Genomic DNA, 121,992 nt, shown 5'->3' on the forward strand with positions numbered 1-121,992 from the left:
GAGAGCGAAGTGCTCTAATAGGGTGATATGGTACTAAAAGGTCATTAAGATAAGATGGGGCCTGATTATTTAAGACCTTGTATGTGAGGAGCAGGATTTTGAATTCAATTCTGGATTTAACAGGAAGCCAATGAAGGGAAGCCAAAACAGGAGAAATCTGCTCTCTCTTTCTAGTCCCTGTCAGGACTCTTGCTGCAGCATTTTGGATTAGCTGAAGGCTTTTCAGTGAGTTTTTTGGACATCCTGATAATAATGAATTGCAGTAGTCCAGCCTGGAAGTAATAAATGCATGAACTAGTTTTTCAGCGTCACTCTGAGACAGGATATTTCTAACTTTAGACATGTTGCGCAAATGGAAGAAAGCAGTCTTACATATTTGTTTAATATGTGCGTTGAAGGACATGTCCTCGTCAAAAATGACTCCAAGGTTCCTCACAGTGTTACTGGAGGCCAAGGTAATGCCATCCAGAGTAAGAATCTGGTTAGATACCATATTTCTAAGCTTTTCAGGGCCGAGTACAATAACCTCAGTTTTATCTGAATTAAGAAGCAGAAAGTTAGCGGCCATCCAGGTCTTTATGGCTTTAAGACATTCCTGCAGTTTAACTAATTGGTGTGTGTTATCTGGCTTCATAGATAGATAGAGCTGGGTGTCATCTGCATAGCAGTGAAAATTTATGCTATGTCTTCTAATGATGCTGCCTAAGGGAAACATGTATAATGTAAACAAAATTGGTCCTAGCACTGAACCCTGTGGAACTCCATAATTGACCTCAGTGTGTGAAGAGGACTCTCCATTTACATAAACAAATTGGAGTCTATTAGATAGATATGATACAAACCACTGCAGCACAGTACCTGTAATACCTACAGCATGCTCTAATCGCTCTAATAGGATATTATGGTCGACAGTATCGAACGCTGCACTGAGGTCTAGCAGGACAAGCACAGAGACGAGTCCACTGTCAGAGGCCATAAGAAGATCATTTGTAACCTTCACTAAAGCTGTTTCTGTGCTGTGCTGAGCTCTGAAACCTGACTGAAACTCTTCAAATAAACCATTCCTCTGCAGATGATCTGTTAGCTGTTTGACAACTACTCTTTCAAGGATGTTTGATATGAAAGGAAGGTTGGAGATTGGCCTATAATTAGCTAAGACAGCTGGGTCTAGAGATGGCTTTTTGAGTAAAGGTTTAACTACAGCCAGCTTGAAGGCCTGTGGTACATAGTCGATTATTAGAGATAGGTTGATCATATTTAAGATTGAAGAATTAATTAATGGCAGGACTTCTTTGAGCAGTTTTGTAGGAATGGGGTCTAAAAGACACGTTGATGGTTTGGAGGAAGTAATTATTGAAGTTAACTCAGAAAGATCAATTGGAGAAAAAGAGTCTAACTTAACATGAGATGAGTGAATACATTTGGAATTATGGTGTAACCTTATCTAGGTAATTATTAGTATGTGCAGGCTCAGCACTACCACTTTCTTACAGCTCTGTGACCAGTTGCTTGTTCACACTGCCAGATTCAGGCAACTGAGAATGGTTGTAAAAAGTAAAAGCAAAAAAAATTATAAATAAATTAGAGGCGCAAGGTGAAACTCTGAAGTAATCTCTCTGCACTCCACTCTAAATGATGTATCAGTCACTTCAGCGCATCACAGATTTGACTCAAAGCCACAGGGGCGTGTACTGCAATAACTGCAGGGAATCCCATGTGCTGGTTTTGATAGACAGAATATTGGCAGCAGCTTAGAGCAGCAAAAGCTCAGAAGACCGCAATCACACCTGTATGGGGAGATGATTATTTGTCCAGACTGCACAATATTTTGGTGGATTTTGTTAAAGGACAATGCTGTCAGTCTATGCTTCTTTTTTGCCTTGAGAGAAAATATGGGGCCTTGAGCTGATGCTGTGAACATAATGTCAGCAAGTAAAAGAAAGAGAGGATGTTTGGGTGTTGTGCATTAACCCAGTAGTGGATTGTAAAAGGTTGTTTTCCCCTGATGACCCACAATTTTACCTACTCTCAATTGGTTATCTATGCAGTCTTTACCACCAATCAAATACAGTTATACTACACACGGTGCTGTAATTATAATTTGCATTAAGGTTACGAAACTAACCAATCCTCCTAGACTTCTACCTGCCTACAGGTTTGCTGTGTGTTTACTAGTCTGTGTTAATGAGAAGATACAGTATTTTGAGACCATAATCCATGTTGGTGGCATGGTCGTAAACATATCCTTTTCCCCAGGTACGCTCAAGCAGCCGGGGCTGCATCTCAAGGTGGTTCCAGGACTGCTGTGATGTGTAATTCCTCATTCTTTTGGGGGTCAATCTTGTGGCTTACAAGTTAATGGATGAGCATTTCCAACATGGAAATATTCCAAATCACCTTAGGTCCACGACTCCATTTGATGCAAAGGATTAGAATTTTCACCCAGGGCTCCTTTCAGTCAGAAATAACTTTCCTTTCAGAAAGAAATAACTACCAGTATGTGCACTCTCATAACTTAGCCATTTTCCAAGCATACTGATCATTTCAAAGTTTTCAAAGGCTGATAGGCAATGAAATATAGAATGAAACAGGCAAAGCTTCTTCTTTAATGCAATATTTTCTTCCCAACACCATCCATCCATTCCGCTTATCCTTTTCAGGGTCGCTAGCATCATATAGACAAAACAAAATGACCAATACTGTACAAAAAATGGTGACACAGCTAACTATAATCAATTCAGAATTTACCTACGTTTTGGACAGAAATGGGGACAAAGCTTTTATTCCAGTTATACACAAATATTAAGAACATTTAAATAAAAATCAATACAATATTAAGACTAAGTTTCATAGTATAAATTCTGTTTCAACACCAGGTAGAAACCCTTCAACTCATGGCCCAGAAAATGTCAGTTCATTTCTTTTGTTTTAGTTGTGCAAATTCCTGAACAACTTTGAACTAAAATACACAAAAGCAGAATTGACCAAATTGCCCTGGGTATCTGAAGAAAATGTTTCCCAGTTTGTCTGTCAGGTAATGGTGTTTCTGTTCAAAGAGAGGTAAAGATTTTGTGTAAGAATACCCCAAATATTCAGCTGGATCATTATTTTAAATGGTCATTGAATGTTTTCACAAAGCAGTCAAGAATGCTTTATTTTATTTCTCTATCCTCTGATTCGGGAACACCAGCCACAGCTTTAGTCATCAATACATTTTTTACATTACACTTCTCAAACTTCTCTTTGTTCAGGTGGATTTGGAGTAATTAGAAAATCAACAGAGGTAAATGTTGGACCCAGCAGCTTAGCATGAACATAACTGCCAGTATTGAGCAGAAATCCTTTCTGTGACAGAAAGGACGAGCTGGAGCTACACTGTCAATGTGCATCTTTAGAGAATAGGAGAGTGTGTTACTCATCTAGACTGCTTCACAAACTCCCCTCTGTGAGTCTGACAGGTGACACATGAGATTAATGGAGTCCTTTTACTCTCAAAAAAGTCACTGAAGGCCGCAATTGGAAAGAGACTCAAGGTCACAGGGTGTTTTCATATGTCGAAGATCCAATACCGTTTGGAATTAAAAGCACAAAAATGAATTCTAAATGGAATTTAAAATGTGGAGATTTACAGTACATATACACTGCAACAGATTTCAGGGCATGGCCAAGAGTCTAACAGAGAATACGATAATTAACACCTCACAGTGTGGGGGTCTATTCTTAGCAGCTCCTATGCATTCCTACAGGGAGTGCAGAATTATTAGGCAAATGAGTATTTTGTCCACATCATCCTCTTCATGCATGTTGTCTTACTCCAAGCTGTATAGGCTCGAAAGCCTACTACCAATTAAGCATATTAGGTGATGTGCATCTCTGTAATGAGAAGGGGTGTGGTCTAATGACATCAACACCCTATATCAGGTGTGCATAATTATTAGGCAACGTCCTTTCCTTTGGCAAAATGGGTCAAAAGAAGGACTTGACAGGCTCAGAAAAGTCAAAAATAGTGAGATATCTTGCAGAGGGATGCAGCAGTCTCAAAATTGCAAAGCTTCTGAAGCGTGATCATCGAACAATCAAGCGTTTCATTCAAAATAGTCAACAGGGTCGCAAGAAGCGTGTGGAAAAACCAAGGCGCAAAATAACTGCCCATGAACTGAGAAAAGTCAAGTGTGCAGCTGCCAAGATGCCACTTGCCACCAGTTTGGCCATATTTCAGAGCTGCAACATCACTGGAGTGCCCAAAAGCACAAGGTGTGCAATACTCAGAGACATGGCCAAGGTAAGAAAGGCTGAAAGACGACCACCACTGAACAAGACACACAAGCTGAAACGTCAAGACTGGGCCAAGAAATATCTCAAGACTGATTTTTCTAAGGTTTTATGGACTGATGAAATGAGAGTGAGTATTGATGGGCCAGATGGATGGGCCCGTGGCTGGATTGGTAAAGGGCAGAGAGCTCCAGTCCGACTCAGACGCCAGCAAGGTGGAGGTGGAGTACTGGTTTGGGCTGGTATCATCAAACATGAGCTTGTGGGGCCTTTTCGGGTTGAGGATGGAGTCAAGCTCAACTCCCAGTCCTACTGCCAGTTTCTGGAAGACACCTTCTTCAAGCAGTGGTACAGGAAGAAGTCTGCATCCTTCATGACAATGCCTGGCCGTATGTGTTAGGATTATGCAGGCAGATCTTTGAGGATAAAGGAATTGATACCATTGAGACCCAGGTCGCCTGACCTAAATCCAACGGAACACCTTTGGGACGTCGTTATGTTTTCGTCCATCCGACGCTCAGATTGTCCAGGGGCTCAGTGATGCCCTGGTCCATATATGGGAGTAGATACCTCATGACACCATCCATGATCTCATTAGGAGAATGACTTGATGCTGTAGGGCATGCTTACAAGCATGCAGAGGCCATGCAAACTACTGAGTACCATTAGGAGACACTGCAATGACATTTTAGTTAAATGGACTAGCCTGCCGCATCATCTTTTCACTTTGACTTTCTCTGTGTCTTTCTTTGAACAGTATATAGATAGAGCACATTTGTCTTTTAACCAACAACCTCGTGCTCTATTGATTAAAATGACCTCTACACAGAAGTTAAAGCTTAAATATGCATAATGCAGTACATAAGTAGAACTAGTTCATGCATATTTCCACTTGTGTAATGTGATAAACACACATCTTCAGAGAGTTTTTGAAAGAATACATAGACCTGCCGAAACTTAGGAGTGCCGGCAAAGTCTTACAGCCTCAAACGTTCAATACCCCCAGGTCCTTAGGTAGGTACGTGGAATATGTGGTTAATATAATGTATTTGACCCCAGTGGGTGAGCTGAAAAGTGATGGTAAAGAAGATCAGCCTCAGAAGTCTGACCATGCAGTCCTGAACACGACAGGGAGCCAAAGAGAAAGACATAAACAGAGGGTGATATGAGACTGTTTGTTTGACCTTGTGTGCAGTCTGGCAGCAGCATTCTGAAACACTCCAAGCGGTCGAGGGCTGACTTACTAAGTGCTACAAGAAAAGAGGAAATAGTGTAGGAGCTGTAGCTCTGCTCCACTCTCACTTGACTAGTATTTATCTGATAGAAAAAAAAGATCTGTGAAAAAGAACCCCCTTGGATAGGAAGGAAGGAGGTCGTGGAGACCAAGAAACTGAACATTGGCTGAACAACAACTGAACAGCTAAAGGAACATATATTGAAGTGAGCAAAACAAAATATGCCTCAGCTAAGTTAGCTATTAAGGCCATTACAAAACTACAAAAGAACCTGAGTGACAGTCTGATTCAACAGCCAGCTCCCATCAGAGCCCCACTGCCCTTGAAATGCATCCCTCGCCAGGTGGAATTGGCTGTTAGTGAAAGCCCCTCTTGATGTGTGAAGCTCATAGATCCTGCAGCTGATCAGCACATAGATGTCAGGAGAAGGCAGTTTCATGGGATTTATATGCCGGCTGCCTGGCAGATGAGGGCTAGCTGAGCCTGGGTGAGGATGGCGCTGTTGTTTCTGATGTCACACCTGTTTGTTCTCACAGGTTCAAGACATGAATTACACATCTTTCTGCTGACTGCCACAAACAGAGATTGATAGGCCACGAATTCTCTCACATGCATACACCTCCTATCTATTGGAGACTTTTCGTGTGCTGCATTACACAGCTGCAGTAAAATGCGCTTTTGTGACATGTTTTACCACGTCAGTATTTCAATGACATGCCAAACACATTTTCTAAATGTTCTTGTCTCTCTCAGCTGCTTGGGGTGTTTTTACAATCACTTCGTGGTTGATAGAATGAGCTGTGAAGCCACCTAAATCTATTAAAAGGTTATACTAAAGTGTAAATTAATTTTCTGTGATTTCATCTTTACCTCATCAACAAATAACCACTGACATTTCATCTGATAATGAACAAACATTCTTCTCTATCTCTGTAGATAGTAAAACAATCTCTGATAACTAACACAACAAAAAGAAGCCGCATTGCTTTTTTTTGTCTAACGCCTAAAAATTCAGATTAGTTTCTCTACGCAAATGACCTCTGACAACAAATGAGGTACATCAAACACAGCTTTTCACATTATATTTCAAATTATAACTACCCAAATGATGATAACATGATAACATAATTCAGAGAATTTACCAGAAGTCAGTCATTGTAGAACAAAGTCTAAATGAGTGAGGAAAGACTCTTTATTTATTTCAGTGGTCACCAGGGCATAACAATAGTGTGCATCAGTGTAAATAAAATCTCAAATCTAAAAAGAATAAAATCCCCCCAAACTTATACTTCTACCATCATAGTGTAAAAACCCAGCATGCTAACTTGATCTGCAACTCTGGCCCAACTCAGCTGGTCCAGTACAAAACCAGCTGGGGGCCGTGAGGTGGTGCGGAGGCTTGCACTGTCGCAGCAAGAAGGTCGTAGATTCAAATCCAGTTGGATTTCTGTGTGCAGTTTGCATGTTCTCCCTGTGCCTGTGTTGGTTTTCTGTGGGTGCTCCAACTGCCTCCCACAACTCAAAGACAAGCAAGACTTAGATTAAATGACAATTCTAGGCGTTAATGTGAGTGTGAATGGTTGTCTGTCTCTCTGTGCTAGTCCTGCAATAGACTGGCCTGCCTTTTGCCAGCTGGAATAGGGTCCAACTCCTTTGCAATTTAAAACAGGACGGATGGACGGATGGATGGATGGAGTTGCAGGTTGAGGATTTTTTTGAGTGCCATTGTCTCTTTTATATGGTCTCTTGCCAATGTCATAGATAATACACAATGCAGCTAATGCACAACTAGTGTTTAGAACTTGAAGCTTGTGAAAGTGGTGGCAGTACAGACAGAATGTGAATAAATGAGATAAATTCAGTTTATCTTACGCTATCTGGACAAAAATATTGGGCCGTGCCTCTCAATCTTTAAATTCAGGTGTTTTGAGTCCAATTGTTATAGGTGTAGTAAAATCAAGCACCTAGCCTTGCAGTCTGCATATACCAACATTTGTGCAAGAATGGCTCCTTCTAAAGAGTTCACTGAATTCAAGCATAGTAGTGCAATGAGATGCCGCATTTGCAATTAGTCAGTTTTAGGAACCACAGCAACTCAGATGCAAAGTGGCAGACCACATAAAGTTACTGAGTGTGGAGGCATATAGTGTGTAAACATCACTAACATTCACCAAACTCAATAACTGCCAAACATCTTCTGGCATTAACATCAGCACAAAAACTGTGCACCAGGAGCTTAATGGCATGACCGAGCAGCTCGAGTAGGTGTAATGTGAAGAAGGCTCAGTGTTTGCCCATTTAGTGTATCTTCAACTGACACATTCAACTAATTTACCAAAATTATTCAATTCAGCTTATTAGATTATTTAAGTATAGCATCAACAACAACTGTCTCAACGTGCTTCGATAACACAACGTTCAGCATGTGTATATAATCACATCAAATTAATTCAGCAGATAACACACATCAATTGTGTTATACAGGGAGTGCAGAATTATTAGGCAAATGAGTATTTTGTCCACATCATCCTCTTCATGCATGTTGTCTTACTCCAAGCTGTATAGGCTCGAAAGCCTACTACCAATTAAGCATATTAGGTGATGTGCAACTCTGTAATGACATGGGGTGTGGTCTAATGACATCAACACCCTATATCAGGTGTGCATAATTATTAGGCAACGTCCTTTCCTTTGGCGAAATGGGTCAGAAGAAGGACTTGACAGGCTCAGAAAAGTCAAAAATAGTGAGATATCTTGCAGAGGGATGCAGCAGTCTCAAAATTGCAAAGCTTCTGAAGCGTGATCATCGAACAATCAAGCGTTTCATTCAAAATAGTCAACAGGGTTGCAAGAAGCGTGTGGAAAAACCAAGGCGCAAAATAACTGCCCATGAACTGAGAAAAGTCAAGCGTGCAGCTGCCAAGATGCCACTTGCCACCAGTTTGGCCATATTTCAGAGCTGCAACATCACTGGAGTGCCCAAAAGCACAAGGTGTGCAATACTCAGAGACATGGCCAAGGTAAGAAAGGCTGAAAGACGAGCACCACTGAACAAGACACGCAAGCTGAAACGTCAAGACTGGGCCAAGAAATATCTCAAGACTGATTTTTCTAAGGTTTTATGGACTGATGAAATGAGAGTGAGTCTTGATGGGCCAGATGGATGGGCCCGTGGCTGGATTGGTAAAGGGCAGAGAGCTCCAGTCCGACTCAGACGCCAGCAAGGTGGAGGTGGAGTACTGGTTTGGGCTGGTATCATCAAAGATGAGCTTGTGGGGCCTTTTCGGGTTGAGGATGGAGTCAAGCTCAACTCCCAGTCCTACTGCCAGTTTCTGGAAGACACCTTCTTCAAGCAGTGGTACAGGAAGAAGTCTGCATCCTTCAAGAAAAACATGATTTTCATGCAGGACAATGCTCCATCACACGCGTCCAAGTACTCCACAGCGTGGCTGGCAAGAAAGGGTATAAAAGAAGAAAAACTAATGACATGGCCACCTTGTTCACCTGATCTGAACCCCATTGAGAACCTGTGGTCCATCATCAAATGTGAGATTTACAAGGAGGGAAAACAGTACACCTCTCTGAACAGTGTCTGGGAGGCTGTGGTTGCTGCTGCACACAATGTTGATGGTGAACAGATCAAAACACTGACAGAATCCATGGATGGCAGGCTTTTGAGTGTCCTTGCAAAGAAAGGTGGCTATATTGGTCGCTGATTTGCTTTTGTTTTGTCTTTGAATGTCAGAAATGTATATTTGTGAATGTGGAGATGTTATATGTTATATTGGTTTCACTGGTAAAAATAAATAATTGAAATGGGTATATATTTGTTTTTTGTTAAGTTGCCTAATAATTATGCACAGTAATAGTCACCTGCACACACAGATATCCCCCTAAAATAGCTAAAACTAAAAACAAACTAAAAACTACTTCCAAAAACATTCAGCTTTGATATTAATGAGTTTTTTGGGTTCATTGAGAACATTGTTGTTGTTCAATAATAAAATTATTCCTCAAAAATACAACTTGCCTAATAATTCTGCACTCCCTGTACTTGCGTTTACAATATTCAACTTGCACTGTGATAAATTTAAGTGCACTTATATTAGATCACAATTTATCACTATTTTGGAAAAGAAAAGAAAAACTCTTGTGGGACTGAAACTGACGTGATGCCAGATTTGAGCAGCAGACTGTGAGCTCAGTATAGAACCACTAATCCTGTAAAGTGTGACTTTTGGTGATGTAGTGATTTCAGAGCAAGTCTTTGTGTTTGAAACGTTGATGATTTCATGATTTGACATTTTTTTTGACAGAAGCATCAGTCATAAAGTCACCTTTATTCACAATACAGCTCGTAACAGTCTCTTGTGTGTAGCAACCTTGTACATCACACCAAAGCTGCCTTTTGTCAGGAACTACGATACCCTACTCGGTCATGTAGTTTTTCAACACGACTTTATGAAGAGCAAAGGAAGGATGTTCGCTTTTCCAAGCCTCTGAAGTAGCTGTGAAAAACAACTTTGCTGTACAGTTCTTTACTTGGGCTACACATACACATAAATGCATCATGTTGAATTCGTTTAGCAAGGATGTACCCATATGGAAAAGATATATATAAATCTTATAAAGTTTGTATCTGTCTTGTGTGAAACTTGTATGAAAAGCATACAAGAGTGAAAACAGATATAAGATCCCTTGAAAAATTATATAATGAAACTTGTATGTTTTGGATACTTACTAAAACAATGTATGAAAGTAATGAAAAAGTGGCCACTTTCATGAGTAAATCATGTAAGCCTTATATGATTTACTCATGAAAGTGGCCACTTTCATGAGTAATCACATATAAGTTTTTACTATTTCTTTTCCATATGGGTATGCTCAGGGCAACTGTTATAAGGGACAAGTGGTAGTCTCTTATTAGCTCATTAACATGTTTTGTAAAATCTTGAGGGTCAGATTTGGCTCTTTATTACTTTTTTTTTAATGTTCTCAAACAAATTTCCTCTTTAAATAGAAAAGACTCATTGCCAGTTATCACAAATGCTTGATTGCAGTTGTTGCTGCTAAGGGTGGCCCAACCAGTTATTAGGTTTAGGGGGCACTCACTTTTTTCCCTTAGTAATAAATACCTTTGCTTAGAAACAGCAAACACTTTTCACACTGATGTATTTCTATCATACACTATAGCTGTGGCCTACAGTTAAAAATTCTAAAATACAAATTCAACACTTTGAATCAACTTAGATATTACGTCTGCTTCATTTGTCATAAAGTAACACAGAAACAGAGACAAGCTCGGGCTGTGCAACGCTCTGAGCAGTTGCAGAAAACCCAGGAGCTGCATGTCAGACTCTACAGGGCTCAGTGAGCATGTTAAATGTTAAAGATCATGGCAGTACAATAAGAAAAAGGCTTGTTTGGAAGGGTTACCAGAATAAAGCCTCTTCTCTCTGAATGAAACATAAAATGTTTTACAAGCTACTCAAGTTACTATGAGGTGTGGATGCCTTTTCACAGGACTTCATAGGGTGGTAGAATAGTGCTGTAATGAAAGAATACTAAAGCATTATTACAACAGAGCAAATCAGACCTTAAACACTGCAAAGACATCAGTGTTCTGTTTTAAAATATGAGCTCCTTCAGGAGGCAAGTTCTAGAGTTGTTACAGAAATAATAGGCTCGTGCATATTCTTGAACCAAGAATAAAAAACTCTGGAATTTTAATTGGATTTTAATCTTTTCCTTTCAACGTGCCCCATGTGAGTCTCCCAGCTATACAGGATAGCAGGAGTGAATTTTTAACATGTTCAAACTTTTGTAGACTGTGTGATTATGAGCACTGCGGTGGAAAAAGTAATGTTTTTTTTAAATTAAAAATCTCTCTCCTAATTTGGCAGCTTCAATGTTCTGATAGCAGTAATGAGATTTGTGCAGGACCCTGTGATGTTGGAGTGACAACGAAACAACCGAATGAGGATCCCAAATGACAGACACCATAACAATTTCAACTGTCAAGGTCTGACAGTCATCTCCATCTCCAAGGACTCAGTGTACCTCACATTTATTTGGTTTAGCATCAAGTTTTAACGCCATTGCAACTTTACTAAACAAAGCGAAGTTGAGAAGAAAACCTCTAAGTGTTAGGTTGTTAGATTGATGTACAATCATTATGTTAAATGGTCCATTCAAGGCTCATTTTCATTGAAATTTCAGAAACACTCTTCCCCTTTAGACTTAGAGTGCAACACGTGCGTAAGCCAGCGATTTCATATGTGCACACCAAGTGTTTAAAAGTGCTTGTGAGGATGCTCAAGATATCTCTAGGGTAAGCTGATGTTAGGCCTTGAAAATCGGTGTGATGTGGATAAATTTCCCCTGGGTGATGTGGTGGAGTGCTGCTCATCGAGTAACTAACCACCAGACTGGGCCAAAGCAATACCCCAGAATTATTTGGAGAAAATGAGAGCTCCTCCAACTGCGTACACTGGCCAAATGTGAACTGTATGAGTCAAATGAAGGTTAGGCAAATTGGGTAAATTCTGAGGTATAGTTGTTGAGTCTTTTGAAGACAATGGCACCTTACTCATGTGTCTCTGCCAAGTAATCCACACTGGTGCTGCAAAAGATCGCACTTTAAGTGTATACTGTAGGTATTTCAGATTGTCCAGTGTCCACCAGCAATTTCTCTCTTGTTGAGTGACTCTCTCTTTTTCCCTGCTCTCCCTTCCCTTCTTGTCCTGTCTGTCCGGTCTGTACTTTATGAATGAAAGCCCATCAACAAGATATCAAGATAAACATAAAAGTGGTGTGAGCCTGACAAGAAAATAAGAGTCATCCATCAAAGGGGTTGGCTACTTACACAACATGTCAGAGGGACCCCAGGGTTCTCAGCACACTGTCTGGCTCACTTTAATTTAGGACACTGAACCGGATCACCACATCAGAGATGCCAGAGCACAAAAGTGGAAACAGTGACCAAAAAGTCCTAAATGTGATATTTGTTGGTTTTTTTCTTAAACACTTTTCTGTTGGCCAGTTAGGCAATGTAGCACGTTTCAGAGCGATGGCAGAGGAGAAGGAGAAAGTCTTCATATCAGGCTTGATATCTAAGCCTCTGGAATCGGCACCATCCTTCTTTCTACAGGTTTCCCCTGACATATCTAAAGTCAGAGTTTGTTAGGTTTGTTGTGACCACATCAGTTCTTGTCAGTCCATTTGCTATAGATAAGGCAGTGCTTATACAGTTTTGCCCTCATTGCTAATGTACATCGGCATCCTTATAAATGTAATATGAATGAAGCCTGATCCACAGCTTAATCTCACCTTGTACCTGGTTATAAATCATCCATTGCAGTGGACCACGCAACCACATGGTTCATGCTGTCGCAAGAGTACTCACCGGACATCGATAAAATATATATACATAAAAGTGACTACTTGCATGCAAATGTTAGAGATTGCTAAAGACTCCAAGACACCACTAATAAATGATTCTGCTAATTTAAATGTACAAGATCAGCACCATCGGGGACTGAGATGAATTTGACTTCCTGATTAAATTAAATGTTAGTGCGAGTAAAGTGTAGCACATTTTCTGCTGTTGCTGCAGTCGGCTGTTATTTTCAGACTAAATAAAAAATATCTTAATCTGCAGAGGACTGTCAACAGTTCTTGGGAACAAATTACATCTGGCTTTGAATTAAAAGCACCTACAAAATGAAGTATTTTAATGCAGACCACAGTTTGGCTCAATTTGCACAATGTGCAGACATGAAGGAAATTTGAATATGTTGTGTTCAGAAAATACAGGGGTTTAAAATATAAAACTGCACATATGTCTGTACTGTTCAGAGTATAATTAACCCAAAGAAATGGTGATAATCAACAAAGCAGCCTCTTGTGTCACAGCATTTGGAACCAAATCCAGTGAGAATGACTGCATTGTTTTCAGAGACTCACATTGTTTCGCCTTTATTGTAAATTTCATCATTGTTTCTGGACAGTCCAGTTTCTCTGATGACCACAGTAGTGCCATCTGTGGCTACTTTGATGTTTTGTAATTTATGCCAAATTGTAAGATTCTCTCTCCTTTATTTCCTTTAGACAAAAAAAAGAAAAGAAATTTTCTTGCTCTTTGTGCTCAGTCTCAGGGATCATTATAAAGTATGCACATGTTTTACCAGCAAAGTGACACTGCAAATACTGTATGTAGCAGTACAGAAACCTTTGACTGTCACAAGATAAGGTCAGATGAATGAATATATGCAGTGTGCCTTATCTTGTGGGCATGCTGTATGCTGGATACAGTGGTAGATGAACTATTCAGTCCCGCATTTAAATGCCAATTTATGATTAGATCATTATCATATATGCACTATACAGTTTGTTAAATACTGTGAAAGTCGCCAGGCAGGTAAAGATACTTTCAGCCCCTGGCCATTATTTATTCGCAGTTGAGCAACTACACACATAAAAAGCATACGAGATTTAGCTCTGTAGGACTAGCTATGAATTCTTGCTACAGTTAGGTTATTTCTTGGAAGTCCTGTTCTCACTAGTTTTGCTCTACTTGCTCTTTTAAAATTCCTCAGATTTACAGCAGATCAATTCAAGGTGTGCAACCTTGTTTAAAACAAAAAGGGCTCAAATCGTCAATTCAGTGAAGCTCACTTCTGTCCAATGACAGAGATACAAAGTGGTAATACTAGCAAAGTGAAGAGGCTTGGAGGGATAGGAGTTACAGTCAAAGAAAAAGGAGTTAACAGGTTCAAAATGTTGGGTAAATAGCCACTATTTTCATTTGTGAGGAGCTGCAAGAGTCAGTCCTGGAAATGTTTCTGCGAAAGTCTCAAGTCTTTACTTACTACACCACTGATTCCTCTAAAGATATCCCTTGCATTTCATTTACTTCTTTGCTGATATCCTTTTCTATTTCTCCGGGGAACAGCTATCAAATATAGAAGTTTATGGTAACTGCAACAAAAAGGATCATTCTCTAATTGGACTACTTATGGTTGCAAATCCTAAGACAAGTGGACAGGTGGGGATAATGAGCCAAAATAAAAAGAAGAGACAGTGCAAGGTTATTTGCATCCAGACTCTTTGGCACACACATTAAGAGGGATCTTGCCAGGGATACACAGTCACCTTTGACTTACTCTGTGTTAAACTAAATCTTAACTGTAAAGTGCTCTTTTCTTCTTATCCACTAAAATACACTTAAAACTCTGTTCTGGCATCATAACACACATAACACTGATCTCTGATGATAATAAAACTGCCTTTGGCTGACAGAGCAGGAATCCTACTACCAATCAGTCATGTGAAGATAACCTGGCTTCCTGCCATGTTTGCCCGTAACATCACACAGGACTTAGTACAAGCCTCAAGGACTGCATGGGGTTTAATAGCCGAGCACGTGCTTGAATACAGCTCAGTTCACTTTATCCCTGTGATTTTCTAACTGTACTATGATAATCCTGGAACTGCTGGTGCCTCCAGCACCATATATCACTGCCAGGTTGTAAGCCACAAGGCATTAGTTAGAAACCATCCGTCCACACCAATACTCACCCTGAAAAGAACGCAAGCATAAGACCATTTTAGCGGACAATTGTGTAAAGTTGCAGGGGTATCATTGTCGTGGTTTGTGCTTCATTCTGGTCAAAAAGCACCGTTTGCAGCTCCTTTTCACAGATTGCTTGACTACATCTACCAGGAGAAACAACTGATTGTTGAGCCAGTCATGTGTGCATGTGTAATTAAATCTCCAACATAACTAGTTAAGTGGCGGGTTAAATTTGTCAGGGTCAATAAATCAACCCTTCCTTTTATTTGTCTGTTTGCAACAACACAGATTTTGGCCTGTAAGCTCATTCAGCAAAGCTTTCCTATTTATTTTGCTGTCAGAGTGAAAAAGTAGCTTATAAAGAATGAAGATGTATTGCTTTTATTAGCTGTTGTGATTCGAGGCAATACATTAAAAAAGGAATAAAGATGGGTCAAAGGTGACACTGTGTAATTACACCAATCGTTAAATGAGGTGGAAGATGCACTTCTTTTTCTTCTCAGCAGTGTGAGCAGTGATCCCTGCATCACCCAGAAAAAGGAAGTGGGAAAAAAAACTGCATGGTGTCTTTTTTTTAACTTTATATCCATTCAGTTTCCATTAATTAACTTCAGCAAATCAGGTAGATTATCATGCTTGAGACCGACACAGTGGTTTGAGATATTCTTGTCTGTCTGTAGCTGCAATCTCAAGGTCTTTCAGCTGTAACAGTGCTGACTAAAAAGAACCCAACTAATAAGCAAAATGACAAAAACTAAAAACTGATATGCTGACACCGTCTTGCTCACATTTATATGCACGCAGCACACACAAACATACACACACATATCTACAATGTAAATTTAAATCAGAGCTCAGAGTGTGTTTTCGCAGCAGTGCAGTTAACTTGATTAAGCATGAAGAAAAATGAATCTCACTGGAACCTATAAATTGTGTCGTTAAATTGAAAATGAGTATGTGGCTTGGCATGAGTATGTGTGCATCTTTGCAGATGCGTGCAGCATGTTATGCATCACTTAGACTTGTTTAAAGGCTGTGAGTGCAACACAGAGACTGTATGTTAAAAACAGATGTAGCCACCATCATGAGCCGCAGCCATTCGGCACTGAAGCCCCACCGTGAAGCCTCGAGCATCACCATCTTGATGTTGAAACTCAACCTGACAAGTGAGGGGTGTAAGGGAGGCAAAGTGAGTCAATCCGTTCCTCCTTTTGGTTTCTCAGTGAGCTCCTACTCATGCAGTGCAAAAATAACTTCCAAGACACAAGTTAAACCAACTCTCAAGCATAATTTAGACTGTTTTTTACTCTAATGGGAACCATAACTTAGTTGATGAGCATCTAGTTAGTTAATAAGAAGTGAGACTAGAGAGCGATATTAATGAACTCATCAGGAAGGCGTTTAATGAGGTCAAAATCAAGTGAGAAATAATGCCATTTTTTATTAAATTCTATGCAGCCTGACTTTGAAACCAGCAGGGGAGACTCTGCCATTAAAAGGGTGTGACTTTAAATCGCTTTCATGTTGGCTTCATTTTTCTGACTCGGAGCTTTACATACTGTACATGCTAGCCTATACAGCCAATGATCGTATAGAGTGTTGACGACTTTTACCATCTGTGGTGTCAGTGAATAAAAACATGTTTGTGTTGTTGCATCTAAAAACAGTCTGGAATAGAAATGTGATGTGGCAACCCGTATTCAGACGCAGACACATTTTGAGCCAATGAATGACTTTTTTCTGGTTGAAGAGCAGAGCTGCACCTGAAATAAAGGGAAGAAATCCACCGTACAGATGGGATATTTTTTTTTGGTAGGAAAGGATTGAAGATTTTCCAGAAGACATCTGCCAAAATGCCCAAAGTGTATCAAAAGACCTGACAAGGCTAGTCTGGCAGGCTTAGTAAGATTTCTGCTTTTTCACTGTATATCTAACACAATCGTCACTGTGTTTGATTTACTATATATGTTTGTTGAAGCTGTATAGACAGTAGTAAGAAAACTAGAAATTATTACAAATTAATGATTAATGATCAATTAGATTACAGTGGGGCAAAAAAGTATTTAGTCAGCCACCGATTGTGCAAGTTCCCCCACCTAAAATGATGACAGAGGTCAGTAATTTGCACCAGAGGTACACTTCAACTGTGAGAGACAGAATGTGAAAAAAAAAATCCATGAATCCACATGGTAGGATTTGTAAAGAATTTATTCGTAAATCAGGGTGGAAAATAAGTATTTGGTCAATAATAAAAATACAACTCAATACTTTGTAACATAACCTTTGTTGGCAACAACAGAGGTCAAACGTTTACTATAGGTCTTTACCAGGTTTGCACACACAGTAGCTGGTATTTTGGCACATTCCTCCATGCAGATCTTCTCGAGAGCAGTGATGTTTTGGGGCTGTCGCCGAGCAACACGGACTTTCAACTCCCGCCACAGATTTTCTATGGGGTTGAGGTCTGGAGACTGGCTAGGCCACTCCAGGACTTTCAAATGCTTCTTACGGAGCCACTCCTTTGTTGCCCGGGCGGTGTGTTTTGGATCATTGTCATGTTGGAAGACCCAGCCTCGTTTCATCTTCAAAGTTCTCACTGATGGAAGGAGGTTTTGGCTCAAAATCTCACGATACATGGCCCCATTCATTCTGTCCTTAACACGGATCAGTCGTCCTGTCCCCTTGGCAGAAAAACAGCCCCATGTTTCCACCCCCATGCTTCACAGTAGGTATGGTGTTCTTGGGATGCAACTCAGTATTCTTCTTCCTCCAAACACGACGAGTTGAGTTTATACCAAAAAGTTCTACTTTGGTTTCATCTGACCACATGACATTCCCCCAATCCTCTGCAATCATCCATGTGCTCTCTGGCAAACTTCAGACGGGCCTGGACATGCACTGGCTTCAGCAGCAGAACACGTCTGGCACTGCGGGATTTGATTCCCTGCCGTTGTAGTGTGTTACTGATGGTGACCTTTGTTACTTTGGTCCCAGCTCTCTGCAGGTCATTCACCAGGTCCCCCCGTGTGGTTCTGGGATCTTTGCTCACCGTTCTCATGATCATTTTGACCCCACGGGATGAGATCTTGCGTGGAGCCCCAGATCGAGGGAGATTATCAGTGGTCTTGTATGTCTTCCATTTTCTGATGATTGCTCCCACAGTTGATTTTTTCACACCAAGCTGCTTGCCTATTGTAGATTCACTCTTCCCAGTCTGGTGCAGGTCTACAATACTTTTCCTGGTGTCCTTCGAAAGCTCTTTGGTCTTGGCCATGGCGGAGTTTGGAGTCTGACTGTTTGGGGCTGTGGACAGGTGTCTTTTATACAGATGATGAGTTCAAACAGGTGCCATTCATACAGGTAACGAGTGGGGGACAGAAAAAGCTTCTTACAGAAGACGTTACAGGTCTGTGAGAGCCAGAGATTTTCCTTGTTTGAGGTGACCAAATACTTATTTTCCACCCTGATTTACGAATAAATTCTTTACAAATCCTACCATGTGGATTCATGGATTTTTTTTCACATTCTGTCTCTCACAGTTGAAGTGTACCTCTGGTGCAAATTACTGACCTCTGTCATCATTTTAAGTGGGGGAACTTGCACAATCGGTGGCTGACTAAATACTTTTTTGCCCCACTGTAATTTTTATAGGTCTGTTAACTTATCTGTTCTTATTGGAAAGTTAGAGCTCATCCTATTTTTTGAGGTTGTGAAACCATCTTAGTCCCTTGGACTATCTTAGTCTGTGGTATATTTTCAATAGATTAGTCTTTACAGAACCACTTAGTCAGGTTTTCTGTAAGCAAGTCTCAAAATGTCTCAACTGGTAGAGCGGGAAACCCATATGCTGAAAGGCTGCAGGGGCCTGGGTTTGATGCTACCCGGACGATGTCCTGTGTGCCTTCCCATTAGTCTGCTTTATCAAATCAAATCAATTTTATTTATATAACACTTTTAAAAACAACAACTGTTGACCAACGTACTGCACAATAGAATAATCAGATCAAATTTAAAAGGAACGTAAAATCAAAGATAAGAAAATAATAAGAATAAAATAATGACAGACTCATACAGAATTAAAATGGGTTTTTAGATGAGTTTTAAAAGTATCCAGTGTTGAAGAGGTCCTGATATGTAAAGGCAGTTTATTCGACAGTTTCAAAGCAGTCCCAGCAAAAGCCCGATCTCCTCTGTGTTTTAATCTAGACCTAGGGACAACTAGAAGAATTTGGTCCACAGACCTCAAAGCTCTTGTCGGAGTATGCCAATTTAAAATTTTAAATTATTAATAAAGTAAAAAAATAAAATTTCCTAAATATGTAGAACAGAAACTTAATATTTACTTTTTATATTTGAATTTTTTTTTAATGTTGACAAACGGAGGGATTCTTTAAAGGACTCAATACGATTTGTAGATTTCATGGCTAACCCTATTAACATGCCAAACAAGCATTCAGCAGTTAGTAATTATATTATTATATAGTATTAAATATATATTACCACACAAAAAGATTTGCACATTGGATGTGTTGCATAGAGTTTGCACTTTAAATTTTCTTTCTGTGAGCATAAGTTGGTCAAAATCAACAGACTTCAGTCTATCCAGTCTTTAAGTCATGAATGCTTACAAACTATTCTGCCTTTATTAAGACTCTTATGTTTTTAACATGTTTTAAGGCTTTGTATTTTGTTCTATTTAATCTGAACAAGCCCCTAAAAGAATTCTGTAATCGCTGTCCGGCTCTCAGTTTTTATTACCACTATTCATCAGCACGTTTTGAAGCTCAGTTTTTAAAACCTTACGATGTAACTTCAGCCCAGCACATGCAGCAGTAAATTAACGACTAACCTTGTACTGTGGATGTATTATCTCAGTTGTTCTCTTCACTGACGTTTGGTTCGTTTATAGCATCCTGCCATGCAATTGCATTTGTCCCTAATTATCGGAGCACAACAGGGATTGTCATGACCACCCAAGCACAGGATTTTCTATTTTTTTTTTTTTTTTAAACACCTATATAATAAATGTTGGAGAGTTAGACAGAGACATTCCTTCTTCACTGTGATGCCCTTTTTAGTTATTCAGCACCGGAGGCTGAGGAGATGAGCTCTAAGTCTCCCCGGGAGCACATGCTCTTTATTTCAGCGTTGTACAATCGTGGGACTTAACCATAGATTTTATGAGGTTGTACTCAGTTTGTATGTCAGTGCGGCCGTTCCTATATTACACAAAAATTGTAAGGGTGGATCCTGCTGTCCACATATTGAAAGCATCTATTATGGTTCCCAATTTCCATTTGTTGTTATTGGGGCTTCTATCAAATGCACACATGAAGCTGCAGGATCCGGCATCTGAGGCAGAAGATGATTGGATCTTGAGTAAGTCCCACCCAATTGACCCACCGATTGTGTGCTCTGTACCCTTTGATGCCATACTGTAGATTTAAAACCATACTAGTCGGCGTTTGCCTTGAGCTCCTGATCAAATTTCATGTGTTTGTCACATGAGATCAAGGCCAAATTAAACCAGACTTCGTTGTTGGGCCAGATTAATTTTACTCTCCAGCTTCTAAAATCACAAGGAGATTTATGATTTTTTTTTTCAAGTCAGTAAAGTGATTATAGGGACATAACAACACAAATGTTTTTGTTGGCTTTCAAATAGCTGGCATCCACAGCTTCAACTCAGTTCAGCAGTAAAGTATCAGCTAAATGAAGGGAAATAGAAAGGAAAGCTAACCTTAAAAGAAGCTACTGCTATCAACTTCTTCTTGTTCACATGTGTACATTTGTTGGGCTCCAGGCTCTGGGGAAATCAATACTTAATTTAGTTCATTCAAACATCGGTGAGAGTACAAACATCACTTGATAATCCATTATCATTACACCACTTCAGCTCCTTCAGGTTAAAGTACACCTGCAGAGAACTTTTTCTTTCTTTCTTTCGTTTTTTAATATGCTGTATTTTTTATAGTCATGTGCCAATCATGCTTGTATTCTTTGCTTCTGTGCATCCCATAGACTGTACATAAAAGGCAGATGTCCACTGTGATGTCAACCACTTAGTGGTTTGTGGATTACCACTATGAAGCCTCGTGTTTTGTCATTTTTCTTTGGTTGGTTTTTGTTTTCACCAGATTTAGATGAGAGGGTACAGCAGCAGAGTTTCCAGAGTGCTGTGTGGTTAGTTTGGTTGGCAAGACCCATTGGTAATGTACTGTAACATCAAAGAAGAAGCTCACTTAAAAACAACAACAACAACAAAAAATCATTAAAATTTTATTATAGTTGGTGTGTCTAAAGTCAGGGGATTCTTCCTCCAAGGGACATTGCCTACATAGGCTGCGTCAGTCGAAGCCTGCGAAGACCAAGAAGGCTTTAAGTGAGCGGCTGTTAAACTAGACAGTTTAGGCTACAACGCGCTGCTCCTGTCACAGAGTAATCATGACAGTAGCAGCTGCAGGAATGGTGAATAACATTGTTTGACAGAAGTAGAGGACAAAACTTTATTTCTTACTTTTTATTTTACTTTTGCTGAGAAAATTGTGTTTGATGTATCTGAGGCTCAAGGCCATGAGCTGAGTCCCTTTAGCCAAGAGTCATTTGAACTTTAGCGACCTTGAATCGCTACCTTATCGTGGTGGAGGGGTTTGTGTGTCACAGGGATCCCAGGGGCTATGTTGTCTGGGGGCTTTTGCCCCCTGGTAGGGTCTCCCATGGCAAATTGTCCCTGGGTGAGGGACCAGACAAAGAGCGATTCATAAGACCCTTATGAAAAGGACACCGAGGGAACAGTTTACCCTGCCCGGGATAGGGTTACCGGGGCCTCGCCCTGGAGCCAGGCCCGGGGAGGGTGCCCGAGGGCGAGCGTCTGGTGGCCGGGCCTTAGTCCATGGGGCCCGGCCGGGCACAGCCCGAAGAGGAGACATGGGCCCATCCTCCCGCAGGCCCACCACCCGCAGGAGGCGCCATAGGGGTCGGGTGCATTGTGTGCCGGGTGGCGGCCAGGAGCGGAGGCCCTGGCGGACTGATCCCCGGCTGCCAAGACTGGCAATAGGGACATGGAATGTCACCTCTCTGGTGGGGAAGGAGCCTGAGTTAGTGCGTGAGGTTGAGAGGTACCGGCTAGATATAGTCGGGCTCACCTCTACACATGGCTTGGGCTCTGGAACCAGTCTCCTGGAGAGGGGCTGGACTCTGTCTCAGTCTGGAGTTGCCCCTGGTGGGAGGCGGCGGGCTGGGGTGGGTATCCTAATATCCCCTCGGCTTGCTGCCGGTACGTTGGGGTTTTTCCCGGTGGACGAGAGGGTTTGTTCCCTGCGCCTTAGGGTCGGGGAACGGGTCCTGACTGTCATCTGCGCTTATGCGCCGAGTGGCAGTTCAGAGTACCCAGCCTTCTTAGAGTCCCTGGGGGGGGTGCTGGAGGGTGCTCCACCTGGAGACTCTGTTGTCCTGCTGGGAGACTTCAATGCTCACGTGGGTAACGATAGCGAGACCTGGAGGGGTGTGATTGGGAGGAACGGCCTCCCTGATCTGAACCCGAGCGGTGCTCTGTTATTGGACTTCTGTGCTAATCACAGTTTGGCCATAACGAACACCCTGTTCGAACATAAGAGTGTCCATAAGTGCACGTGGCACCAGGACGCTCTAGGCCGTAGGTCGATGATCGATTTTGTAATCGTATCAGCAGACCTGCGACCATATGTTCTGGACACTCGAGTAAAGAGAGGGGCTGAGCTGTCAACTGATCACCACCTGGTGGTGAGTTGGATCAGGTGGCGGGGGAGGACGCTGGACAGACCTGGTGCACCTAAACGCGTAGTGAGGGTGTGCTGGGAACGTCTAGCAGAGGCCCCAGTCCGCGAGATCTTCAACGCACACCTCCGGCAGAGCTTCAACAGCATTCCGAGGGAGACTGGGGACATTGAGTCCGAATGGACCATGTTCAGCGTCTCCATTGCCGAAGCTGCTGCATTGAGCGGCGGCCGCAAGGTGGTTGGTGCCTGCCGTGGTGGTAATCCCCGAACCAAATGGTGGACACCAGAGGTGAAGGGAGCCACCAGGCTGAAGAAGGAGTCCTATCGGGCTTGGTTAGCCTGTGGGACTCTGGAGGCAGCCGACAGGTATCGACAGGCCAAGCGGAATGCGGCTCGGGCAGTGGCTGAAGCAAAAACTCGGGTGTGGGAGGAGTTCGGAGAGGCCATGGAAAAAGACTTTCGGACTGCCTCGAAGAGATTCTGGCAAACCGTCAGACGTCTCAGGAGGGGAAAGCGGTGCTCTATCTGCACTGTGTATAGTGCTGGCGGAGCGCTGCTGACGTCGACTGAGAAAATTGTCAGGCGGTGGAAGGAATACTTCGAGGACCTCCTAAATCCCACTGACACGTCTTCCGAGGAGGAAGCAGAGTCTGGGGATGAGGGGAATGACCCGCCAATTTCCGGGGGCGAGGTCACTGAGGCAGTTAAACAACTCCTTGGTGGCAGAGCCCCTGGTGTTGATGAGGTCCGCCCCGAGTTCCTGAAGGCTCTGGACGTTGTAGGGCTGTCCTGGTTGACACGCCTCTGCAATGTTGCGTGGAGATCAGGGGCAGTACCTGTGGACTGGCAGACCGGGGTGGTGGTCCCCATCTTTAAGAAAGGGGACCGGAGGGTGTGTTCCAACTACAGGGGAATCACACTCCTCAGCCTCCCTGGGAAAGTCTATGCCAGGGTGCTGGAAAGGAGAGTTCGTCCGCTAGTCGAACCTCGGATACAGGAGGAACAATGCGGTTTTCGTCCTGGTCGCGGAACACTGGACCAGCTCTTTATCCTCTCCAGGATACTTGAGGGTGCATGGGAGTTTGCCCAACCAGTCTACATGTGTTTTGTGGACTTGGAGAAGGCATTCGACCGTGTCCCTCGGGGTGTCCTGTGGGAGGTGTTGCGGGAATATGGGGTGTCTGGCCCATTGCTACGGGCCATTCGATCCCTATACAACCGTTGCAAGAGCTTGGTTCGCATTGCCGGCAATAAGTCGGACTCGTTCCTGGTGGGTGATGGGCTCCGCCAGGGCTGCCCTTTGTCTCCGGTTCTGTTCATAATTTTTATGGACAGGATTTCTAGGCGCAGCCAAGTGGCGGAGGGCTTTCGCTTTGGTGGCCTCAGAATCTCATCTCTGATTTTTGCAGATGATGTGGTTCTGTTGGCTTCATTGGGTGAGGGCCTCCAGCTCGCACTGGAACGGTTCGCAGCCGAGTGTGAAGCAGCGGGAATGAGGATCAGCACCTCCAAATCTGAGGCCATGGTTCTCAGCCGGAAAAGGGTGGAGTGCCCACTCCGGGTCGGGGATGAGTTCCTGCCCCAAGTGGAGGAGTTCAAGTATCTCGGGGTCTTGTTCACGAGTGATGGGAGAAGGGAGCCGGAGATCGACAGACGGATTGGGGCTGCAGCTGCAGTAACGCGGACGCTGCACCGGCCCGTCGTGGTGAAGAGGGAGCTGAGTGTAAAAGCGAAGCTCTCAATTTACCGGTCGATCTACATCCCTACCCTCACCTATGGCCACGAGCTGTGGGTAGTGACCGAAAGAACGAGATTGCAGATACAAGCGGCAGAAATGAGCTTCCTCCGAAGGGTGGCTGGCCTCTCCCTTAGAGATAGGGTGAGAAGTTCGGCCATCCGGGAGGGGCTCAGAGTAGAGCAGCTGCTGCTCCACATCGAAAGGAGCCAGCTGAGGTGGTTCGGGCATCTGACAAGGATGCCCCCTGGGCGCCTCCTGGGTGAGGTGTTCCAGGCATGTCCCACCGGGAGGAGGCCCCGGGGCAGACCCAGGACACGCTGGAGAGATTATATCTCTCGGCTGGCCTGGGAACGCCTTGGTATTCCCCCGGATAAGCTGGAGGAGGTGGCTGGGGAGAGGGAGGTCTGGGCCTCTTTGCTTAGGCTGCTGCCCCCGCGACCCGGCCCCGGACAAAGCGGATGAAGATGGATGGATGGATGGATGGATGGACGAGCTAAAAAGCTTGTTAATGTTAGTGTATGATACTAGTCTCACTGAACTTTGACTTTTCACATATAATTATTATATAATTACAAATATAAGTTCTAAATTATATATATTACTTTATTATGATATCTATGTATAAAAAATGTATTTAAATGATCAGTGGGGGATCAGTCGTCTCAAATACTAAAGCTCACTTAAAAATATATGTATTTATTTCCATTTCACATCACTGTAGACCAAACAAGTACTTTGAGTAGACTCAATGCAACCGCATCCGCATAATTAAGGGTGCAAATCTTTGTACAATTCAAATGGAAATTATAAAGATTTCCTATAAAGCTGGACATTTTAAGATGGGAGACTGTGTAGAATGACAAAAATAGTTCATCCCAGCAGATACCAGACTGAACAACAATGCAATAGATTTCAAATGAAGCAATCAAGAAGCAATTGAAAGAGCTTAGCGAAAAAATACTGCAGCAAAAGTAACTGGACAGCTGACTGATAACTAGTTCTGTGGTTAGTTGTGCCCTGATTGTTCCTTATTTAAGTTTTGAATCTTTGCATTTGGATTTTATAATTGGGGCCTCACAATATTAGGTTCATATTTCCTTTTTTTTTAATCACAGAAGAAAACTCTGGTGCATGAAGAAGTTTGTCCCTGATGAAGAACACCTTTATTAATAAATAAAAACACTGGTGATGCGGGGAAGGCACTTTCTCTAACAGACTTATTGATCTCCACTGCTACAAGGACAGGACAGCTTTCACACCTCAGGCAATAACTCTTTGAATTACAACACTCCTGTCTAGCAGAGGTTTAGCTGTTTGCAATTTTATTTCAACTTTATACTCTCACAACAACAGACTGTAAGTCACTTTATTTCACTGCTCTGTCCATTATATTTTACACATATAATAAACCACTTAATGTTGTCAGCTAACAGTTTTAAACTCTGTTTTGCTTTGTTGATGTTTATTTAAATATATGTTCAGTTTTACTTTATTGTATTTACTATAAATTGGCTTATACCTTTGTTTTATTGTGTTTTGCTTTGCTGAGCAACTTAAGTATTTTAACGCACATGTTATTTGTTATTTTGCCTCTGCGCACCAGCTCAGTGGATTTTAAATCAAACAAAATCTGCACTTCAGTCACATCAAAGAAATGATTGAAGCCGCAAACTTTCAGATTTAATTCAGGTGGTTTGACAGAATTATTGCAATAACTTTTCAGGAATTTCAGACATTTTTAGACATGGTGTCCAATTTTGAAAGGCTTAAAAGCAAATGGACAATGAAAGATGACTTTAGATATGAGGATTGTTTTAAAAATTCTTTCAATGAGCTTCTTTGCTTTGAGAAACTCAAAGCAAAGAACATCTTGGGCTGCTTTTGTTGTATGCTTTGGGTCATTATCCATTTGCACTGTGAAGCACTCTCAGATCAGCATTTGGCTAAATCTCAGCAGAGAGTACAGCCCTGTATACTACAGAATTCATCCTGCTGCTTCTATCAACAGTCGCATTATCAATAAGCAGTACTGACCTGGTTCCACTGGCAGCCATGCTTGATAACGACACAGCTATCTCCTCAAGAGTGTTTCTGGTCAGGTGTTGTGAAAGCGTCTTTCTTTAATCCTCACAATTCATTTATCCCTTTTAAAACTTTTTAGGCCTTTTGTGTTATTAAGCTGGTGCATTATTCTTTTAATGACTGTACCATATCAATGATTAAGGCACTCCAAGTGATGGCTTGCACCACTTGCACCAGCATTTATAAGATTAGGGAAACCTGCAGTCAGCTGAGACTGAAGAAGTCACTTGGATGGGTGATGAAACATTTCTCCCACTGAAAACGTTACGTCCAGATAAACAGAATCAACTTTTGGGGATTTACTTACCTGGATGATTGACATGCATCAAGACATCTATTTGGACCTCATACTGAGAGTTGGATTAATTAATTAAATCGGATTGTGCAAGCATTATAAGCAAACTGAGTTATAGTAAACTATTTGCAAAATGGATTCTGTTTACTGTACACGTCTAAGTATCATTTCTTTAAGGAATTGTTCTAATGAAAGAAAAATGTATAAAAGGAGCAGGGAACTGCAATTAAAGAGCAGATTAAGGTTGGACTGTTACTGGACTGCAGTAGCCTTGTTTATTAGAATGAATATGGGTGGAAAAATCATAAATAAAAGTTCCCCAGATGTTCCTCAGGAGTGCAAGACATTTGCTTTGCTCATAGCTGAGTCATCTTAGCATTAATGACGCTTTTAGTTGTTCTAATGGGGAAATAAAACTGGCGACCTGCAAAGCAGTTGCTCATTTGGGCGTACTTTTTGCTTCACGCTTGTCTAAGGCTGACCTGGGATAAAGCAGGCGGTAAAGGGAGTATTGCAAATTGTTAACTCGACAGTTTTTGGTTTAATTGGTTTTATTCTAGAAGGTTTTTTAAATTTTGGAAGCCATTTAAAGAGGCGGTGGTACACACTGGAGCTTTTTTTAGTGCATTTTTACAATCGAGTCCTACTTATTCCCGGCAATGCAGACAAAACTCTTGCAATGGTTGTACATGGACAGAATGGCTCAGAGCAATGGGTCGGAGACTCCATCCACCTGAAACACCCTCCACAGCAGGGGCGGAGCGGGGGGGTGGCTTACGGGGCTTAAGCCCGGGTTGTTTTGTCAGAAGCCCGGGGTATTTTGGAGTGTAATTTTTTCATAGTTAGATGCCTGGCTGACAACTGTATAAAACAAAAAGTACACACAATATTCGAAGCACATAGTGCACACTGTGGGAATTTACGACTGTGCGTGAATCCCCCCCTGATATTGGTATGATCCAAGCTCAGGCACTAAGCGACTGAGCGAGGGGGCGGGGCAGCTGCTGCCCGTGAGTGCGCTGTTGGAGAGACGGAGCCAGCCATACTAAGGAGAGCTTAAGTTTGAGCAGGTACCAAAGCAAATCATTCGTACCGTACAAATAATGTAAATATGACGGTGCATCACGAAAGATTGATATGAAACTGATCACTTGACCAATATTATTTTACTTGCTCTTCAAGTGAATCAACAAATGGCGAAATGAAAAGCCGAACAAATGCTATTTTTTAGAGAGTCTTAGCTTACGTGTGTTTATTTCATATTTTCAGTTCTTACCCTCCCCGACTAATTCGGATTCAGTTATGTACTGAAATATAAGAATGGACATTAGAGGGTTCTTTCAAAGAAAAAACTCAGGTAAATGTTATTTTATATATTATGCTTTGTATGTTGTTCAGTATATTTCTATGCAAAACAAGAGGGATTTCAGTACACAGCAGGATATTCACATTTGTAACCAGATATTTACACTTTAGGGAGAAAACATAAAACATTTTTACTGCACAACATCAATTTAGAGTAAACTTTTGTTTTAGATAAATATTGAAATATATTTTGAATTAGTTAAATGTCAGAATAAAGAGAGAGAGAGATCTATTTTTATCACTTTCATCAAATTTAGGAGTACATATACACTAAATTTATTGTTAATTAATAAGAAAACTCCAGACGATTCCATTCTGAGCTGAAGAAGCTTCTGATAGGTTAGTAGAGTCCATGTGAGTAAACTGGTGGCACAGCTGTGGATGCATATAAGGCAAAACACAGAGCCTGTTTCTTTGACATGGGAAAATCAAGAGATATCAACCAAAACACCAGGAAAAGAACTGTGGAGCTCCATAAGTGTGGCTCAAGTTTGAATACAATTTGGTGCCATTTGCAATTAAGAAATACAGATAGTTTCTCTCTTTACTCTTAAAGTTAACAAATATGTTTTTATATTTATCAATCTAAAGAAATAAACATTTAGTCTGATTTGATGTTACAATTAAAAAAGTGTTTTTATCTGAAGAGTAAATATCTGGTTTCAACTGTATATTTGATGATTGTCAGCACAAAGAGGGAGAGAGAGGAGAACGAGGACAGAACAGATGAACAAGAGCAGGTGAGACACACATGTTAGTCAAATGGTTGTTTACCAAAAGTATCACCGTATCACAGGTCCTCATGTATCTCGTACCTAGTGTTTCTTTTTAGGTTTGTTATTTTTCAAATTCTGTATTTATTAAGTTCTGCAGGCTTGTTTGCACAACAAGGCTAAATAATTATATAAACTTTTCTCAATCTAAATAGTGGACTTTGGTAGAATTAAAAAATAAGTGTAGTGCAGGTCTATGATGATTTTTAGTGCTATCATCTAGTTCTGATTGTGGTTCTGTCTTGGTTAAGTCCTCAGTAGTCCTGATTTTGAACTGTTGTAGTCCTGTTTTAATTCTGGATCAGTTCTGGGTCTGGTCGAATTGGGGTTTAGTCCTCGTGTCTTGATGCAGCCCTGACCTTGTTCTGCCTTGCTGCTTAATTAAAAAACTAGTTTAAGGCGTCCTGCACATGTGATATATATTTTTCCCTATATGAAGTCATTCTTTTTTGAACAGAGCCTATTAATCTTTCAGTCATTTCTACACCCCCCCCCCCCCCCCCAAAAAAAAAAAAAAAATCCCACATGCATACTACTCTTTGGGCTAAGCCCCGGGTGTTTCAAATGTCTGGCTCCACCTCTGCTCCACAGGACACCCCGAGGGACACAGTCAAATGCCTTCTCCAGTCCACAAAACACACTGGTTGGGCAACCTCCCTTTATCCACCAAAATGAAAACCAATAAGTTGGACTGTGTGCCTGGTGAGTGTTGGACTCTGCCCGTGACAAAGACCGGCCTTTGTCACTGATTCTGTTTATAATCTTTTTTGGACAGTATTTCCAGGCATAGCCAGGTGGTGGAAGGCTTCTACATTGGTAGCCTCACAGTCTCATCTCTGCTTTTTGCAGATGATGTGGTTCTGTTGGCTTCATCAGGGGGTGGCCTCCAGCTCACACTGAAGTGGTTTGGAGTCGAGTGTGAAGCAGGAGTAATGAGAATCAGCACCTCCAAATCTACAAAACCTCGGGGAGAACAGAGCTGTTGATTTACCAGTTGAGCTACTTCCCTGCCGTGAATGATGAACACTCAACGATTAGTGATGGGTAGTGACCAAAAGAACGAGGTTGCAGATACAAGTGGAAGAAATTAGCTTTCTCTAGAGGGTAGCTGGCCTCGCCCTTAGAGATAGGGTCAGGAGTTTAGTCATTAGTCGGTGCTACTCCCCATCGAAAGGAACCAGTGGAGGTCATTTGGAGATCTGACTAGAATGCCTCTTTGGTACCTCCTGTGTGAGGTGTTCTGGGCATGTCCAGCTTGGAGGAGGTCCCGGAGCAGACACAGAACACGCTGGAAAGATCTCTCGGCTGGCCAGGGCATGCCCTCCAGATCCCCCAGATAAACTGGAGGAGGTGGCTGGAGATAGCAAGGTCTGGACATCACTGCTTAGGCTGTTGCCCCTGCAACCCAGCTCTGAAAAAGCAGAAGAAAATGCATTGTTTGATGGAAAATATTAGAGCTTTAAATGGTAGACATACTCACTCACAATTTAGAATATAAAAAACAAAAAAACAACTGAAGTATCTCTTCATGTCTACTTTCCTCCGTCAAGGCAAAAAACTGATGCAGAGTTCTAGCAAGTGACTACTTTAATGCCTGCAAAATCAAACCCTGTCTGATAAAGTTTTATGCTGGCTCTGCTACTTTACTGAGTACGTTTGTTTACTCTGCAGTGCAAAAAAATCATTTAAACCAGCAGACTACTTGTAGTGTATTGATAATATGTCCATACAGAGTCAAGCAATGGCAGCTGAAGAGGTGCAATTCTCCTTTCTCCTTTAAATACATTCCAACAATAGACCTGGCAAGTATTCCTTCAATTTAAAGTTGCCTCGACGTTTTATTTCCATTCAGCGATGCGTGTTATCCAGTTAGCAGGTCAAATGTCAGGCAGTTCTGCAGAAGTAGCTCCACGCTGTGATAAGTGTTTTGTTGCTCTGCTAAGTGTCCCTCAGAATCAGAATGGCTTCATCAGACGATTGCGAGGCAAGCCTGTAATTTGGCATCAGGACTGGATGCTAATACAAATAAAATTGCTGATAGAACAATTTTAAAAGCATTAGGATTTTGTTTTGTTTTGTCAAATGATCAGAAAGTACCATTTGAAAAAAAAAAAAAAAACTAACTTAAGAGATATTTATTGAACCCCTTTATTTCTGTTGTGCCTTGTTTCTTTCTTTCAAATCTCAAACAAATTTAAATCTAAGTGTATCGTATATAGTGTCATTTGCAGTGTATCATCAGTGCAGAATACACAATCCGCTGGCTCGCTAATGCTCACTACCTTTTCAGAGATAGTATTCTACCTCAAGTTTGCTGTTTGTTTTTTCCCCATTAAATATGTTTAATTTTTACAACCAAGAAAGTGTAAAGAGAGGGGATAATGGAGTAGTCACATGTCGGTGCCCAATCACCATCGTTTCTGTAGTGAAAACTGGAGATCAAAAGGAACTTGGAAGGAGAACGTGAAAGGCAGAGCACAGCTGAACAGAAGCTGTGAAGTAAGGTCACAATTATAATAAAACTTTTGATTGACCCTTAAAACAAGCCATGTATTGATTAGACATTTTGTTTAATGATGACACCGCTTCTCTAAAATCCCTTAAATCACTAAATGGCAAACTTAAGTTTCAATCATCCAGGTTAATGCTGGAAATCAAAAGGACATACGGATGTAGGAAATCTGCTGATTGGACTGTGCATCACACACCTCACTGACATTTATTTATGCCATGACGGTGATTTTTACCGAAACTTGCAAAATAAATTTACACAAAGACAAATCCATCAACTACAATCTTCCTCATACAAAAGGCGTTGAAGTCAAACGCAATGAAAAGCACCCATGTTGGTTAAGTCCCGCTGTAAGTGTTTTCTGACTTTCTGGCTCTTAGTTACTTGTTCTGACGTCACACTGGGTTTGTGGTCCCTGCTCGTCCCTTTAAACGTGAGCTTGCACTTATTTAAACCTATGTGAAAGCAAAGCCTCGGAGCCTTGTTAAGCTGCACACGAGCAGGTACTATTTGAAACCACATTTCGCATGCAAGTAAGTCTGACTGGCCATTGTGCTCTGGAAGATAATTGATCTGATCTAATGGTGCACCACACTGACTGAGGATTTCCCAACTGTTTATTTTTATTGAGCATTAACATTTAAAGTCCAGCTGTAGGCTAAGATGCCATTTTCATTTCCATGAACATAATTCTGCTGAATATTGTCTGCTTGAAATTACTTTACCAGGCATGAGTTTGTTGGCCCCTACTTGGGATAGAAGTTCTTCGAAACACGCCTAACCTCTCACACTCTAATTCCAGAACTTTTAGTGACGACACAGTAGAGTGAAAGTATTGAAAACAAAATACAAACGACCTTATTGTAACAGCCACTTGAAAGGTTAGGAAAATGCCAGATCTCGCCCATCATTAATTGCACCGTCCATGTTGCACTCAAGTCCTCTAACCTCTCTTTGACCACATAGAAACCAGCCCTAGTCCTCAATTAAATGCCCAACTCTGTGGGCATGCACTGTTGTGACTCACATAAACACACGGAAATGCGTTTCCTACACTTGGTTCGTATTTTGATGCTATACAATTATTAGATTACATGCCAGGGGGATCTAGTCATCCACCACGATTACATGGAGCCTTCTATTTTAACTATAATCGGTTTAAAAGCCCAATCATAATAAAGACGCCCAGATAAATCAAAATTTCAGTCACTTTCTGAGGGATGGAATAAACCTTTTCATAAGCCAATTAGAAGAAAGATTCAACCATGTAAATTATTTAAACTGATTAATTTCTAGCTGCATTCCCTTATTTTGACATAGAGTTAGTGCAAAGAGGGGTGTACACATCTGTCCTTTCCTAATATAAAATTAAACTTTCAGGCTGAACTGGCTCGCTGTGAGAGGCTTTTTTTAATACTCTTTAGGAATTAAAAGCAGCACGATATCAGCAACTGCTGAACAGATGACAGAGATTCATCTATAGGGAGCTGATCAAACACACGGCAAAAAGATAAGACAGGAGTTGAGGAAGTGGAAATATTCATATCTGCTGGGCATGTCACAATGTTGCGATTGAGTGCTTTGGCACTTGTAAACATCACATTCTGTGTAAACAGCTGATCCAAAGTCTTCTGTATGAATCAGAGTGACAGAAAACCGTCAGTGTACCCACAACCAAAAGTTGCTGCTGAAACGAGCAGCACACTATGCAAGAAACAAGTAAAAGAGTTGAAATTCACCTCTGATCTATTATTGCACTGTCTTTATATCAATACAAACCACTGTTAAAGCCACAAAAACAATGAAGAGGAGGAATATCATTACATATGTTAGCCAAACCTATCCTTCTGGGTCACATGAATACAGTATTAATTGCAATGCTATCTTTCTAACCCACACAGCTCTAACAAGCCAATACACCTACTCTACGTTGCCACTGCACAAATGTGACTTACCCCATTTACTGTAGCAGTATTGCACACAAGACCACAGGGACTGGCGCCTTCTCGTTTGCAACAACCACTCAAATAGCAACAAAACAGTGCAAAGAAGAACGAACAAAGTATTAAGGCGATCGAGTCAACTGAGGAGCACCTCAGAAACCTAAAAGTATTTTTTTTTCTTTTTAGTGAGGCACTGATAGCTGCTGTTGGTTGCGTCACTAATGTATTTAACACCTTTTTTGTACGTTTTCATGGACTGCCTTCTTAGAGCCCAAGCAATGAATGCTCCATCGTGAGTCAGGATTTAATGGGTGTGATTCACAACCACCGCACCTTCTGAGATCACCTGACTTGCTAACATCACTGGTCAGCTTTGTCTGGTTTCACATCAAACCACCTTCCTTTCATTCCCTTTAGTGATCCTCATTTGTGCAAATCCACAAAATTCTAATAAAGTAAGCTTTGGCTTCTCTGTACTTTATTACGACGATAATTTCTCCTTTGGTTGGACACTAATTTATAATGTTTTGTACGCTTATATTTGTATCAGAGGCCAAGAGGAGTTGATCACCACATCAGTGGGTCTAACAGCACCCTCCTGTGGTGAGAGTGTATAATTACACCTTCATTCTCATAAAAAGGCTTCCTTTTCTTCTACCTTTAACACATTTAATGGATTTAAAAAACCTGCAAAGCACTGTTAGAATTTTACATTTTTGTAATGTAAAAAAATGAGAACAAGATAGATCAGTTCAGAATGTGATCTATAATCTACGCATTTACACTGAAAAAGAAAAAGAAATATTTTAAGGGGGTAAAATCTGAAAAGCTGGAATGAGCTGGTTTGGGCGTCCACACCCTTTTATAGCTGGGGATGTACTTCTGTTCAAAACTGACATGAAAACACATTAAAATCTGGGTTAAATTGTAGTCATTACACACCTGCCACCAGTTAAAGTGACTCCAAAAGCCAATAAAGAGCAGCTGTTCTAATAGGACTCCTCGCATTTAATTAGTTGATTTTTACTTTAAAATCTATGGTCTGCAAAAAGCTTAGAAACTATCAACGGGAAGTCACTGTTAAAGATATCAGTCAGGAGAACGGTACAAAGAACTGGTTGTGTACTACATCTCCCATATTTTGAACTTTTCTGGGCTGGGACGCAAAACAGAAACTTTTCCTATAAAGAAAAACATTCAAGCCCAGCGAAGTTTTGCAACAATATACACCAGTTCTCAAGAAGCATGTGGGAAAATGTGATCTAATGAGACCCAAGTTAAACGCTTTGCAAATAATTCAAATAATTCTGTTTAGATACACAACATCACTGCACCACAAGTCAACACTGATGCTGTGGATATCACAGAGAAGCAAAGCATCACGCTTTGTGGCTGTTTTTCTCCTGTTGAAACTGGGACGTTAGTGAAGCTGGAGAGAAATACTTTCAACACCACAACCACAACTGTACAACTGAAAATCTGCCGGGTCACCTGACGGGGGGCAGTGCACAGGAAACACATCCACATTGTGACAGATTAGGAGCGTTTATGCAAGAAGAGTGAGTCAAGATGTGCCGCGTTGATAGACTCGGGGCTGTAATCAAATGAAATGGTGCTTCGCCTAAGGTATTAGTTTAAAGATCTCTACATTGTTAAGTTTTTAGTTTTCCCTAAAAAAAGATTTCAGTTTTATGTTGGATTGTATTGAAGCAAATGTTTAATTTAACAGTGGTTGGTGTGTAGACTTTCTATATCCACTTTAACTGTGCACCTGTGTAGATTTATGGACTGTGTGAATTTTCTGTCTAGCATGAGGACAGAAGTGAACGTATATATAATCAGGTACACATCATGTTAACTTATTTTCTAGATATTCCTTTGCAAATATGTCTTACAACTATAAATTCTACACAAACTATATTCCTAGGATGTATGCCTAGGTACATAACATAATGATTTTTTGCACCTTTGGTTTGGGGCATAAAGGTATTCACGTCTTTTAAAACAAACTGGATGTTTTTCTTTTTATGCATTCTCTTTGTAAGTAATTTAAGAGATGAAGCGTCAATGTTTAGACAGACTGATCAAGAGTCCCCAGGCTGAAAAACAGAGATTAGTCTGGCAAACAAATGAAAACAAATAAAAAATGCATACAGGGACTGGCAAAAAGGCAATTGTAACTCTGAGAGTGTGTTTCACTGCCAATGAGACAATGAGTTGTGATTCGAATAGTTTATGAAACAAAGTTTCTGTTGGTAAAAGATTTTATGGCACTGTGGGTAACACAGGGATGAGTCAGCTAAAACTGTATTTTTTGGGTAAGTTATATATGATTTATATACGTGACAATTTACAGAACAGCACAAAATGTGAGTGAATTAAAACGCCTGCTTATAACAGAAAGAATAATTAGGCAAAAGATTTTATGGCGAGTCCACGGCAGAAAACTTTTACAACGAAATCACAACTCTGTGAGCATTTAGTGGCCTATTTACACATCCAGGGTACTCAGGACATCGCACAGTTTAAGTGCTATGATGTGCAAAAAGTCTAGCTTTGGTACTCAGTTGTGGTAATTAAGGTTAAAAAAGTACGCTTGCCTTTGATGCCATTGAAAACTACAGCCTGTCTCCATTTCATGGGCACTTCCATGCTCAATTAACAGTGGTTGGTGCTTGTTTTTCTGGTTGTTTAAGGACGCCCTTTGTGGTAAAACCTTAGATCTGGATTAATACAACAGGCGAGGGACATCGTCTGTCTGTCTTCCTGTGAAAGTTGCTGCACATCACCGACCTGAGATCCCAGTTTGACATCTCGTGGTACTCTTGTATGCCTTTAATCTGAGTGCTTGAGAGTGCATCCATCCTGCTGGGCTCCAAGAGTTTTGTGACCATGTTTCATTGTGATGCAGTGAAGCCAGGAAAATACTTAACACAATTTCCGACGCCACAGGACAGATTCTGACTCCATCCTGCAACAGCAGAGGTAACATTGAAGAAGTCATGTCGCGTAGCGTAAATGTATTCAGTTACATTCTTGTTGGTCCTATCTACACTCTTGTCCAATGGTACTGGAGATTGTATGGTTAGCAGTACTCTATCCTAGCTTTGGACTAGAGTACAACACCACTAAATTAAGGATTTTTCCCTCTTAAAAAAAGTGTGAAATAAGTATGAATACTTGTACTTGAAAAAACCGAACAAATAACTCAAAGTAGCTAGACACTGATTGAAAATACTTGTAATTTGCTGAAAATCTTCGACCTTGATAATCTTTTTGGCAATTTTTTTGTAATCAGAAAAAGTCACGGTATTGTAAGAAAGTTGAAGTGACTACCACACAGGTATTTTGCTAAAATAAATTTTATTCAATTAAATTAAAAACATATTTCTGCAGAATATTTGTCTATTACATTATGACCTCATAGAAATGCAGTCTGCATGCTGAGGGTCCATAGACTGATCATACATGACAGGAAATCTGTATTTATAAGCCAACTACAGGGAGGAACCTTCAGTCATTTCACTGCCTTTTGTTCACGATTACACATGACTGTCAGAGTTCATAGTCTGAATTTCTAAATATCTTATTTTGACAAAAACTTTGAAGAAACATTCCTATTTCCTGTTACAAAATCCCTGAAAAGTCCTGCTCAGTGTCTGAGGAAGTGGAGACCGTGCTGAGAAAACTGAAGGCTTTGGCCCTCGACCAGGAGTCAGTGTCCACTGACCAAGAATACACTGGCCCCGCCTGTGAAGGCCAAAGTCTGCAATTGCTATTTTTTTCTATCAAGAAATCTGAGCGATTCAATGTGTAGTTGTACTTGTTCCCACTGACAACAAGAGGAGATTCACTGGTCTTCACTTAAGACCAGTGAATGTATGGTGAATATACATTATATGTGGACCATGATGTAAAATGAGTTTGACATCCTTGCTTAAACAGTTTTTATATTTTAATCTATATTTAATAATTTTATATTGTAATCTATACAATTATTTCAGTCTTTTCTAGGCCAAAGACGTTGCAGGTAAAACATTTTAGCTTTCAGCATTCACATTTCCACTTTTTGCTAGAAAATGCTTTTTTCTAGTTTGTTATTATTGTTATTATTGGAGTTCTAGATGTTGAAAGAAGATACCTGAGGTGGTTCAGGCATGATTAGGATGCCCCTCTCCTTCAAGGTTATCCAGGCATGACCAGGAGGAGGTGACCCTGAGGTAGATGCAGATATCACTAGACAAATTATATTTTCTTGTAAGGCCTGGGGGTACCTCAGGATCCCAAAGGAAAGGAAAACATTCCTGGGAAGAAGGAAACCTGTAATATCTCTCTTAGCATGCTAAACGTGACTCAGCCCAACTTGGGCATAATTTTTATATCGTATTCAGAAGTTAGAAATCCCAAAGATTTCCAGTCTGTTACTACTGACTGTTGTAATGGTCAGTTACCAAAGGAGTTGCTGGTTGATGATCTATCAGTTGAGTAAATGCCAGACATCTGCAGAGTGCTATTTGATTTCTTGCTACCTGAAGAAGTAATGAAATAAACCAGCTATGACTGTGTGGGTGTAGAATCACAGACTTGATTGCCACATTAGGTAATAACCACAAAGACTACCAAATCCTCAGTATTCCAATCGAGCCCCAACCATTTCAGTTATTCATCATCACCCTCAAAAATCTTGAGAAATGTCTGTTATCTGCACTTTAAGTAAACTATTGATCAAATTAAGCTGACTAAGTAAAAAATGTCTTCTGGGCTTTATCAGTGGCACTATCCTTCACTATGTACAAACAAGACCACGAGGGCTGATGCTACTCCAGAAAACAAATCATGAGATTTGTTGCAGTTGCCTCAGTTATATATCATAGCTAATGTGGATTGCATGCTCCCAGAGGGCCTATAATATAATAAATCACAAGATTTAATTTATTGCTCACAATGGCACTGTTTGACAAAAGGACTTCCAGCCCCCACCTCGCGCCCATCAATCCACGACGGTTTGCATTATAATGTAGAAATGACAGTCAAACATGCAGTGTTCACCAAGATGCTCAAGGCACATTTAGCCGCCTCCCTAATGTTGCATGTCCCAGTCTCAACTCACAGGCCTCAATGACATTCTATATAACGTCGACTTTACAAGGCCCTGGCTAGCTCTCTCATTTATCAAAAGTTTTACAAAGTCGACCAAAGCCGACATCCCCCACCCCCCGATGCTAGGTTCGGTTTGAGGCGAGATCGGTGACTTTAGTGAAAGCCCTCTGGCTGTGACGATGGGAGAGGAGCACTAAGGAGTCAATGATGGTGTGTGTGTGTGTGGGGGGGGGGGGGGGGGGGGTAAATGGCCAGTGGAAGTGTGGGGAGGATGACAAGGACAGATGGAGAGAGGGTGTGGGTGACTGCAAAAAAAAAGGAAAAAAATGAGCGAAATGAGGAATAATGTCAGGCGGTGAGATAAGAAGAGGAGGGGTTGGGTGTAATGCTGGGGGTGTGAGAGAACAGGGTTAACTGAAGATTGGAGGGAAGGTGCTATAAACAGAGAAACAGGGCTAATGACAGAGCCTGCATCTGGCTCACTTGGATCAGGGGGACCCATCAATAAATGTGTGACAGCAATAAATATAGTATGACAGGTAATCATGACAATTACCCGTGTCCCCTAAGGACGGTGCTGGTGAAAGGGGGCTAGGACACAGGGACTGCAGAGAGTCTTAAAAAATCCCCCTGACTGATGGGCCGCTGATTGAAGTGAAGCGCGTGAGGAGAAGATGCTACAAAAATACCCCGGAGAGAACAAACTTACCGCAGAGAAGGTGAGAGTATGAAGATGATCTTTAACCTGCACTGTATGAAGTGAATACTAAAGGATCGAAGGCAGCAGTGACTCGATCTATCAATGACATAGTGTGGGGACATACTGGTTGTGTGCGGTGAGAGCCATCAAGCCTACCTGGGTTATAGAAGTGATATAAAGCGCAATGTTTCTAAGCTGCCTCATGGGCAAAAAGGACAATATCTTGTCAAGAGTACCGCTGGCAAAACTTTAAATTGCTGCTGACAGTGTAAAAACAGTACATCCGTGTAATATACAATTACAGTATAAGTCAACAAGTTTCAACAAAGGTGAAAAATAAAAAGAGACTGCGCTTTCCTGCCTCAGTAGCATGTTATACACACACAAAATACAATAAAATGGGGGGGAGCAACAATCTCGTGATCAGACCATTGTACTGTAATTAAACTGAAAAAAAATGATGTTGTTGCTACTACAAAGACAAGTATAACCCAGGAAGATGAAACAATGGAAGTGACTTTGAAAGCAGAGGAGGATGCACAGTTAATTGAAGAGCCAGCAGAAGAAGATCAAAGCATAGAGGTTCCTTTATAGAGGCCGAACTAGGGAAACCCTGACAAATGTTGTAGGTCATTTAGAAAAGTGCGTGTTTGCTTTAAAAGCCATCTTTTTAATCAAAAAATGATTTCTGAGATTATTTATAATAATTCATCCAAACAACAACATAACATAGACCACGTAAAATATTGCTGTGGCTGCTGTGATGACATCCAAAGTTGTGGGACACCCGATTCCAACCCAGGCCTTTGCGACAACCTTACGATCTATGGTTGCCTCAATCCAGTGAGTTATTCCAGCATCCTGAAGCGTCGCTTTGAAGCCTCGAGATGAGTATTCACCTAACTGTATCTTGGATTTTTTTTAAAGCACTTGTTTATTGTCTAATGACTAATGATTGACAAGTCGTTAGCCAATGAGCAGCTTTTTGAAACATATAATCACCAAGTGACTCAGTTTTTTTATTCAATATGAGCCAGAATGAGTGACTGAGTCCATTAACTCACTAGAAAAGTGTTTACAGAGGTCAAGACAGAAAGCCGTTCTCCCATAGACTTTTCTAGGACCGGAAGTCTTTTTGCACCAACAGCTATCGCCATCTGGTGGCCTACAGGTAAAATGCATGTTTAAGCCACTTCCACTATGGTTTTATTTCTCTGGGTTCTGAAATGAGACAAAAATTCTTTAAGATACAAAAGGAAGTTGTTTTTTCGACAGCATTTTCAGACAACCCACCAAGGCCGATGCCTCAGACACCCAACGAGCCAAACGTCTTTTCTTCTTTGATCACCAGTTCTGAGCTTTGCTCATTTCCAAACGTAGCCAGTTTTAACTATCATAGTTTCGCATTAGGTAACAGAAGGTGTTGTAGACTTATAGGAGTGATGCTAAAAATTGGCCTTTGTGCAGATACGTCTACACCTACGGATCATTAATGAATTTATGATCCCATTAATCATTGTCATTCAGATCCCTGATCGATTTCATGTTGTATGATGCAAACACGTGTTTTTTGATAAATTACTAAACTGGAGTTGTTTTGTATATTCTAGTGAAGTATGGCAGTTGGCCATGTGGGTCAACAACTGTTTTTTTCCTGCAGGACATTTGAACAGCCTCTCATAGTAAATTTATTAAGATGTTTGCAATCAACAGGTGTTGATGTTGACTTACCATGTCTGGCTGTTTTTCCTGGAAAAACTAGAAAAGTAGAAGGAAGATGCATGACAATAGAACTAATACCAGTATCATACCAGGAGGTTCAGAGGTAAAGGTTTGCCATCATGGGCATTTGGGCAGGATCCATAAAAAAATGCTGCCATCAAGGTATCACCGCGGGTTAAATTGTACTTTAAATGAGATGTGTTCATGTTGGGAGGTCATGTCCACACACTGTTTACTCAGCGCAGCAAACAAATCCCAGATTAGTCATTAAGCTTCCAACTTAGGACAAATTAAGATACTGAACAAAGATGAGAAAGGAAGGGTGAGTTATAACATAGAATCTGTCCCAGGAGGAGATGAAAATCAGGAGTGTGATCCTTAAATAATGTATGAGAGGTGAGTTCATATAACTGACAAAGAAACACAAGAACCAAACAGTGATGAGGGGAAAAAGAGGGAGGAACAGATCATTATAATAGCCATGATGGTAACTTGAAGTCAGTGGTTTAGATGCCACAGCCTTCACTACTAACTCAATGAAACGGCACACAGGTCAGGATTTATTTCAACCAAGACACACTGCAGTCTTGTTCTTCTGGAAGAGTTGAATGAGATGGATGGACAGACCCTGTAAGATTTAAAATTTTAAAAAACTTTATTTCCATCTCGAGCCACTCTGAGCCATAGACCATGTACTGAAACAACAATATTTAATCATGTTTAATAAGCTTGTGATTAAGTGTAACAGAAAAAAAAAGATGTTGCATCACTGGTAATGAGAGCAATGCCCTCTGTGCGCTGACAGCAGCATGTAGTATATGAGAACAAATGGAACCCGTGCAGCAGATAAATTTGGTGATCTCTGCACATTTAGCTGCTGGTGTATCAGCTAGAAAAAGGCTCGGGTGCAGGCCGAGCTTTGTACTGACTAAATGGTAATAAATGAAATCGAGTGGAAATCCTGAATGCACAATGAGCAGACCAGGAGTGTATAAAAAAGATAGGAAACCTCAAAGGGGCCAGTGCTGACCACTGCGAAACTATAAGAATGTGTTCCTACATCTGAACAGTAAAGCTGATGATCAGATTAGGATGAAGACATAATTAAAGGAATAATTTGGATTTATCTGCACTCGTATAGCTGCTGTGAATGCTTTGGTCTCTAAATGAAAATAAATCTGATTTTTTTTTCCTTCGGGGAATTATATGAACTATACTACATGGACAAAAGTACTGGGTCACCTACACATTACACCTACAGGAGCTGCTCCATAAGGGAAACCCATTCTTTGAAACCCCAGCACACGGCTTTTGTGTGCTGATGTTAATGCTGGAGGGGCTTTGCAGCTTTGCAGTTATCGAGTCAGCAGAGTGTAGCATGTGACCTCACTCTGAAGTTTTACATGGTTGTCTCTTTGTGGCTGAGTTTCTATAGTTCCTAAACTCTTCCACTTTGCAATGACACCACTTACAGCTGATCATAGATTATCTAAGAGGGAAGACATCTCACCAGTTGATTTGTTGTAATTAAAGGATCCTATTACATTACCGGAGCTCTTTGAAAAGACCCATTTCTTACCAATGTTTGTAAAGGCAGACTGCATGGCTAGTTGGACACCTCTGGAAGTGGGACTGAAATTCAAAGATGAAGACTGGATGGCCCAATACTCTATATAGAGTGCATGAGATACTTGGTGAAAGCATGAAAACACTCTTTAGGTTTTGGTTTTTTGAGCATGTGGTAGCTGTGTGCATGGGGAACACAACACAAGCAAAGATCACGATGGAAATGTTTCAATTCTTGAAGCAAAAATCCAGCTTCAGACAAAGGAAGCTCTTAAAGGTTACTAGTTAAGGGTTCTGGGAGAGACCAAGCAGCAAGTTTGGTGGGGCGACACTGTTCTGGGTTTTTAGGTGTCATTTGGGATTTGTAGAGTTTCATGCCTTTAATGTAAATAGAGGGTTTATGAATATTTTTGAGATTTTTTATTTTAAATTATAATATACAAATGTTAACATAGTTTAATTGCCATTTGTTAAGTGTGGAAACACCCCTGGCAGGGGAAAGCAAAGTGTGGCAGGTTATCTAAGGGCTGGGTACTATGGATATATGGCCCCGGTATGGGAACAGAAACGTAATACAGGCCAGGTATTTCAAAATTTCCAAGTCCTCTTCTCTTTTAACATGACGGATTCCAGCAAGAAACGATCACATGGGCAGGATTAGGTTTAAAAGTAACATTGCTCACTGTCACCATCTGGTGGTCAGCAGCTGTACTCAAACAGGCAATCGTCTGTTAACTGCTTACAAAGTGATACTGAAGATATCCTGTTGGCATGCTTGAGATGTCAGTGAAAGCCAAGCAAAGGGTGTGGCATAATATTTTATTCACATATTTAATGGAATACAAAGCCCCCCCAAAAAATCTGACCCCACCCCGAAACCCCAAAGATTGTGCACATCCGATCTTGTGGGAACTATTCCGTGTCACAGAAAAAAAACAAATAACCAGGAAACAAAGGAACTTTTTTTTTTTTAAACTGTTGGAGTGTAAGACTGCAGTTTTAATCTGATGGCCATATAAAAGTATGCCCTCTCATTGCGAATGAACCATTCGCAAAAAGTAACCACACCTGTCTAGAGTCAGTCGATAAAAAGGCTGCAGCAACAAACAAAACCAAAACATGAGTTTCTTACAGAAAAAAAAAAAAATTCCTTCGTCAAGCTTTTCCGTTACAACTACAAGGATGTAATAACTCCAGCACAATAATAATTTAGCTTTAAGGGACTGTAAATTCAGTCACTTTTCTATTCTTTTATGCAACCTCCTGCTAAGCTGCTTGTAAGGAATGAACATGTCCCCAATTTGACTTGGAACAGAAACAAAATATTGACAATTTTACAATTTAAAAAGAAAAGAAGGAAGAAAACTGCCAGCAGGGCTACCAATGGAAAACAACCTCAGATGTACTTGTGGCCAACCTAGGTCCAATAACATAAGCTTCATCAAAACAGCTTTCAAAGTGCTTTTTACACAACTAGCCATGTCTTCCAAGTGACTCTGCATCAATGGAACAATCCCATCATTTGGGACAAAAAACATCTGTCATTTCGGTCTGGCCAAAGATCTCAGTGAATCTCGTGACATGTAAAACAAACCAGCTTTAAGACAAAATGGGTTGGCAAACCCACTGATTGGTGAAGAAAAAAGAAAAAGAAAAATAACAGTAACATCACTGCCACTGAAGCCACACATCGCAGTGCATGACAAAGTTCATTTCAGAAGTTTGGGAAGGGGACCCGATCGCTCTCCCCCCCACCCACAGAAGTGTCACACCAATCACAAGAGGGTTTGTCTTAGTTCATTTTGACTCTCTTCCTGACCACTACACATCAAAACACACCAGAAAACAAGTTAACCCAATACAACACACACAATCCAAGATTCGTGGTCCAAAAGGTGCTGTCCAAAAAAGGTCCCGTTGTCCACTTTTTTTTTAGCTGTTCCGACATGCGAACAGTCGGTTTGAGCAATTTATGTAGTGGACAATGGAGAAAAGAAAAAAATATATATATATATATTAAAAAGAAAAGACATGTTCAGGATGACGGAGCTTCACTGTCAGTTACTGACTTCTAACAGTCGCTCTTGCAGGAGGAATAAACTGTAGCAGCTCGCTGTCCGTGTCTATTCCTCCCTCTCTAATTGTCTCAATCGGACCATCCAAGCCTGTTCCTCTCGGGTCAGGTCCTCACACCATGTAGGAGTTCTGGTTCTTCAGCTTGTCCAGCTCTTTGCTCTGTTGCCTCAGGAACAAGATTCTGCAGTTGCGAAAAAAAGAAAATGTAAATCAAAATGCATGTGTGTTAACAGCTGAGTCTATGCAAATGTAGCCATTTGCCTCACCTCTGCTCCCTCAGTGTGGCCTGGATTTCACACACTCTGACCAGAGACCGAAGATTTTTCATCTCTGTGCAGATTTCAGACATGTACAAGCTGCCCATGTTGTGGATGTCTTCACGCAACCGAGCCGCCTGGTGGAAAGGGAGAAGTGCATTTTGTCAACAAAAAACAAAAACATGAAAAACGCCAGCTTTCGTGTAACAAAGAGTTATCATAGATGCGATGGAGAACAGCATCTTTGAACACACACACACACTGTGTGTGTGTGTGTGTGTGTGTGTGTGTGTGTGTAAGAGAGAGAGAGTTAGTTCAGCATAAAATAAAACTCCAACACGGGGAGCAGAAAAGATGACAGAGTAGCACAACCAGAAGTGACAGTGAAAACATTTCACAGCACAAGCTCTTTACTCCATCATCATTTTTTCTGCAGTCTCAGTTTGTCCATACAAACATCAACACAATGAGCAGTAATAAAACTGAGGATATATCCATATATTGTACAGGCCCACTCACGACAAAGTCTGCTGAAAGTCACTCAAGAGCCAATTTCACTATCGAAAAATGGAATTCCAAGCTCTACATTTTTCCTTATAAAATGTGAACCTGTCTTCTGGAGGACTATACCTGTTTCTCTGTGTTCTCTGAAGGCCACCCTTGGATATGTCTGATGAGGTTTTCATCGAAATGAGCTGACAGGCTGGGAGTGAAGGAGCCAGGGGTGTCTGAGTGGCTCGCACTGCTGGACGGAGCGTGAGGCAACAAGGCACCAGATGCGTTTGATCCTGTGCACAACATGTCCTGGCTGCTGGAGGAAGACACGCAGGTGGAGACCGTGTTAATAAAATCCTGCTGCAGTTGTTCTGATGTTCTAGCTGATTACTGTTACACAGATCAGTCTATAATCTCACCGTCTAGCCTATGAATGGGGAAATATGGATGAATTATAAGCCTCACCAACATTTCCGGTTGTTCGGGGAACTGCATCATTGGGAGCTGAGTGTCCCCAAAATGACTACTCTCAAATAACACACAGACCTTGCTGCAAACCCTTTCTCAAAAGTAAACCGCTCCCATAAACACTATCTGGAAGACATGTTGCTGTATTTTGTAAAGCATGTTTTTGAAATTCAGGCCAGTTGTCCTTGTAGCTCTTGAATCCCCCCCCCCGCTACTACTCATCGGCTTTGCCTCCACCAATCTATGCTGTGATGAAGTGATTTTAAATAATTCCTTCCTGAAAGTTACCTTCTCTGCTGCAGAGTCCTGGGGTCTTCTGGCCGCTTTTCTGCTGTCTGGGACAAGGAAGCTGAGCCTGGCTTCCCAGAAGACATGCTGCCCTGAAGAGGGAAAAACAGATGACGATGAGGAGAAACATGAATAAAAACAAGACACGGATACGAAAACCCACACAGAGAAGATGGTCCAGAGGAGTGCAGTCATAAACACAGCGTCTCTGCTCTGTTACTTTAGCTTCAAAGGCTCACCCTGGTTTGCGAGGATGAGACGCTGCCAGGATGCACACCCAAATGAGACTTCTGGTTGCTCTGTGGTGTGCCGTTCCGTGGTGAGACGTACGGCCGCGGCGATGATGTGTCGGACGTCAGGGAGACCGGCGACTGACTCGAGTGCTGGGCTGAAAACAGGAAAACATAAGATCGCCGTGGAAGAATAGGGGATTTGTCAGGTTGCACGTATCATTGTACAGAGTGTGAAGGAGGAAAATGAGCACTGATATTAGACCAGGTTTTTTTAGGACTAACAGCAAACAGTTAAAAAGGTAAAAAGGCTTGAAGAGGGAATACAACAGCATATAAAACATCCTTTATCCCAGAACATGGGACCATGTCTTGTGCTTCTTTTCCCCCCACATAGCTGTAGTCAATCTAAAAAAAAACCCTAAAGTTATACACACAGTAAAACAAGGACACAGAGAGCAGAAACCTTCCAAAGAAGATGAAAATCAGTATGTGACAGCAGATGGTGAAAAACAGCAAAGAGGCCGTACCTTGGTTGGAGTGCTGAGCAGCTGAGAGCAGAGCAGTGACGTTGAAAGCAGGTCCAGCAGTGAGGAGCTTATGAAGCACAGACTGCAAGGAAGCTTGGGTGACAGCAGCTGCCAATACTGGAGGGAGGAAAGAGGGACGTGTGTACACACACACACACACACACACACACACACACACACACAGGTGAGTGAGCAAGAACACACAACAGGTGAGTGTATAAACATTAGAAGTCAGAAAACTCAGTTGAAATAAGAATCGAGTTAGTGCAACAGGGGAAACACTTGTAAAAAACAAAAAAGACAATCAAACACAGATTCTAATTTTTTTTTTTCTATCACCAAAAGGGTCGATAACACTGTGGCCTCTTTGCTGTCTGACGCAAAATCTTAGAGGGTAAAAATCCAGCTCTTACCTGTCCGACAAGCTTCTTTATAACCACAGTGCACCAACTAAGTTCATATCAACAGACAGAAGGAAGCTAACATGAACGAAGCCTAAATGTAGCCGAACTGCTAGCTTGTTTTGCCACGCATCTTCAAATTCTGCTGGTTCTCATAAACTTAGCCCGCGCACTCATCCTGACTCTTTTTGGAAGTCATGCCTCAAGGCAGGAGCACGGCATGTTCCTTTTTATGCCGGAACACATGTGCTTCTTGGGGGTGGGGGTTACAAAAAGCAAAAACAAACAAGATGTTGTTGTTTTGAAAGATGACATATTTTGTTGTGTACGCAGGAATACCTGTGTGTAAAAACAAGCTTTCCAAACAGGACGCCCCCCCCTTTTTTTTCTAAGCTAAACAACTATGAAGTTGCAAACAACCCATAATATAACTCTGAGAACCAATTGTGCGCCTCTGTGCTGAATAAGACACTAGACTGGTAAGCAGTGTAAACCGCACCCTCATCCTCACCCTCGTTCAGCTTGGCCACGTCCATGCTGCCGTTGTTCATCTGCAAAGTTGCTTGCAGCGCCGGGAGGAGCTGATGCAGGAGTGCCGGGTCCTGGAGCAGCGCCGGCGAGGGCAACTGGGCAGACGGAGGCGCCTGAACACTAGAGGACGAAGAAGAGGACGACATGCTGGAAGGGGTGGAGCCTATAGCGGCGGCAGCAGGGGTCAGGCTCTGAGAGGAAGAGGAGGAATGGCCGCAATTGGCTGCTGTGGACTGATCCACTGATGCGATTTCTGTGGAGACGAGCAGAGTGATGAACACAGAATGAATTCACGCTATATTCTGAAGCATAACTATATACACATGAACAAGATTTTATTGGTAAGTCGTACTTGTTGTGGCTTTGTCCTGCAAGGCCTCTTGTCTGTAGTCCATGTCCCTGGGAAAACTGTTTGCTGCCATCTTGACTGAGTCTTTCTGCCGTTGTTCCCTGAAGCAAAGCAAACAGGTTTTGTAAAGCAACAGCGATGATGTTAAGGACGTGGGCTGCGGTTTGAGCCTGTGCCTTAAGCTAATGATATTCTGATAGCATTGTGGTGCTAAAGCCGTCATGTGTGACTCTGCATGAGAACAACAACCTCAGTCACTGTCTCAGGTTAAAAAGCCAACAGACTTGAATAAAGTGAGCCTTGCCTCTCCAGCAGGTCCTTGGGCTTTTCCCACTGGGAGACCTCAGTTCTACAGTTGTAGTAGTACTTCTTCCCAGAGGAGCTAATGTGCTCTGTCCAGTCATCTGCTGGGTCCTAGTCACAAGGAAAATTGAGAGTCAAATAGTTAAAAAACAACAACACTTCACCCCAAGTTCGTTTTGCTCAGTTTATACAAAAACTTTCCCAATAACATTGCCAAAGTAATGCAATTATTGTATGCATGATCATTTTTCATAAATTTTTTTTTATTATTATTGTTGTGACCCTTCACTTCAAAGTCAAAATATCTGATGTTTAGTCAATCTAACAAAGAAGTCACGCCAAGTTAGCTACATGGTCCTCCCGCCACGATGATCCGAAGAGCAGGTAAATTTAACCTTAGTTGGGAAAAGAAAATCCTGACAGTTCGTTTTTGGCCAGTTTCAACTTATTGTGTACTTTTTGATTGCATCTAATCCCCCCCACTTTATTCTCTTGGTAAAGCATACAACCTGCTGATCAAGCACTGGCAGACATACACTTCGCTGTTAGATCTAGGTACATCCCAACTACAAACCTTTCTGAAGCCCTACACACTGCCCTTTATACCTGTGCAACCTGCACAGGTATAAATATTGGCACTGGCACGTAGGCTTTTTGTCGATCCATTGCAGAAGCATGCATTCATTTTAAGTACCGACTGTTCATACAGGTTTAGGATGTTCCCTTGTTTTCATGAGCCATAATCTTCAAAGGCTATTTCACTGATACTAAAAAAAACCTAGAACTGTAAAACTGAAAGCACAGTATCTGTTTCTGACTGTGTTTTTTTAATCCATCCATGCTATGTGATTTATGCAAATCTCCCCCAGATAAATTCTTCCGCTCTGTATAAAAGTACTTCCTTATTTTCCATACGCTCCCTCCTCAAACCAGTCCAGTCTGTCTGGTGAACAGGAAAAGGTTGCAAAGCATTCTGGTAGTTGCTGGTCTGTAGTTCTCTTTTCAGTGTTATTACACAACCCACTTCCCAGCAGTGACATTCCTCTTGAAGCCGTGAGCCATCACACCTTCTTTTGCTCCACTAAGCACTTTTCCAGTCTCAAAGTGCTCAAGTCAAAGTTTCTTCAAGCAACAGTGTCGGTTTTCCAGCACTCACATTTTTTTTCCTGAGGAGCACGCATTCAAGTTTCAAACAACTTGAGAGGATATGAAAGTGCTCTTTAAACTGATGTAACGCAAGGCAATCGATCACTTTGTGTAAATGGGTTACGAAGCTTCAAAAGCAAAGATCAACAAGTGGAAGAATTCATTTAAATTGTTTATTCCAGTGCTTGGAGGTAGCAGTCCTACTTCATTGTACATACTGGCAAGAGCTTACCTGAGTCAGCACATTTGGTAAACATAAATCCATTTTGCTTTGGGAGGTAAACATCTTTCATTTCCGAGCCTCGATAATGGACCGGGGCTTTTGAGTGTGGATGCGAGCTGGTATGTTTAATATTAATGATGATGCATATACTGACGACTCTGTTAGGATCTAACATTTCTCATCCACATCTGTACTAACTTTAAAACTGTGCTTTTGTAGGTGAGGCTTGAGCCCTTAACACATATGATCTCATGCCTTCTCTGTGGAAAGAGTAATTAGATACCACATACTACTAGTAAAACCAACAGTATCTTAGTAACAATTCATTTAAAAAAAATTATATAATTAGATTTTTAGTACTGCAGTTCCCACAGTTATTGATATAACAGAATTAAGATAGACTCTAACGTAATTTGAATATTACACACTTAAAGTGAGCCATGTGTGCTCTGACAAGAGTCTGTAGGAAAGCTTACAAATGCACGGAGCAGTGGGTGCTTGCAGGAGCGGTTCAAATTAGTGTCAAACCAGACAATGTTGAATATTGTGTATTTGGTCCCACTGTGCAGTCCAACCAGTGAGAAATAACAATGTGTCTCTCATTCACACTGACAAATGGCAAATCGTTTAAACAAGGAAGTCCACATTCTAATCAGACCATCTACTACACAAGGAGCCTCTTACATAATTATGAAGTTACAGTCAAGCATTGTTGAGTTAGGTTTGATAAATGTCTGCATGAGAGAGGAAGATGGCTATCCATCACGCCCTGCATAAAATGTTCCATAGTGGCGTGGCTGCACTCTAAAGGAATCGCTGAAGGTTTTATAATCAGATAACACTGGGTAGATCCTTACCCTGTCTGCGGACTTGCTCTGAGCCGCATGCAAGTCGGTGCCATGGTGAGAACTGTTGTTGTGGGAGTTCTCCTGAGGAGAGCCACTGGTCCCTGCAACAAAGCCACTTGTCAAAGGAGAGAAAGCAAACGAGGCTCTGCTAAGAACTAAATCCTCAGGGAGAGTCACAACTGCACAACAGGGAAAAGAAATCAGCTTGCCTTTTGTTATTTTAGGCTTATACTTGCAGTTTACATTTACGTCTTAATCTGATGGCAGTATTATGGGAAGCTTTTTTCCCCACAACATGACAACTGGCAGGGGTGACCAGAGTCTTCATGACAATAACACATGACAGAAGAAGTTCACATATTATGTCAGGGACCAGCATAGAAACAAAGACAGGGTTGACCTTTATGCCTATCTGAGCCCATCTGTGGTTACCGTTTCCCCTTCATAACAACCGCCTGAGATTAATCTTGCAATGGCATGCATGTGCAATGCCACCAGACTCACCGTTTTTCCCTCTGACGCTGTGAGAGGGTTTCGCCTTGCCATGTCCCGTGCCTTCCCCATGTCTGCTGACAGGACTTTCGTCTGAGCGTCGCTGCATCTTGTAAGGGGGCACAGGATCTGACGACCCATCGCGCACCTTGTCGTAGCGGTGAAGGCTTGTGGCCTGGCTCTTTGGCTGAGATTTATGGGTCTAAAAAGGACAGTGCACAGCAGAATTGTTGAGATATGCTCAATCTCACACAGTGGTGTTCTTACCTCTCAATCAGGAGACCCTTTAAGTTGAATTAGAGCATTTTTATTTTTATTGTCATTCTATTGACATTTCTAGTAAATTCTTGTTTTGATAGAGTAACTGAAACACAAGGGCTGAAGTAAGACAGTCCACATATGAATTACCATTGTGATCAAACTGAAATGTATCCAGACAGTTGCTGATCACCTGCACACTGTGCTGACCTACGTTTATGGATCGTCATGACAGGTGACAGCTAACAACCTGAACATGACATACCTGATACGATTGGGGATCCCTTCTGTCGTTGCACCTGTGGAGACACACAGAACAAAGGTTAGAGCAAGATCTCAATGACGTTTTTTTATTTTCTATTTGTCACTTTGAAAACTGACTTTCTGGAGCATATACAGTTAGCTAAGTAGCTAGCGTTAGCCAAGTTAGCCTGACTTGCCATCTTATCATGATGTGTTAGCTCATACTGTAGTTCACATTGAATCGGTAATGTTTAAAGTATATCTTACAAATACCTAGAATAGGCAGGATTTACGATGTGAATACTATTAGGTGTAACGGTAGTCGACCAGCTAAGGTACATATCCGGAATCAACGGCTAACTAATTGCAGGCTAACCATGCTAGCTAACGGCTACAAGTAAACCTTAAACGCACAAATTAAATCAACGGCGTAAGAAAAACATGTTTCAAACGCTACGGTCTGAGTCTGATTTACCCATCGCTGACTCTTGTTGGTTTCCTTGCATACATCACCATCAAGACCGTGGTGATGTGTGTATGTGTGTGAGGGGGAACCGTGGCCTCCTGACTGCCTGGCTGCTCTCACAGCTCTTTTCTTCAGCTTCCTGATGTCTGTCCTGCCAAACAGAGAGCTAAAAGTCACGCACCGAATACCAGCACTGCATAGCGGCTGGTCTTTACTGAAAAAGAAAAACAAAAAAGAAACACCCTCAGTGCACCATCTGCCATGCAGTTACGGTATACGCTAAACTCGGCCGATGTAGTTCAGCGGAAGGCAGCAGATGGAGGAGGAAACGGTGAAGGCAGTAATGTTGGGCTAGGACGATGAAGTTCCTGTTTATCTTTTCAAATTAAAATACAATTTTAGTTATGCGTTTAGAAGATTATTCTTCTTCTTATTATTATTATTATTATTATTATTATTAACGAAAAGCAAGACATGTATTATGTGAAACAGAATATCGCAAAAGAACTTCCACTCTTCCGTTTTAAAATTATAAAATATATGCTTAAGTCAAAACCACAAGTAACTGGGTTATCATTTTTAAATAAGTAATTATACTTTTTATGCGATGCTGGCAAAATGGCACAGAATAACAAAAATAACCGCACGTGGTTCTCTAACAAAAAGTGTTTGATTTTCACACCTCACCGTGGCATTTCCGCGTTGATGGGCTATTATTTTGAAGGAAGTCTCATCATATCCCGTATGAGCTCAGCTGTGTCTGGATAACGTGACGCAGTCTGTCAGTGCTGCTGTTGGCTGCTCAAAGTTCACTTCACGTCTCGGTAGTTTTAAGTTGTCAAGTGGGACTCTGCTTCAGCCTGCACGCTTTGTCGCTTTTGTGGTGTTGTCATATAGCTCCCGCACGAACACTTTGCCCAGCGTGAACAGGCCACAGCAGGCTAATATGTCCATTTTCTTACCACCCCTGGGTTTTGGCCTAATTGATACGTGGTTTATATAGAATAGGGTAGTTGACTATAAATGCAATGAGTCCAGGGCATTTATAGTGAACTACTCAGATGTCTGGAGTCTACTGAGACAAGCACTGTACAGGGTTCCTGATGGACAGTCTGAACTTTGTGACCAGCGATATCTAATGCAGCTGTAGCTATACAGTGTATTCCATTATAGTAACAGAGACCCCAACATCACCATTTTCAAAATCAGAACATCCATATGTTACATCATGTAAGACGTTATCTAGTACTAATATTGTGCATGACTGAGTGTCTGCAGTCATATGTGGGTAGCTGAACTGAAATAGGTCAACATTAAACTCCATGCTGTGTAACCTCCATGATGTGATTGGCGTATCGATTGCCTGCTGGCTTTATTTGTGTCAAACCGAACACATATTGATGGAATAAGAGACGGTCTTTCTTACATTGCGGTCAGTGGAACAGTGCATAACCTTTCAATACAAGTGGATGTTCAAACACAGCCTGTACTCTTTACATATTTTAAATGATATGGCTTGCATGACCTGGCCCTTATGGGATGGACAGTCTCTGGTGAGTGCATCCTTCTGTTGTTTTGCTTAGCAGTAACTTTTTTTCTACGCAAACACTATTGGAATTTAAAAAAACAAAATAAGACAGAAACATCCTTTATAATCTTTGTAACATGGCCTTGGAATATTAAAAGAATTAAAACTAAATCCTAGATAATCAATGTTGAGATATTCTATTCAAGGTGTTTCATTTTTGAACTGATTTTAGTGACAGAGCATTAAAAAATTTCTCATGATTTTTACTATTTGTTGTTAATGTGTATGAACATTCAAAATATTCATTATTATATTATTTCACATGTTTAAATCAGTTTTACAGTATTGTGTAGCTTCAAACTCTTTGTACCTGATACTTGCATGCATGAGTAACAACAGAGTAACTCATACATAAATTAGTCTGTTGTGAGAGTGCAGGCCTTACTGTTTTTGGTTTTCACATACATTTCCAGCCCAAGAACAGATTTTTAGATATAAATCTAAAACTGAACCCGTGCAAAGGTCCTGCAGACATTATCCTCTACCCACGCTGGTGGATAGATCATGGGTAAAACTGTTGTACAAGCAAAGAAAGCAACATGCATTTTTATATATTTATTTTGAGATCTAAACTGAAATGTAATAACTGAGCTTTGTTTTGATCTTTTCCTGAAATTATTGCAAGAAATATTGATTATTTAAACACGCCAAACTGAAATATATATATAAATAATATATATAAATAATGGACATGGCTTTGTTGATACTTGATAAGAACTGTTACAATAAAAATCAGCAATAGGGGGCACTAATATCTCAGTATGTTGTTCGGGGCCATCTAAAGACAAATACACTCTTTCCTTTTTCCTTTTCACATGTGGTACATTCCCTCTTTACACAAGAAAAAAGAGAGAGTTTAAGTCTGCTGAGATGGTTTCTTTGTCCTTTTTTTTCTTCTATTCTTAGGAGGGATGCTAAACCAAACTGAGCATAGAGGTATGTAGAATATAGAATATGAACCAGAGTATGGTTTCATTATATCCTTTTCCTTATATCCTGTGTGATGAGCACAGTGACACTGAATCTTCCATATAGAAGGCTTTTAATCACACCTTTCGTTTAACCTCTGACCTCTCTCATCTGGCTTCTGACCTCACCTTCTGACCCTCAAAAACACAACCTAGAAGATAAGAGCAGGTGCAGGTTTGTTCGTTTGTACGTGTGCTTATGCATGTCCTGCCACTTACCCGGTAGGCATGTGCATGCTGCTATCATCAATGATGTCTGGAACTGAGCCACATACCGACAGAGAGGAGGACTACAGGTTTCTCCACAGCATGCTGATGGAGAAGAAGCTTCACTTGCTCTTCAAGGTGAACGCACGTTTGTGCTGTAATGAGCTGTGATCACTCAATCTGTCCATCCAAGTCACAGAATTCACTTCATTTAAAGTGAATTTGGTATTCAGATCCTATTGTTAGCAGTATTATGTGTTTATGTTTTATTATGTACAAGTAATGCCACTGGATTAGAGTGCTGTTAATATTATGTACACTGGAAAGTGCCACAATATGTACTTCAGGTACATATTATGCACAATTAAGATACTTATGATTATAACTTATACTTAAGTAAAAGGATTAAATACTTATTTTCCAGTCTGCAGATGACAAGAATTATGCACACACACACACACACGCACACACACACACAAATTCGATGCTGAGTTTAACTAATTTAATTACATGTAAACTTTCCATGAAATGTTGTTACATAAATAAAATCTGGTCGGGGGCTGTTCTGGAAGTGATTCAGGGCAACAGGAGTCTCATGGTGGCCTTAGCTCAGCAGTTGCTCTTAATCATTTTTTCCCTTAAAGGCGTCAGCATTTACAGGATTTAACTGTAAAAAGAACAGTGTCCTGTATTTTTTTACAGCAAGTGCAACAGTGTACTATATTTTCCACCAGTCTCAAAAACAATAAAACCATATCACAGATTCACTACAGAGGTGTGCTTTATTAAAGGTTTATATTTACAGTACTTTGGGATTTTTTAAATTTCTTTAAATCTATATTAGTAGCCAGTTGTTTTCACAGCAGTAGTATTAGTAGTTATTGATAAGTAACTAGTAATAGTTAAAGTTCCCCTTTACTGCAGAGAAAAGCTCTTGCATGATCCTCTCCTTACTTGCCAGATTCACGAGCAACTGAAGCGTTTTGAGAAGCGAAGCCCCGTCCCCGTCCAGGAGCACGCGGCGAATCTGGCCTCAAGTGTAAGTGACCGTCTCCAAACATCTTTTGCAGATAGACACACTGCCGAGGATGACAGCTTGACAGAAGAGGGAACAGAGGTTATCTCACCAATGGTCTTCTCTCACTTTCCTGTCACAAAGAGGATTTCTTCTTATGTGTGCTGAATTATGAAATGTTGTCTCAAGCGCTGTCACCTTAGATATCATCGTTTGAAAAGGCTGTTTTAAAGGAGTTTTTTTTTCTTAACTCATGAGCCAAGAGTTAGATCATTGAAGACTGAGCACCAAGCGGGAGCCGCGGAAATCATTCCATCTAATGTTTCAGGAAAACAATTAATTTCAGATTTAGGCTGACGTGACAGACAGATGTGCGTCATCCTCACTCCTGTTACCATCCCGTCTTTCTTTCATTTTCATCCATCCCCATGACTAATTTGTATATTTCGATTAACCCCCACCTTTATTTCTGATTTCACCACCTTTGTCCTGGACAATGTCCAAATTGAATTTTTTTTAACCCTTTTCCCTTCCATATATTCTTCTCTCCACCCCTTTTCTTGTTCTCTTTTCCTTCCATTTCTTCTTTTTTTCATATCCATATACTGTAATATCTGCCATGTTTCCATTCTGTCTCTCTGCTACACTCCCCCACTTCAGCTCCCTCCCTTCAGTCCCCTTGCTTCAGATTCAGTACGACAGCCACTCTCTGCCTGGCTTAAATCATCAGGACCTACTGCAAGGGCCAAACCGAGGTTCTGTTTCCCCTCAGAGAGGCTTCTGTTTGCTCACAGTGGAAACTAATGACCTTCATGCATTGTGTCTCTGGAGTGTGCCTCGACATCTTGAAGCAGTAGAAGTCATTACAGTAATATGCCTGACAAGACGGGCGACTGCACACAGTCACTCGCCGCCTCTCCACTTGCTGCCGACGGTCAAGGCTGCTCTGTTTTAGCTGTCACCACAGCTGTCGTGTAGCCTTGAACATTCAGAAGTGTTCTCTTTTTTTTTCCGACAGTGACTCGAGACGCAAAGCTAAAACAGGAAACAGACAAATGGCTCACACCAGGATGAGAAAACTCCCCGTGAGGCAAACAGGGTTTTAGGAAAGTGTCTGAAATAACGACAGCACTGACGTTGTGTCCGGCAGATATAAATTTCATGAACCTTTTATGCGTTTTTGCTTGTTCCCCTACCTGAAAACGTCACAAAAGCCTTAACATAAAAAGAGTACCTCTAATTATAAACATCCGACCTCTCCCTTCTTCCCTGTTCCAGTTGGCAGAGGAGCTCATATACCAGGGTTGGAGAGAGGAAGTCAAAGAGCTGCTTGCCCTCATTTCCAAACCCCACTTTCAGGTAAAAATATTTCCTTCCACAGTGACATGTTACTGTAACTTCACATGTGTCAAGCTAAAGCTTCCCCTCTCCTGGGCCAGTTATATAGCATTTTTAGCAAAGGTAATATATATATATATATATATATATATATATATATATATATATATATATATATATATATATATATATATATATATATATATATATATATATATATATATATGTAGCGGTTCCGAATGACAGCAATATCAGGAAGAAGGAACACGAGAAGCTGGAGAAATACCAAGGGCTCAGAGAAGAGCTCGAGAGGATGTGGAGGGTGAAGGTAACGGTGGTCCCCGTGGTAATCGGAGCACTAGGTGCGGTGACTCCCAAGCTAGGCGAGTGGCTCCAGCAGATCCCGGGAATAACATCGGAGATCTCTGTCCAGAAGAGCGCAGTCCTGGGAACAGCTAAGATACTGCGCAGGACCCTCAAGCTCCCAGGCCTCTGGTAGAGGACCCGAGCTTGAAGGATAAACCGCCCGCAGGGGCGTGCTGGGTGTTTTTTTTTATATATATTACCTTTGCTAATAATATATATAATATATATACAGAGGTAAAGCGTGTCATCAACATGTTGATCCCATATTTTTTATTTTCAGCAGAACACAGAAAACACAGCAGAGATAATGCACCATTTTAAGAAAAATATTAGCTCAATTTGATTTTGATGGAAGCAATGTGTCTCAAAAAGGTTTCCCAGGGACAAATTTACCACTGTGAAACACCCCATCTTCTTTTAACTACAGTCTGTAAATACCTGGGAACTGAGGAGACAAGCTGCTGGGTTTTTGGGAGGGGAATGCTGTCCCATTCCTGTCTGATAGTGATAATATTCTAGCATTGTCTTGGATGAGAGTATATGTTGTTCTAAAACCTTTCAGCATTCATGGTGCAAGCTTCCAATTCCATACCAGAGATGCAGGCTTTTGAACTGAGAGCTGATAACAAGCCAGATGGTCCCTCTCCTCTGTAGTCCAGAAGAATTTTGAACCGTCTGACCACAGAAAGGTTTTCCTCTTTTCTTCGGTCCTTTTCAAAAGTACCCGATAGAGCTTTAACCTGCATTTATGGATGGCATAGTGAGCTGTGTTTACAGGCAATGATTTCTGAAGCATTCTGAGCCCATGCAATGCCTGTATATAAAATGTCATTGTATCTACTCTGGTCAACAGCATCCACGCTTCGTACTGATGTCCACAATTCCATTTATATTTCTCTCACAATCCAGGAGCACCTCCAGAATTATTTCATATGGGAGGCACTTAAAATATTGGGGTGGCACACTAAAAACAGAATTTCCAGTTTTGTTATGCTGTTGGCAAATATAGGTTACTTGAAAAATATGGCAAAAAAAGAGGGGGGAAAAGAATTATATGCCTAGTTAATTTCCAGCTATTAAAGTTGAGCGGTGGCCAGTGGCCCCCCTGACCCCTCTTGGTGCGCCCCTGTCACAATCAAAAAAACAAACAAAATCATTTCACTAGTACATATGACATCCATCTCGGACCTTCTTTTAACAAGGTGTACAAGAACTTAAAGTTAACCAGCACAATTTTACCGTGTACACCTTGTAAAACTAGCAGTAGAAAAATTAAAGAGCTTAAAAAATCTGCCGCGTTATCGTTCTCTCTTGTCCCTCCCACTCACCACTTCCTGTTCTTCTAAATCACAGAGGAGGAGACTACTCAGCAATGATTATTTTAATAGAAACGCTTTAGCGAAATTTATCAGTAGACTTTTAAATGACCTTGAAGGTAGTAGTAGTATAAGGTAACTCCCAACTCTTGGGGGCGATTGTGGCTCAAGAGTTGGGAGTTCGCCTTGTAATCAGAAGGTTGCCGGTTTGAGCCCCGGCTTGGACAGTCTCGGTCGTTGTGTCCTTGGGTAAGACACTTCACCCGTTGCCTACTGGTGGTGGTCAGAGGGCCCGGTGGCGCCAGTGTCTGGCAGCCTCGCCTCTGTCAGTGCCCCACAGGGTGGCTGTGGCTACAATGTAGCTTGCCATCACCAGTGTGTGAATGTGTGTGTGGATGACAGGTTGTGTAAAGCGCTTTGGGGTCCTTAGGGACTAGTAAAGCGCTATACAAATACAGGCCATTTACCATTTATAAGTGTACACAAACATAAAATAAATAAAAGGAAAACAGACAGAAATCAATATATGATCCCACATGCTTCTGGTGTTGTCATTTTGATAGTTTAAACATTTCTTATGTTTTCTACGCTATATTGTAAAAAAAATCATTGCAATCTGTTTTATTTACATTTATTTACGTTTTACATGGCATTCTGACTTTTTCAGAATTGGTTAAAGGCCTGTAACACTATGCCAGTGCACATTCAGCAGTCAGCCAGTATATAAGCTGGTGAAGAGCTGCTCTGTCAGTGAGTGGGACAGCTTTGAATGGTTTGCCTGAGGATGAGATGAGATAAGATGAGTCTTTAAGCAACCAGTAAGTAGCAAGTGTTTGCCTGTAGCAGAAGTGTTTTCCCTTTGACTTGGTTAAACATCTCCTTTACTTTTCAGGATATTTTAGCTTGTGGTCCTTTTGTTTGGCTGAAATAGCACTGCAGCAGACTCTGTGAGTCGAGTCCTTAATGAAATATTATTTTCTCACAACTCACTCTATTTGGCTTTTTCCTTTCCTGGTTATACTAATGTTAGTCCCCTCATCTCCTAGCCAGGCACTTAGCGAACAGCATGAAAGGTGTGTATAGTGGTGGATGTGGTTCTAATATGCAGTGCTTTGAGTATAAAAGTGCTATATAAGTAAAGCTCCATTTTTAGGATGCATTGTAAAGAATTTCATGTGGTATGGACGTCTGTGATTTGCAGTGAGCCATCAGGAGCCCAGCCACTGGACCTGTTTTAATACTTCCTGGTTTGTCTTGCTCTAAAGCTCTAAAGCTGCAATTGTTGCAAATGTCGTAACAAGAGACAAGATTTCATATTTACCCAGCACACCCAATATGAAACATGGAAATCTTTAGCTGCTGATAACTTTACACTTTGCTGCAGAGAGATAGATCAGAAAATCAATACTGCCCTCATGCCTGTCTTTTAACAGCCAGTTAGCTTAGCTTAGCAAGAAGGCAAAGAGTGACCTAATTGGAGATGCAGTTAACTTGTTTTATTAGAAAAAACCGACACAAAAAATGGAACAAATATTCATTAGAATAGTTTCTTATTTTTCCCCGTTTACAGTTTTTATCTTATGCTAGTAATTCACAGCTTCTTGCTATTTTCAAGAGCGATAGAAAAGAGGCTTCAGTCTTATCTAAGTATTCAAGGAACTGACTCTTTTTGCTAAACACAAACATTACTTGAACTGTGAAAGGGTGCATGTTTCTTCCACAAGGATTTTCAGATATGATGATGAAATATGAGATATGAGACGAAATGAAAAAGCAGCCAAAAAAACTTGTTGCTTTGTTCACTTCTGTCTCAGCTCTCCAGCACCAAAGATTCAATAGCAACAATGAAAAGTAATTGTGTACTTCTCAGTAATTTTTTCCAAGATAGTTGACATTAAAATTGTAGCTGACAGCTCAATCTCCGTTCATGCTACAAGCACACATATACATTAAACGACTTACACTATATGTTTCCTACAATCCACTCTTATATGAGTCACTCTAAGTGGCAAATTAATCTGACCGTAAAGTTCATTTTTAAATTGATTACACCTCATCATTCTGCAGCTGAGAGGTGCTGACATCTATTAACCACACTAGCACTGAAGCTAATCTACTCCCGAGTTATGTTTATTAGTGTGCACTCATATAGTGGTCCACACTCCTCAAACGCACAGTTCCTTCTTTCGGATCTGCTGACAGTCATTTTTCAGATGCACATACACATACACGTAGCATACGTACACAGCGCATATGGTTTTCCAGTGAACTGCAGAAGTTGTGGCTTTTCCTAATGAGGAGCAGAAGCCAGCCGACAACTAACAGGTTTGTTTGAACAGCCCTAATGACCTGTTTGTTCTTGGCCACAGTGCACGGGCTCGCACATACTTATAAGAGACACTGGGTATAATATCCTGTAAATGAATGTTTGTTTTTTTAAAACCTGTCTGTGAAAGTGGCCAGAGACACGTTGCTCACTCATTGGCAGCTTTTGAGCAGAGTAACTGTTGATGGATATGCGGATAACAAGTAGACTAACTGACAGATGGATTGGCTGATTATTAAAATTAAGTTGATGAGCACATGTTCCCCCCCTCTTCTCATTCTTTCATATTACAGTAAATGACCTTCTTGTTTGGAACTGCATTTTGCACAGGCTCGCAGAGAGAGGGATTAACATTTATGCTGTGTGTTGCTTTTCAGCAAACAAAACCGGGGATTTCACACTGCCAAAGCAACCATATCAAAAAGAATTTAAATGAACTGCCTGGGTATTGATAGCAAGTCAAAGATCTATTCGCTGGGAAGTGATCCTTTATAAGATGCGCGATGTTTGAGCTGAGCCAGATGGCTGCAGGCAGAGCCAGTGTTAGTGATGAGGGGGAGCTGCTTTCAGGTGGCCCACAGGCTGGTGGTACATTCCAAACTAAATCAGGCTGACATTCCAGGAGGAAACTGCTGCCTCTGGATTAGGTAAGTGTATTCGGGGCGAAGCTTGGCTGTCAACCTTTCTAAGACTACGCTTTACCTAACAGATGATCTAAACGTGTAAGCTGGTGACATTAGGGACACTGGGGATAGCGGGGACAGCAGTTCTACTGCCTACCTAAATTCAAACTGGACAAGTTTTCCAATGACACCTCCAGCATTTGTGCACAGGCTGAATCTGACAGCAGCTTGACAGCCTGCATGCCTCATTATGTTCAGAGTATGTATGGCCTGGGACACTTACAGAGGAGTATTTCTTTTCGGTGCATGTCAGATTGATTGGACTCAGCCCAGTGTATTTCCAGGATCCCAGAATGCAAAGTGACATTAACTCAAAGCTGAACACCATCTTGACTGTTTTTTCTATTCCTTTTGCAGAGTCTCCTGCATGTCCATGACGCTGTAGCTCAGAGAGACTTTGAGCCTGTTCTGCCACCCATACCTGATGACGCACTGGAGGACGAGGAGGATTCGGTCAAAATTGTCAGTTTGGTCAAAACCAAAGAGCCTCTGGTCAGTACAGTCTGCTCAAAGGTCAGGTTTTAAAAAAGAAACCGACAGAGAGAGAGCCACGATGCGGCGGTTATGTGAATCTTCATTTAACTCTTAGCAGCGAAACAAATAAACACATTTGATACAACTAATTTCCAGTGACAGAGGCCAGAGGCCGGTTACAAAAACGTCATGCCGAGAAAATGAATTCCTTCTGTCTGTGCTGCGTGCCAGCTTGTCTCTAATACGGCCTGCCTGGTCTCAGACCTCACGCAAAACATAGAGAAATGCAAACATTTAGGTCAAAGCTACCATGTAACGAGGCGACTGTGCCTAAAAATGCGCAATTTGTCCAGCCACATTAACTGACACACACGGGCAATCCAGCGCAATGAGCACATCTAATAGGTTGAAATTTTCTCCAGGGACTGAATTCATGCTGTGTTGCTGAACAGCGTGACTGCTAAAGCAGCGTATGCCAAGGTGTAGCGGGACGAAAGCCTTTGACAGGATCACATTTGCCTCTAGGCTGAAACATAAGGCAGCTTTCCTCAGCTCAAAATTTACAGAGTCAATTCTTCCACATCTCTTTTGCCATATATCTGCAGAGACGAGCGGCACGGTTCCAGCATTGTTGTGCAGATGTGTATGGTGTGCAAAACTTGTGTGTATAAACAGCAAAAAAACCCAAAAAAAAACCCCTCTTAATGGCATTTTAAAGCCGTTTTGCTCGTTTAGAATGATTGTTACTGATGAAGATCAACTAGTTTCGAGGTCTTTAATCAAAGCTTATTTTCTCGATGGTATCGGAATGATTCCCCGTATTCAACATTCAGCCATTGTCAGGTTTTGTTTTTTTTTGATATTTCCTGGATCAAGTGAAACGGGGCAGGAAACCAGTAAAACTACAAAGCGTGCATACCTCTGCCAATGCCACAAATCCTCTAAATTTGTTATTATAATCAGTTTTTTCAGTTGCTTCTGGATCAAAATCTCCATAAAGTCAGTGATTGATAGCAGTGGGGTTCATATGGCAGGGTTTTCCCCCATTCAAGTACGCCCAGTAGTTTATTAGAAAATAGAAGAAATGTCCTCAAATGCAAAGTGAAAATTTCTTTTGAAAAATCCTGGATCTACATCACAAAACCAGGCTTTTCTATTATTTCGTATTGTTGCTTTACTTTCCAACAGATGTCAGTGAATTCTAATGGCAGCTTTCTGAGATATCTCACTAAGCAAAAGACAAACAAACAGCGCAGAAATCCCAGCGATGGGTTTAATTTAAATATGTTTTCAGGATAAATATGAATGTAATTTACTTAATGACGGACATTTTTGCTTTTGTGTGTGTGTGTGTACTCCTGTGTTGGTGATTGAGCTTCCAAAAGGCTCTTCGGACCAATAATGGAGAACATACTTTTGTATTGATCCCAAAATTAGATTGGAAGGGGACTGACCTTTTTCTGACATAGCCTCTTTGATCAATCCAACATGTTTTCCAGACAACAGGGTTACACCCGAGCATGAGCTGATTGTAGTCAGCTACATAAGATGCTCTTTCCATTGCGATTTGCTCCACATCAATAACATCTGTTGAAAATAATGCTGATTTGAATAACCTTTTCCAGCGCTTTGTGTGTTACATGAAGGCAGCCGCCTAAATGGGCCTGTCTTGATACAAATAACCTTCCTTGGAATCAGGGGACTTTAAATAAGAAGCTTGTCTAGGCCCTAATAAATTCAACATGTTACTTTCACTCGCCATCGTTTGACCTCTTTGCCTCTCTGCATCTGCTCGTATGCTTGTCCATTCATTCACTAATCACTGTCCTTAAGGGAGCAACAGTTAAGAGGGATACATCCACCGGGGCTATTGTTGTGGCGAGGATCATGAGAGGAGGCGCAGCTGACAAAAGCGGTAAGCTGATAGACTCTTGATTGCAAATATGCTTCCTTTCATCCTCGCTTACATTAGGTTGCAGAAACGCTGTGATTGTACATTTCCATGTTTTAAAGAAAAGCATGAGGTACAGGTTTCCATATTAATCTCCAATGCTTTGAAGGCCTCATCCATGAAGGCGATGAGCTGAAAGAGGTGAATGGAGTCCCACTAGAGCACAGGAAGCCAAAGGAAATCCTTCCCCTGCTGGTTAGTCTCACATGTTTTTTCTCATTAAGCCACCAAAACCAATAAACCTTTCCACGTTACTTAAACTTTCACTTCTGTAAAAAAATTATTGTTTACCTAATTACAATATTTCTGTAAGGTTGACCACATTTTTTGGTTTTGAACAGATTACAGTAGCGTGTTACTTGCCTAACACAAGGCTGGGTTTGTGAACTGGAACTCTTTGCTCTGTTAGCCAAATGTGTTAACACCTGCGCTATCAAATAAAGAGAACTCGGCTGACAGTTAGCTAAAACATCATGTGCCATCATCCTGCCATTCCGGCCAGTTCAACAGCCCACTAAAAAGCAGATAATCTTATGGGGTCCAACCAAACTCAAATATTCAGTCTAATGAAAATACAAGCGATGGTGATGTAAATATTTTGAAAATTTTATTCCAAAAACATAAACAACACAGGCTATTTGCAATAAATTGCTACCCAGTCATGTGCAAAGTGTTAAGGCCTACTTGTGACACCAACTTCAATACAAGAGCAATAAATCTAGGTTAGAGTAAAGAGCAATATCACAAGCTAACCACATTTTTTTAACTTTTCTTTGAGGTAAAATTTTGTAGGATCAAGGCTAGAAGTATATTGTAACATGTAATGAAAAACATCTGAGTAGCCAGAACTCTATAAATCTTACTTAAGGTAAAAACACGAGGAAAAACTGAGAAAACATCAAATGCTATCACATCAATCATGCTGCTAATATTTTGATTTCTCTCAGACTGTTTACAGTCTTCATCGGTGGCTCTATCTTCAAATTCATTTTTTCCTACTTTCAATTTAAAGTGAGATTTATTTGTCAGTAAAAAAACAAACCACAACAAAATGTTTATCTGTTGCTACTTTGAGCAATAGCTAGCTTAGCTTAACAGCTAGAAACAGGACGATGTAGCTAGCTAAAATAATACAAAAGTACTGTGGTGATTGTGCAAGCCTAAAAAATAAAGAAGTATGCCAATAATTAAGGTTTAAAAATGCATATTTATTTAATGTTTTAATCAATTTATTGTTTAAGATTTTCACAGATCCAGGCAATTTGTTCCCCTTGTTTCGACTGTTTTGTGTAAAAATATGAAAGAGGTACCTCAAACTGTTGCTTTCATGCCACTGTGTTTGTGCAGGCTCGCTCTAAGGATGAAGTCAGGTTCAAAATTATTCCTGCATACTCCAGGGAAGAAATGTCAACAACTAAGCAAAAGGTACAAAGAACATTAACCATAACACTCATGCTAGTGTGCGTTGTGCATGGACATTAGCATGCGATGCGGCTGCATGGAGAAAACTGTCCACCTGGTTTCAGTAAAAAATGTATGAAATCAGCGATATCTCGTGTGTTGGGTTATATTTTGTGTTTCTGCCACAATGCTGTCACTGCTGCTGCAGGGTTCTCAAGAAGTAAGCACAGATCAGACCATCAAGGATAAGATGCTAACGTCATTACAACTTACAGCTTTTTATCATTTAAACGTTTAAACTGTACTGACTCAATTTAACATCAACAATGAATCCCTATCTTATGTGGAAAAATTCAAGTTCAACAATCTTAGCTAGAACTAATTGTAGGCCATCTTCACCACACAGAGTGTATGTCCAAGCTGGAAACTGTTAGAGCAGCTAGAGAGCATTTGCAATGGATTAAGACAAATTATTTTCAGTGATTGTGGTCATTTCTCAAAACTGACACCGACATATGCGAAGAAACACCAGCGCAGTCCATTGCCAGAATACAGAAGTTCGTGAAGCTGCTGTGGAAAAACAGAAATGTGAATAAATAAATGAAAAAAGGCATTGTGTGTTTTCCTTTCACCAGTTTGTCTGCTTGAAGGCTGTATAATGCCATAGTTTTCTTTCCTCAGCTGTTTGTGCGAGCTCTGTTTGACTATGATCCCAATCAAGATCCTAGCATTCCATGCAAGGACGCTGCACTCACCTTTAAAAGGGGTGACGTCCTCCAGATTGTTAGCATGGAGGATGACACCTGGTGGCAGGCCTGTCACCTCGAGGACAGCAACGGTGGAGCTGGGCTCATCCCCTCGAAGGAGCTGCATGAAAGGTCTTTTTCCTGCTTTTAAGTCACTTGACTTTAAAATTCTGAATGGACACACCTATCCTGCTTTCATTCTGCCTTTCTTTTTTTTGGCTTACTACAGAAGAGTCGCTCTACAGCGACCCAAAGCTCTGTTCCAGCCTCAAAGAGTCAAGCCACCAGGTGATGCACCCCTTTGGCCCATAAACTCACCACACGCGAAAAGTATAAAACGTTTTCTATTAAGCTATTGAAGGTCATGGTTAATGGTCAGGGTGACCCCGGCCACTCCTCTTGTACTAACTTCGATTGTTTTGTCCACATGCTTCATAGAGGAGGGGGAAGGTACTGTCAGTTACCATATGCTTTCGAAACCTTACCTTCAGAATAATTGTCATGATGTAATGAGTATGTTTTGGGTTTTGGTTTGGGGTTTTCTGTTTGTACCTAAGATGTAACGTCTAAAACCAAACTGGCCGACTTGAGCGTGCTTTACCTTTTAATTTCGAAGATTAAAGCTTTGTTAATGGTTGTTAATGGTTCTCCTTTTTTATCTGTGATTTCCTTTCTCCTCTCTCTTCCAGTTTTTCCAGTCACGGAGGATGCAGACTATAGAGCTATAACAGGGATCCATGTTGGTAAGATGTTTGACTTGTCCCACTCAAATCCCACTAATGGAAAAGGGGCCAGACTGCTACTCCAAAATATAACTCAGGGGCATTTCAACCTGAACGATCACAAAAACACACATATTTAAACTCTGTAATAAAAACCAAAAAAGGAGACCCTAGTTGTATTTTGCCGTACAAACCAGTTCATTTGGTGATGTAGTTCTGTGGTTTGTAGATTTAGAGGAAAGGAATATAACAGCAAATGTGGTTTCAGCTGCACAGTTTATCCCATTTGTCTTGATCTCATGGATTGGAAATAATGTCTTGTGTGTATTTGCATGTGTGCATGTGAGCAGTGCAGGATGTTCATATGGGGAAGTGCACTTGTGGCTGATTGTAAAAAGGCTCCTTTCGTCTGTAAAAGGAAAGGTAATTACAGATATTGCACAATATCAATTCAAAGAGTCGTGTACAGTTAATAATGTGCATTTCATCTTATCTGAGGCCAGATTCCACCTGAGGACAGAGCTTCAGACTCTTTATTTTGCATGTACATCCTTAGTGCTGCATGCATCAAGATCCTGCATGCATCAATCAGAGAAGCAGCTGAGGTATTTTGGTAGGTAGGCAGGTGGGTCTGTCTGACTGCAGAGAGATTCTATTACAACAGTACTGTGTTGCAACTTTGAAATATGTAGTCATACAACTTACTAAAGAGCTTTGTAAAGGGTGTTAGTAGAGTACTGTGTATCCATTTAACTCAAGTCTGACTGCGTGTGTGTATGTCATGGCAAAATAATGATCCATGGCACATTTTCTTGAACCGATTCTGTCACAAAGGCAGTGAGTAAAGCTTATTTTGAAACAACTATTATAAAGTGGCATCACGGTTAGCACTGATGACTCACAGCAAGAAGGTCCGGGGGTTCAAATCCAGTCTGTGTGGTGTTTACTGTGCATGTTCTCCCCAGACGACACACTCCGTGAAGCTAACCTGCCCCCTAGCAGGTTTACTTCAACTAACCCTGACCTTCTCCGCCTCTTTGTCAGAAACCTGACTGTAGGAAGTGTCAGACATGGCGTGTTCCTTCCTTGAAGAGCCAGTAGATGTTGAAGCCCAAATTCTCCGCAGAGCTCTCCGCCGGGAGAGAGTGATTAGAGCGCGTTTGGACATTTTATCATTTCCTGATGATTTCCTGTGTGAACGTTACCGTTTTTCAGCACAATCTATAATTGATTTGAATAACATCCTCAGGCCTAATATTGCTCATGTGACACATCGCGGACATCCTCTCAGTTCTGTACATATTATTTGTATTGCACTTCGGTTTTTTGCAAACGGGAGCTTTCTGTATAATATTGGTGACGCTGAGCACGTTTCCAAGGCTACCGTCTGTCGGGCAGTCAGGAATGTTACAGTTGCACTGAAACGTCTCCTGTACTCGTTTGTGGTGTTCCCCGGTCATAGACCCACAAGATTTATCAAAGAGGGATTCCACAAAATTGCAGGTAGCAGGATGAACAAAACTTAATACATGATGTGGTGATATTTGAACTACTACTTAAATTTTACATTTATTCTCACGGTTCCCAGGCGTGATTGGCTGTATAGATGGCACTCACATTCCAATCATTGCTCCTTCAGTAAATGAAGGAGACTATGTGAACAGGAAGTCTTTCCACAGCATCAATGTACAGGTACATAGTTCCCTGTAGCATTTCAAACTAACAAATTATTTCATTATAGTAATGGATGCTAATTTGTGTTCTCTGCACTGTGAAGATCATATGTGATGCTGCCAACATTATCACAAATGTGGAAGCCAACTACTCAGCCTCTGTGAGTGGTGGTGGTGGAGGACCCCCACCTGTTTTTCGGGCCTCCACTTTTTTTCTAGTGGCCATAACGGGCCACATTTGAGCACACAGAGTAAGCAAATATGTACTTGTAATGTGCTCAGATAATTTCAATAAGTGCTTACAGAGGGGAAATTAATGTAGCCTCTAACTGCAATTGATTTACATCGGACAAACAGACCAAGCACTATGGCTCATAATACAATTACACCTTACCTGTTTGGACTATATTTTTATATTTCATTTTTACTTGCTGCCAGGAACGTTTGGGGCCTGTTGGGTTGCACCTGCGCTCACATCATGTCACAAAATAAAATGTATGAAATAAAAAATAAAATAAAATATAATAAAATAATGTGTTAAATGGGTGGGAAATCCCTAGATCAATGTTTAAATTAACACTCACGCATTGACTCTGTCGGCTATGTTTTGCCATGCATGCTCCCTTTCTTTTGCAGCTGAGGCTGTGTTACTTTTTTCCCGCAAAATTTGCATGTTATCTGCATATGCTGCCATCAGAATTTCGGCCTCAAGCGCTGTAAGATACATTGACCGCGCCTTCTTTCCCTCCGTCTCCATGGTGACTCGCTTAATCTGTGCTCCACTAATCAGGGCTTTATGTATCCTCGTGCGCGCGCTTAACTTGGGGTTAAAGCAACTCCGCGTTGATTGAACTAATTGTTATCAGCCTTTCTGAAACCGAATATTCCGAGTTGGACACTTTGGGGTTACTCAACCCCGTGTATCATTTTTAACTCTGAGTTTTCTAAACCGGCTTCCTGAAATAGGGCCCAGATCTAAATCCAATCGAGAATCTGTGGCAAGATCTGAAAACTGCTGTTCACAAGCGCTGTCCATCTAATCTGACTGAGCTGGAGCTGTTTTGTAAAGAAGAATGGGCAAGGATTTCAGTCTCTAGTAAAAAATGTTTGGAATCGTGTATGATTTTCGTTCCACTTCTCACGTGTACACCACTTTGTGTTGGTCTTTCACGTGGAATTCCAATAAAATTAATTCATGTTTGTGGCTGTAATGTGACAAAATGTGGAAAAGTTCAAAGGGGCCGAATACTTCTGCAAGCCACTGTAGAGTAGAAGAGTGCTCTATAAGAACCAGTCCATTTACCATTTAGAATAGAAAGGCAGGGGTTACTCAGACCATGGCTCAGATAAAGGCCCAATCTCTGCCTTTTTAAATAGTACGAACAGCAGCAGTAATCTCTGCTCTGAAGTAAAAGCTCTGAAATATATGGAGATGCTTTTCATTTGTCATATTTTCTCTTGTTAAATGACAAATATGTGGAAAAAGCTATTTTTAACCATAGTTTGTGTGTCTATTACTTGTCAGTCACAAGCGCCTTGAGTTAACTGTTTGATTTGGTGCTATAAAAGTCAAATTGAATTGAACTGAACTGAATTGAAAGTTGTTACCAGCTTTCATAATCTTTTATTATGAAATATGGTATGACCAAATGACCAAAATTTACAAAACAGACTTAATTTAATATTCAACATGACACATAATGAGTAACTGACACAGAAAGCTGTTTTCCAATACATCCAACCACAGCTATCGCCACCAGATGGCAACATCTGTGGTTGGAGATCTAAGGCACTTCAGCATTGACTTTGTTTTTCTGACCTGGAAGCTAAGTCCATGTTTTATTCTTGAGTCACAAACAAACAAATGGTTCCTCAGTGGAGAAGTCCCAAACCAGGAATCTACCAGTCCTGTCATTCAGTTTCCTTAATTGCTAACACTGAATCATTCAGTGCCACCTAATGATCTCACTGTATTGTTGGAGGGCTGTGATGCTACAGACACAACTCTTTTACACTGACCACATTGACATGAAGAGCTCAGGCCCAGCTCACAGCATGTTGTACGCTGGCCTGTTACTCGGCCTTATCACTCCTTTCCCGTCACATCACACTGATCAGTAAATCTGAAATATGTTTTAGTATCTCAACAAATGTGGGGCTGGGAGCATTTTCAGTCACCGATGATAATTTGCCTGCCAGAATGATTTAAGACTGACAAATACAAGATGGCTTTGTGCAGAGCGCATTTGATTTTAGGAAATAAGATTTGTTTTTTTGCTTTGTAAAATTATTTTTTATACAGTTTGTATAACCCGCATATTTGAGAGAGCTCATCATTTTAAATCCAGTGTAAACAAAAGCTTGAAATCATATTGGTATGTTTCTCAGAATGAAGCCTGGAGAGGAAATGGATAGACATGCTTACAAAGTGAAATTATGGTTGACGTCAGAGAGGGCTTGGCACCATCACTTAGTTAACATCATGAAAGAAAGCAAGTCTGCCAAGCCCGGCCCGACCACAGTCGCATGGCAGAGGCTGGATTTCAGACAGGACAGCAGTGACGCGTGACAGACTGAATTATTGTCTCTTAAATAAGACGTGTGCTGCTCAGGAGAGCAGTTGACACCAGATGGTTTCTTGAATTGTTTTCTCTTGTCCTTAATAATTCTCAATGCTTTTCCCTTTCCACTGTATAAAACAAGAGTTCTGGTCTTTGCCTTTTTTACCAAAACAAGAGCAAAATCCAGATGCAGGTCAATTAAGCCTAGATTAAATCAAGGCTTACGCAACTCTGCTGACTATTAATGTGTGAAAATGTGCTCAACATAAAAATTCTTCAGACTTGAGAAATAACTAGTAATGTTGTCGTCTTTAAGCAAAAAAAAAAGAGGGAGCGACAGAAATGTTTTAGAAGATTTTGGATTCAATGGATTCAATGATGTGTATGAAAGGAAACACACAGATGATGAAACAGTATGATCAACAGACTTAGCCATAAAAACCTTTATGCTACTTCTTTAATTTTATAAAGCACAGCTTTAGTGTTATGATTCACTTCCACCAAAAAAGCCCTAAACACAGATCTTTCCCTCAAGAATACGTGGCTAACACTAATAACGGAGCCAAACTGAGAGTTAATGTTTTCAACGTGATGAGAAATATTGCTCCAAATGTTGCCGTGTTGGTTTGCTTGCACATATACATAACTGTACACACCAGAGGCTTTGTAGCCCTGCCTCAAATGAACTAACCCAGGTTTTTAGGACCGCCATATATCTACAGCTACCTTTCCAGTTATACACCTTACTGAAGAGTCCCTGTGTCTCTTTGCCAGCTGGGTTAAGAAGGAGTTTCCGACTCGGTAGAAAGAGCAGCTGGGCCAAAGAAGCTGCTCGGTTCAGGAGATGGAGCGCCGGGGTACACAGCTCAATTTGTCCACCTACCTACATAGAGGTGATCCCCTACCACAGGGAGCCAAAGGACAGACATCGAGTGGTCATCCTGGTTGGTATGTATGATCAAAAAAACAAAAAAGTGTATGGGGGGGTATTTTTAAGACGTTTTAGGGGAGCGATATGAGGCTCCATCCTTTGAAGGCCACAATTGATGGCTTCTTACGTCAAAGCAAGGCAACGAAGGCTGTCCAAATTCGAAGGCTCCTCCAGCCGAGGCCTACAAATGTGTCCTCCTTTCCCTGGGATTTGAAAGATGCATCAGGCGAATCCTTTTCAACCCACTCTATCCCAAGATTTATTGTGCATTGGTGGTTGTAAAACATTTTTTGGAAAAGAAAAATGGCAGATGGTCCAAGCAAAGCAGTCCAGGGATAAACTTTTAAAGTCAGCATTGGGTTTTATTGCATTTAAATATCCAACTGTTCCAAATATTAAATTAACAAAGAATCTTAGAAAGTTACATTTTGTCCAATTCAGGGGTGAGCAACTCCAGGCCTCAAGGTCCTGCAGGTTTTAGATGTGTCCTTGACCCAAAAAGGAGCTGATTCAAATGGCTAAATTACCTCCTCAACATGTCTTGAAATTCTCCAGAGGCCTGGTACTGAACTAATCATTTGATTCAGGTGTGTTGACCCAGGGTGATATCTAAAACCTGCAGGACACCGGCCCTTGAGGCCTGGAGTTGCCTACCCCTGGTCTAATTTATCAGCCACTCACTTCCGGCCTTCTCAACCTTCCTTTGTGTCCTTTGAGGGATGGAGCCCCTGAATTTGGACACACTTAGGTGGGTTAGGAGAGTCAAAACTCAAAAAAATATTTCATTCAGATTTTGTAGAGCTATCCAAGTCCAATACCTCATTAAAAACTAAAATCTCTGTCAAATGTAATTTTTATGACGAGCACTTGTATGATGAACTAGGCAGGAAAATTATGCTTTTCTTAGTGGAATAGAAAAGAAAGGATTAGGGAGCAGTGGCTATATGATTATGATTTATATGATTCACTGACATTCCTGTCTTGGACAAAACAGCCTCTGGGCTGATTGCTGATTTTTTTTTTCTAAGATGATGTTTAGTAAATGATTAAAGTCAACAGGGAGTTTTTGCTACTTTAAAGAAAAAGGAAAAAGCATTGCATTTTTTAATGATGATGAAAAACAATGAGTTTTTAAAAAAAATGCTGTCATAGTTTTGTTTTGTTTTTTGTAGTTTTCACTGGCACATTAATGTCCAGCTGATTCCCCTGGGTGTACAAGACTTATCTCTGTGTGTGCAATATCCACCCTGAACACACCCACGCTGTGTGGAGAGTAATTTTATCAAAAAATGCCATAAACTTGTAAAAAAAAATAAGAGAGAGAGTTAAATAATGTGCCAGTGAGATGATGGAGATAACAGCATAAATATTTCCGTGCAGTTTAAGGTGTATTAGTCAGTTATATTCTGTTTTATATCATCCTGTAGCTTCCCTTTTTTTAGCCCTTGCAAAAATTTCAGAAATGCCAGAGTCCCATTTACGTAAAGCACGGTATTATTGAAAATGTTGTTGATCAAAAGAAAAACCAATGCGTTAATGAAGATTTATGTTCCCACTCATGAGCGCAAAAACAGTCCTTTCCCTTCAGAAACACGTAAACACTGTCAGAAAACCCAAAGTCAGAATATACCGTGCTCTCTTAAGTTACCTAGCGGCCCACCTCAGATTTGCTTCTCTGCCAGCCCGGCAGGCCTGCTCTATGTATTTCTGAGCTCTATCTCTCCCCAGGGAATTTTAGATTGAGCCCCGCTGAAGGTCTTTTTAATGTCATATTACGATACAACTGTAGGTCGCCTGTGACTGAGGAGAACGGAGGGCAGACGAGAAGCGAAGAGACGGAAAAAGCGATAAAGAAAAGAGAAGCGAGAAACACAAAGAGCTGAAGAGGTGCAAAACAATACCAGATAGAGAATAGATAAAAAAATAAATAAAAGAATGGAGAGAAAGAGATGGATGGTGGAGACGATCCCTCATAATGTCAGCCAAGTGCTCCATCATCAACTTGGAACAGTTAAGACGGCTTGGATTTAGATTTAGACCTCTTTAATTGAGTTGGAGCTAACCCCGACTCGGGATTACGTTTTACTGTCTGCTGTGAGGGTTCTTCATTGACCGGAGGTCATCATTAAGAATATATAGCTTATTGGCAATGAAAGTTATAGACGGGAAAACCAAAACCTTGGATCACTAAACCAGGACCAGCTGGATGATGTTTGACCAGGTTTGAAATATATCCTTTCAGTTTGCACTGCATATGCACTTTGAATGAAACAATAGACCCCTATGCCCCAGGGAAGTTGGTGAAAGTGACTGCCAGCCACTTAAAGCGCCCACAGATCGTGTAACTCTTGAAAAGGAAAGCGTCCACAAAGCCCGATGATGCTCCTCTCCGGTTCTGTGCGGCAGCTGTGAAACGCATTAGAAGTGTAAGAGCGGAGAGTCCATAAACCTGATATTTTGTAATGCATCAAGCTCATGCAACCCAGTGATGGAAAAGGCAGGTATGTCAGGAATCCCACTTTCAGACAGAGCTCCATTAGAGTCTGATGCAATCTGGGGCTGCCGAAACCTGCTCTAGAAGAAAATCCCAGATGCTACAGCGCGAGTGTGTCTGTGTGTGCGCTTCATCCTGTGCATCCTACACTATAATGACATTGATACTGCGTGGCTTTGCAGATGTCACATTTAAGTGCAATCCTATGTATTTTCCAGAGGGTATAGGAGCGTTAAACGTTCGATGGGGGGGGGCGCAGACAGACGCTGAAAATCTGACTGAAATCAGAGCTCTGTCTGACTGTCGCTCCCTCTCTGATGGTAAAGACAGATGCGTCATTTGATGTTGGGCTTGTGTTGAGGAAAACATTAGTACACATTAGTGATACTTGGAATGAATACCCACATGGAGAACACTGTGTTTTGAAAATTGTCTCGAGGGCCCAGCGGCGTTGGCGTTAATGAACTGAAGAGGAGGCTGCTGATCTCCGACCCCGACCGCTATGGCGTCACCGTACCCCGTAAGACAGACGCTTTCGAGTTCCTCGACTGTCATCTCCTGCACGCTAAAATGCGTTTCATCTCCCGCCTGCCGTGCTCTTCTCTTACAGACACCACACGGGAGAAGAAAAGGCAGGAAAGCGAAGGTGTGGATTATCATTTTGTGTCAGTCCACATGTTTGAAGAGCTCATTCTGAGTCACAGGTACTCCATTAGCATGTGTTCCCATGGTATTAAAATAATCTCGCTTGCATTTTGTCCACTCACTCTGTCTACTCTGCCGTTTTAATTGTTTTCATGTCTGTTCCTGTCCCTGATGCTTTCTGCCTCCAGGCTTATTGAGTATGGGAGTTACAGAGGTCACTACTATGGAACGAGTCTAGACTCTGTGCACAGAGTGATGGCAGAGGGCAAGGTCTGCCTCCTGGATGTTCACCCCAGTGTAAGCATTGTGCCATCCAAAAAGTCATGTGTCCCTAATAAACAGTTCACGCTGATTCTTCATACTAAATAATCATTCATTGTGAGCCAGCACCTTTTTCAGAAATGGAAATTTACAGTTCGGTTTTTGTCCTGTGGCCTTTTCACGTTGAACTAATAAAAGTAAAGTTTCCAAGTCCCATGTGTCACCACAAGGGTTTAGTTTTTTATTTTAGTTATGCTGGGAAGCCAGTGAGGGATCACACTGTACTTGCTTTTTTGCATGATCTGTGGAGCAATAGCATGAGCCTCCTCACTTTTTAAACCCTGCAGTTTAAAGCAACAAATAAGGACTGAGTACTCTGCTTCTATCAGAAGAAGAACATTCCTGTGTGGACTTTTCCCCAAGTTAGCTTTAGGATATGAGGGCAGTCCAAATTTGTGGAGGGAAAAATGGGATAAAATCATAGACTGTATATAAGAGATGAGCATTATCCAACAGGACATCATCTGTAGATCTTTGAAGTCCCACTTTGAAGCCTGACATTCACAGCTTGTTTTCTGGGAGCCAGAACATTTTGAACATGTAATTATACCGAGGGTGGGGTGCAGGGAAGTTTTCAGTTAACACCACCAAGTTTAGTGGGCAAAGTGACAGCATGGGTACACTGCACAAGAACAGATATTTGCTAAACACGGATAACTTGGGCAAACTGCTAGTACAACTTTATTATTCTTTGGTCATATAGGCACTAAAACCAAACAAGGTCACCAAGCAGGCTTTTACTGCCCCTCTTTTAAAAATAATCATTCCCCACTTAAAAATGAACTTTGAGCCATCTAAGGGGTACAAATAAATAAATAATAATCCCACAAAAAGTTATCATAAAGGGGGAAATTAGCGATCAGGCCAAAACTGTTTTTGAACCAGAGTGCTAACATGTTTTTACTCTGAGGTTAACATTTGGAAATGTTTGGGAATTTGAGGCAGTGCAGTTTTTGTCATTTCTTTCTACAGTTCTTTCTGTCAACCTTAGAGACTGACACTTTATCCTGTCCCTAATCCTATTGGGTTACACATGTCAGTGAGCTAAAAATTATTATTATTTTTTGAGAAATTTAACCGATCCTTTCATTGTTTTGCTGATAACATCTTGATTTTTTTTCCCCTGTGAAATCTAATGACCCCAATTCATTAAGTTTAGTTCGACTGCCTTAAAGAATTGGTTAAACATTAATTTTCTTAATTTTAATGAACAGAAATGAAAACAGAGATTGTTATGTTTGGTTGTGGTGAGCAGCTGTAGGACTGTGTTTCCTCTGTGTTGGCTCTCTCACTACTCTCACTGCTCGGATTGACCTGACTTGCATCGACTGGTTTTCCATTACAATCCAGTACTATCTAATGTCCATGGTTGTCGTCAAAGCAACACTGCAGAGCATCCCGTGACGTAATTAGTATGCGATGCGGAAGGCTAAACCAAAGTGGACGTCGAGCCAACAATATACCTGGTATTCTGTTGCTTCTCGTCGGACTCGGGAGCCGGGGCGTTGTTTTTTGTAGCCATTTCCCTCGTTTCCTGGTTTCAAAAATGGCAGTTTTGATCTTTGTGAATGAGACACTCTTGTGACTCATCAAGTGATGCCAGTGACCAGTCAATCGGTAGCATGGCAGTCTGACGACGTCACATTTTAGTACCTGCTTGGATTGCTTTTAACTGCGGCCAAGCAGGTACTATTTTAGTACCTGGTACTATGACTTATTGGAAAGCCCTGAAAACCCTGGCGAACCGTGCCGAGTCAATCCGAGTAGGTACTAATGGAAAAGGGGCTTATGGGTCGTTCATTTATCAATCGGTTAAAAACTTGGGTGTTGACAGCTCTTTTAACTTGGATAAACAGATTATTTCTGTGATAAAACTGCTTCTTTTACCAGCGGAGATTATTGGCCAAAGTGCAGCCTTGCCTTTCTTATGACTCAGAGTCATACATGCTCTTATTATTGTATTGTATTGACTGTATTATTGTTATTCTTTGTATGTAGGAAAGAAATGGAACACAAAAACATGAACATATTACTCCAATTTTAGCTTCACTCCATTTGAGTTCTGTCAACTTTAGGTTTAATTGTAACATTTTATTGATCATTTTTAAGTTTCTAATTGGGCTGGCACCACTGTCTTTGTCTGATCTTATTCATGCTCATACTCCTGTCAGAGCACTGAGGTCTTCTACTCAGATTATCCTCAATAGTCCGAGATTTAGCCTTTAAAAATAGTGGACACAGAGCTCTCAAATTGTGTCCCTGAGTCTCTGGAATGCCTTATTATTTCATATTAGAACTGACCAAACAGTTGCTACATTCAAGTCATTCCTCAGGACTCATTTCTACTCTCTGGCCTTCATGTCGAGCTAAATCTAGACATCTTGTAATTATTTTGTTTGTTGTTATTGAAAGCCTGTGAAGCACTTTGGTCAACCGTGGTTGTTTTAAATGTCCTATACCAATAAACTTGACCTTGACCTTGATGGTTTGTAAAAGCCTTTGGACCTTTGGACAAACCTTTTAATTATACGCTGTGTCACACTGCTCATTTTAATCCGGTTTTATATCGGATAGCAACGTTTCTGCTTGGTTAAATGGGAAATAAGTGAACAGTTAAAGTAAGATTTCTACTCGGCTCCACATGAGATGGTGAGACACACGAGACAATGGTTCTTCTAGGAAAAAAACAACAGTTTCTAAGCTCTCACAAGTAATTACTTTGCCACAGTTGAAGTAACAGTAGTAGCTTTACATCATGGGAGTTGGATAAAGTTATGATTTTGTGTTTTTTTCTGCCAAACAGAATCCGAAGCTGTGGCCCAGTCTTCAGAAAACACATGTGTATTGTTTAGACAACATATTTTATTACAGATACTTGCCTTCTGTCTTCAACTAATCTAATCCTCTTTTGTTCCAACAGAAAATAAAGCGTGTGTACACGTCTGAATTTAAACCATACGTGGTGTTTGTCAAGCCACCGCGCATAGAGGAGCTACGCCTCACCAGACGGAGAGCTAAATTTGTCTGCGATGAAGAGGATATTAACCAAGTCAGGATCTTTTCAGTAAGAAAAAACACACACAGTCCAGCAATTGCATGGTGAACTAAGGTTCCTGTTCCATGTAACGACATGACAGTATGAGGACAAACATTGTGGCACACACCCCTAACTAACACACACCTTAGTTTACACTGGCCCTGTGGTTTGCATTTAGAAGACATGGGAAGTTACAAAACTGCTTTCTGATTGGCTCCTTCTCCAATAAGATAACATCTAAGGAAGCGTATTTGTGTCAGAGATAAAAGTTTCAGCTTATGTGTGATATTGATCATGATTTAAATGGGGGAAAAACTAAAAGAAAACACAAACAAAAACCTGTAACAATAAATAGGCGATAGCAAGGAATCACATTAAATAGGGAAACAAACTTAAATTATTCACCAAATTGATGTAGATGAAGAGTCTGTGCATTTTATATTGTTCTGTTGAGTACCTGCTCACTTTAACCTCCTAAGACCTGAATTCTTCACGGCATGCATTTTTAATCTCTCTTTGCTATTTGGGCTGACTGGGATCTGATGAATGTAAAAACAAAGAATTACATGATTTATTTATTTTTTTACCTGATTTTTGTTTCTGAGAAAAATGAGATCCACATAAGAGGACATTCGCTTTAAATTTCAATAGGACAGTAGCAGTATAATGTCCTCGTAAGTGGATATCAGGCCGTTGTAGAGCAAAATTTAGTATTTTGTTCTAGACAACCCAAAATGTGATGTCCACAAATCTGGACGCAGGTCCTAGGAGTTTAAAACTGAAGCATCTGAAGTTGATGGGGCACAGCGGAATCAAAACATGCTAAGTAACTTTAAAAATGCCCATCTGAGTTTAGATTCATTGTTTGGCCACATGTGCCCAGGTTGCCTTTATCAAACCCACAAGGTGACGCAGCTGTGTTGCAGTAAGTTTTTGGTACTGTCCATTCAGAGTTGAGGCTCGTCTCAAAGGGCTGTGTTTTCAACTTGCGTGAAAAGGCTTCTTGTGCCTTAGCCGACAACTTGTCATATCCCGGCATAATTTTTGTATGTCTGCAAAAGACTGGACAAGTGGAGAACAAAAGAAGAAGTGACAAGCCTAAAAAAATATATACAACTGTTGATCTGTATCTGAAAGCCAGAAAAGGCCTTTGAGTTGATCCATATACTGTTTACTGAAACCTCATCAGACATCTCAGTGTGAAGTTTTTGGTTAAAATCGTCATCAATATTAGACAGAGGAGGTCAGGAGAGAGGTAAGTTGAGCTACAGCTGTAAAACACAGTGCAGGCTCTGTCATGGTTTGTGGGTTTAGCCACTAGTACTGAAGATTTTGTCAAAATTGACGGAATTATGAGCACAGAACCGTCAGATTTGTATGATGCAGTAACTTTTGGAAAGCATCTGTTTAGCAACAGCTTCATTTCTCAGCACCACAGTGATCCCAAACACACTGCCAATGCAGTAAAGTCACACCTGGATAGAAAAACATACAATGGCTTTCCCAGAGGCTGGACCTCAAATTTATTGAAGCAGTGTGGGAGCATCTTGATAGAGAAGGCAACAAAAGGTAGCCAACATCCAAAGAAGAGCTTTGAATGTCCTTCAAGAAGCCTGGAGAACTATTTCTGAAGACTACTGAGAGAAATGACAAGAAAGCTGCCTAAGGGAGTTTAGGCTGTGTTGAAGAATAAAGGTGGTCATATCAAATATTGACTTTCAACTGCACAAACTGATTTTGCCAGTACTTCCATTTATGTTTACACATTTCAGTACATTACTGCACCTATCTCCCATTCTCCTGACAAAATATAAAGAAATGAGCAGTCATTTTGCACAACACTGTACACCACTCCATCTAGGGATAGAATCTTTGTTGCCTGATGGATACTGGTGACGCTATTTTCCTTTCACAGGAGGCGGATTTTGAGGACATGATTGACTTAGCTGAAAACATGGAGCGCCAGTACGGTCACCTGTTTGACAAGGTGATTGTTAATGGAGATATCGCCTCTGCGTTCAGAGAGCTGAGGTCAGACCTCGAGAAGATTCAGGAGGCACGGGTCCAGTGGGTGCCCACAGAGTGGAGCTTCTCCTCACCAACAAAAGCACGGAGAAGCTGTAGTCATCTGCCCAGCTGGATTTGAGATTTATATATGAAGTTAGTAAGAAAAACAAATTAATAAAAATATAACATAGCTGTATGTAATGTGTCATTTTAGAACAAACAACATGGAAGACTGAATTTCATATTTTAATCCTGGGCTAAACAACAGCTGCGATTTCTAAAGTTTTCCATATTGTCTTTTGTGCGCATCCAGTTAGGCAGAATCCATTTCTCCACTTCTCTCCATCTCTCTCTCCCTCCATCTGTCTCTGCTCCTGCTTTTCTGTTGGCATTTGGGTGAAAACATTTCAGTTTGCAGAAGAAGAACAAGAAGAAGGGGGAAAAAAGGAAACTCTCCAGAGCTTGTGGCTGAGTGTAATGCCTCCCTGCCAAGTCGCAAACATCAGCATGTAATTATTCTGACAGCTGCTGCACTTCAATTAACTGTAATGTACACCAGAGAAATATTATTAGTAGCAGTCAGGGAGGCTTTTTTTTGCCAGCTACATGCTATATGGAGCAGGGACACAAACACGATAATAATCATAAACTTTTGCTGAAGCAAGATGAAAAACCGTTTTATGATTGCGAACAGCAGAATGCTGCAAATACTGCAAAGACCCAAAGGTGCAGAAGGTCCAATAACTAATTGTTAAGTGCTCTATTCTGAAAATCACCTTTGTTATAGAACATTAACCACAACGAGGTGTCTTTTACCCGAAAACATATTGAGACAATTAAAAACAATTGGCAGAAACTCACCATTAGTGACACTCCATTAACAAATACTCATATTTGAGCATCACAGCTGGTCGTCGGGTACAAATTTTACTCCTCTCACTCACACATGGCGGGTAATCCAATGTTTTTATGACTACATTTCTCTACAGCCGTGGTGTTTCCTTCCTCTTTTTTGGATGGTGTGCTCAATTGGGTGTGAAGGAGTGTTAATGGCTCTATCATGTCGTGTTTGCGAGGAAGAGAGAGCAGTGTGATGTGGGGAGACGGTAATGGCTTTCAAGGGACGTAGGCCTTCGTAGACGTACGGAGAGAAGTTATGACAACATATAAAATTGTACTTTAAAAACACAGTGAAGCTAGACGTAGTCGATCGGGCTGCAGCAGCAAAGGGAGCATCATCGAGTCTCAAATATTTATTTGTCTTTGGAAAGCTTATTGTAAGAGTCAAACATAACTGAGTGGACGCAGACAGCATAGATGCATCCACTGGTATGTCTGCATTTCTTTCTTTCTTATTTTCTATTTTAAATGCAGACTCTCAAGACAACACTTGACACTCTTGCCAGGTCTGAAGCCCAACCTGAGCCAAAGCCTGGCAGTGTAATTTCATCACACCGCTGAGAATCTGCAGGCACCCTCTGAGATCATAATGATGCCATTAAAGACACCAGAGTGCTCCAATGAAAACCTGCCGTTTTATGTTCAGAGTAGCTCCCACTTCAAACATTACACAGAAGTATGATGTCAATTGGTCTCGGATAATTTGGCTCAGTCGTGTAGCTGTCTATCTGAAGAATGTAACAATAAATACAACCAATGTTAAACAACATCTAGTTTGTTAGCAGGAAACGTTCATTACTTTTAAACAACCGACACAGTAAAGCACATGGTAAAAGTATATGGGAGATACTTACACAAACCTAAAGCAGGAAGGGAAAGGTTTTTAGTTTATTGCAGAATACTGTAGGTTTAGAGAGTCTTTGGCTGACTCATTTGTGCTGACATTAACCCAAAACAACTTTGCAACACAAAAATCTCAAAAAGACAATTTTGCAACCAATCAAATTCGAATTTTCACCTTAACTTTTTTGCTCTGTTTTGGGTCCAACCACTCCAGAGGCAAATGGCTAGCTCCTTAGGCGCTAAATGCTACACTGCGTTCATGAGCTAGTCACCAAGTTTGTCAGTTCGCTCAAGCATCAACAGACATGCTAACGCTTTGTCTTCATGGCCTTGGGGGGTCCTTAGGGACTAGTAAAGCGCTATACAAATACAGGCCATTTACCATTTTACCATTCATCAGAGCATAACATCATTAGCGTTGAAGAAATAATAATTGAAGAAATAGACTAAGTTTTATGCTAGCACTACCTATTTATCTTGGCGCTACAGTTTTTTGATTTTGGTTAGCACCATGTCTGAATGTACCGGGGAAATGCATCCTCTTCAGAAACTTAATTTGTCAGTTTATTGTTAATTGCTAACTAATTAGAGTACTTTGAGCTGCTTCATTTCCACTAACTGCAGGCTGTAAACTAAAACAATTAGCTAAAAAATGCTGAAATGCTAAAATAGGACACAGCGCCAGCAGCATGCAACAGAATCTACAACATTTGACAGCACTATCAATAATTGTCTGTTTGAACCAAACGGATTAGAAATAATAATAATAAAAAGAATGCTTGGCGATCTGTTTCTCTGCTTCACACTTTACTGGGTGTTTGTCCCTTTGGATAGGCCTGGAGTTTGTGAACCTGCACGACACATACACAGACACAAGTGCCAAAGTATCCAAACAAAGCGAGATATATATCCTTCCACTTGGATTTTTTTACAGGTCTCCTGGCTGCCAAATGTAGGCGTGTTCCCAGCTAATATCAACAGTTGAGCCGGTGAACATATCACAGAGGGACAGGAGTAAATGGTGTGAGATAGCATGTAGCCTTTTCCGACTGCTGCCGAGGAATGTGAGCAAGGAATTTACAGCACCTAACGGGGACGCTTCTGGTACATGTGTTTTTCAGCTTTGAAAGCACTGAAACTCAACCTCCCCCGCTGATAGTCCTGAATTATGAATGTGGATGGGACTTTTTAGAGTGCTTTAATACACCGAACAAGTGCTACTTGGATTTTAGCCACAATTTCCAAAGTTTAAACTGCAGCCAGGATGACCAAAACCCCATTTTATCACAAATGTTTGCTTAAAGATTATTAAGTTATGATTGTGCATGGCAAAGTCATCAGTGTATATCCAAACACTCTTACATAAGAGTGTTTAGAGGAAAAACATACGTGAATTACAGCTTAAGCCGAGCCATCCAGTCTTCAAATACTGGGCTCAGAGCCCACATGTTGTCATTTAGTTACACTAATGATGATGTTAGAGTTCCTTCAGACTGAGTTTCCATAATTATTTACAGTCCCGGTTGCTCAAAAATGGGAACCCACACTAACAAATATGCGCATTATCTTTGGATTAACCCTACTCACAGTGCAAAGGGATGCAATGCAGTCCTGACACTCAAATAAATACGTAGACTTTAAAAACTTTAAACCCCAGACGCAATACAAACTCATAATTACACACACACAGTTTAATGTCATTTTCTTGTGTTTGTGTGGCCTCTGTGGATTGGCCAATTTGTACTGAAATCCATCTGAAAACAGCAGGATTTGCTGCCTATCACAGGGCACAGCTCCGTGGTTTTGCTGGTTATAAGTAACCGTGTAATTACACGCATAAATTTCCAGAATCTCTTGGTAAAACATGTACTATTATTTGCTGACACGGTTTTTGGTAAAACCGCAAGGTCCACATGAATCATGTGCCTCATGTAGAAAATATGAGGGCATGTTGAACTGCTTAGCACAGACTGCAGTCACACCAAGCAAAAATCTCACTTGTAAATCTAATGACCGCATTTGCTGATATTCTTTTCATGTGCAATCTCGCTCAAACCGTCGGGTGCTACCGCTGCTCTGCAAGCTTTGCCTCACAGACCCCTCCACAGAAGCGATTGGACGGTGGGGGGAGCCAATAGGCGGCGGAGCAGCAGGTTATTTGAACTCTCCTCGCACAACATCATCTGACTTTTCAAACATTATTCTCCTCTTCTGTCTGTCAACGTCTGTTCCCGAGAGCACCGAAAGAAAAGCAAGGGACACTTTTATGTTTAACCTATTCCTTTTTACACCAAGTCTACCAAGAATGGGAATCTACTGCCTTTCTTTACATCTGGGAGTTTACTGATGCACCTGTTGATTGAGGAAGACTCGGCGTGTTTAAGAATGAACAAAGTTGCTGTGATGAAGTCTGAGCTTCACTTGGACGACGGCAGGAGAGCAGAGGAGAGGAACAGACTGAACTGTGCAGACGTACCTCAGACAAGTTTAGCAGAAGGACAGAGCGCGGACCTGCTGCGATGCCAAGAGTCCGCAGAACACAACTCTGCCATGAAGTACAGAAGATATGGGTATTTTATCACTTTTTTGCTTTTTTTTATGGCAGAAAAACACATTAAACCTATAAAGAATCTAAAATAATGCTGCGATCTCAGATCTTGTACTTCTTTGGATATCTACGCTTTGATTAAATTAATTGCATGACATAATTTAGTCAAATTTGACAGTGAAGTAGATCGAAAGTATTGCTACAGTGCTACAATCAGGTTACAGGTAAGCATGCTGGACAATGTTTGTTGACCTCTTACTCCTTCAGGTCCCGTCTGACTGGCGTAAAAGTTCGTCACAAAAGACAGGTGTTGCAGGACATGGCCCGGCCCCTGAAACACTGGTTATACAAACACCGGGACAACCCCTACCCGACTAAGACCGAGAAGGTCCTACTCGCTTTGGGCTCGCACATGACACTAGTACAGGTGAGACGAGCTCACGCAAGAAAGAAGAATGAAGCAAAAGTGATTTGAAAGATGTATTAGTGCTGATTTATGCGAGTCAGTGCTGTCCTAAAAAAAACACAGCGGCATCTGTGCAGGTTTCCAACTGGTTTGCAAACGCCCGACGAAGGCTGAAGAACACAGTGAGGCAGCCAGACCTGAGCTGGGCCCTGAGGATCAAACTATACAATAAATATATCCAGGGAAACGCGGAGAGGCTGAGCATGTGCAGTGATGACACTGACTCAGAGGGTAAGGACCTTCAGGGAATTAGTAGTTTCTAAGTCATCAGACTGGATGTACCCAGTCTCTCTTTTTTAATCATAGTTTGTAACATTTCATATTCACTGATATGAATCGATTTAGTGTGAAATCAGTGACAGCTTTGTTTCCTTTGCTGCAGATGAAGAATGTCCCTTACAGACTCCCATCAGCCAGTCAAACTTCAGCAGGTCATCATCCCACAAGAGCGTGCTGGAGAAACAAGGCAACATGCTCACCATGGCTGACTGCGCCAACAGTGATGACAGCACGTCCCCTCCTTCCAAGTACAAGAGCAGTTTACTGAATCGCTACCTGAACGACACCCTGCGGCACATGATGGTGGCGAAGGCCGATGGCGTTGCGCCAGCCTGCAAGAGAAGAAGCCACTCCGAGTCGTTCAGTTCAAACGAATGTGATGGAGATGTCGTCTCGCCTGCATCGTCCTATGAAACAGAGACCAACTTTGTCTACCATATGGGTGAGACCTGTTTCTTTTCTAACACAAATGCAATATCTGTATGTGTTAATACACGAATTTAGAAAGATGTGATGCAATATTAGCTTCATGCATCAATCAGCAATCAAAAACAACACAGTAGTCTAGAAATGGTAGGATCTCCCCCCATCCATAGAAATTACTAAAGCATCTTCCTTGTTTATTGTGGATTTATGCTGAATGTGAGGCAAACTGACAGTTTAACTACCCTGTTTCCCCTCTGTTCATTTTTAACACACCACAGTGTACAGTAAAGTAAGAACAGAACGAACAGAAACTTCCACATGGCTCCTCGGAGCGCCCTGATATTAATAAATCTCTGGCACTCCACTGAAAGTCAGAAGCTCTGTGAGATTCAATTATAAAGTTAGAGGGAAAGTGGGAGGGAGTTTGACACCTGGGTGCCCTTTCAGACCTATAGGGAGCACAGCAAACTGACAAGCCTCGAATCCGCTAAGGCGCAAGAGCCAAAGCCTCTACAAATATTACTAATAAAGTCTCATGCAGACGCTGAAATCCCTCATTTTAAAATTGGATGGAGCTCGCCCTGGCTGCTGCTGCACACCGCAAATATCATTTCCATATTCTAGAATGTGCCATTTGTTCCGCTTCAGCTTCTTGCCATGGTGGAAATGTCCAGTCCAGTCTCAAGGACAATTACAGAATGTCTGAGACTTTATTCTTCCCAGGGTGAGAAGTGGAAACCTTGGCCAAATGCAGAAATGGAGCAGTCTGTCAGGACTACACCGGAGAGGTCTCATAGAGCGACTGTCGGTGCTGCCACTCATCTGTGAGACAGCGCAGAGCAAGACCACTAATATCCATTTGGCTTCCCCCTTCGGTGTTTGAAGTTGTGGCTTCGCTCTCTCGACTGCTATGTGCTTTGGCAGTCTGGTTCTCCCAAGTGTTACTTTCTTACTCAAAGTCAATCTAAATTTACATTACATTATAAAAGTTGTGAAAAGATTTTTGAAACCAATTCTGCTCTTTAGCGCTTCTCTTTAGTTTGACTCTAAAATCAAAAAAGGTTCTGTTTTATTATGTTAAGAGTAGTTTCCTGGCAATCACCTTGTTCCAGTCTAAAGAAGTTATTTAATGGATAATTTTATTTTCTGTGAAAGCTAAATTAAATGTCATGGCTGACTTGAAAAACCTGGGGAGTAAATTACAGTCTAAGAAAGAAACATATGTAGATAAATAAACCACTGAACTTATATTCCACATGAAATATAATGCCTTGCCTTAACTGTTATCTATCTAGACAGTATAAAATAAGGTAGGATGCCAAAAGACATGCCGCTTCTTAATTGTTGTTTTAATCGATTAAAACAGCAAAAAATATATTTCGTTGTTTTTTTTAAGTCACAACATTAGCATTTTTGCCATTGCCACTTTGGTTTACTTTGGCAAAAGTTCAAATATTTAGGCTAGTTGTTATCAGCTAATGCTAGGAAGCTTAATTAGCTGCACTTATAAACTATTCAGTAAGTGTCACTCACCAAAACTGAAGCACAAACTTCTTGAATGGGATGTAAAATATAACAGGTCATATTATCTTTTAGATAAATCCATGTAAAGGAACCAACACCCATTTCAGTGACTTAAACCTAGCAAACAGCTCTCGTCACAATGGCCATACACCTAACTTTAGGTCTTACTGACACCTTGAACAGTGAGATATAAATGAAGATGGGATAGATCAGTGTTGCCAACTCCTTAGTAAGGAAAACTGCTATTAAGATCAGAATCAGAATCAGAATCAGAATACTTTATTGATCCCTGGGGGAAATTATTTTTTGTTACAGTGCTCCATTTTAAACCAACATTAAGACAAGACAGACAATACGCTAACTAAGAATAGTACAATATATACATATATATACATACATACATACATAAGTCACTTATAAATAAATAGTTGGAAAAGAAACATGTGTAGCTGTAGCAGCAAACAGTGTGTTAAGTGGATGCGTTGTACAGGGAGATGGCCACAGGCAGGAATGATTTCCTGTGTCGTTCAGTGGTGCTTTTCGGTAATCTCAGTCTCTCACTGAACGAGCTCCTGTGACTGACCAACATGTCATGGAGTGGGTGGGAGGTGTTATCCAACATTGTCTTTATCTTGGACAGCATCCGCCTCTCCGACACCACCTTGAGGGAGTCCAGCTCCATCCCCACAACATTGCTGGCCTTACGGATCAGTTTATTAAGTCTGTTGGCATCTGCGACCCTCAGCCTGCTCCCCCAGCATGCAACAGCATAGAGGATCGCACTGGCCACAACAGACTCATAGAAAATCCTCAGCATTTTCTGGCAGATGTTGAAGGACCTCAGTCGCCTCAAAAAATAGAGACGACTCTGGCCCTTCCTGTAAAGTGCTGTGGTGTTTTTAGCCCAGTCCAGTTTATTGTCAATGTGTACTCCAAGGTATTTATAGTCCTCCACAATGTCAACACTGACCCCCTGGATTGAAACAGGGGTCAAGTGTTTCCTGGTCTTCCTGAAGTCCACGATCAGTTCCTTGGTCTTTGCCACGTTGAGCTGCAGATGATTCTGCTCACACCACGTGACAAAGGAGTCGACCACAGCCCGGTACTCTGTCTCATCATCCCTGCTGATGCATCCAACCACCGCAGAGTCATCAGAAAACTTCTGAAGATGGCAGGTCTCTGTGCAGTGGCTGAAGTCTGTGGTGTAGAGGGTGAAGAGGAAGGGGGAGAGGACAGTCCCCTGTGGTGCCCCTGTGTTGCTAATCACCTTGTCAGACACACACTGTGGGAGACGTACATATTGTGGTCTTCCTGTCAGGTAATCAACAATCAGGTAATCAAGATAATTGGTCATGCTTATGTAATTGTAACCTACATTGTAGGAGGGAGAAATAACATTGTGGAAGAGACATAAAGTGAATAAAAAAAACACCCTAAATGCATTTAGAATATATTTAGATCTACAAATTAAATTTCTTTTAGCAATTATTGTTTATTTTAATGTCAGAATTCCAACCCTCCTCCTTTATCTGGGCTTGGGACCAGCAAAAGTGACCCGAAATAGGTACTCTGGCGCAGCGACTTTGTGTGTGTGTTTAAGTAGTTTTAAACCTTGTGATCCACAAAAAGTAACAGTAAAAGAAGAACTGACTGCGTTACAGTCAGGGCAGGAGCTCATGCACGATTCATTTGGAGTTTGGAAGCAAGGTGTGAACATCTCCTGCTCTGACAGCAGCTGGGGTTGACTGCTGCATAAGGACTATCCGCCGCCTGTGAGTGCTATAGCACGGGCGAGGTACCAACGGCAGCACCCGCTGATTGTTGAGAGTAAGAGCGATATGTGCCTTCACGTCAAAAAGTCATCATAAGTCTCCAATAACATCAGCAAAAGTCGCCAGATTTGTCACTAGATTTTTCGCTAAATATAGCAAAAAGGTCGCTAAGTTGGCAACACTCGGATAGATAAATGAAGACAAAATTAGCTATAGCAACCAAAATTGTTAGCTAGTGTCATGTGGCCATCGAAGGAATTGCGTCTTTTTGCACTTCCACATTTCGTCCTGTTTCAGCCCTGGTTGTTGCTACTTGGTAACAGATCAAACAATACTTTGTAGTGTTACAAACCTATACTAACTTCAGGTTAAAAGCAATGGTGAATTTTCAACATTGAAAGGAATTCTTGTCAAATGACACATGCAACAGTACTGGTTGCTTACAGAAATGAATGTTCTTCTATCTGGCAGTCCATCATCAGTGAGTCAGGGCTTCTCTAAGCCATCCTACACTTTATAACGTTGTACTCCTCTTTATCTTAAAGTATAGTATGCCAAAACATGGCATTCCTACATGGTGGAAAGACACAACTAAAGGAATGTTACATTAGCTTTGTTAGCTAAAAGAGAACAAATGTAAATTCTTTTTTAAAAATTTTTGACCAGTAATTATGGTTCAAATGCATTTTTCAGTCAATAAATCAACATTTTTTGTTTATAATTCAGTTATCTGTCTCTGCATGTAACTAGTTAATAGGCAGCACTATTTACAGAAAGAGTCCAAACAAGCTCAGTTATTTCGATCAACTTGAGCTTAGCTTAGCTGGTAGACATAGAATAATTCTTGAGGTCAACTCTATTTCCCAAAATGCTGAACCATTCCTGTAAGTGTGTAATATACTCACTTGAAATTATATTTCTTTTGGTGGTTCTTTGAGGTTTTCATGATGTCATCAAACACTACATGCAGCGCTGCTGAAATGTTTTTACAAACTTTTAATGTATCCCTGACGGTCATATTAAGGGTGTTTTCAGCTTTTGCAACTCCTCTGTGGAGGTGAAGTGGAAAGTTAAGCTGCCAGCTTCATGACAGGCGCTAACACCATTAACACATTTAACTCTGCCCAGGAGACGATTAAAACAGTCACTAAACTCAAAGTGATTTGCTAATAGGTGATGCCACTACACACTAACCTACGAGGACACCTAAAAGATATCGGTTTATTTCCCACAGGCAGTAAAAGTCTAGTAGCAGAGTCTATGTTTGCAATGTTAATATTGGCTGTATAGCAATTTCTGTACTATATAATTTGACACTCACAGCAAGTTCAGTATTTCCCTTAAAAAGCCTGGAGGGTCATAAACTAGACTAGAATGAGGTTTTATTGGATGCGGAGCAGTGAAATGCATAACTACCTGTTTTGTTTCTAGTGAAAGCATAGATGAAGGTTTTTGTTTCGTATATGCAGTATTGTGGATCTGAATTATACATCTGGGAAAAAATTCATAATCACTGACACTGGGACATGTGAGCGGTTTTCAACTTATATTGTGGGAGAGCGCCAAGGTTTTAATGATCTCATGTAGATATTAATTCATTGTTTGGTGATCTGTTAATCTTTTATTACTAAATAGTATTGAGGTTTTGCAAACTTGTGACCACTAACCGCATCATTTTAACATGTCCACCATTTTGGACATGTGGCAATGTAGGATCGGGTGAATAATAGTCACTAGCAGATTGTCGCGGTCTTCCGTAGTTTGTATAAAGCACACCGGCTTATCTGAAAATACTAACTAGCTACTCTCTGTGCAGCAGTGAAAAATGTAACACGGACCAGAAATGGAGCCTGTGCTGAGACGCAACTTTTATTTAGAAGGCAAACGCTTTACTTTTATAGTTTTCAAGCTTTGCTATCACTTGGCAAGTAGTTAGCAAATGTTTGTGGAAAATTTGGTATCATACACATTAATGGCCAAAGCCACATCTTTGTAACTAAAATTACCTAGTGCCAGCCAGCAACTTCCAACAACCAATCTCCAACCAGGCTGTTTATACAGAGTTTTCCCTCATGACCGGTGGCTGTATGTGGCTGTGGCACAACCAATATGACCAAAAACTCTCAAACAATGTATACATGACAACATGCCAGAAACTTGCATAAGCTAGACAATGTTAACGCAAAAGTTATGTTACTTTTTCATATTTAAAGAAATTCAAATTTTTTAGTAGGTTAGTAATACGTTTAGCATGGTTAGCTTAGCTTAGCATAGCCCAAACAGTAGGGAAAACAGCCTCTTTCCAAATGTAAAAATGTTGCTTTTCTGAACTTATTAATTATACCATCTGTTCAGTCATATCATCTACACACACAAAAAAAAAAAAACCAAATTATAAAAACATCAAATAGAGTTTTACAGGTTAGGCACCATATTGTTTTTAACGACATTGCTATGTAGCTACTACATGTTTCTAAACTTTGGCATTTATTGAAACAAATATAGTATATCCATCAAAAAGTGGATTTTGTTACCTCGAGACAGTTTTTACTGAGCTAAATTAACTCGCTTGCTTGCTTTAGTTTTATGGGCTATTTGCTATACAGACATTTGAGCGCCATCATTCTTGTCGTTGTACTCGGGAACAAAATGAAATAGTTTGTTTCTTTTTAATATGAAACCATCCCTTATATGGCCATAATTATGGATCCAACATGAAATGACATTGCATCACTGCGGGACAATGTAATAGCAGGGAGACGTCTCAGCAGCTTCATGTTACCCCTTGTAAAATTTTGTTGTAACTGATCTTTGCTGCAAATCTAAGACTCACCAGAGCTGAAACAATGTTTTTTCGGGGTAGTAAATACAACTGAAGTGCTAAACTATTTTACTGGCGAGGTTATAGGCCGAAGAACATTCAGTAGCAAAAGAAAAGCATAAGACAGCAAAATGATTTACTATCAACAAGTAGTTGCTTTTGGCCCTGGCCTATGTTTTTTCACAGTCAGAGATGGGAATGTTTCGGGCTGTTAGCATTGAAAGACTGTGTTTCACAGCAGACCTCTAATTTCCCTGTCTAGTCCTCTCTGAAGAAAAATCTGTTTTTGACCAGCTTCAATCTGCTCCAGTGAAAATAGGCAATATTCCAAAGCTGAAATGGAAAATATGTTTTACATATAATGCACACTTATTTGCTGACCACAAACAGAAACCATGTAGCGATATATTACTGAAAAGTTCGTTTTTTTTCTTCTCTTGCTCCTAAAAATGCCCAGATTGTTTCTATTTAGGGCACTGACAGAGCAACTCATCCTTCTTTCTTTAACAGGTTTAGATGATGGTCGTATTAATTTATGTGACCCATATGGCTGTTAAAAAAAACATGAAAACAGGGTGTCCACAAGATACAGTGTACATTTAAGATTTTTTTCTCCCTCTTGAACGCTCAACACTGAATAGCAGTTGAATAGTTGAGGACAGACAGACCAATACACTTTTCAGCATGTTAAAATCCATCCAGAGACACAAACATATAAGAATATACTGCCATTAAAACATACACAAGCACACACAAGCCCATGGGTATCCACAAAAAAACATGTATTTATCACTAATATATGATTCCAAAGCTTAATCCAAACATTCATTGTCCCATGACTAAACTGTCTGTAGTTTCACTGCTGTCGAGTCGAACTGATTCATGGCACGTTTTGAGTCTTTTTATTCTCTTTTACAGATACAAGCGACTACAATTCAACTAAATGTGACAGGTAAGTTTACTCATTCATTACTGAATACATACATTTTATAATCTCACTGAAATCAAACCACTAATCATCTGACTTTTATAAAGAGATGCTTTTTTGTTTTCTGTGGGGGGTTTTTGGCTCTGGATATCTGAAATTGGCGTTTAGATCATTTTTTAAAGGAAGGCGTGGGTGATTATAAATTATCTACAAATGATATGTGTATACTCTATATGTATGTATGTATTCACAGGGACCAGCAGCCACTCAGAGGCCAGCAGAGACAAGATGACCAAGGCTGGAGGGAGATCCACGCTGCTGTGGCTCTGACAAGCTTGGCCCAGGTGCAGAGCTGCACTGCAGACCAGAGCAGTGCTCCAGTGTCCAGCGCTGCTACAGGGCAGAGCTACACCCGAGGGCCTCTCTCTGTAGCAAAGACCACTATCACAGACGAGATGAGCAACACAGGATCTGCCTCAGGTCTACAGCAGAGCTGTGCCACCGGGCCCGCTCTCACCAACCGCATCATCCAGAAATCCTCTCATATCTCTGAGGTCCAGACTGTCAAAGTCTCACTGGCAAACAGTGTGTAGGCATTAAACATGTTGTTTCATACAGGAAAACCAGACGTCCACGTGCCTTGCGATATATACATATATATATATATATATATATATATATATATATATATATATATATATATATATATATATATATATGTATATATATATATATATATATACATACATACATATATATATATATATATATATATATATATATATATATATATATATATATATATATATATATATATATGTATATGTACAGCCTCTGAGATCTTTGTTTTGTAATGCTGATTAACTTTAATGTTTGTAACCATTTTTAACACTAACCTAATGCTGTTTATTAGTTGTTACTGTTTTTTGCTGTGTTCCTCATGCCCCCCTCTGTTGCAGTAAGTTATATTAACTTCCAAGAGACTGGATCATCATCCAATGCTAATGTTTGACAGCAGCTATTTCAATAAACCTAATGTGAAATCCTTTGAATAGTCGTGTGCTTAGAGTAATTTCTATGCACAGTTTTGTTTTGCTGAGCTGTATTTAGTCTTAGTTTTCACGTGTGCAGACGTACGTGGTGAAGTTTTACTGCATCATTACACAAAGTGGATTTTAAAAGGGTTGTACTGATGGAAGAAGAGTGTTATAGTGGCCCAGGAGACAGTTCCTGGAGGGAACATGGAGGGAAGGCTAGAAACAGACATGGGCCAAATCCTAGTTTCCTGTTACAAACTTGGAGCTGCCATGGTCAAAGGAGCTTGCAAAGAAAAGCGTCTGGACTTCTTTAAGTTGCTTGAAGACGTTTCACCTCTCATCCGAGAAGCTTCTTCAGTTCTAAGGTCAAATGGTGGAGAGTCCCAGATATAAACCTAGTGGGAGTATCCCCCCACAGAGGGACAAAAGGACCCCCTGATGATCCTCTAATCCCCTGAGCCAAGGTGTGAAACTGGGTGTGGGTCCCAATCAGCCAGAGTTTCGGGTGAGTTCATTGTGAAACCTGGCCCCACCTTATCATGCGAATAAGCAAGATAATAAGCAACTTAAAGAAGTCCAGATGCTTTTCTTTGCAAGCTCCTTTGACTACGATGACCTGGATGACTGAGAACCTTCACAGACATATTGGAGCTGCCATATTAATACTTTTTTAAAAACAATGGTTCCATTGTCTGATGTGAATGCGTGTTTTCACAGTGATGAAACCACAGCATTTGGAGCTCTTTGAACTCACTTAACTCATTGTTTTTGACCTTATGATGCATGTCTTCAGTGTTTTAGCCAAACCATAAGTAGATGTTCTTGAAGAGTACTGGCCACACACTAGACATGGATAGCAGCTATTTAGTGAACAAGGAAGAGCTTAGCATCCAAAGAGCTGATCATGTATGATTTCCTAAAGATGCTAGTTTGTGCTAAAAGAACAGACACTGAACAAGTTACCAGAAACACATCACCCAGTGTGTCTCTGTGTTTTCTTCTCTTTCCCCTCACTGCCAACATTTGTGATGGATAGGTGCCCCTGCCTGGGCCACATTCAGCTGGAGGTTTCTTCCTGTTAAAAGGGAGTTTTTCCTTCCCACTTTCGCCAAGTGCTTGCTTATAGGAGGTTTGCGTGATTGTTGGGCTTATATTACTGTTGGTTCTTTACCTTACAATATGAAGCCCTTTGAGATTATTTATATAGCACCACTTCCCATCAACAAATTTGTATATAACTCTATAGCTAACAAATCCCCATAACCATTTACAGAGAGATAGTAATGTTGTAGTAGCAATGTACACAGAGACCCCACCCAAGCAGCTCGAATGTAAGGTTTTTGTTAAGTTTCAAATGGAATTGCCACTGTGGTGTCATGGAATAATAACGTAAGCTGCTCTCAATAGATGTGCTCTCTGTTTTAAAAATCAACCTTTTCATTTTCCTGGAACAGCAAAGATCACAATGAAACATTCACAAATGTTTTTAATTTATTTTATATTGAATGACATTTCAGGAATTCTATTTCCTCCACACACGATCAGCTGCAGAAAATAAATAATGGAAATACCAAGTACCCTTCAGGCTTCAGAAGAAGGTCTCGTCCTGTTGCATCTGGGGACATCCTGACATCAAGCTTGTAATCACATACTGGAACTTTTTTTTTTTAAACAACATGATTAACTGGATTTTTCCACACGTCCCAGTTTTGGTCTGTTTTTTTTTTTTTTTTTTGTTGCAAGGAATGTTTTCAGTCTTACATGTGCAGGAGGCTAGTCATCAACAAAGTATTATGGAAAGAGCGCCTCACTTGAAGTTTCCACTGTAAACCTGCTTTTGATTAGGTGGGCTTCTACACAACACGGAAACTAAAAGGCAGATCCCACAGGGCCATTAAACAACAGACACGAGTGACGGCATCTTGAGGTTTGTCATTTATTTCAGTTTGAAACAATTCAAACGTTAATTGACCATAACTCTAGCAAATGCATCTCGATATTAAGGCAGATATCGATTTAACATATTACTTTATATGATTGAAACAGATGCACAGCAAAAGCAATGGGGGAGCGGGGGGAGAGAGAAAGGGTGTAGCAGGGCGAAGAGTTCAACATAATATTTTATCGAGAAAACAGAAACAAATAGCAAAAACACATCAAGTTCATAATATACTGAAGATGGGAAAGAACACAGCTATGTTAAGTATGAAATACCTTCAATAAACTTGGACAACACTAAATGAATCCTTCAAAATAAATGCGAAAACAAGATCACAAGGTCAAAGTTTAGTATTAAAAAACAATCTATGAGCTCAAGTGCATAAAAAGGTACATTTTATTGCAAGAGCTCGTGGTACTGTAAACTTTACACTTGTAGCTCTAGAAGTTACCGTCCAGATCACGCATGCAAAGACAGAGATGGGTTCGGTTACAGGAAATCCTGCAAGACAAAGTTGATCACTTTTCTTGCACATTTTCACGCCAAAAGGAATAAACACAGGAAATCAATTAGTTTGAAGGCATCTAAATAGTCTGAAGCAGAGAATCGACATAATAGACAAACAGACAACACACGAGTGAACAGAAAAGACAAACTGATGTCAGTAACTGGGTGGTGGTTGGGGTGTCATTGGAAAAGGTTAGATTTTTGAGAATTCACAGTGTTCTCATGTGCACTGAAATGAAAACCTGCATTAGCCTGGATGTTTCCCACCCTAATCCTCAATCCAATGCTATAGTATGCGTTTAATAAAGCTTCCTAATATATGTATGGCAGAAGATTTTGTACTTTGCAGCTACATAGAAGGTGAGATTTGTTTAGAGATGAAGGAGACTTCAATTAATTTATTAGATTAAAATCTGACAGGCTGTCTATTCTAACCACAAAATCGGTCCACGCTGAAAGAACTGTGTAACCTGAAGTCTTAATGTACAGCTGAGCCACCAAGATAAATTCAAACCATACATACTCGGATGACAGACTCATACTCCACGTGGTTAATTTAAAACACCCACCTCAAACACGAGGCTCTTTTTCTGCGTGATTCTTTTAAACAGGAAGTAGTGATATATAAGTGATGGAAAAGGAAGTGTGCAAACAGCAGTGTCTGTTCGACCGACTGACGTACTCCCGACAAATAAAAAGGTGCTCATCCACTTCCACCTCTCGCTCACTCTCCGTTTCCCGTCACTAGTCAGTCCTCTCACGTCTGTGCTTTTTCATTTCAGGGTATGGAACAGTATCCTCCGCACGCCCCAGGCCTGGCATGCTCCTGGTCTCCCAGCCGAACTTTCTGACCCTGGTTTTCGCTCTCCCAGAGCCCCGGAGTCTGGAGGATCTTTTCTACCAACTCCTCAAAGGCACATTGGACGCCATCTTTGGTCTTTGCACTGGCCTCTGTGTAAGGGAAGAATTTAAGAGATCAGTAAATAAAGTAAATGTGAGCATTTTCCAGCATGCTACCAAAACTAAACATATCAGTCAGCTGACAAACATGACTAATAAAGTATAAAATGACTTCATAAAAGCAGAAGTCATCCATCAGGATGAAGACATCCTTGCTGCAGATGAAAGCTTCAGATTCTTCTTGCCCTGCCCTTTTCAAAACCCCTTATTGGCCGTTCTAAAATGGAAACTCTGCACAAACCTTAACCTAATTTACCAGAGAGGGCCAGATTGGAGAGGAGAATCAGGAACACGTGCGGACATGGATTTGATAAATGAAAGCTGGCTAGATTTTAATCATAATGCAGCTCGTCTGAGTGACCGCGTCTCTCAACAGCAGAGACTCAGAAATGCGCGAGCAGTATAAACAGCACAGCTCATCTCATCTGAACTACACGCATGACTAACTCAATGATGTCTTGGCTTGTTCCAGCTGTGCACTAACAGTCCTGACTTTTAAGCAGCACTACGGTAAATTCTAATAGCTTTAAGTTACATTTTATGCCTCTCTTACTTTAAACGAGCATGACCGGCCACGCCTGACGTTACTCAAACACAGAAACTCACCGATAAAAAGCATAGAGTGTTTCCGAGCAAACTTCAGCCCCTCGTTTCTGTCCACTTCGCGGTCGTCCTGAATATTAAAAAATAAATAAATAAACATTTGTCATTTGCCCGAATGGTGAGGGAGAATTGTGTACGCATCATAAAAGTACAACACAAGACAAGCAACACTCATTAAAATGCACTATTCTAAGGAGCTCGGAAAGAAAAGCGTCTGGACTTCTTTAAGTTTCCTTGAAGACGTTTCACCTCTCATCCGAGAAGCTTCTTCAGTTCTAAGGGGTAATTGGTGAAGAGTCCCAGATTTTAAGCCCTATGGGAGTGTCTCCAAGAGGTATAATGCCCTCCGCTATCTTATGTGAAGTGGTCACATGACTGCATCATATGACTAACATGCATCATCGTTTTCAAAAGTCTGCGTTTTTGCTGTCCACACTGATCCGCGAAAGCTCTGTTTTGAAATGTATGCGTTTTTGAGAGCGTTTTCAAAACGCTGCGTTTTCCATCAGCGAAAACGTTGTCTCAGTGTGGACGGGAGGCCGAAACGGAGAGAAAACGATGCGTTTTCAAACGACAACGCATTAGTGTGGACGTAGCCTTACTGAGGTCAGAAGGCCAGGATGTGAGGGGGCGTTAAGGTGTCTGGGAAGGGATCTCCAAACTGGATTATAGATGGCAGACAGTTGGTGCCGTAAGCCACCACCCTTTGTTCAAAGATGGTCGTTCACAGTGGACATAGATGGCTTCTTTCACACTTTCAAACAATATGTCTTCTCTGTCCAATATGTGAACATTGGCATCCTCGAAAGAGTGACATTTGTCTTTTAGATGGAGATTGACAGCTGAGTCTTGTCCCATCGAGGTGGCTCTTCTATGTTTTGCCATGCGTTCATGAAGTGGCTGTTTGGTTTCTCCAATGTAAAGGTTTGAGCATTCCTCGCTGTTCTGTGCAGCATATATTACGTTGTTAAGTATGTGTTTGGAAGTTTTGTGTTTGGGATGAACCAGTTTTTGTCTGAGTGTGTGGCTGGGTCTGAAGAACACTGGGATGTCGTGGGAAATCTCCACCATCTGCTCTTAGAACTGAAAAAGGTTTTCAGACGAGAGGTGAAACGTCTTCGAGGAAACTTTAAAAAGTCCAGACGCTTTTCTTTCCCAGCTCCTTAGACTATGATGACCTGGATGACTGAGAACCTTCACAGACAAAATGCACTATTAACCCTTTAAGACATTTCAAGTTGCTATACATCAATACAACCATTATAGCCCAGATTTTAATCATATGTATTCATTAAGTGCATAGTAATTACATAAATTGCAAAAAAGTGCAATAAACTACAAAAAATTGAAAATCGTTTTTGATTTTTTAACATATATTTGTAGTTAGAGAAATTTAAGAGGCTTATCCCTCAAAACTGTAAATACAAAAAAGTTGCACAAAATAGTTTCCCACCACAGAAAATTAATTTTGAGTGTCTTCATAGTTTTATTTTTGAAATACACCAATTTTTATACACTGCAGGAAAAACGAAAATAAATATTATACTGCAAATTTGCAAAAAAGCAGCATATGCATCAAAATAAACTATTTCAAGCAGTGCAATATGAGTCCTAAGCATCCCAGAAACGACACAGAAAGTCATAAAGTCAAAGATAACTTTTAAAAAGAGCAGTATAGGCCCTGAGGCCCTGATCGCAAAAAAGACTACATTTCCGCGAAAATGACGTCACTTCCGGTTTCGGGCAGGTAATGGCGGAAATGCAAAAGTTCGCGCTGACGTCTATTCCAACGTAGGAAGTGTTTTGAACAGCTGATCGGATCGGTAAAGCGTGTTTCTGGAATATTATGTTTTTGTTCCTGCAAGCGCTTTTTATGCAGTTTTTGCAAAGCTTTATGTGGAAGGAAACCGTGACCTAGGACAAGCTGATGGCATCAGATGTAAGTACAACTCCTCCGGTTTCATATGCAAAAAAAATTTTTGCGCTAGCTTACGTGATTGCAGTGCTACTGGGATTTAAAAATAGTTACGCATAACAGAGCGTTCCCGCTCCGATCGGCTCTAAAGGGTTAAACAATATAGGATGAACTGGATTCATAAAACCAGAGCGCAATGTAAAAGGATTTGTAAAAGTGACTCACTTTATCAATTTTGTTCCCAACCAGCATTTTCACTATGTCGTTGCGTGTTGTGTAGGTCTCCAGTTCGTTCAGCCAGTTTTCGAGCTTCGTAAACGTGTCACGCTTTGTGACATCATACACTGAAAAAAGAAAGACGTGACGAGTAAGAAGGAGCTGGAGAAAATCATTACATTACTATAACAGCACTGACAGAAATGCAACTGCCAGTATCGGTCTGTTTTGATCTTGATTTATGTTGCAGTACAGGTAATTACCAAGTATGACTCCCTGTGCGCCGCGGTAATAGCTGGGTGTCAGAGTGCGAAACCGTTCCTGTCCAGCTGTGTCCTACGAAAATAAAAGCGGCAAAAGATTTCTGATACCAAACTTTTAAGGCCAGCGGCACAGCAGCCAATTCCCAGCATCCGACCTCACAGACCATGTGTTTCTGATAAGTTCCACTCGGACAGTCACAATGTGAGCTTGCTGTTGCCTCAGGAACAATTAATCTTTTTTTTTTTCTATCAAGTTTGACTGGAAAACAACACTATTAATATAAAGTGATGGACCACAATACACCTGTCTAATACTCTTTAAATCCCTGATCTGCTGCCATTCCACCTTTGACCCCGTGTGTGTCTTCTAGTTGTGAAGGTTGACAACAAAGCCTTTAGGTCCCAGTGATTGCAGGACAGGGTCCATATGGATTCTGGCAGATGCTCAATCTGATTGGGATGTGAATAGTTTGGAGACCAAGTCTCAGAGCTGGTTCTGATCTTTTTTTCTGTGTCTTTTTTCCCTTTTGTGGCATGGCCTGATGTGTTGCTGCCATTGGGAGAAAGAGTTGGAGTCATACAGGGAATGGGACAATGGTACCCTAGGTGTTTTGTGTTACAGTAACGTCTATGTGAATGCCCGGGACAACGCTTTCCAAGAACACTGCATTATTTTTAACAACAGATGCAATATAAACCTTACTTTTCCCCTCATCACATAAAAACAGAGGCCATTAGGTTTTTCCAATTTTTATAAACCTCCCACACATGTTCTTATTGAGACCAGATAAAATAATAATATCAATAATAATAACTTTTTAGAAAGAAATTTCAAGCACTTCTCTGTATGGGGCTTAGGTTATGGATTCATTGTGCATAGCATGGTTTTACTGGATACTGGGAATACCACCTACGTCCTTCAATTTTGGCTGTACCATGTCACCATCTTGTGGAGAAACGTTTTACTTCATCGTGTTCCCCCCCCCAAACATGAAATGTAGACAACAGGAATAAAAACTTCTGTCTTACCCATATGGCGAGCTTAGCTTTATTTCCATCGATTGCAAGTGTTTTTACTTTGAAGTCCACACCTGATCATTTATAAGAGACAAAAAAGAAAAAATCTTTAAGTTATAAGTTTAAAATCAATAGTAGTTTTCATATATGTGTGTGCGTGTGTGAGTGTGTAAAACCTATTGTGGCAGACTGCTCTGGATCAAAAGTATCCTCTGTGAACCTCAGGAGCAGACTGTAATAAAGATAAAATGGAAATGAGCAGTTCATCCAGTACAACAGGCTATTGTGAGCTAGCCGTAGCTTTGAACAGGTTTCCCTCGAGCAGGGCCACAGGATCGCAATAACTTTATGGTCTTGAAAATGCTAACAGCGCTTGACACCTTTCAGCAAAAAAAAATATTGGAAAGCTTTAAAACTGCAGGAGTAAAGGCCTTTAGACACAGGGCAAGGTGCAAAAAACAAAAAATTTAAACCTGCAACACAAAATTCCAAATTAAGTACCGGTACATGTTTTGAAGTAAGACGTACTCGTTGCCAAATGCAGCGGTCTGATTGATAAGATTTTTTTTATTTGCAGCAAAAAAAAATTAATCCTATCAAATCAAATGGACAGTGTGAGCATCTGCATTAAGAATATGTGTAACTCACGAAACATTCAAACAAATTTTCTACGTCTGTGTGTAAAGGAAGGCCCTTAAGATTAGCAATACTACAGGGTTGTTAGCAGCAAATACTTCAAGCAAACGGTTAGAAAAAGACCAAAAACACTTAAGTGGTTTCAATGTTAACTGGCGAGATTTCATTATATTTTTCAGTCTCTGTGTTCAAGAATTTGCATCCAGAGTCGCCATTTTCAACAGGTCAACTTATCTGATCAAAGTGATACGAGGTGATTTACAAAGAGGGAGCAGGGAATCAGTCAGGATGGAAATAGCTCAAACATTTTTAAGGAAGTATGTAAGCTTTTTCAAAGACTAATTTGTTTCAATTAAGTTGTAAATAAGTGCTGTAAATTTCAGGCAGTAATCTGAGATCAAAGTACGATCTAAAGCAGGGGTAGGCAACCTTTCTGATGATGAGTGCCATCTCAGAAGTCAATGCGCCATATGATTGCATTAGCAATAAATTTAATAACACTCTATATTAACAATTACACACTATATAGAACCACTTTATAGGATTATATTTGTTTGCAGATGTTGGCAGCTATCGGCGAATAGTTATCAGCTATTTTGAAACAAAAAAAGACACTTTTTTATCCATAACAAGACACAGGTCTCCGAGTGTCCAATATTCAGACGGCTACCTGAGGACACTCTTAATGTGAGAGAAAATCTGCTCACACAGATATGCAGAGCCAAATACTGTCAATAAGGCCTCTGCAATGTTCTGAAGACAGTTAAACTTGTCAGGATGATGTCCAGCAGGTGATAATGCAAGCTGCATGAACACACACAGCTGTGGATTCCAGCTGCTTCGATGTTGCATTAACTGGCATTAACTCAGCCAGTTAATGCAAGACAAACCCAGCTGCTCATTAAAGCTTTCTGGTTTGATCAGAAAAGAAAACATTGGTCCATACACCTGAAAGTCCCAAAAAAGCATTGTGAATTCTGTCTCGAGTCTACGGATGTATCCGTGTAATTCCGCGGTGCTGATGCTGCGCTGAGCGGAAATCTCCTGAAGCTTTTGAAGTGTCGGAATGTGGAAAGCTAACAACGTCCCTCTCACCGGTAGGCTAAGTTATTTTTAGCCAATTACAAGTTGAATCTGGTAGTTGGGGTTGTTAGCTAAGATACCGTCATTAAGAAGCGGCACAACTAATGTGTCTATGCGAGCTAATTTGCAATGTGCAGCGCTGGCGCAGCCATTTATTTTTTATTGCACCTTCTCAGATTAATTCTCTGCGTGTCGTGCCCAGGGCTGGACAAAAAAAAATCGGCTCGGGCATTTTGACTAGAGACCGGCCCACCAGGTATTACAGGAAAAGCCATAAAGCCTTTGAATGAAAACAGATGCTGTTGTGACAGTGATGTACAATCTTGTTGGTATATGTATGATTTCTATACATTTTACATCAGATAAAAACTTTGGTTTAAGATTCAGATAATTATTTATTAAAAGCTAGACATTTTAAATGCGAATAAGAAAGAAAAGTATTTCTTTGTGCCCCCCTTCCCTGCTAATGCCCTACCTGGCCCCCTGGCAAAACTTTGCTAGATCCGCCCCTGCACAGTTACCAGCTGTCAGCTACGTAAAAAAGGATCCTGGTGTTATTTGTCTCTCAGAAACAGTTCATAACTTCCCTTCAACTCATTCATGTCACCTAAAAGGTAAACCTGTTTCTCCATCACCTGTTCAGCTCTGATGATTCAGTAAGGACATCTCCTGGTTTCATCTTCATGTTTCCCTCATGTATCCAAACCGATATCATGACCAGCAGCTTTTACAGCTGTGGCTCCAGCAAACATCAGCTGATACTAGAAGGTAATATTAAATAAATTCTAACAACAGCTGATCAAGCTTAAACGTGCTGCTGTTGTTTAGCGCCACATCTGCCGGTTTCCTCTTTCTGGCGTAAAGAAACAAGAGAGAAAAGCCGATCAGCTGATCATTGATCAGTTGCATGATTGAAGTAGCAACAGGAGAGGGAGGGGAGAGAATGAGAGAAGAAGAGGCAGCTGTGCAGCAAAGACACAGAGTAACTCCAGCTTTGTGTCTTTTTCATTCTAGCTAAAGTCCAGGACAAACTGTGTTCCTTTTCAGCTCAATATGAAACACATAATATTTTCTCTGAATACGGGATGGTTGGCAACTCTACTAACCTTATGAATAAAATAAAGTTCACTATCAGTAACATCATAGCATCCACCCAGCTGTATAGAAACTCTGTCATGCTAGCTAGTGCACAGTACGAGTTATTGTAACTGACTGTAAAAAGTCAGCACAACGAAAATAAACTCCACCTAAACTTGGTTCATATCTGACCCAGATAGACTGCAGGTCATAACTTCTCACCTGAAGTTCAGTTCACCTGACACCTGACCGGTGGCCGCCTCGGGTCTCTCCTCCTCCTGCCTCCCCTTTCCTTCATCCACCTGCTGGCCTCCACCACTTGCTAATGTTACTGAATCTGTGGAAGCTCCGCCATAGCCACCAAACAACTGAGTTATTTTTACGCACCGGCCAGCATCTGGCCAGTCCACCACCTTTCATTGCTTATACCGTTACAAATAAAGAAATAAATAAAATCATCGGCCCATAAAAACAAAAAATCACCATCGGCCCACTGAGCAAATGCCCGGTATGCCCGATGGCCAGTCCAGCTATGGTCGTGCCATCAGTTAACCCTTCACGTGCCTAGGGTTGCCGACCCCTGATCTAAAGGTAACATTACAAAAACAAAAATGAAAACATGGATTTTAACAGTAACTTAACTGACTTAAAATTGTTAGAAAATGATTTAAAGGACAAGTGGGCACATGCCAAAAGATTGTAAAGGCACCAGAATTTTAACTACTTTTCCCCCCAAACATGAGTACTTTGTACTTCATGATCTAATTGACAGACAAGCCTCTCGCTCTGCCAGGGGTGCAGTGGTAGGTTAAGGCCACCTGCAGTTTCTCGTTGTGTTTTGAAGAGAAGCTTCTGTGCAACTGTAATGGTATTTTAGTGCACACTGGCCTACGCATGTTTACCTGACAGACATAACACCTTTTGTGCCCAGAGTATCATCAGCCCTGCGTCATTCACAGCCTGTTCAAACAACCGTTTACTAATAGAACTTGTGCACTTTCCTCATCTCTCCTGTTAGTCTGCAGCTCTGTCTCGTTCACACTGTCAGCTGATTAACACCTGCTGCTCATTGAGCCCATGTTAACTAGCAATCATTGCATTTTAGCACTGGCAGCTTCATACTTAATAGGAGGTAACAGTCTGGCATTGCTTTGCGCATAATAAGGTTAAGGCACTTTATTTTCAGACAAATAAACAGGTGCCAGACCATTTAGAGATTTAAAAACCAATAAAAGGACTTTAAAACGGATCCTAAATTCAATTGGAAGCCGGTGTAGAGAGGCCAAAATCGGAGTGATGTGGTCAAATTTCCCTCTGCCAGTTAAAAATCGTGCCGCAGTATTTTGCACTAGTTGCAAGCGTGACAAAGTGCCCTGCCCAACCCCTATTAAAAGAGAATTGCAATAATCTAAACATGAAGTAATAAAGGCATGAATAACACTGAAAGGGCTTAACCTTCGTTAAACGTCTGAGGTGATAGGATGCTGATTTTACCACCCCGTTTACGTGGTCATCAAAGGTAAGTGCAGAATCAATTTTTACTCCGAGATTTGTGATCGAATTCTTTAGTTGGGAAGTCAAAGCTCCAAGATCAACATCTGGAGCGTGAGAAAAAACGATTTGGGCCAAATAAGATCGCTTCTGTCTTCCGATCATTAAAATTTAAAAGGTTTTTTGCAATCCATGCTTTAACATCGCTAAGGCAGTCAAGCAGAGGTCGACTTGGGAGACTATCAGAATGACTAAAAGGTAAATAAAGCTGGCAGTCGTCTGCATATAGATGGAATGACACTTTATGTTTTCGGAAAATCGCACCAAGAGGCAAAAGGTACAGTGAAAACAATAATGGCCCAAGAATAGATCCCTGAGGCACACCCCAAAGCAGAGGGGCCACAGAGGATGAAGCGGATCCCAACTTAACACAAAAGGTCCTATTTGAAAGATAGGACTTAAACCACACAAGTGCCGAACCAAAAATTCCCACACAGTGCTGTAAGCGGGAGATCAGCAAATCGTGATCCACTGTGTCAAATGCAGCAGTCATGTCCAACAGGACCAGCACTGCATATTTACCACGGCCTGTCGCTATCAGACCGTGGTAAAAATGTGGTAAAAATCTATTTAAATATTAAGGTTTAAAGTCCCACACCATAACAAAGGAAACGTGGAAATTGCTTCCGCTTGTCGCAGACCAAAGAGAAATTAATTTTATTGACTGAACAGGTATTCTCAGTGTGTGTTCTGTGTTTCCAGCAGTGTGAAACAGACTAATCAGCAGATTAGAATTATGTAGAACAACATTTCTAAATCACCAAATTAAAACACGGACAGTTCCGTAACAATGCGACGCACAGTTTGCATTTTGCAATTTTGATTTTACTAAGATATGGCTTAACAATGGCTTACATCATTTTCTTAGGGTTTATTAAAGTATTCTGATTCTGAACAACTTGCACATATAAGATAGATTCCCCCAGCAGAGACTGCCGTGAATAAAAAACTCTGTGAAAACATGGCGCTTCCAGATGATTTTGGACATTACCTGCTCCCAACAGTTTTAGTTTGTATTCTTTCAGCTGCAGACTAAGTGCTGTTTATGGTTTGAGAGTAAAGCTTAAATACAAAAACAGAATTCAAAATTAGTACAAATTTGATATGAGGTCAGCGAGTACCGAGTCAGTGTCTTGCTATTGTTTATAAAACAATAAAGCTGTTGTAAAATTGTTTGCTGCTAACAGGAGAAAAAACATTAAGGAATAAAGTCGCATTTAAAAATCTATATTATTTAATATTTATTTATTATTTACTCCTACTGTTCGGGCAGAGAGGTTGGTGGGTCCTTTGGGAATGGTGACGCTATTTTCTGGAGAATTGATTATTCAGCAACTGGTTAAAAAGCCTGACCCAAGACACCCAAGTCATCTCTGGTAGAAAACATTTTTTTCTTTTAATATGTGACCATATTGTGCAGCTCCTGAAGAGCTACAAAGGCAAACACTGCCCAGCCCTAGTTTTGTGCTTACATTTGCTACTGCTTATCAGTGACAGCGGTTTGTTGGAAAAAGATGGCCTTCCATTTACTTTACAACCATCAATAAAACGTTCAGAATTTCTTTGGAATCTATGTCGTCAGAGATTTCATTGTTGCCCACCCCTACTGCTAGCTGCAAGCTAATGACACAGTGGATGCATTTTCCAAGAAGTTTAATTGTTTTGTTTGAGTTTTTTTTTTTTTTTTTATCAAATCATGGATCTATACATGATGTGCTGTTGAACTTATTTGGATACATCTGAATACATTAAATACTCTGACATGTTTTTAGAAGCAAATTCATAATCATAAGATTATAATTCTGGGCAATTTAGAGTTTATACTGACCAGTAGGTGCTGGCTAAACTGGGGCTATGTGCAGTGCTGTGGTGCTGTTTACAGTAATGGGTGCTGGACTGGTGCAGGGCAGACTGTGCTAGGTTAGCTCCCGAGTAAAAACACAGATATCATCAGAGAGAAACACGTAATTGAACTGTTAGTTCCTGAGAGTGTTGAAAGTATGGCCTCCTGGTGAAAATCTTGTAAAACCTTACTTGTGTGCATAGTCAGGTGATTTAAAAAAAATATGATTTAACTTAGGGCTGAACGATATATCGCATTTGCGATAATATCGCGACATGATCAAGTGCAATTTTCTAACCGCAAAGGCTGCGATTATACGCTGCGATTATACTCCGTTTACGTGACATGCGCGAGTAAAACATGTGATATGATCAAACGAGATTGTCTAACCACAGAGGCTGCACTCTGGTCACGTGACACGGGGAGCAAAGTTTTGAAACAGTCTACCGAGAGTGAACTAGCAAGCAAAGCTGTAGCCTACACAATGGCCTCAGGTTCAACAGAACCAGAGCCTGCGGGGATGCTAGTACCAAAGAGGAATGGAACATCAGCCATGTGGGAATATTTTGGGTTTAAAACAGATGATGTCGCACAGAGTCAGGTACTGTGTAAAACCTGTCTTGGTAGAGTTTCTACATCTCGCGGAAACACTACGAATTTGTACCAGCACCTTAAGACTCAGCACAAAACAGAGTATGGTAGATGTATGGCTAAAAAATCTAGTAGTGTGCAGAATAAACCTAGTAACGTTACTCGGCAAGGATCACTGACCGAACTGTTTGATGGTGTTACGCCATATGAACGCACTTCAAAACGGCACGTGGAAATCACCAAAGCAGTAACCCACTGCATCGCGAAAGACATGATGCCCGTCAATACGGTGACCAAGCCTGGGTTCAATAATTTGGTAACTACACTGGATAAGAGGTACAGAATGCCCTCCCGCACGTATTTCAGTCAGACTGCAATACCCGAGCTACATATGCAATGTAGGCGGAGGGTCGCAGCGGAGTTAAAGGCTGTTGAGTTTTTTGCGGCGACAACAGACATGTGGTCAAGCCGTACAGCAGAGCCCTATCAAAGTCTGACGGTGCATTACATTACCGAAGACCTCCACCTCGAAGCTCGCAGCCTACAAACGGCCTACTTCCCCGAAGACCACACAGGGGAAAACATTGCTGCTGGCCTGAGAGAGGGGCTTGCGTGTTGGGATCTCCCTGAAGACAACCTTGTCTGCATAACGACGGACAACGCGTCAAATATGGTGAAAGCAGCACAGCTGAACGAATGGACCAGGCTCCAGTGTTTCGGACACAGATTACATCTTGCTATTGGTAAGTTACTGCCGTGAGAGAGAGAGAGAGAGAGAGAGAGAGAGAGAGAGAGAGAGAGAGTGTGCGTGTGCATGCATGTATGTGCGAGCCTGTGTATCACTCTCTCCTACAAACACACCACACTATTATTTATCTTGTTCTTTACTGCTGTTAATTCTAGATATGTTATGTCAACCCCACCCTGATGTACCCACCTCTTCTTATGTATTTTCTTTTTTGTTTTTGTCTTATGGTCTTATGTTCTTGTATGTCATGATGTATGTAACAGTAGCTTTGGCAACACTGTTCCCATAGTCATGCTAATAAAGCAACTTTGAATTTGAGAGAGAGAGAGAGAAATGGTGAAACCTTGCATCATAACTCCAATTGTATGTCTAACACTAATTTTACTTTTTACTTTATTTTTTTTTCCCTCCAGAAAATGCAATCAAAGATGGTAGAGTATCAAGAGCAATTGGGCTGTGCAAGAAGTTGGTGGGGCACTTCTCGCACAGTTGGAAGAAAAAGGCAGCTCTCACTGAGGCACAGAAGGAGCTTAAGCTTCCTGAGCACTCTCTCATTACTGAGTGCCCTACAAGATGGGGGTCCAAAGAGAAAATGATTGCCAGAGTGCTGGAACAGATGAAAGCCATATCGCAGGTATTGACAGGTGACCGACATGCACGCTCCCTCATCCCAACCTGGCAGGATGCTGAAGTGTTGGAGTCCATTCATAAGGCACTGCATCCTCTCTCCGAATTTACTGATGCTCTTTCTGGAGAAGAGTATGTGAGCATCTCCTACCTCAAGCCAGTTCTCCATCTTCTGGCAACATCAGTCTTGGCTGAAGATGCTGCGGACACTGATCTGACTAGATCAATTAAAACCAAGGTCCTGGCATACCTCAACGACAAGTATAGTGACCTCAACACCCAGGAGCTTTTGGATGTTGCGTCGTTCATGGACCCTAGGTTCAAAACGCAATACATCAGCGCAGACAACCTTCCTGCCATTAAGGCCCGACTGAAGACAGAAATGGTGGAATCGGCTAGACGTACACATAATCAGGTAAATCCTTGAAAATTATATTTCCACAAACACATAATATTTAAAAATAAGCTAACTGCAAAACTAATGTCTCTCTTCCCATCTGGCAGGAGAAGAGGTCTCGCACTGAAACTGCTCAAAATTCTCCAAGTGCACAGGCCTCTGGGGGAAAGGCAAAGAAGACTATTGGTAGTCTTTTTAAAACCAGTGCGGCCTCTTCAGCTTTGCCTCTGCCACTTGAAGATGTCGTGGAGGCAGAGTTGAATAGTTACCTGTTGACCCCTGTCATTGACGGAGAGGATGATCCCTTAGCCTGGTGGAAGGTGCACAACATTCACTTTCCACGACTGTGCAAGATGGCCCGCAAATATCTGTGTGTGCCAGCCACAAGTGCCCCCTCAGAGCGTCTGTTCAGCACTGGAGGGAATATAGTGACCTGCACTCGCTCATCCTTAAAGCCAGCAAAAGTAGATATGCTAGTCTTCCTAGCAAAAAACCTGTGAGCTAGGATGATTATGGCTAACTGAGCCATACTCATTGTGCACTTTAGTTTGTGCTGTGTTGCTGTTACTTACTGCAGATAATCAAGATGTTCAGCCAGTTTTAATTTAAAGGCGTGTTTGTGTGTGTGTTTACACAATTGTTATTATGTTTGCACCTTATGTGTAATGTTACTGACTGCAGAGATCAGTAAGATGTGTGTATTTTTTATTTATTAGTTTTATTTATTTAATATTATTTTTTAATTTAATGACTGTCTAGTAGTTCACAGATGTCGAAAAACTGAGTGTGGTAAAGCCACTGATTTATTTTATTTATATTTCTGCAATCTGCACATTGTACCGACTTTCATTTTAATGTTTACACCAGGGTTCCTTGTCAGCACTTTATGCTCAGATGTTTGTAAGCTAAAAATAAACTATTGTGTATGTTCAAATATACTGTTGTGATTGAAGAAGTTAAATAAAAATGTCAGTCATCAATTCATGCATCACCTCATGTCATCATAACAGAGGTCTGTCTTCCAGGAAAGAACAGTTTAAAATTAATGTAATATAGTATTGGCCATACTATATGATGTATTGCTTGTCTTTGTTTAATAATACAGAAGACAAAGACCTTAAAAAATAATCGCATATCGCATCGCAATCGCAATATTGGGGCAAAAAATCGCAATTAGATTATTTTCCATAATCGTTCAGCCCTAATTTAACTTAATATTATGTACTTGAATCGTTTTTTTTTTAAAATTGAAATTAATTGAAATAACACTCAAAAAATGGAGTGCTCATTTGCATTTCAATGCAGCTGCTGTATAATAGGGTTTGGTTCTCAAAGGAGATATCACTTTGGATTTGAGCTGATCAACACTTGCAAATTCCGCATTTATACTGGCTAGAGGCTGGAAGCAGACAAGGCTCCTGTAACGTGGGCCTTTATATTGTAGAATACAGTTGGTTAAATTCACAAAGGGAAAAAACTAAACAAAAAAATCCAAACCTGCAATAGGACAGGTCAGCTGATCCCAGGCTGTACACAAAGAAAGCCTTCTGAAGCTCAGAGTAGACATTATTATGTAAGATATTTGTAGTTTTCCCCTAACCTGCCAAATCTCACTGCAACCCCCGAGCATATGTCTTTTTTTAAACTTCAAATCTACTTCTAAAATGTTCAGAAATGTGTCTAATCTGTTACCAGGAACATCTGAAGTTTGTGAATACAGGCTGAAATGTTGGCATCAACAGACACCATGAAAACCAGTTAAGCTGGAACACTGGGCAGCGAGAAAGAAACTTACACAACAATGTCAACATTCACAACAGGCTAGCTGCTAAGCTCGCTAAAACACAGACAAACCTGGACTTTCCGACGCCACTTTCACCAATTATCAACAGCTTCAGAGTCGTCAACACATCGTCGTCCATATTTGTCTTGGAGTTAGTTTACCTTTGACTCTGAATTAACTAAAAACGATTTTACAGATATTTTTTTACTGTGTTTTAGGATAGCAGGCGGCTATCAGTTCCGATGATAGCCTACTGCTCACGCAACTTCCGGCCAAAGTGCGACGCGCGACGTCACCGGTGTTCGCGAGATTTGAAAATGAAACACAAAAAAATATTATTATTATGTTGATACTAAATTATTTAGTTTTTAAGTATGAAGATTCTCTAACAATTATTTAAAGTGGCAAAGAACTTGTATAAAATATATTAGCTCTCCTGATAAAGGTTCTAATTTCCTTGTATTATGCTATGAAAATGTTGCAGCAGTTTATTGAAATATGCAAGCATACATGGAAATACAGAATATATATATATATATATATGTATATATATATATATATATATATATATATATATATATATATATATATATATATACATATATATATATATATATATATATATATATGGAGGAATTGGGGATAATTGATGTTTGGAGAGAGTTACATCCTAAAAGCAGGGACTATACCCACTATTCCTGCCCCCATAGGACCTATACTCTAGAATAGACTATTTCTTTATGTTCAGTAATGATTGTACTAGAGTAAAGGGATGTCAAATTAAAACGATAGATCTTTCAGATCATAGCTCTATTTCACTGTCTTTGAGTTTAGAGAAGAAAGCAAGGAAGGTGCTGTGGAAACTGAATTCAACCATATTAAACGATCCCATACTAAAACAAAAGTTAAGAGAAGAAATAAAGGATTTTCTTGAATTAAATGATACCGGGGAAGTGTCGCAAATCATATTATGGGATTCCTTAAAGGCAGTAATGAGAGGAAAAATAATTTCAATGACCTCCCATCTGAAAAAGATAAAGCTTCAAAAATTTGTCAACCTTCAGGCAAAGTTAAAACAACTACAACGGGAAGATGGATACAAAAGTAATTCTGAGAAAAAAAAAGAAATAAAAAAAATACAGGTCGAAATTGATGAAATTTATACACAAGAAACTCAAAAGAAAATTATTTTTTTTAAAGCAGAAATATTATGAGATAGGAAGCAAATCCTCTAAAGTCTTAGCCTATAAACTGCGTAAACAGAGATTGGAAAACACAATTTTTAAAATAAAAAATCCTCAAACAAGGATAATGGAAAATCAATTAGAGAAAATTCAAGAGAGCTTAGAGTCGTTCTATAAAGAACTGTATACCCAACCACAAACAACGGATGAAATAAAAATTGATAATTTTTTGAACAAATTAAAACTACCAATTTTAACGAATCTCCAAAACGAAAGTTTACTCCAACCAATAACAACCAAAGAACTTCACCTGGCAATATCTAAATTAAAAGTAGGTAAGACCCCGGGTTCGGATGGGTACACTGCAGAGTGGTATAAAAACCTTGAAGAGGACTTGCTTCCTACTCTATTGAATACATTCAACTGGATCATGCAAAAGGGTAAATTACCCCCCTCATGGAAGGAAGCAGTTATTTCCACCATTCCCAAAGAGGGTAAAGATAGGACAGAATGTAGCAGTTATCGACCCATTAGTGTATTAAATTTGGATTATAAACTATTTACAGCAAAGATTAGAAAAAATCTTACCTGACATAATAGACCTGGATCAGTGCAGTTTCATTCAACAAAGGCAAACAATGGACAACATAAGGCGTTCCCTACATGTTATTGAACAAATAAACAGAGATGGGGTCCAGGCAATGTTGGTGGGACTGGACGCTGAGAAAGCCTTTGATTCAGTCAGATGGCTTTTTCTTTATAAGGTACTGAAGACTTTTGGTTTTCACAATAAATTTATTTTAATAATACAATCCCTTTACGATAAACCAAGGGCTCGCGTGAAAGTCAATGGAGATTTATCTGAATCATTTACTCTAGAAAGAGGGACCAGGCAGGGTTGTCCAGTCTCACCACTTTTATTTGCACTTTATATTGAGCCCCTTGGTCAGTTTATAAGAAACAATACCAAAATTAAAAGTATTGTAGTTGCTGGGGAAGAACAAAAAGTTGCAATGTTTGCAGATGATGTCTTGGTCTTTTTGAAGGAACCCGAAGAATCATTTGAGGAGTTGATGTCCTCTCTATCTGTTTTTGGGGAATTGTCAGGTTATAAATTAAACCTAAACAAAACACAGGTAATGACACTAAACTATACAGCATCTAACACTTTACGAGATAATTATAATATAAATTGGGAAGCTGAAACACTTAAATACTTGGGAATAATTCTAACTAAGAATATTTCTAATCTATCACAAGTAAATTATGGTCCCTTGTCACAGGCCATAAAATTTGATTTAGATAGGTGGAATTTGGTGCCTTTCTTAAATTTAAACTCAAGGATATCAGCAGTGAAAATGAATGTACTCCCAAGACTCCTCTATTTATTTAGAACTTTGCCTGTTGAAGTAAGTCACACACAGTTTGGTGAATGGGACAAATGGATTTCGCACTTTATTTGGCATGGGAAAAAACCAAGAATTAAATTTAGATCTTTACAGTTAAGCAAGGCAAAAGGGGGGGGGGGGGGGGGGGGCAACGCTTCCATGCTTACAATACTACTATTATGCATCTCAGGTCATCCCCCTGCTGCAATGGTGTAACCCGAGTTTGAAAGCTAAGTGGAAATCCATAGAATTCAATACAACCCCTAAATTCCAACTACAAGCCTCAATTGCGGATAAAAAAATTGGCAGACCGTTTAAAAAATAAAGGACCATGGATTAGCCACACTTTAAAAATATGGAATAAAGTGACTGAAATATGTGGTAGTGAACGAATATTAAAAGTATTTAGATGGTGTGCTTATGACACAGATTTTAAACCAAATGAAAGTGATAATAGATTTGGATAGAGAGTGGACTAACAACATTCCATTCCTTCACACATAAAGGGACACTACAGAGTTTCCAGTCATTACAAATAAGAAACGGCTTAAGACAAGTAGATTTCTTCAGGTTTCTTCAAATGAGGGATTACTTTAATAAACACTGCAATATCTCAAACCTGAATATGGTCGAGTCAGAAATTTTTAAGATAGTTAAATTAGCATATGATAGTTCCCTGAGAAAGGCAATCTCCAAACTATATGATGTGCTCCTTCAAGCAAGGAAGGATACTACTCAAAATGTTAAGATTAAATGGGAATTGGAATCGGGGATGGGTATAACAAACGAGAACTGGGAGAGGATTTGTAATTTTCATTGGTACTCAACAAGTTCTCTATCTTGGAGAGACCACTGTTGGAAGAACATTATTAGATTTTTTAAAACTCCTCATCAGACTAAATATAAAAATGGGACAGCAGAATGCTGGAGAAGATGTGGATCAGAAGAGGCACATCATTATCATATCTTTTGGGACTGCCCTAACTTAAAAAACTACTGGCTGGGAATCCATAAGACTTTGTGTGAGGTTTTTAAGATAAAATTTGACATCAATTTTGTAAATTTGTACCTGGGCTTGGTTGCTGACTCGGTCCGGGGAGGGGACACAAAACTCTTACAAGCGTTATTAGCGGCCAGCAAAAAAATCAATAACCAGAAAGTGGTTAAATCCAACTCCGCCAACACTTGAGGATTGGTTTAATGTGGTTTTCGAAATATTTAAAATGGAAAAATTGACATTCCTTCTAAAAATTCGGAAAGACAAATTTTACAAAATATGGAATAAATGGATTAGTTTTGTGTCCCCCATCCGCCCTGAATTTAGGTAAGACCAGCCCTGAATTGGTGTATTTTGGTGTATCTCCCATGTATCGTACAATGTTAGGTTGACCCTCAACTTCATAATATGTACCTAATGTAGTTTTTGTAAATAAGTTAAACATGCTGCATTATGTAACACATTGTCAAGCCAATGAGTTAATTTTATTTTTTTTCCTTTCCTTTTTTTTTCTCGACTAAACAATGTCAATGCACTTTATTGTAATAAGTCCCTTTTTTTTTCTTTCAATAAAAATATAATTTAAAAAAAAAAGGAAATACAGAATATAAAGAAAAATCAGAGTCTGTACGTTTCCAATAACCTTGATCTTTATTATTCAACACAGCCTGAACTCTGTGAAGCAGCTCTCTTGTCATTTCTTTAAGTAGTCGAATAGTTCCCCAGGCTTCTTGGAGGACATTCAAAGCTCTTCTTTGGATATTGGCTGCCTTTTCTTCTGCTCTCTGTCAAACTTATTCCACACCGTTTCATTAGCAGTGTGGGATGCATCTCTCAAGTCCTATCTGGTGTCTTTGCATGAGTTTTCAAAATAATATTTAATGTCTGTCATAATTGTGCTATCTTCATTTTGTGGATGTTCCCATGGCTTTTGTGACAGGCAGCTTATAACAAAGTGCCTTGACAAACAATTTAAAATTGCTTACTTAAGTTAGTTTTATGCTTTTTTATGACCTTTAAAGGTTTAAAGGTTTATGATCCATAGACCAGTGTTATATCGTTTAACAAACAATAAACAATTTGAAAGACCTTCAGAAATCCCGGTGAACTATTGCTCAAGAGCACTTTAAAACTCCTTTGAATTAAAATATAAAGAAATGAGGGGTTCTCAAGATTTTTTGCAGGGGTGGTGCAGAGAAGAAGCAATAATCTAGTTTTTCTAGAGTGAGTTTCACCTACGTTACTTCATTTAATTGGTGTTTGGTCAGAAATAATAAGAAAATGCAAATATATGTTTACACTATGCAAGTTATTCATGACTTACATAAATGAGCATCCCCTAAAACCAACTAAATGCTACCAGGATTTGAAAAGCTGATCAAGGCAAATGCATTTAGTGTCAAATACAAGTGAGTTAAACATAAAGATTGGAAACTAATTTCTGTTACAAGCTATTAATAAAAGCTTTTAATAATGCATCTTTGTTCCTGTTTGTTGGGATTTCTCCCGATCTTAACAGTTAAATGTTTGATTTTGTTAGTTCTAGTATTTACACACATGTTCTTGCTCTGCTATGGGCCAGTTTACCCTTCAGGCTGAACTGAAATTAGTGCATGGAACCACAACCACAGGAAATGACTGCCTTCAGGTGGGGTTACCTTTCAAGTGCCTAAATAAAGAGTCACATAATGGAGCACAACATGTCTTTGTTTTGTGCATCGGCTTCCTTCCATCAATCCTAAAAGGCCCTCCTTTGTGTAACCTTTACGTTACCCGAACCATGACATGGTATCGCCCGAGGGTTGTGGGGGAATAATAACGGGTTGCGTTTGCCGCAGTTAACGCTGTGATGCTTGAACTGTGAAATAGTCAGAAAATTCGTCTTTAAAAAGAAAAAAGAAAAAACTAGGGTGTTTCTTGAACCTGGCCAATGAAAAATGAAAATGAAAAAGGTGTTAAATATAAATTTACATATATGAATTTGGATTTGTATCATATTTGCTTTTGTGCAAATTATTTAGGCGTTTTGAGGGGAGAGAAATCACACTGTTTTAAGCTGTGCTGGTAAACTAAAAGTAGTCTGAAAAACTCATGCATCGAGTATGATGCATTTGCATTGCTGGGTTAATTATATGAGGTGTGTCATCTGACTGATAAGATTACAAGAGAAAGAGCGTCTTTTTCCCATCCGTTTATATCCTCATTGTCCATAACCTGTCATTGGCACTGATAACCACACTGAACTTTGTACTAACATACTGGAAACCGTCAAGTACTCAGTGAGGTCATTGTGATCTACATATTATTACCAACATATTTAGCTTATGTGTGGTTTTGAGCACTTAAAAAGAAATGCTGTAAGCATGTATTTAGAAATATTGGATTCAGAAAGTTACAAATGGATTGTAATAGTGTCATGAAATTGAAATAAAAAAATGACGCCAAGATGGTTATAGTATAACCAAAAGGAGGAGGCAGCAGTTCCCCACTCTATATAAATGAGTGCTCAGGAGGTGTGGTGGTGTTGAGCGCTCAGGAGAGCTCATCTGTTTTTTTGGTCTGCTGTTAGTGCATCTTCTTTTTAATCACACTCTGGGAAATCTTTTTAGTTGAAATTTGCTCTTCTCCGTTTATTTTTATTTTTTTTGAAGTGTTTTGCTTTTTTTACAGATTCCAAAGATGATTTTTTTTTGTGATACAACAGGATTAAGCAACAAGAAACTCTAGCAAAGAGTGAGATAGAACCAATGAACCGTATGAAAGCGACTCTTCCTGAACAAGCTCACTGAGTGAGCCTTTCCTCAAACCACATCTGCTGAAAAGAAACTGCAACAAAGAACATGGAGCCAAACAGGAATGTGCGGCACAGTAAATGCTTCTGACAGCAGCCTGTGACGATAGTTTGAACATTTCTGAAAACAAAGGAGCAACCGATTTATATCCACAAAACATATTTTTGAGCTTCTATCATCCTGTCAAAGGAGCCAGGTTTTGCAGCTATGGCCAGATGTCGCATGGATTGCATAGAAAAGCCCCTTCAGAGCTTCTTTAAGAAGATGGGTAAATCTGTTGGATCCAATCCCTGGTGGTTCCTCATTGCCCCCCTTATTGTCTCTGCAGCTCTGGGAAGCGGGTTTTATTTTACTCAGGACAGAATCTCCAACAATATTGAAGAGGAGTTTACACCTTTTAATGGACCGGCCAAGACAGAGAGGAAGTACTTCAGTGAAATGTTTCCAGAAGATGATTCCATGTTTTCAAGTTTGCGGCAGACCACAGATGGAAACTATGCCACTCTCATAGCTACAAGCGAGACTAATATTCTGACTGTTAAAATGCTTGAAGAAATCCTCACGTTGGACTCTAAAATCAAGAACATGTTGGTAGAATTTGACAAGGAATCATTTAAATATGAGGGCATCTGTGCTAAGGTGATGAAAAACTGCATTTCAAACATCATTCTAGATATCATTCAATACAATGCCGAAAATATAAAAGCTGTCACACTGACATTCCCGTGGTATCACAATGGTAGCACAAATTTGCCGTTGTATACAAGTCTGGGGGGTGTGACTCAAGGAGACACTTCAGTTGTTGAAAGCGCTAAAGCTATACAACTCTATTACTATTTAAAAGAGGGCAACAAAACAAAAAATGACCTTTGGTTGGAAAGCTTCATTAGTTTGGTGTCAAATAGCTCCTCACCTTCCCTCCAGGTAAGAACTCACATTTTGTGTTTAAGTTATTATCCTCCCACTTGGTGAGATTGTTCCTGCTCATTCTTTTTCCAATCTTCTAGGTATCATACTCCACCTCAATGTCAATGCAGTGGGAATTTGAGAAATCTCCAGATTCTGTCATCTCTTTATTTTCCATCACCTACTCTATTGCCATCACATTTTCCATCATAACTTGCTGGAGGTCAGAAAAACATAACAGCCAAGCCTGTCATTGAATGTATATTTGACAAATTACTTTAAAGATAAAATAAAATATGAGTTTGTTTTTTCAGGTTGGATAATGTGAGGACGAAGGTGTGGGTGGGGTTCTGCGGCGTTCTCTCTACAAGTCTAGCGGTCGTGAGTGGTTTTGGTTTGCTCTTGTTGGTGGGCCAGCCTTTTGTAATGACAGCTGCCTCCTGTCCCTTCATGATTCTAGGTGAGGCTCTGTTAAACAGAGGTGTGGACTCGAGTCACATGACTTGGACTCGAGTCAGACTCGAGTCATTAATTTTATGACTTTAGACTTGACTTGAAAAAATGTTCTAAGACTTGTGACTTGACTTGGACTTTTACACCAATGACCTGGGACTTGAATTGGACTTGAACCGGTTTACTTGAAAAGACTTGATATTTTACCCCAAATATAAAATTTAACATGCATATTATATAGAGATTGAAAATGTGACGTCATTCACGGGTAGAACCGCAAAGGATTCTGGGAACTCGTGGCAAGAGGTACTAGCGCACGCAGGCTTTCAATTGAAATCACAGCGATAAAAAGAAACACAAAAATGTCAAGAAGCTGTTGTATTATTAACTGCAATAGCCGGTCGCATGACAGCCACGGGAAGCCGACGGGTAAAGAGATCGGTTGTTATCGGATTACGACGTTGAAGAGAAATTGTTCGAGCCATGTTTCCGAAGTAACAAAGAGGTGACGGATGGACTGGATTGCAGCCATTCAAAGATCAAATATAACGTCCCAGAACCCTCCAGCTCACAGGTTAGTCTGCTCCAAGGATTTACACGAAGGTCAGTGTCTTTTAGTACTTAATACGTCATTTTCATAACATAATTAGTGATATAGGTTACAAGCAAGTCTGGCGCTGAACAGAAATTGTCGCGCTATGCTCCTTTATTTATTGTGCATAAATAGTGAATTGTCCTGACAGAATATTGTGTTTCGCTTCTGTTATTATGGTACATTGACAAAAACACATACTTTTATTCACAGGATAAAACAGTTGTTTTGTATCACTAATTGCCCAGTACGATTACAGCATACAGTATTATTGTCACTGCTACATTTCTGTGATGCTACCAGAAATTATTTCCACTACTAATTAATTACCCTTGAGCTCAAAGGTCCTATTAATAAACGGTTAACGAATGTATATTTATGACGACAATTTGTGAGACTGGTAAACTTATGATACGTACGATGGTCTTTCGTTCTACACGGTGCATTTCAAGGTCCTGCACCCATCCGTCGGTAAACTGTACCTGGGCTTGTTGCAGTGACCTGAAGTTACTAAACTTCATGAGTGTATGCACTCACTCCAAGAACCGTATGATTTTAAATATGCATATAAATGTGCTACAATGAGATAGCTGACTTCATCTAACTAGCAAATGTTGTCCAGGCTAGTTGGTGATTCAGTTTTTTTTAATGTGTATGATATTTTTGTCATGCGATTTTAAAGCTGGTCCTACAACCGCATCCAAGAATAACATGCAGCTTATCTCAGAACTGTCGGTGAAAATTATTCTTGGAGCTAGGTTTAATTGAGCTGCATTTTAAAGAGGTGCAATTTCACAATTTGTGTATATTTTCTACGTTCACTATTTTGTCATGTGTTGAGAAAAACACAGATTTTAAAATTACATGGTCTAATATTTACATTTAGCATATAACTGCAACATGCCTTTTCGTTTTTTGTTTTTTTTTAAAGACTCGAAAGGACTTGAAATTCAAAGTTTCAGACTTGTGACTTGACTCGGACTTTTACACCAGTGACTTGAGACTCGACTCTGACTTGCCTGACATTACTTGAGACTTGACTTGAGACTTGAGGATAAAGACTTGAGACTTACTTGAGACTTGCAAAACAATGACTTGGTCCCACCTCTGCTGTTAAACATTCAGGTCAAAGTGTTCAGTTAAGGCAGCAGTTTGTAGAAAATGTTATGCCAGAAAAAGCTTTAGCAAGATTTTCACAGCAGCGATTGTCAACAAGACCTGCATTCTTAAAATAACACTTACAGTTGATTGATTTCAATGTTTTCTAAGAAACTACCATTACAGCTGATGGTAACCCTGTCATTAGTGCTCTCTATCTCCCCTAACCCTAGCCTTGTAGACACTCACACAAACACACACCAATACTCTAAGC

The 121,992-nt window shown here is 40.6% G+C and overlaps 5 protein-coding genes across 7 annotated transcripts in view; 3 read left to right on the forward strand and 2 right to left on the reverse strand.

Moving 5' to 3' along the window:
• Positions 1–43,439: 43,439 nt before the first annotated feature.
• On the reverse strand, positions 43,440–52,582 carry LOC113010114 (WW domain-containing adapter protein with coiled-coil-like). Of its 2 annotated transcripts, none has more exons than XM_026148990.2 (13): positions 52,248–52,582; positions 51,795–51,828; positions 51,284–51,473; positions 50,789–50,880; positions 48,564–48,673; positions 48,263–48,360; positions 47,891–48,163; positions 46,979–47,095; positions 46,458–46,606; positions 46,219–46,310; positions 45,598–45,775; positions 44,977–45,104; positions 43,440–44,891 (listed from the first exon to the last, which is right to left on the reverse strand). In XM_026148990.2, the coding sequence occupies exons 1-13, from the start codon at positions 52,286–52,288 to the stop codon at positions 44,822–44,824; spliced, it is 1,572 nt and encodes a 523-aa protein (XP_026004775.1). In that variant the 5' UTR covers positions 52,289–52,582; the 3' UTR covers positions 43,440–44,821. The 2 variants fall into 2 exon arrangements, with proteins under 2 accessions (XP_026004775.1, XP_026004774.1); XM_026148989.2 differs by having other exon boundaries at positions 45,598–45,778; positions 52,248–52,580.
• Positions 52,583–53,373: 791 nt separating this feature from the next.
• LOC113010113 (MAGUK p55 subfamily member 7-like) lies at positions 53,374–81,204 on the forward strand. 2 transcript variants are annotated; one of them, XM_026148987.2, is made up of 18 exons: positions 53,376–53,791; positions 54,733–54,762; positions 55,021–55,139; positions 55,963–56,040; positions 57,295–57,375; positions 62,403–62,537; positions 64,353–64,434; positions 64,580–64,665; positions 65,818–65,895; positions 66,553–66,749; positions 66,847–66,905; positions 67,307–67,360; positions 72,348–72,521; positions 75,438–75,518; positions 75,609–75,702; positions 75,832–75,940; positions 78,885–79,028; positions 80,917–81,204. In XM_026148987.2, the coding sequence occupies exons 1-18, from the start codon at positions 53,773–53,775 to the stop codon at positions 81,145–81,147; spliced, it is 1,851 nt and encodes a 616-aa protein (XP_026004772.1). In that variant the 5' UTR covers positions 53,376–53,772; the 3' UTR covers positions 81,148–81,204. The 2 variants fall into 2 exon arrangements, with proteins under 2 accessions (XP_080149420.1, XP_026004772.1); XM_080293294.1 differs by lacking the exon at positions 75,438–75,518 and having other exon boundaries at positions 53,374–53,791.
• Positions 81,205–81,347: 143 nt separating this feature from the next.
• LOC113010115 (homeobox protein Mohawk-like) lies at positions 81,348–94,203 on the forward strand. The gene is made up of 6 exons (XM_026148991.2): positions 81,348–85,321; positions 85,567–85,726; positions 85,843–85,996; positions 86,148–86,486; positions 93,506–93,539; positions 93,769–94,203. Exons 1-6 carry the CDS (start codon positions 85,098–85,100, stop codon positions 94,106–94,108), a joined length of 1,251 nt encoding a protein of 416 aa, XP_026004776.2. The 5' UTR covers positions 81,348–85,097; the 3' UTR covers positions 94,109–94,203.
• A 2,271-nt stretch (positions 94,204–96,474) lies between these two features.
• On the reverse strand, positions 96,475–112,592 carry rab18b (RAB18B, member RAS oncogene family). The gene is made up of 7 exons (XM_026150166.2): positions 112,380–112,592; positions 102,149–102,204; positions 101,985–102,046; positions 100,956–101,028; positions 100,702–100,820; positions 98,565–98,631; positions 96,475–97,949 (listed from the first exon to the last, which is right to left on the reverse strand). Exons 1-7 carry the CDS (start codon positions 112,445–112,447, stop codon positions 97,777–97,779), a joined length of 618 nt encoding a protein of 205 aa, XP_026005951.1. The 5' UTR covers positions 112,448–112,592; the 3' UTR covers positions 96,475–97,776.
• A 6,137-nt stretch (positions 112,593–118,729) lies between these two features.
• ptchd3b (patched domain containing 3b) overlaps positions 118,730–121,992 on the forward strand; it is a 4,858-nt gene continuing 1,595 nt past the window's right edge. Inside the window, exons 1-3 of the mRNA XM_026150121.2 lie at positions 118,730–119,593; positions 119,677–119,798; positions 119,890–120,035. Coding sequence (XP_026005906.1) covers positions 118,877–119,593; positions 119,677–119,798; positions 119,890–120,035 — 985 coding nt within the window. The 5' untranslated portion in view covers positions 118,730–118,876. The remainder of the gene's footprint in view (positions 119,594–119,676; positions 119,799–119,889; positions 120,036–121,992) is intronic.

Source organism: Astatotilapia calliptera, chromosome 18 (genome assembly GCF_964374335.1).
Source record: "Astatotilapia calliptera chromosome 18, fAstCal68.1, whole genome shotgun sequence".
NCBI classification, from domain to species: Eukaryota; Metazoa; Chordata; class Actinopteri; order Cichliformes; family Cichlidae; genus Astatotilapia; species Astatotilapia calliptera.

What these genes read in the sequence shown, in the direction of transcription:
- LOC113010114 (XM_026148989.2), bottom strand. Translation starts at nt 52,288, where the DNA reads ATGGTGATGTATGCAAGGAAACCAACAAGAGTCAGCGATGG. An exon ending in CCCAAGGACCTGCTGGAGAG is followed by an intron (nt 48,361 to 48,563) that starts GCAAGGCTCACT and finishes GCTTTGCTTCAG; the next exon opens with GGAACAACGGCAGAAAGACT. An exon ending in GCCACACTGAGGGAGCAGAG is followed by an intron (nt 44,892 to 44,976) that starts GTGAGGCAAATG and finishes TCGCAACTGCAG; the next exon opens with AATCTTGTTCCTGAGGCAAC.
- LOC113010113 (XM_026148987.2), top strand. An exon ending in CGGCGAATCTGGCCTCAAGT is followed by an intron (nt 56,041 to 57,294) that starts GTAAGTGACCGT and finishes TCCCTGTTCCAG; the next exon opens with TTGGCAGAGGAGCTCATATA. An exon ending in CTATGGCGTCACCGTACCCC is followed by an intron (nt 75,519 to 75,608) that starts GTAAGACAGACG and finishes CTTCTCTTACAG; the next exon opens with ACACCACACGGGAGAAGAAA.
- LOC113010115 (XM_026148991.2), top strand. Translation starts at nt 85,098, where the DNA reads ATGCACCTGTTGATTGAGGAAGACTCGGCGTGTTTAAGAATGAACAAA. An exon ending in CGCACATGACACTAGTACAG is followed by an intron (nt 85,727 to 85,842) that starts GTGAGACGAGCT and finishes GCATCTGTGCAG; the next exon opens with GTTTCCAACTGGTTTGCAAA. An exon ending in AATTCAACTAAATGTGACAG is followed by an intron (nt 93,540 to 93,768) that starts GTAAGTTTACTC and finishes ATGTATTCACAG; the next exon opens with GGACCAGCAGCCACTCAGAG.
- rab18b (XM_026150166.2), bottom strand. Translation starts at nt 112,447, where the DNA reads ATGGACGACGATGTGTTGACGACTCTGAAGCTGTTGATAATTGGTGAA. An exon ending in AGTGGCGTCGGAAAGTCCAG is followed by an intron (nt 102,205 to 112,379) that starts GTTTGTCTGTGT and finishes TCTTTATTACAG; the next exon opens with TCTGCTCCTGAGGTTCACAG. An exon ending in ACACTCTATGCTTTTTATCG is followed by an intron (nt 97,950 to 98,564) that starts GTGAGTTTCTGT and finishes TCCCTTACACAG; the next exon opens with AGGCCAGTGCAAAGACCAAA.